At 43.6% G+C, this 144,179-nt stretch overlaps 1 protein-coding gene across 2 annotated transcripts; it reads right to left on the bottom strand.

Annotated features, from left to right (window-relative positions):
• Window positions 1-3,575: 3,575 nt before the first annotated feature.
• On the bottom strand, window positions 3,576-64,716 carry LOC129816665 (activin receptor type-2A-like). Of its 2 annotated transcripts, XM_055871420.1 has the most exons (12): window positions 63,506-64,716; window positions 39,455-39,677; window positions 36,298-36,410; window positions 33,642-33,796; window positions 15,284-15,307; window positions 11,477-11,620; window positions 10,981-11,124; window positions 10,461-10,606; window positions 10,091-10,205; window positions 9,691-9,829; window positions 8,748-8,878; window positions 3,576-6,904 (listed from the first exon to the last, which is right to left on the bottom strand). In XM_055871420.1, the coding sequence occupies exons 1-12, from the start codon at window positions 63,558-63,560 to the stop codon at window positions 6,710-6,712; spliced, it is 1,584 nt and encodes a 527-aa protein (XP_055727395.1). In that variant the 5' UTR covers window positions 63,561-64,716; the 3' UTR covers window positions 3,576-6,709. The 2 variants fall into 2 exon arrangements, with proteins under 2 accessions (XP_055727395.1, XP_055727396.1); XM_055871421.1 differs by lacking the exon at window positions 15,284-15,307 and having other exon boundaries at window positions 63,506-64,711.
• Window positions 64,717-144,179: the final 79,463 nt, after the last annotated feature.

The raw sequence follows: 144,179 nt of genomic DNA on the forward strand, positions 1-144,179 counted from the left end.
TGTGCTGAAATCTACAGTAAGACGTCTTGCTCCCAGACAAGTTTAACAACTTATTTGCTCGCTTTGAGGACAATACAGTGCCACTGACACGGCCTGTGGTGTCTCCTTCACCGCGGCCAACGTGAGTAAAACATTTAAACTTGTTAACCCTCGCAAGGCTGCCGGCCCAGACAGCGTCCCTAGCTGCGTCCTCAGAGCATGCGCAGAACAGCTGGCTGGTGTGTTTACGGACATATTCAATCAATCCCTATCCCAGTCTGCTGTGCCCACATGCTTCAAGAGGGCCACCATTGTTCCTGTTCCCAAAAAAGCTAAGATAACTGAACTAAATGACTATCGCCCGCAGCACTCACTTCTGTCATCATGAAGTGCTTTGAGAGACTAGTCAAGGATCATATCACCTCAACCCTACCTGATACCCTAGATCCACTCCAATTTGCTTACCGCCCCAATAGATCCACAGACGACGCAATCGCCATCACACTGCCCTATCCCATCTGGACAAGAGGAATACCTATGTAAGATTGCTGTTCATTGACTACAGCTCAGCATTTAACACCATAGTACCCTCCAAACTCATCATTAAGCTCGAGACCTTGGGTCTCGACCCCGCCCTGTGCAACTGGGTCGTGGAATTTCTGACGGGCCGCCCCCAGATGGTGAGAGTAGAAAACATCTCCACCCGCTGGTCCTCAACACTGGGGCCCCACAAGGGTGCATTCTCAGACCTCTCCTGTACTCCCTGTTCACCCATGACTGCGTGGCCATGCACACCTCCAACTCAATCATCAAGTTTGCAGACGACACCACAGTGGTAGGCTTGATTACCAACAATGACGAGATGGCCTACAGGGAGGAGGTGAGGGCCCACGGAGTGTGGTGTCAGAAAAAGAACCTCTCACTCAACGTCAACAAAACAAAGGAGATGATCGTGGACTTCAGGAAACAGCAGAGGGTGCATCCCCCCCATCCACATCGACGGGACAGTAGTGGAAAAGGTGGAAAGTTAAGTTCTTCAGCGTACACATCACGGCCAAATTGAAATGGTCCAAACACACAGACAGAGTGGTGAAGATGGCACAACAGCGCCTCTTTAACCTCAGGAGGCTGAAGAAATTTGTCTTGTCACCTAAAACACTCAATAAGCTCATCAAGGACAACAACTTCCCGAGCCACTGCCTGTTCACCCAGCTATCATCCAGACGGTAAGGTCAGAACAGGTGCATCAAAGCTGGGACCGAGAGACTGAAAAACAGCTTCTATCTCAAGGCCATCGGACTGTTAAACAGCCATCACTTACAAAGAGTGGCTGCTTCCAATTTAGACTCAAATCTCTGGCAATTTCAATACATTTAATAAAAGGTATCACTAGTCACTTTAAATAACGCCACCTTAATAATGTCTACATATCCTACATTACTCATCTCATATGTACAGTTGAAGTCGGAAGTTTACATACACCTTAGGCAAATACATTTAAACTCAGTTTCACAATTCCTGACATTTAATCCTAGTAAAAATTCCCTGTTTTAGGTCAGTTAGGATCAACACTTTATTTGAAGAATGTGAAATGTCAGAATATAGTAGAGAGAATGATTTATTTCAGTTTTTATTTATTTCATCACATACCCAGTGGGTCAGAAGTTTACATACACTCAATTAGTATTTGGTAGCATTGTCTTTAAATTGTTTAACTTGGGTCAAACGTTTCAGGTAGCCTTCCACAAGCTTCCCACAATAAGTTGGGTGAATTTTGGCCCATTCCTCCTGACAGAGCTGGTGTAACTGAGTCAGGTTTGTAGGCCTCCTTGCTCACACAAACTTTTTCAGTTCTGCCCACAAATTTTCTAAAGGATTGAGGTCAGGGCTTTGTGATGGCCACTCCAACACCTTGACTTTGTTGTCCTTAAGCCATTTTGCCACAACTTTGGTAGTATGCTTGGGGTCATTGTCCATTTGGAAGACCCATTTGCGAAAAAGCTTTAACTTTCTGACTGATGACTTGAGATTTTGCTTCAATATATCCACATAATTTTCTTGCCTCATGATGCCATCTATTTTGTGAAGTGCACCAGTCCCTCCTGCAGCAAAGCACCCCCACAACATGATGCTGCCACCCCCGTGCTTCACGTTTGGGATGGTGTTCTTCGGCTTGCAAGCATCCCCTTTTTTCCTCCAAACATAACAATGGTCATTATGGCCAAACAGTTCTATTTTTGTTTCATCAGACCAGAGGACATTTCTCCAAAAAGTACGATCTTTGTCCCCATGTGCAGTTGCAAACCGTAGTCTGGCTTTTTTATAGCGGTTTTGGAGCAGTGGCTTCTTCCTTACGTTGTAGCCTTTCAGGTTATGTCGATATAGGATTTGTTTTACTGTGGATATAGATAATATTGTACCTGTTTCCTCCAGCATCTTCACAAGGTCCTTTGCTGTTGTTCTGGGAATGATTTGCACTTTTCTCACCAAAGTACGTTCATCTCTTCTTGAGCGGTATGACGACTGCATGGTCCCATGGTGTTTAAACTTGCGTACTATTGTTTGCACAGATGAAAGTGGTACGTTCAGGTGTTTGGAAATTGCTCCCAAGGATGAACCAGACTTGTGGAGGTCTACAATTTTTTCTGAGGTCTTGGCTGATTTCTTTTGATTTCCCATGATGTCAAGCAAAAAGGAACTGAGTTTGAAGGTAGGCCTTGAAATACATCCACAGGTACACCTCCAATTGACTCAAAATGATGTCAATTAGCCTATCAGAAGCTTCTAAAGCCAAGACATAATTTTCTGGAATTTTCCAAGCTGTTTAAAAGGCACAGTCAACTTAGTGTATGTAAACTTCTGACCCACTGGAATTATGATACAGTGAGTTAAGTGAAATAATCTGTCTGTAAACAATTGTTGAAACAATTACTTGTGTCATGCACAAAGTAGATGTCCTAACGACTTGCCAAAACTATAGTTTGTTAACAAGAAATTTGTGGAGTGGTTGAAAAACAAGTTTTAATGACTCCAACCTAAGTCTATGTAAACTTCCGACTTCAACTGTAAATAGTGTATTCCTTACCATCTACTGCATCTTGCCTATGCTGCACGGCCATCGCTCATCCATATATTTATATGTACATATTCTTATTAAACCCTTTACATTTGTGTGTATTAGGTAGTTGTTGTGAATTTGTTAGATTACTTGTTAGATATTACTGTACTGTCGGAACTAGAAGCACAAGCATTTCGCTAAACTCGCATTAACATCTGCTAACCATGTGTATGTGACCAATAAAATTAGATTTGATTTACTGTACTTCAGCACTGCATCAGAGATTCTGCCAGCCGGATAGATGAGGGACTGCATGAAATCGGTCCAATTCTCAAAATCTATATCCTAAATCAGCTGCACAGTTGTGACATTCATTCAAAGCCATACGCATATTCATGGGTTTGCACAGGTGGTGGATAAACATTGGATGAATGTTGTTGCATATTTTTCATTGCTCCCAGGACAGTGCACCTGTGTTTTTCATGCTCAGAACTGACTCCAACCCTGCGGTAGAGAGATTATAAACAGACCGTACACATTGTTCAGAGCAGTCACTATACTTTATTTTAGGGGGAGAAATGGCATAAAATGTCTTCTGTACAATTTTTAACTATCACTTCCAACCAAGCCCTGAAACGGTTTTGTTAAATACTTGCAAAACAAAGGAAAAGATGTCATGTTTATTTCGATAGCAGGATGGCCATTTATGACTACGGGTGAGAAAATCGGCAGGTAACACAAACCTCAGTTACAGTGACACCAATTCTATTGTGATGACGAAAATAATGCGTCACCATAGCATAGAAAATGTAAATTAAAAACTCCATAGCTTGTCAAATCTCATATTCCCACAGCACTGTTAACTACACAAGTCTATGGTCACACCATACAATCTGCCTTCAACACTGATCAATGTTGTGGGAAAGTTGAGTTGACAGCTAGGATGTCTGTCTGATTGGTCTGAGGTAATGAATGAGCCAATCCAGGGAGTCTTTGCTAGCCTATATAATAACAATACTTTTTCCTTTGAAAGAGAAGTGAGCATTGTCTGGGCCTTGACATAAATTAATAAAACCATATTTTTTTACAATACAATTACATATAAAATGAACATTAAATTATTTTTTGGAATATTATTAACATGATAAAGATTGTTTTCTTTTTCACCTTGAGACCATAAAAACAACCTCATGCTAAAATCACTATCTAAAACAACATTCATATGTACATACTGTGCATTTTCCATCCAGTCATCTGCTGTCATAGAGGGGTTTGGCTTATGTTAAGGGGTATACTACAATGTAGGCGACATGCAATGTGTGCCTCCTTAAGAACCTGACGGTGTCATAGAAGTAGCTTGTTTGACATAAACGAAACCTAGAAACCTTCTGAGGCCAGAGGGGGAGTATCTGTTTAGGGAGATAGAGTATCTGCACAGCAGTAGTGTTCCTAAAAAGATATTGTGGAACAAAATACGGATGCAAACAGATTGGATTTGACTTTCCTCTTTAGCGTCAGTGCTAAAGATAATACAAACACAAAGTGTACAATATCAAAATGGCAGCAGTTGCAAATCTGCCTCCCCCTGTTTTTGAAGATTGCTCTTCTGTTGGTTCCCCATGTCTATACTCCTGAATCAGAGTGGCTCTGGTTAGAGAGGAATAGCAAGAGTAGCATAGATGTCAAACAGTCAGAGAATAAGAAACCCTGAGCTACACGGTGTTAGTCCTACAGATGCCGTGACCGCTTTAAATCCATAACTTACATGTTGTTGCACTATTGAGTTGGCATACAGTTCTTGCCAGAGAGGATGTACTGGTTTTAAGTCAGAGAATAAACACAAACAGATGATTACATTGATTTAAATACAAAAGCTACATAGAGTGAAAGTAAGTTGGTGCCATGGCAAAAAGCAACTGTCAGTTCCAACGTTGATTGGATACAGTTAAAACAGCAAAAGCATGGTGTTATTATATCCCTGAACGTCTCTCTTTATGTGGTAGGATATAACAAAATCTGTCTGATGGAGAGAAGCACAGAATTGAGTCACCAGTGTTTTACTACAATAAAACTACTAATAGAACATATTTCTGGTTCGAATCTGAAAGCTACAATTGGCCATTTGAATCTGTTATGTCTTGTCTACAGTAGCACATAGCCAAAGTGGTGGACATGCTGTTAGTGATGGAGAATACAAGATTGAGGGGGAACACGTATCGATTTTTATCATGATGGCTACATTAGCAATGTAGAACACCTGACAAGATCTGAATAACCCGTCTAAATGGACATCTACCTGAAAACCACAGAAGCCGTAAAGACCTCATATATGCACCCCTCGACTAAGTTATCCAAAATAATGGCACGAGAATGAGTCAGAGCCTAAAAGCGGGGGGGGGGGGGGTCGTATAGTAATGTATGCTTCCTGAGACGTATTGAAATACGGTGAATATAGTAGACTACGAACAGAAAATACCACAAACATGGCAGGGAGAATGAGCAATACAGTTACAGTGGATTGTAGACATTTGAGTTTAAAATCAAAAGGGGTTTTCAAACAACCGACACCAGCTCAAAAACAAAACACCAGCTCAAAAACAAAACAAAAAAAAGCATGCGTTTTTAATATTATGTGGACACCGCAAACCTAAAAAGGGAAGTGCTTTAAAATAATATTTTTCCTCAAATATTTTCATATTTTCAGGGATGTTTAAAAAGTTAAAAACATTTTGGTAAAAACAACAATGCTCACAGTCACATTTGAATAGCAGGGGCAACATAGAAAATACACAAAAAAATACACAAACAGAAATGAAGAAGGCAGAAACACTTGTTTGTGAATGGCCATTTTGTTGGCATACTCCATCATTTGAAAAAGCTTCAATACCAAACATGTCATCTGAATGTCAATGTCCTGTAGTGGTTTTAGTGTTACAAAGGAAAACATACTTATTTGTAGGATGTACAACTGAGGTATACCTTGTTGAGAGACTCAAGAGGTTGATGGTTATTTGTATAGAAATGCTGTGAGGCAGGTCTGGATAAATAACCTTGATTACGCTGTTCTCTCTCTCTCTCTCTCTGTACAGCAGCGAAACACAGACATTCAGAAGCTGTTTCTTATTGGCATTACAGTAGTCATTCTGAGAAACACAAACAGCAAATGTGTCTAATAAACCAAGTTGCCCTTTTTTTTATACTGAAATGAAGTTAACTGTGTGTCTCGATTCTTCTTCTCTCCTGTTCCGCCTTTTCTTAGAAAAAAAACTGAAGTCAGTCCAGGAAGTACATTTTCCTTTATTTTACAAAAAAATGGTAATATCAACCAAAAGGTCAACTTTAAAATGACTTTGTCCATTGTCAAGGTGCTGGACAAAAATATTTGTTCATTGAGGGGTCTAGATGATTGATTGTCCCCCCTCCCCACCCCCCATCATGCCCTCCCATTTTAAAGGACCTGGGCATGAGCAAGTCTTTAGGTACACATGTAGCTAAATGCAATAGGAACCAGTTTAAAACTGGATCATTCTCCATGAACCCAGGTCCACTAAATGATTTTGGCGCCACTTTGGGTATAATCCCAGAGTTAGCGACGAACGTTGGAAAGAGTCCTGACCTTCTGCTTAGGGAGGCGAGTCTCTTTGAGATCTGTTCTCCTGTTCATACGCCTAGTCATAGGCTGGATTCTTTGGGGGGGTAGTCCACGTTGGTCACCATGGTGACAACTGTGACGATCTCCTCGGGTGCGGTGACGTTGTTGAGGCGCTGCATCTGCACCATGCGCTCCTCCACGCACCCTGCCGACAGGCGCGCCTCCGCCTCGTGGTCCCAGCACTCCTCGATGGTCTCACACAGCATGGTCAGACCCTGGGAGGGACAGCACACACACACACACACACACACGGTTACCCTCGGCGACAGAAGGGCACAATGACACACATCGAGCGAGGCCCATGGTGCGTCATGGTGGACATAGAGAGACCAGACACCATTAAGTGAACTAATCTACTGTTACAGATCCACAAGAGAGGAAACAGATGTGGTAGGAGACACTGAGAAACTGTGAGGAGGAGGCCACTCAGCAGACATTTCGGACAGAAATGGCCACTATCTTCTTGACTGGGGGGAGGGGAAAAAATTGTAGAAAGATATCATTGTACAATCAATTAGTGTCTGCGTTGGGCTCGTGTTAGGATGGTCTGCAGACAGTAGCAATTCAGACAAACCATCTTAGCTACCCGTAGTCAAGACAAACAGATGAGGTAAGCAGTGCCCTGGGTCATGGTAAAAATGTGCTTAACAAATCACATAATAAGTTGAATGGACTCACTGTGTGCAATAACAGTGTTTAACATGATTTTTGAATGACTCTCTCATCTTTGTACCCCACACAAACAATTATCTGTAAGGTTCCTCAGTCGAGCAGTGAATCTTAAACACAGATTCAACCACAAAGACCAAAGAGGTTTTTCAATTCCTCGCAAAGGGCACCTATTGGTAGATGGGTAAAAATAAAAATGCAGACACTGAATATCCCTTTGAGCATGGTGAAGTTATTACTTACACTTTGGATGGTGTATTAATACACCCAGTCACTACAAAGATACAGTTGTCCTTCCTAACCTAGTTACCGGAGGGGAAGGAAACCGCTCAGGGATTTCACCATGAGGCCCGCAAAACACCAGTCTCAACGTCAACAGTCAAGAGGCGACTCTGGGATGCTGGCCTTCTAGGCAGAGTTGAAAAGAATAAGCCATATCTCAGACTGGCCAATAAAAATAAAATATTAAGATGGGCAAAAGAACACAGACATTGGACAGAGGAACTCTGCCTAGAAGGCCAGCATCTCGGAGTCGCCCCTTCACTGTTGATGTTGAGACTGGTGTTTTGTGGGTACTATTTAATGAAGCTGCCAGTTGAGGACTTGTGAGGCATCTGTTTGTCAAACTAGACACTCTAATGTACTTGTCCTCTTGCTCAGTTGTGCACCGGGGCCTCCCACTCTTTCTATTCTGGTTAGAGCCAGTTTGCGTTGTTCTGTGAAGGGAGTATTACACAGCGTTGTACGAGATCTTCAGGTTCTTGGCAATTTCTTGCATGGAATAGCCTTCATTTCTCAGAACAAGAATAGACTGACGAGTTTCAGGAGAAAGTTCTTTGTTTCTGGCCATTTTGAGCCTGTAATTGGACCCACAAATGCTGATGCTCCAGATATTCAACTAGTCTAAAGTTATTTTTAATCAGCACAACAGTTTTCAGCTGTGCTAACATAATTGCAAAAGGATTTTCTAATCAACTGTTTCTAGCTACAATAGTCATTTACAACATTAACAATGTCTACACTGTATTTCTGATCAATTTGATGTTATTTTAATGAACAAAAAATGTGCTTTTCTTTCAAAAACAAGGACATTTTTAAGTGACCCCAAACTTTTGAACGGTAGTGTATATTAGTGTTTTATTATTCATAAATCTTTGACAAATGTTAGAATTTTTCTTCCACTTTGACAGAGTACTGTGTAGATAGTTGACAATCCCACTTTGTAACACAACAAAGGGGTGTGAATAGTTTCTGAAGGCACTGTCCTCCATCTCCTTACTGTTGCATGACAATGGGTTTTGGTCGTTTGTAGTTTGTGGTAGTCACGGTACTAGCCCTTCAGTCAGGTCACTATGGTTGATTGATTAAGATACATGCTGTAATACTCACAGTGTGTTTCTGCCAGCACTCCCTGAGCGTGGGCCTCAGCTTTTTGTGAACTACAACATCCTGCATGTCCTCCAACGATGGGTGCTGGCCAATCTCCTCCTCAAACGGCAGCATGTACTCATCCACTGGGCCTGAAATAACACACAGCAGACTGTTACCTCAACACCACAGTGATCCATTCCAACAAAGAAAAAACATTCACAAAATGCAATCAATATACCAGTCATTACTTTCAGCTAATAAAATAAAACAGTGGTCTAAACACAATCAGTGATCTCTGAGTTTTTTCCCTAAGGTATTCAGAGCTGATGCTTTGTGTTGTCTAACAACTCTTAACCAGTGGAGGTCTCCCTCTGGGGCGTGGCGGTGTGTTGCTCTGACCAGGCTCTAACCCAGGGTTGACCTCCAGTGATAACCAGAGGTCATGCAGGGCATTCCACATGCTGACCCCCGACACAACAACCCGGGTTAGGCCAGGTCAATACGGCTCCATGGAGCCAGACAGACAGAATCCAGACAGAATTCCCTGGTTAGACACCAGGACTATGATAGTGCAGGAAAGGACACCCCCCCTCCTGGAGAGATACTGTGTATGTTGGCTTCTGCTCCAGCCCTACACCTGATTTCGCTAATCAAAGTTCAGAGTAAAGCTGGAACAATATCCTGCAGTAGGGTAGCTCTCCAGAGATTATGCTAGGAAGACAGGAAGAGAGTTGGCCACTCCTACTCTGCGTGGGCCACACCCTACTCTGCGTGGGCCACACCCTACTCTGCGTGGGCCACACCCTACTCTGCGTGGGCCACACCCTACTCTGCGTGGGCCACACCCTACTCTGCGTGGGCCACACCCTACTCTGCGTGGGCCACACCCTACTCTGCGTGGGCCACACCCTACTCTGCGTGGGCCACTCCTATATGGTCCGTCCAGGGAGTGTGTTCTTACCATCAGCAGCTTTGCAGCGTGCGGCCAGTTCCCACAGCACCAGTCCCAGGGCATACATGTCTATCCTCAGGAACGAGTCCCGCTGGAAGTTGATGGCCCCCTCCAGCACCTCAGGGGCCATGTACCTCCGGGTGCCCACCTGGAATGAACAGACGCACACACACACAGGTTAGAGGTCAGTCTCAATCGGTGGTCCTGCCTGTTTTGGACAATTTACATGCAATTGTGTCAATCTGACATCAGGGAATACAGAGTTCCGCTTGTGCTGAACAGGTTAACAATCTAGATGTTTTTTTTTCTTTGTAATATGAACGTCGAGGTATGCTGACATTTTTACAGTCATTTAGAACATCATGGAGTCTGGACTACACCTTCCACAACCATTCCTCCCATCACTCACCTGTCCATGCGTGTCCCCAGCGGATTTCCCAGCCTCAAACCTCTGGGCCAGGCCAAAGTCAGCGATGCAGGCCGTCAGGTTGGACTTTAGAAGGATATTCTTACTCTTGATGTCCCTGTGGATCACAGCAGAAGAGAAACACACCAATGAGACAACAGACAGCGTGGGAGAGGAAAGATACCCATCATTTAACAGGATGAATGTTGTATACTTTCTGGAAGCAGAAATATATTTTTGGGGGGGGGTAAGTGAAAGAAGGCAGTGGATTGAAAAGAACATCGTAGAATAGGTCTTTAATGGCAGTGTAATGATAGAGGAACACAAACATAGAGATAGGTGACCAGGGAGGATGGGAGAGCAGGGAGCTGACCTGTGGGCGACGGCTGGCTTGTGTCCGTCTTTCAGACCAGGGATGTCTTCATGGAGGTAGGCCAGGCCTCGAGCCGTGGTCTGAGCTATGTGGCACAGCTCGCTCCACGACAACACGTTGGCCTTCAGATAGTCTGTCAACGATCCCTGGAAATGGAGGCAGAGGCAGACAACCAGTTAACAGCACCTAGCAAATGTGGCTCACCTTGAAGTCAACATGCCACCATACCATCTGACATAATGCCAGCTGATTGTTCTACCTCTAACCACTAGAGGGCAGATATATTCAACACAGATAAAGACCATTCTAGTGTTTTCTGAACAATAGGAAGAAACAGCTCTATCTAAGATTGTCTTGTTAATAAATACTGGACCAGTGTTGCTACATAGACTTGCATTTTCACAAAGACGGTTGATGTCTTGGGATAATTTTTTTATTCTAGCATGACAACGTTGAATGAGTTGTGATTTAATTTGCTTTGTTTGTGCTGTGATCCTCTGACCAGCAGGGGGGGCTGTACCTTCTCGTGGTAGGCTGTGATCAGCCACAGCTCTATGTCCATGTTGTTACCCCTCTTCTCTGCTCCCAGGAAGTGGAGCAGGTTCTCATGCCTCATCCCGCTTAGGTTGTAGATCTCATACTCGTTCTGCCATGACTGCTTGTCCTGAGGACGCCAAACACACAGAAAACTATTCAAGATGTACAATATCAACTAAGAATGGGTTTTGGATTCCTATTAGACATGAAAACAAAAAAACAAAAAAATAATTGTTATTTAAAAATAGTATAATAATGTATGTTCTGTCATGTCAGTTGGTGCTCAGTGGTCAATCAAGGCCACTGTGGGCTTAGTGATTGGCCTCTAAAGTAAGGGGCTGGTCAGCCCAGGAGGATTACCTAGGGCCTGGAGCTTTAAGACTGATGACGCTCTCTTCTCCCTTCCAAAGAAGCAGGGAAAGCCTCCACACAGCCCTCTGTCCTGCTACTAGTGGTAGTTAGTGGTTACATTACTGTACCTGAATGGGGAATATTTTGACAGCCACGTAATCGTTGAGCAACTGAGCCTTCCACACGCAGCCGAAGCGCCCCCTGGCTTTGATCTCAATTAACTGCAGTGGCTTCTGTCCCAGGATGGGGGAGGGAGGCATGGGCCCCGGGTCCTGCAGAGGAGAAGAGAAAGAAACACACACACACATCAAACTCACTGTTTGTTACACAGAGACCAAGCATTAAATGGGACTGCAGTACATTGAAGTAGGATCCAAAATGGCTTCCATGTTGCAGGGCCAATGGTTGGGCTAGGGGGAAAAGAGAAACTTTTAACCAGCTGCTGGGCTGGGTGCTATGAAGCTTTGACAGAAGGGGCTTATGGGGGCTAGGGAAGTGATGAGCATGTTAAACTTAAATCACAAACCCTCGTCTCCTCTTTGGACTACTGGATGAGGCCTGACCTACTTACCATAGAGGAGCATGGAGGGACTGACTGACTGCTGCAGCACACCTGATCTGGAAGGATATCTATACCCGATTTACATTATAGGCATTCTGTTCTTTCCGGCTCGGCTTGGCCCAGTAGTTTTAAAAGGATATTCAAATCCAGGTGCTACAATAACCCCTTTGAAATAGGTGGGTTGATTGTTTAACTTGAGGTAAAGCAATGGGACTAGAGTTCCTGGTCTGGAACTAAGAGTTTACATTGCCAACTCTGAGCCATTATATAAAGTACCAGTCAAGTACCAGTCAAAGTACCAGTCAGTTTAGACACACCTACTCATTCAAATGTTTGTTCTTTATTTTTACTATTTCTACATTGTAAAATAATAGTGGCGACATCATAACTATTAAATAACACATATGGAATCATGTAGTAACCAAAAAAGTTTTAAGTTTTAAACAAATCAAAAATGATTTGATAGCTTCTTCAAAGTAGCCACCCTTTGCCTTGATGACAGCTTGCACACTCTTGGCATTCTCTCAACCAGCTTCATGAGGTAGACACCTGGAATGCATTTTAATTAACAGGTGTGCCTTGTTAAAAGTTAATTTGTGGAATTTCTTTCCTCCTTAATGTGTTTGAGCCAACCAGTTGTGTTGTGACAATGTATGGGTGGTATACAGAAGGTAGCCCTATTTGGTAAAAGACCAAGTCCATATTATGGCAAGAACAGTTCAAATAAGCAAAGATAAATGGCAGTCCATCATTACTTAAGACATGAAGGTCAGTCAATACAGAACATTTCAATAACTTTTTAAGTTTCTTCAAGTGCAGTCGCAAGAACCATCAAGCGCTTTGATGAAACTGGCTCTCATGATGACCGCCACAGGAAAGAAAGACCCAGAGTTACCTAAGTTCATTAGAGTTACCAGCCTCAGAAATTGCAGTCCAAATAAATGCTTCACAGAGTTCAAGTAACAGACACATCTCAACATCAACTGTTCAGAGACTGTGTGAATCGGGCCTTCATTGTCGAATTGCTGCAAAGAAACCCCTACTAAAGGACACCAATAAGAAGAGACTTGCTTGGTCCAAGAAACACGAGCAATGGCCATTAGACCGGTGGAAATCTGTCATTTGGTCTGTTGAGACCAAATTTTAGATTTTTGGTTCCAACCACCGTGTCTTTGTGAGACGCAGAGTTGGTGAACAGATGATCTCTGCATATGTGTGGTTCCCACCGTGAAGCATGGAGGAGGAGGTGTGATGCTGCTTTGCTGGTGACATGATTTATTTGTTTATGATTTATTTAGAATTCAAGGCACACTTAACCAGCATGGCTAGCACAGCATTCTGCAGTGATACGCCATCCCATCTGGTTTTCACTTCGTGGGACTATCATTTGTTTTCAACTGGACAATAAGCCAACACACCTTCAGGCTGTGTAAGGGCTATTTGACCAAGTCAGGAGAGTGATGGAGTGCTGCATCAGGTGACCTGGCCTCCACAATCACCCGACCTCAACCCAATTGAGATAGTTAGTTGGACCGCAGAGTGAAGGAAAAGCAGCCAACAAGTGCTCAGCATATGTGGGAACTCCTTTAAGACTGTATGAAAAGCATTCAGGGTGAAGCACGTTGAGAGAATGCCTAGAGTGTGCAAAGCTGTCATCAAGACAAAGGGTGGCTACTTTGAAGAATCTCAAATCTCAAATATATTGTGATTTGTTTAAAACTTTTTTGGTTACTACATGATTCCCTTTTTGTGTTATTTAATAGTTATGATGTCGTCACTATTATTCTACAATGTAGAAAATAGTAAAAATAAAGAAAAACCCTTGAATGAGTAGGTGTGTCCAAACTTTTGACTGGTACTGTAGGTACGGCTCTGATCTGCACTGGAGCCATGTAAAGGCATATGCTCTGCTCTAACTATAGATCATGTTTTATAGGCACATCCATCATGTCCATCATAGCTCCAGACAGTAATAAAAACAGACCTTTGCCTCGATACCATCAAGGAAGAGAACTACAAAGGCAGGATGATGATGATGATGACAGACTGATTAAGAGGTGTTCTGGTCGCCGTGCTGACGGACCATGGCCATTCTGTGTCTACAGACTGTTACAGGTCTATACAGATGTCGGAACTTCATTTAAACCAATTTGCTACGGCAGGAAAATATTTCTGCAGCAACAGGGAATGTGAATTATTATTTGGATTATAATTCATGGACATTTTTGTAGGGGTTGATACATTTTTCTTTACGTCAAATCAAGTCTGAAATTTCAAAAGCGGAAATTACAAACTTTTGAAGCGTTTTTAAAACTCAAATACACTACAAGTTTGCGTTTGCGTTTGCGCAAGTTTGCGTTTGCTTCAATGAGGGCCACTATTGGTCCTCTAATGGTTTAGTTGAATAGCAGGGAAGGCTAGCCTCTTTAATGTCAGAAAATGTTTCTCTTTCCCCATAGGTTGTACACATAATGGCCTGCATGCGTAGAGCCACAACAGGAAGGGAAGAAAGAATAGACTGATTAATGACGGCAAAGGAAGAACAGGAAGGAGGGAGTGGGAATGAGTGAAGAGGGAAACCAAGTGAAAGAGGGCAGCATATAGGGCAGGATATATAGCCTGGGCCTAAAGCCTGCAGTCCAGACCTAACCGCAGCCACACCCTGCACCTCTAGCTGTCTTCACAGTGTTCAAGGTCATGTTTACGTTGCCATTCTCTCAAGTGATCAATCATAGCGCAGGCACTCGTAAAAATGAAAACAATGTCATTTTTATGGTCCAGCTGTCCCTGTAGGCTAGGACCGGGCTGAGAGGCCTAACATTTATCACCTGTGTGACACATTCTTTTGTCTTCAACAGGAGAATCAATATTGATGTTTGCAAGCTACTGAGAACGGTTATCCTTGTACTGACTTAGCTATACTGCAAACCAGCAGGCGGTGGGTTGCTTCTGTTTCAAATGGTTATTATATTTAAGTAGCCTATAACTGTTGGTGTGAGTGTGTGTGTGTGTGTGGTTAGCCACCATTCTCCCACCCCACATTGATATAAGACACCATATTGATCATTTCACCATCATGTTCTTTGGCTGCATTCATAGCATGCTCAGACTCTTGCATTCCAACCAATAAGGCAACGGTCCATGCACTTCCCTCCTGCTGCTGAATCCCAAACAGGACAGTGGATTTAGCGTATATCCGTGCACATCAAAAAATTAAAATAACAGTGAGCAGTTTCAAACTCAAATAGACATGAATGGTGCATCTGAAGTGGTGGGAGTCTCAAGCTTGAGGGATATGATAAATCATATTCACAAGAGATGCAGAAGCTGAACAGATCGTAACCAACTGCTGAATGAGAGAGACTTCTCTTACCTCTATCATAATATGAAAGGCGTGCTAGTTAAGGAAAGAGGTGTAAAGAAAACAACATTTCCAGCATGAGAGACAAAACAAATGACAGCTGAGCTGATGACCTATGGCCAGAGGATATTTTAACACCACTCCTGACCTAGGATCAGGGACACCATGGGTCTGTCCTGAGAGTCTTCAACGGACCTCAACAACAAGAATGGGCCATTGTTACAAAGCAACATCTGGAAGGAATAACCAGTCAACTTTGAGTTCCCCTGCTCACCTGCAGCCACGTTTTCAAGTCACGACAACATCTGACAGTCTTTTAGGCTATCCTGTCCTGCCCTGCCCTGCTCTGTCCTGCTCTGCCCTGTCCTTCCCTGCTCTGCCCTGTCCTTCCCTGCTCTGCCCTGTCCTTCCCTGTCCTGCCCTGCTCTGCCCTGTCCTGTCCTGCTCTGCCCTGTCCTTCCCTGCTCTGCCCTGCCCTGTCCTGCTCTGCCCTGTCCTTCCCTGCTCTGCCCTGTCCTTCCCTGCTCTGCCCTGTCCTGTCCTGCTCTGCCCTGTCCTGCTCTACTCTGCCCTGTCCTTCCCTGCTCTGCCCTGTCCTGTCCTGCTCTACTCTGCCATGTCCTTCCCTGCTCTGCCCTGTCCTGCTCTACTCTGCCCTGTCCTGCTCTACTCTGCCCTGTCCTGCTCTACTCTGCCCTGTCCTGCTCTACTCTGCCCTGTCCTACTCTACTCTGCCCTGTCCTGCTCTACTCTGCCCTGCTCTACTCTGCCCTGCTCTACTCTGCCCTGCTCTACTCTGCCCTGCTCTACTCTGCTCTACCCTGTCCTGCTCTACTCTGCTCTACCCTGTCCTGCTGTCCTGCTCTGCCCTGTCCTTCCCTGCTCTGCCCTGACCTGCTCTACTCTACTCTACCCTGTCCTGCTGTCCTGCTCTGCCCTGTTCTTCCCTGCTCTGCCCTGACCTGCTCTACTCTGCTCTGCCCTGTCCTTCCCTGCTCTGCCCTGTCCTTCCCTGCCTGAGAAAGCTCTCTCTTTCTCCCAGCACTGTCTCTGACTCTAAACCCTGTTACAAAACAATCCTATTGAATCTCCAGCCAATTCATTCCTGTTTCCACCATTCACACACCACTGACCGATGACGCAATAGGGCGAAGGGAGTGACTAACAAAACTCCAGGGGCAAATCATAACTAGTAATGGTGTGTGTCACAATGGCAGTATGTTAAGTGTATGTGTGTGAGGAGAGGCGCTGCAGCCCGCCTGCTAACAGCAGGTTTTCAAGCACAGCTTTGTGTGTATATTATAGTGTGTTCAGCCTGAGGACACTGTAAAAATGACAAGATGACGGGAAGCATTTCAGCGGCTGCCAACAATTCCCTTAGAATTTAGCAATGGCTGTTACAGAGTGAGATTACGCTTCTGGTCCCTTCCCTCCCCTGACACACCGTCAAGCAAGTACACACTGTTTCTTCACATGCACGCATACACACACACGCAGCTAATGCTACTGTAACATGTACAATTATTTGAGTGAGTGTGTGTGATGAATGTCTGAGTACAGATGTGTGTGAGTACAGATGTGTGTGAGTACAGATGTCTGTGAAAGCCAGAGCCTGCAGAAGAAAGCAAGCCCATGAGAATGTCAGAGAGTCCAGAATGTAGTAGAAACAAGAGCAGAAAATGAAATCCCAGGCAGCGGTAACACCTGTGCCTGTGAAATAAAGCTGACCAAGGACTTAGAAGGACCCAGGTGACAGTAAGCAGAGTACGCCAAGACAGGTGCACTTTGTGTTGATTTGTCTGCCTGTCATTTCAGTGAGCCGTTGGTAGTGGAGGGAAAGGAAGAGTTGTAGTAGTGAAGCTGTATGACCTGTAGGCAGTGAGGAGAGACATTAAGGATGGTTAAAAGGCTGTGTGCCCTTTGTCTCTCTCATCTCTCTCTCCCTCTCTCTTTCCCTCCCTCCCTCCCTCTCTCTCTGCTGAAGGACATGCTTACTCAAAAGGTGCCTTTATAAGGCTGATGAATAATGAACTCCACCCCTCCCCCTATACCCTCTCCTCACCTCTCCCATCTTCTCCTCCCCCTCTCCCGTCTTCTCCTCTCCCCGTGTGATAAATGGTAATATATGGTACCACAGTGTAAATGCATACCGTGACTTGTTTGGGAAGAATGGGTAGAATGAAAAGCACTTAATGTGCAGTAGCATATATATATATATATATATATATATATATATATATATATATATATATATATATATATATATATATATATATATATATATATATATATATATCAGGCAGCTGGCTGTAGATGGTCCAGCAGATAACAGCAGCTTCATGGAGATCAGGTGTCGGCAATAGTGATGGGGGGGAAAAATTTATAGATTTCCATTTCGGGCTATATTATTTTTGACTATATATCGTATCATTTCGACAATGTCGCAATATAATTTTTGCGCTAGCTGATTGTACCTGCACCCAAACTCCAGTATTTTTTCTTCATAGCTTGTTCTCTATCTTCTTTTTAAATAGGGAGCAAATTAGTTTTCAAATTAGTTTTAGTTTGAAAATTAGTTTTCAGCACTTTTATTTCCATGACTGATCAAAACTCATTTTCTCATGGCTCTTTCTTGTCCCTCTGCAGCAGACGCATGGTGAGCAATATGTTTGGAACATCAAATCGCAATAAAATCCCAGTATCGAATCGCAATAGATATAGAACGCTGATAATCACAATACATATCTAAATCGGCACCTAAGTATCGTGATAATATTGTATCGGGGGGTCCCTGGCAATTCCCAGCCCAAGTCAGCAAAAGGCGGCCTGCAAGTGATTGTGTTTGGCTTTGTTTTATGACTTTGTTTTACCAAAGTCGGTTTTGGTAAAAATACCAAATCACCTGGAATTCATCCAAAAATGTGATTCATTTAGGAAATCTGTATTCCCACGAATAAAAAAAAATGTAATCAAGGTATGAAATTATTGTCATTTTCAAATACAATCTCTTTTTGAGCTTAGTTGTGGTCAATTTGCAGTGTACAAAATATTATAATTATGTTCTGGCCCCCCGACCATCCGCTCCGACAAAAATCGTTCCGGGGCTGAATCTAGTTGCCTAGCCCTGCTGTAGATGGCCCAGGAGCTGAAACATGGGGGGTGGCTAGGCAGCATTAACACTAGAACCACTAAAGCAGTCATTTTCACTGCTCATTATTTTATTTCTCTGATATTTTTTAAGTCATGCCCCCCTCCGTCCTTGACTTTTCTTAAAAACGTCTATATAACACACTGTCGTTGTCCGAATCTTAATATCACAAACAGAACTGGAGTTATAACTAGTTTAAGGAGGGCATGTCATTTAAATGGTTTCCCCTGTTGCCTCTCATTCGCTCAACAGTAAGGCCTGCTCCTCTCCTTCTTCAGACAGTAGGGCCTGCTCCTCTCCTTCTTCAGACAGTAGGGCCTGCTCCTCTCCTTCAGACAGTAGGGCCTGCTCCTCTCCTTCTTCAGACAGTAGGGCCTGCTCCTCTCCTTCTTCAGACAGTAGGGCCTGCTCCTCTCCTTCTTCAGACAGTAGGGCCTGCTCCTCTCCTTCTTCAGACAGTAGGGCCTGCTCCTCTCCTTCTTCAGACAGTAGGGCCTGCTCCTCTCCTTCTTCAGACAGTAGGGCCTGCTCCTCTCCTTCATCAGACAGTAGGGCCTGCTATGCTCCTTCTCCCTACAGTAGGGCCTGCTCCTCTCCTTCTTCAGACAGTAGGGCCTGCTCCTCTCCTTCTTCAGACAGTAGGGCCTGCTATGCTCCTTCTCCCTACAGTAGGGCCTGCTCCTCTCCTTCTTCAGACAGTAGGGCCTGCTCCTCTCCTTCAGACAGTAGGGCCTGCTCCGCTCCTTCTTCAGACAGTAGGGCCTCCTCCTCTCCTTCTTCAGACAGTAGGGCCTGCTCCGCTCCTTCTTCAGACAGTAGGGCCTCCTCCTCTCCTTCTTCAGACAGTAGGGCCTCCTCCTATCCTTCTTCAGACAGTTGGGCCTGCTCCTCTCCTTCTCCCTACAGTAGGGCCTGCTCCTCTCCTTCTCCCTACAGTAGGTCCTGCTCCTCTCCTTCTTCAGACAGTAGGGCCTGCTCCTCTCCTTCTTCAGACAGTAGGGCCTGCTAGGCTCCTTCTCCCTACAGTTGAAAGTGTAGTGCCCCAGCTGATAAACACCTCGATAATTGCCTCAAAACTGAACCGAAATAGATTTTACACATATAACAGATTCAATCATTTAAGTATGATGGGGAATTACGTATAACTATGTACAGTTTAAGTCGGAAGTTCACATACACCTTAGCCAAATACATTTAAACTCAGTTTTTCACAATTTCTCACATTTAATCCTAGTAAAAATTCCCTGTCTTTGGTCAGTTAGGATCACCACTTTATTTTAAGAATGTGAAATGTCAGAATAATATTAGAGAGAATTATTTATTTCAGCTTTTATTTCTTTCATCACATTCCCAGTGAGTCAGAAGTTTAAATACACTCAATTAGTATTTGGTAGCATTGTCTTAAATTGTTTAACTTGGGTCAAACATTTCAGGTAGCCTTCCACAAGCTTCCCACAATAAGTTGGGTGAATTTTGGCCCATTCCTCCTGACAGAGCTGGTGTAACTGAGTCAGGTTTGTTGGCCTCCTTGCTTGCACACGCTTTTTCAATTCTGCCCACAAATTTTCTATAGTTTTGAGGTCAGGGCTTTGTGATGGCCACTTCAATACCTTGACTTTGCTTGGGGTCATTGTCCATTTGGAAGACCCATTTGCGACCAAGCTTCAACTTCCTGACTGATGACTTGAGATGCTGCTTCAATATATCCACATCATTTTCCTACCTCATGATGCCATCTATTTTGTGAAGTGCACCAGTCCCTCCTGCAGCAAAGCACCCCCACAACATGATGCTGCCACCCTCGTGCTTCAAGGTTGGGATGGTGTTCTTTGTCTTGCAAGACTCCGCTTTTTTCCTCCAAACATAACAATGGTCATTATGGCCAAACAGTTCTATTTTTGTTTCATCAGACCAGAGGACATTTCTCTAAAAAGTACGATCTTTGTCCCCATGTGCAGTTGCAAACTGTAGTCTGGCTTTTTTTTTATGGCGGTTTTGGAGCAGTGGCTTCTTTCTTGCTGAGCGGCCTTTCAGGCTATGTCGATATAGGACTTGTTTTACTGTGGATATAGATACTCTTTTGTACCTGTTTCCTCCAGCATCTTCACAAGGTCCTTTGCTGTTGTTCTGGGATTGATTTGCACTTTTCGCACCATGGTGTTTAAATGTGCGTACTATTGTTTGTACAGATGAACGTGGTACCTTCAGGCGTTTGGAAATTGCTCCCAAGGATGAACCAGACTTGTGGGGGTCTACATTTTTTCCCCTGAGGTCTTGGCTGATTTTTGATTTCCCCATGATGTCAAGCAAAGAGGCACTGAGTTTGAAGGTAGGCCTTGAAATACATCCACAGGTACACCTCCAATTGACTCAAATTATGTCAATTAGCCTACCAGAAGCTTCTAAAGCCATGACAATTGTCTGGAATTTTCCAAGCTGTTTAAAGGCACAGTCAACTTAGTGTATGTCAACTTCTGACCCACTGGAATTGTGATAAAGTTAATTATAAGTGAAATAATCTGTCTGTAAACAATTGTTGGAAAAATTACTTGTGTCATGCACATGTCCTAACCGACTTGCCAAAACTATAGTTTGTTAACAAGAAATTTGTGGAGTGGTTGAAAAATGAGTTTTAATGAATTCAACCTAAGTGTATGTAAACTTCCGACTTCAACTGTAATTACCAATTGTGAATTAAGAACAGGACGGGCCATTATATTGTATTGATACACTCTAATTCTAATCTGTAAATGGTATGTACCCTATAACACTCCACTGAATCCAAGCAGTCTTACCAGTCTACTCTGACCTACTTGGAGTAGGCTACACAGTGAGAGCATGCATAATTGTACATGCTGAATGGCTTTCAAAATCTGGGAAAATATCCACATCGGCAGCAGGTGAGCAAGTGTTGGGAATGTGGTGATAAGGCTTGTGGAACCTTACATTGGCAATGGGACAAATGTCACAGGGGACAATTTCTTCACTTCATCATCATTAGCGAATAAGTTGCTTGCAAAGAAAACAAATCTGGCTGGCACCACGAACCAAGTGAAGCGGGAGCTTCTCCCTCTGTGCAATATATGGCATCTGCACAGCCGTTGTAGTCCACAACGGTGCTGAAGAATGACAAGATGACGGGAGAACTGGAGACTATTACGCACTACAACCAAACAAAGTTTTGTCAAAGTGTGTCAAGCAAGTGAAAGGTATGAAAGGTAGTACAAGGGATAACAGCTACGTCAACTGTTAGAACAAGGGATAACAGCTACGTCAACTGGTAGGACAAGGGCTAACAGCTACGTCAACTGTTAAGTTAAGACAAGGGATAACAGCTACGTCAACTGGTAGGACAAGGGATAACAGCTACGTCAACTGTTAGGACAAGGGCTAACAGCTACGTCAACTGTTAGGACAAGGGATAACAGCTACGTCAACTGTTAGGACAATGGCTAACAGCTACGTCAACTGTTAGGACAAGGAATAACAGCTACGTCAACTGTTAAGTTAAGACAAGGGATAACAGCTACGTCAACTGTTAGGACAAGGGCTAACAGCTACGTCAGCTGTTAAGTTAAGACAAGGGATAACAGCTACGTCAACTGGTAGGACAAGGGATAACAGCTACGTCAACTGTTAAGACAAGGGATAACAGCTACGTCAACTGTTAGGACAAGGGCTAACAGCTACGTCTACTGTTAAGTTAAGACAAGGGATAACAGCTACGTCAACTGGTAGGACAAGGGATAACAGCTATGTCAACTGTTAAGACAAGGGATAACAGCTACGTCAACTGTTAAGACAAGGGATAACAGCTACGTCAACTGTTAAGACAAGGGATAACAGCTACGTCAACTGTTAAGACAAGGGATAACAGCTACGTCAACTGGTAGGACAAGGGATAACAGCTACGTCAACTGTTAGGACAAGGGATAACAGCTACGTCAACTGTTAAGACAAGGGATAACAGCTACGTCAACTGTTAGGACAAGGGATAACAGCTAAGTCAACTGTTAGGACATTACATTTACATTTACATTTTAGTCTTTTAGCAGACGCTCTTATCCAGAGCGACTTACAGTAGAGTGCATACATTTTATTACATTTTACATACTGAGACAAGGATATCCCTACCGGCCAAACCCTCCCTAACCCGGACGACGCTATGCCAATTGTGCGTCGCCCCACGGACCTCCCGGTTGCGGCCGGCTGCGACAGAGCCTGGGCGCGAACCCAGAGACTCTGGTGGCGCAGCTAGCACTGCGATGCAGTGCCCTAGACCACTGCGCCACCCAGGAGGACAAGGGATAACAGCTACGTCAACTGGTAGGACAAGGGATAACAGCTACGTCAACTGTTAGGACAAGGGATAACAGCTAAGTCAACTGTTAAGACAAGGGATAACAGCTACGTCAACTGGTAGGACAAGGGATAACAGCTAAGTCAACTGTTAGGACAAGGGATAACAGCTAAGTCAACTGTTAGGACAAGGAATAACAGCTAATTGGAATCCAACTGATCCCATTGCGTGAAGACGCAATACACAAACACGAGCTGAAAATAATTGACTATTTTTGACTGCTATCCTATCGACATATTCATTATAATGCCATTATTGCTTTGTGCCGAATGTCACTATTTATCAAGGCCACTTGGTGCTTATAATGATTTTTCGGCTGCTGATGTTTTCATAATTTCACCTTGCATCTTGACCATGCGTCTTGGTGGTTGGGGTTATTTAAAAGAAATAATAAGACTTTTTTATATAGCTTTTACCGTACTCTAACACATATGCTTTCTGTCTCATAGTTGCAACAAAAGGTATTCCACAAATAAAATGTATTGAACACTTGAGTTAGTGTTTTTTATGCGTTTTTGTTTTTAAATATAGCCTTGTAACATAAACGAATGAAAATGATATTGTAATATAATAAAAAATAAAAAAGTATTCTAAAATTACCCAAGACCTTCATAAACACAACCAAATGATTATTTTTGCGATAGTATATATGAAATGTATTCATTACACTGTTAGAATGTTGCAGTCAGAATGACAACTAATCAGCTTGAAGGGGGGTTCCGTAGAGGCCCAGTGGTTCTAGTGTTAATGAAAATATGGCTTGTTATTGATCAAACTCAGGCATGTCTCATTGAAATGCGTGCAGAAAGCATTTTTATAGCCATAAGGGAAGGGGGAGGAGCAGAGGGAGAAGAGAGAGCGAGAGCATGCATTACTTATCCACCCTCTCCCTCTCCTCTCCGAACGAGCAAATGCTTTCCTGTGCTCAGTGTTTTGTGGTGCGGGCGATGACAAGTGGGCGAGAACCACACACACACACACACTTAATTGCCCTTTTCAATCCGCCTCTCATGATTATCAAGCACTGTACTTGCATAGGACGCCCATACTGAGAAAGGACCACTCATCCTAGCTAGGCCTAACCAGCCTTCCTTCTATCGGTCTCTAACAGACCCTGTTACACCGATTCTGAGCCAGGTTCATGTACAGCATGTCGATCGGTCTGCTAACTATTATAACACTAATGCAGGAGTGGACATCAGTATGTGATGCAGGAGTCAATATCAGTATGTGATGCAGGAGTCAATATCAGTATGTGAAGTAGCTAGCTAGCTGTAAAAGCACCTAAACAAACGGCACTATTAATTTAGGAGCCTCTCATTGAGTTCAACTTGCAGTTCGTCTCGAGTGCAGAGTACGTTGCTATAGCAACACTGGCCCTGTCCCACATTTCCCACAGACACACAGGGCACATTGCGAGATAATACTTGAAGGAGAAACTGAGTTGAATAATTTGGTACACGGTTTAGATTGAGCACATCTAAGCGAAATCTATACTTTGTCATGTCATTATAAACGGATGAATGTGTTCTAGACAAGTTTGACAATACTATCTATTAGCTGATTTGGGGATCTGGAAGCAGGTAATTGTTTTAAAAGAGTTAGTGTGTTTCCCCCCCATCTCCAGTAACAACAACCATGCGTCTGTGACCCGTTCCAACACGATTTCCTGACTTCACAGACGGACAAAAAATGTAGATTTTACCCACTGATAGAACATACAGTACCAGTCAAAAGTTTAGACACACCTACTCATTCAAGAGTTTTTCTTTATTTGTACTATTTTATACCTTGTAGAATAATAGTGAAGACATTCTCTCAACCAACTTCATGAGGTAGTCACCTGGAATGCATTTAAATTAACCTTGTTAAAAGTTAATTTGTTTGAGCCAATCAGTTGTGTTGCGACAAGGTAGGGATGGAAGATAGCCCTATTTGGTGAAAGACCAAGTCCCTATTATGGGAAGAACAGCTCAAATAAGCAAAGAGAAATGACAGTCCATCATTACTTTAAGACATGAAGGTCAGTCAATCAGGAACAACATTTTCTTCAAGCGCAGTCACAAAAAACATCAAGTGCTATGGTGAAACTAGCTCTCATGATGACCGCCACAGGAAAGAAAGAACAAGAGTTACCTCTGCTGCAGAGGATAAGTTCATTAGAGTTACAAGCCTCAGAAATTGCAGCCCAAATAAATGCTTCACAGAGTTCAAGTAACAGACACATCTCAACATCAACTGTTCAGAGGAGACTGTGTGAATCAGGCCTTCATGTTCAAATTGCTGCAAAGAAACCACTACTAAAGGACACCAATAATAAGAAGAGACTTGCTTGGGCCAAGAAACACAAGCAATGGACATTAGACTGGTCGAAATCTGCCCTTTGATCTGATGAGTCCAAATTCTAGATTTTTGGTTCCAACCACTGTGTCTTTGTGAGACGCAGAGTAGGTAAACGGGTGATCTCTGCATGTGTGGTTCTCACCGTGAAGTATGGAGCATGCTGCTTTGCTGGTGACACTGTGTGATTTATTTAGAATTCAAGGCACACTTAACCAGCATGGCTATCACAGCATTCTACCACAGCCATCCCATCTGGTTTGCGCTTAGTTTGACTGTCATTTGTTTTTCAACAGGACAATGACCCAACACACCTCCAGGCTGTGTAACGGCTATTTGACCAAGGACAGGGATGGGGTGCTGCATCAGATGACTTGGCATCCACAATCACCTGACCTCAACCCAATTGAGATGGTTTGGGATTAGTTGTACTGCAGAGTGATGGAAAAGCAGCCAACAAGTGCTCAGAATATGTGGGGAAAGCATTCCAGGTGAAGCCGGTTGAAAGAATGCCAAGAGTGTGCAAAGCTGTCATAAAGGCAAAAGGTGGCTACTTTGAAGAATCTCAAATCTCAAATATATTTTGATTTGTTTAAAACTTTTTTGGTTACTACATGATTCCATATGTGCTATTTCATAGTTTTGATGTTATTCTAAAATGTAGAAGATAATAAAAATTAAAAAAGACCCTTGAATGAGTAGGTGTGTCCAAACTTTTGACTGGTACTGCAGGCATTCACCTAATTGACAGGAGTTTCATGATTTTTTAATTCTGGAAGGTGGATTAGGGCATCACTTTAACTTGAGACTGTTGCTGTTGCAGCTGTGGCACAACCTCAGGAACATCAGAAGGGATGCCTGCCTGCCTATGTAGAAATAGTCAATGAAGATTATAAAAGAACAGCATGGCTCCTCACATCTACTTCCCAGCTCAGACTATGTCCAACATGATACACTGGCTTGATGCCAACCTGACCATCTGCCAAGGGTGTCCGTACAGTCATGCCTACCGATCAAAACTAAAGGCCGTAAAGAGGGACGATAACGTTATGTTGTTATAAACTCAGCAAAAAAAGAGACGTCCTCTCACTGTCAACTGCGTTAATATTCAGCAAACTTAACATGTGTAAATATTCGTATGAGCATAACAAGATTCAGCAACTGAGACATGAACTGAACAAGTTCCACAGACATGTGACTAACAGAAATTGAATAATGTGTCCCTGAACAAAGGGGTGGTCAAAATCAAAAGTAACAGTCAGTATCTGGTGTGGCCAGCAGCTGCATTAAGTACTGCAGTGCATCTCCTCCTCATGGACTGCACCAGATTTGCCAGTTTTTGCTGTGAGATGTTACCCCACTCTTCCACCAAGGCACCTGCAAGTTCCCAGACATTTCTGGGGGGAATGGCCCTAGCCCTCACCCTCCGATCCAACAGGTCCCAGACGTGCTCAATGGGATTGAGATCCGGGCTCTTCGCTGGCCATGGCAGAACACTGGCATTCCTGTCTTGAAGGAAATCACAAACAGAACGAGCAGTATGGCTGGTGGCATTGTCATGCTTGAGGGTCAAATCAGGATGAGCCTGAAGGAAGGGGACCACATGAGGGAGGGAGGAGAATGTCTTCCCTGTAACACACAGCATTGAGATTGCTTGCAATGACAACAAGCTCAGTCCGATGATGCTGTGACACACCGCCCCAGACCATGACGGACCTTCCACCTCCAAATCAATCCCGCTCCAGAGTACAGGCCTTGGTGTAACGCTCATTCCTTTGATGATAAACGTGCATCCGACCATCACCCCTGGTGAGACAAAACTGTGACTCGTCAGTGAAGACCACTTTTTGCCAGTCCTGTCTGGTCCAGCGAAGGTGGGTTTATGCACATGTCTGGTGATGACCTGTCTTACAAAGGCCTACAAGCCCTCAGTCCAGCCTCTCTCAGCCTATTGCGGACAGTCTGAGCACTGATGGAGGGGTTGTGCGTTCCTGGTGTAACTCGGGCAGTTGCTGTTGACATCCTGTACCTGTCCTGCAGGTGTGATGTTTGGATGTACTGATCCTGTGCAGGTGTTGTTACACGTGGTCTGTCCTGTCTCCCTGTAGCGTTGTCTTAAGCGTCTCACAGTACGGACATTGCAATTTATTGCCCTGGCCACATTTGCTGTCCTCATGCCTCCTTGCAGCATGCCTAAGGCACGTTCACGCAGATGAGCAGGGACCCTGGGCATCTTTCTTTTGGTGTTTTTCCAGAGTCAGTAGAAAGGCCTCTTTAGTGTCATAAGTTTTCATAACTGTGACCTTAATTGCCTACCGTCTGTAAGCTGTTAGTGCACCTGTTCCACAGGTGCATGTTCAATAATTGTTTATGGTTCATTGAGCGCTAAAACCCTTTACAATGAAGATCTGTGAAGTTATTTGGATTTTTACAAATTATCTTTGAAAGACAGGGTCCTGAAAAAAGGACGTTCTTTTCTTGCTGAGTTTAATAGAATTCCTCACCTTACTTTCAGGAATGTCTTACATTTTAAGACCAATATATCCATTCATGCTTCCGTTAGTTAAGGCAAGTGAAGATGTTCTACTAGGCAAATGTTCTTAGAATTCACTTCTTTGGGTGCGCCATTTCCTAAAATGGCTGCCAAACTGACAAGTATTTGGGGCCTAACTTAGCTTTGGTACAGCCAGGCTTTCAAAAGTATGTGCATTTCGCCACACTCGCATTAACATCTGCTAACCATGTGTATGTGACCAATAACATTTGATTTGATTTGTGTCAGGTTTTGGCCAGGACTGTTCTGGTTTTTGTCACTAGATGTCCCCATTGCACCTTTTTTGAACCTTTTGTTTTTTCCTTGCTCTTTTATTGTTTGCACCTGTGTGTCGTTCCCTTGTTAGTATTTAAACCCTGTGTGTTCCTCAGTTCTTTGCTCAGTGTTTGTATGTTAGCACCCAGCCCAAGCCTTTTTGTGTGAAACATATAGTTCTCTTATTGGATTTTCCAGAGGTTCTCTGGTTTAGTTCTTGTGTATTTTTGAGTAGTCTTTTGAGGTTTGTTTTTCCCTGCTGTTTTTACCACTTTGTGGAGTTTCTTTGTATTTTGGAGGATATCCATTTTGTGCCTCTTGGCTTTATTTTGGACGTGGTGGATTTATATTCTTTGCCTGAAGATCTTGTCCTTTTATTAAATCATTTTCTCTAGTACTGCTGAGTCTGCCTCATCTTCTGGGTTCTGCCAACTATTAGTGACTGTTTCTCTCACCGGGTCCTGACAATTTGGGACTTGTTTCCATTCAGCCACAAGAGCATTAGGCCTGGCTCGCAGTCGGCACTCCAATTCATCCCAAAAGTGTTCGATGGAGTTGTGGTCATGGATCTGTGAGGGCCAGTCAAGTTCTTCCACACCGATCCTCGACAAAGCATTTCTCTATAGACCTCACTTTGTGCACGGGGGCATTCTCAAGCTGAAACAGGAAAGGGCCTTCCCCAAACTGTTGCCACAAAGTTGGAAGCACAAAATTGTCTAGAATGTCATTGTATGCTGCGTTAAGATTTTGCTTCACTGGAACTCAGGGGCGTAGCCTGAACCATGAAAAACAGCCCGATACCTTTATTCCTCCTCCACCAAACTTTACAGTTGGCACTATGCATTGTGGCAGGTAGTGTTCTCCTGGCATCCGCCAAATCCAGATCTGTCCGATTTTTATGCACTGCGCTTTTCAGCACTCGGCGGTTCTGTGAGCTTGTGTGGCTGAGCCGTTGTTGCTCCTAGGTGTTTCCACTTCACAATAACAGCACTTACAGTTGACCGGGGCAGCTCTAGCAGGGCAGACATTTGACAAACTGACTTGTTGGAAAGGAATCCTATGACGGTGCCACGTTTGAAAGTCACTGAGCTCTTCAGCAAGGCCATTCTACTGGCAATGTTTGTCTATGGCGATTACATGGCTGTGTGCTTGATTTTATACACTTGTCAGCAATGGCTGTGGCTGAAATAGCCGAATCCACTAATTTGAAGGGTTGTCCACATAGTTTTGTATATATAGTGTACTTTGCAAGCATTCATCTGACGTGTGTGTGTGTGTGTGTGTGTGTGTGTGTGTGTGTGTGTGTGTGTGTGTGTGTGTGTGTGTGTGTGTGTGTGTGTGTGTGTGTGTCAGATAGGCACAGAAAATGCTCCGTCTCATCCCATCAGAGTAAGGGAGATGCGTTTCCTGAACAAGCGGCATTTCTCAGCCAATCAGCATTCAGGACTCGAACCACCCAGTTTATAACTCTCATTATACCATGGCATTGTTGAATATTTGTTTCTGATTGTCTTAAAGGGCATTTTAGAGTGTGCATTCTTTCCCTATAATGCACAGAACATCAGCACGGTTTAATTCAACGGCTGTAGCTAGTTCACTCTTACATGTTCTATGTTGGAGCTGATTTTGAAAGCAAAATTCGAATAGATTTTTTTTTTTTTGCATTGTTGATTTCGATTTTCATAATGGCAAACTAGGACTGATGGTTTGGTTAGTTAACCTGTTGAGGCTAGGGGGTGCTGTTGTCACTATTTATGTAAATCGTGTAATTTTTTAAACGGCTTCCTACTAAATTCTTGATCGTACAATATGCATATTATTATTATTATTGGATAGAAAACAGTCTCTAGTTTCTATAGCCGTTGAAATTTTGTCTCTGAGTGGAACAGAACTCATTCTACAGCAATTTCCCTGACATGGAGTCAGATTTCACACATTTTGGCCCCTGATCTGGAGTCAGTTTAAAGGCCACTGTTATTGCTATGAGCATACAGACACTGCTTACGTCTTCCCCTGGATGCCTTTACGTGATGACGATTTGAATGGTATCGATTGCGCAATCACAGCCCCTATAAAACAAAAACACGTGTAGGTAGGAACTCTTTTCCAGATGCGTCAGGCGCGCGGTGGACACCGACCTGCACTTTTTCCAAGCACTAGTGAAGCCAGTTATATTTCTCCGGTCATGTTTCTACTCGTTATAGGAGTTAAAAACATCATAAGGTAGTTAATTTAAACCGTTTTATAGCAATTTATTTCCGTTTAGTGCGATTTTGGGACATTTATTTCTGAGACACTGTGAATCTCTGGGCACGGTTCCAGTTCATGACGAACGCAATGGGCATTTCTACATGGCAAGAGGACAGCTTTCGACCAAAAGACGATTAGACCCAAGAAAGGATTCTTTGCCCAAGATTCTGATGGAAGAACAGCTCAAAGTAGGAACAATTTATTATGATAAATCGTGTTTCTGTCGAGAAATGTTAATCGCTTAGGACGCCATCTTGTTTGACGTAGCTTCGCTTGGCGCAAACTGTATTGAAAAGTAAGGATAATTTAAAAAATGTAAATCAGCGATTGTATTAAGAATTAAATTGTCTATCAATCGCTGTCCACCCTATATTTTTTAGTCACGTTTATGAGTATTTATGTATACGGCTAGATCACTGTCTAATATGGCGCACGACATTGTCTGACCAGCTGGGCAACTTTTGTCATTGTCTAACCATGATTTTGGTGGCTAAATATGCACATTTTCGAACAAACTGTATATGGATTGTGTAATATGATGTTACAGGAGTGTCATCGGAAGAATTCTGAGAAGGTTAGTGAAAAAATTAATATATTTTGGCGATGTTTACGTTATCGCTCTCTTTGGCTAGAATCAATGCTCTGGTAACGTTTGCATATGTGGTATGCTAATATAACGATTTATTGTGTTTTCGCTGTAAGACACTTAGAAAATCTGAAATATTGTCTGTATTCACAGGATCTGTGTCTTTCGATTAGTGTATGCTGTGTATTTTTACGAAATGTTTGATGATTAGTAATTAGGTAAACACGTTGCTCTATGTATTTATTCTAGTCCATTTGTGACGGTGGGTGCAATTGTAAACTATGACATCTACCTGAAATATGCAAATTTTTCTAACAAAACCTATCCTATACCATAAATATATTATCAGACTGTCATCTGATGAGTTTTTTTCTTGGTTAGTGGCTATCAATATCTTAGTTTAGCCGAATTGGTGATAGCTACTGGTGTTGGTGGACAAATAAAATATGGTGTCTTATGCTAATATGTTTAGCTAATAGATTTACATCTTTACATATTGTGTCTTCCCTGTAAAACATTTAAAAAATCGGACATGTTGGCTGGATTCACACGATCTGTGTCTTTCATTAGCTGTATTGGACTTTAATGTGTGAAAGTTAAATATTAAAAAAAAATAATAATAATTGAATTTCGCGCTCTGCCTTTTCAGTGGAATGTGGGGGGGGGTGTGCCGCTAGCGGCACACCAGTCCTAGACAGGTTAAACTAGTAAGTCGGTTTGTTTGGTTACCACGGCAACTACTGTATCTATCTAGTAAACTCGCTAGCTACTTCAGTGGATGTTGAACAAATTTCGAGCTGCAAATGTGTTAAATTACAACCTATAAAACGTCACAATACGGTGCAGAGCATTCAATTGGGGGCAAGAAGACCCCAAGCTCCGCTAAAAACATTGACAACTACGTGCCGTTTTCAACGGGGTTGTTAAATAAATGTTAACTATTTGGTTTTAATATCATCACCTCTTGAAGAGCATAGTCAAAACTAAACATTTCTGATCATTCCAATTTTAGCTCTATCATCAGAGTTATACAGCAAGTAACCACATGCTTTGCATGATCAGTAAACATCAATTGATGATGCAATTTCAGAAACGTGACGGTAGCCTATCCATTTGGCATGTAGCTAGCTAGTTAGCCAGCAAATATGTATTATTTGCTTGCTTCGTTAGAGATTAGGCTTTTGGAAAGAGCTTGACATCGGTAAATCCTCATCCTGGTAAAATTGTCAGTCGGACTACTGTCATCACCACTATAGATGACAAGCAAATATAGCCATCTAGTTTATCCCGCAAAAGTTAGCTTGTTAACTAGCCATATTGATGTGATCTGTTGTTAGCTAGCTAGCCAATTTGACGTGATCCATCAATCATGTCTGTCAGCAGCAATCGTGATTAAACACGTAAAAACTGTTGAAAAAGGGATGTTAGGTAACTTCGCTAGGTAGGCCTACACTGAATGGAGAAAAAGGTACATTCGGTCTACTTACCACTATACTATATGTTTAGCCAACTGTACAATGTTTCTACCGGTACAGTAGCTTACGAAGTAAACATAATTAGCTAACAGTACATTGGCAAATGCACCATTCTGCTGCTTGACAGGCAGAGCCCACAAAGGATAGAAAATAACCTAAACCACTCTTTGTCAGGTATAGTTCACTTTTATTTTATATAACTCAAATATCCAGTTAATGGTGGCCAATATTGAGATATCTTGAGGCTACCCTCACATATCAATTCATGTTATCTGATCATGAAAAGCATGCAGTCACACACTGTATAACTCTGATAGACCTAAATGTGCGCAATTGTTTTGCATGTAATAAATCAGAAATGTGTAGTTCTGTCTATGCTCTTCGAGAGGGGATGATATAACAACCAAATAGTTTAAATCTATTTAACAATCCCTTAAACGGCACGCAGTTGTCAATGGTTTTAGCGGAGCTGGGAGTCTCCTTGCCCCACAGCAGGCAAATCGAACACTCTGCACCGTATTGTGACGTTTTATTGATTAAGACTTATTGAACTTTGAGATTGACAAAAGGCCAGTCTCTTTGGCAATGACAAGGAGTGGCATGTTAGCTAAAGAGAATGGTACTCAGACTAGCATATCTGTGGACACTAAATATAGTATATATATCTCACTGGTCACCCCCAAAGCCAATTCTTCCTTTGGCCGCCTCTCCTTCCAGTTCTCTGCTGCCAGTGACTGGAACGAACTGCAAAAATCTCTGAAGCTGGAGACTCTTACCTCCCTCACTAGCTTTAAGCACCAGCTGTCAGAGCAGCTCTCAGATCACTGCACCTGTACATAACTCATCTGTAAATAGCCCATCCAATCTACCTCATCCCCATACTGTATTTATTTATTTATCTTGCTCCTTTGCATCCCAGTATCTCAACTTGCACATTCATCTTCTGTACATCCTACCATTCCAGTGTTTAATTGCTATATTGTAATTACTTTGCCACCATGGCCTATTTACTGCCTTACCTCTCTTATCCTACCTCATTTGCACATGATGTATATAGATTTTTCTACTGTATTATTGATTGTATGTCTGTTCATTCCATGTGTAACTCTGTGTTTTTGTATGTGTCGAACTGCTTTGCTTTATCTTAGCCAGGTCACCGTTGCAAATGAGAACTTGTTCTCAACTAGCCTACCTGGTTAAAGAAAGGTGAAATAAAAAATAAAAATACCTTGCTTGCATCATCCAACCAACACAGATCAAATGCTAGCTACAAGTGAAATTAAAATGAGAACAACATTCATTCATATACAGCAGCTTGCCTATTACAGTTATTGCCTAGCTAGCTACAACTGTTATTGTAACTAGAGAGGGTTTTGTCCATTAGTGCTGTGTGTTGTCATACCTGTGTGGGCACCAGGACTAGCGGGTATGCCAGCTTGTGATGGCGGTACATCCAGAACGAGAAGAGGATGATGGCAGTGATGCCTATGATGGGCACCAGTGAGTACATCAGAGTGGTGAAGACAGGAGGCTTCTGGGTAACCGGGTTCGACGTTGCTATGGAGGGAAAGAGAGAGAAGAGCGGGAGAGAGAAAGAGAGAATTAAATCAATCAATCTAGATTATACCAGAACAAAATTACTATTATAGGATGTACTCAAAAAAAAGGAGCGCTGAAAGGGTTTTGTAAAAATGACGCCACAATAACTTTGCCAAGAATGTGAAAAATAATGAGTTATGTGTTGCAGTCTCTGTGTTCATAATATAGAGATGATATGGGCTCAACTTTAGCTGGCTGATGTCATTTTTATCGAATGCATTTCTAGCTATCTAGCTAAAGCATGTTTGGTTCTAAAGCATGTTTGGTTCTAAAGCATGTTTGGTTCTAAAGCATGTTTGGTTCTAAAGCATGTTTGGTTCTAAAGCATGTTTGGTTCGCCGGCTCCCATCCAGGCACAGGCCCATTACAGAGCTTCATGAGAGAGAGAGAGAAGACTGGATCGCGCCTCGTCGCCTAAGCAGCAGCCCCACCACATAATCACAATATCCACTCGTGTCACCTCTGAGGTGGATTTCCCTTCCTTCGCCTGCCAGCGTGACATCCAGTGTGTGTGTGTGTGTGTGAGAGAGAGACACCGTGCCATTGCTTCTCTATGTGGGTGACCTCAGCTGAACTGGCATTAGGTAGCAAAAGAGGGGCACTGTTCATGATGCTGCCTGCCACAACCCCCCATGCAGTGCCCCTCCTCCTACCCTCTACCCGTCGCTCCCCTCCCCCAGCTCCCTGCCCAGTGCTCTATTTTAGCTGCAAGTGGGATAAGAACCCGGATTAGCCTCTTTGAAATGAAAAACATAGCAGTCCCAAACCCCCATCCTCTCCACCCTGCCTCCTTTGCCTGCATCCTCCCAGCACCCCCTGGCAGGATCACCACACGCCACACAGGCATGGAATCGCTCTGGTCAGCAGGTGACACTCTCTCCCGCTCTTTATCCACTCCTAGGGCCCTATAAAATCTGCGTTACGGAGAACACGGCCGGAATCACGGAATCCAGACATTAAAACGGAATTCAACAATACTTCAAAATGTATTGAATTAAATGTATGGAACTAAATGTACTGAAGACATGAACAAAATGCACCAGTGATTTATTTGTATTTTCCTGTAACGGCACAGTTCTGTGTGTATGTGTACGGTTTCCCAAAAACCTAACTACAAAGTAGCCTATGCCTACCTGGCAGAATGATATGATTATTTTCATCAATCCAGTGGCCATTTGTTTAGCAAATTCTGCAATCACATGAGTGCTACAGATCATTGCTATCCAAACAACGGTCTCTGGCTGGTGCACAGTGGAATCAAAAGGGTAACTGCACCCAAAAATCTAAATGTATTACATTTTTCCCGAACCTGAAAAGTGGTCTCCGGATGTGGTTTAAGCATTGTTGTTGACTTAGAAAAACATCTAAATTGGACATTCTATTTAAACAGTGTGCCTTTAAGAGCAAAAAAATAGAAAGAAATGGAAAACTGGAAAAACTAAACAGAGAAAAAGGAATTTATTGAACTTCTGCATGGTCGCTCTCCAAAATAGGCCCTATTGCAAGGTAAAACAAAAAAAAAGCAGCTGTGACTGTGTATGCTGCCTCTGTCGCTCGATTCCATAGTCAGGCTCCGACCTAGCTTTTTGTTCCAAATATCCAGGGCATTCCACATCTAGTTAGTCGCTGCTGCAAATACATGTCCACGTTCAGTTGCATAAGCGTAGGGAATAAGGCCCTTCCCCCACACCAACCCAATGCTTCAATACATCCTATTTTGTAACCTTTATCTGACTCCAATGCAAGAACACACTGATTTTCCCCATGAATTAACAGGACTATTCTGAAAAGGGCATTTCTGTTCATTGTTAAGCAACAATAGGGCAACTGGAAAAGGAGTTTCCCGACCACAACATTAAGGCATTTGTGAACACTGATTAGATGTTTCTTTTCATTATACTTTACCGAGGAGGTATAAAAATAAACGGATAGTTTTTTTTCTTTTACAACAATTACGAGAAGAATTTAGCTAGGACCAAGAAATTCCAGAACCAAGGTACATTAAGGAAGCTGATGTCAGTGTGCCCCTGCCCAGCTAGCTAAACCTTCTCTAACTGAGTCACTGCATTCCTCCTCCTGCTAAGAGGATGTTTAGCAGTGAGGCCCGTTAGCTCAACAGGGATAATGAGGACAGACCAGCCCCTTTAATCTGAAAAACACAGCAATCCCTGAGGAACGACACACAAGCAGCCACACAGGACACGATCCGACACGCAATGGCACACACTTCCTGGACCTGGGCAAGCTACATAAATCCACAGCAGAACGTCAGCATTACGTAATGTGAGAAAACTAACGGATTGGGTTATTTATTTGTCTCGTGTCGTTAATAGGAGACAAAAAGTCACATTTCGGATTTGAGCATAACAGATTTTTCAGTTCATATGGTGTTACACACACACACACACAAACGCAAACACATGCACACGTGTTCGCACACAGACAAACCCAGAACTTACTCTGAACAGCTTGTGTGTTGTCGGGAGTGTAGACAAACTTCTCGTTACACATGTTTCCTTCACAGCAGCAGAAGAACACGTCAGGGCTTTCTTTCTTCTCCACACATTCAGTACTGAAAAACAAGTGCGAGACGATGCTGTCAGTGTCACAATCGTGTTGGAAAGACCACACTTTTGTAATTTATTTGGTTTCTTTGTGTTACAATTGTATACAAACAAAAAAGCTTTTCTTTCAGAATTTGAGAACTATCCTTGAGTTTCAGACCGGAGCGATGCAGGTATAGGATGTAAAAAAACAAACTCAAGTTCAAGTGCTTGGCCCTTATGATGCTGTAGTTCATGTTGTTGTAGGTACAGTATATTACTTCCTGTAAACAAGTTTATTCTTTTGTGTGTTTCACCAAGTTGGGTGAGAAGGAAAAAAATAAAGAATTCTACATTAACTGACAAACTTTACATTCCATGGCAGTTAAACCACATCAAAGCAACACTCCGTTCTCTGAACAGCCCCGAATAGATAAACAAGCTTATTAGCCCAAGCAGAAACCCAACAAGCAGTTTTCACTCCAAGAACAAGAAAAGAAAAGCAGCCAGACCGTTTGGCTGTTGTTTACATGTTACATGTAGAGCACGCACCTGCCGGTAAGCTGCCACACGACACGGTCAGAGTTAGCTGCCACACGACACGGTCAGAGTTAGCTGCCACACGACACGGTCAGAGTTAGCTGCCACACGACACGGTCAGAGTTAGCTGCCACACGACACGGTCAGAGTTAGCTGCCACACGACACGGTCAGAGTTAGCTGCCACACGACACGGTCAGAGTTAGCTGCCACACGACACGGTCAGAGTTAGCTGCCACACGACACGGTCAGAGTTAGCTGCCACACGACACGGTCAGAGTTAGCTGCCACGCGGTGCGGTCAGAGCTACCTGTTGCTCTACATTTAGTAATAACATGGAAGCACACCACACTTGAAAAATACATGGATCCGGTTGCTGCAGGTAGGAGCGGTTGCTGCAGTTGGGAGGTAAAGGGGTTCAACGGCATGTTAAGACAAGAGTACCAGGTAACTAAGCCTTTCTGGGCCTGGGCTCTGGTTCAACGGCATGTTACGGAAAGAGCCGCCAGGTAACTCAGCCTTTCTGTGACTGGGCTCTCGCACGCTATAAAATTAAATGTTTCTGGTAATGCTAGGCAAGCTGACATGTTGGATGGATAGCTGAGAAGATATCACAATACAGTGGAATGGATTTGTGTATATTGTTGTGAATTGTTAGATACTACAGCACTGTTGGAGCTAGCAACACAAGCATTTCTCTACACCTGCAATAACATTTGCTAAATATGTGTATGTGACAAATAAAATGTGATTTGATTTGGATGGAGAGCACAGCTTAAAGGAAACAGCATGTTAACTGAAGAAAGGCTCAAAACACTTCAACATCAGCTGATATATGGACATAAGACCCTTAGTGGGGAAAAATAAAAGATATCTCTATCTCGGTCTGTTCTGGCTCAGAGGGCAATATGCAAACATCTAGGCCTAGCTTGTTTCAAAAAAACATTGCAGGTTTTAAATCACTTGAGACGAAGCTCAATTGCTTATCACAGTAGTGTAGCTGTTAGAACAAGTTGAGACGGCTGATGCTGACATTTTAAAACAGTTGGCAAGGAACCAGAGCGGTGTTCGAATAACCATACTAACATACTACTGTATACTACATACTTAATGAGTATATACTACATACTATTAGTTAAATTTAGTATACTGTAAACAAACGGTATACTTTCAGTTGAGAGTACTAGCCTGTCTACCGGAAGTGGATGCTGTTGTTATGCAACCTCTTGCTAGCTTGTTAGCATAACAAATTACTAGCTAGACATTTTACGACTTCGGTGTGTTCGTAAATTCAATCTGGAGTGCACTCTGGGAGTTCGTAAATTCTGAGCGGTGTCAGATTGTCCATTCGTAATTTAAGAGCGTATTGCTTTCGGAACGCACGTCAATGGACGCTCTGGCCGTGGAGTATGGTTGATCAGAGCATGCTGACCTCACAACGGCAGTCAAGCACCCAAGCTAAGGTTGGCAAGCTTGCTAGCTACTTCCAGACACAAATGAGAGAACACCCCACTCTGACCATTTTACTCGGCCTAGCAGAGCTGGTTAGGCTATTTTCATGTTATCCAGAACGTTGGTGACTGTAACTGCGCTGCTGGCAACAATTTAATTATTATTTTTTGCCGACGTTTACTGACATTGGCCATATTCAACAGGTGTTGAGCGTTCGTAAATTCATCAGTTATTCTGCACTCTGGCACACTCAGACGAGAGTACTCAGAAATCGGAGTAGATAGCCAGAGCGAATTAACAATGACCATTGAGAACGCTCAACGACTATACCACTTAGCTTAGCTAAGAATGACATATAGTTAATATACTGGTAAGTTTGATGTATTAGTAGGCAACTAACATTAGGTAGCTAGCTAACATACCGGTTCATACTGCTGTAATGATATGCTGCGGTTTGCAAGGATAGCGTAGCTAACAAATTGTCAGCCAACAAAACTCATTACTTTATTATATGGCTCAACATTTTCTTAACATTTGTCATAATTAGTTGAAGCAATGAAATTGTATCCGCGCTCGTCAGACTTCGGGCTGCATATTCTCAGCCATTCTTTTTTTACATCTGAAAACGTTATGAAGCCACGGCCATTTTCTGAAGAATTGTATTATGGGCCCTAAAAGCAAGGAAATAGTGTCCACTGCATGTATACTTTGTATTTTGGCGAATTTAATACGACATCCGGTAGACTTTTGACATACTAACTATATCCATACTATGACTCAATTTACATCACAAATAGTACAGTTAGTATGAGTATTGGAACACAGCTCAGGTTCATGATGATTTTTCTTACTCCCCATTCGACACCTTTAACATCATATTCATGGAACGACCAAGTCCTCATATAGAATGGAGATCCTATACAGGCCTATAAGAATAGTTTTCACTGATACACTGATAACATTTGTGACCCATTGCAACTCACCAATGACATACTTAATCATTTCACCGTGTCATTGGTGTGTTGCAATGGGTCACAAATGTTATAAAACCCAACACAGAGCCCTGATGCAATAGGCCCTACCTGTCATAGCAGTTGTGATCATCCAGCCAACAGCCCTGCTTTACGATCTCTACGATTCCCGACACGTTCCTCCAGGTGGCGAAACAGTGTCTCCGCTTGTCCTTCTCCCCGGCACACGTCTCGATGCCACTGCGGTTCCCTCGGTTCTCCTGGATGGCAACAGGGTTGGGGTTGTAGTTGTAGTAGACACACTCCTGCGTTTCCGTCCGACCCAGGATTGCCCCTGAGAAATAGAGATAGAGACACTAGATCAGATTTTTAAGGTGAATATTGAACAGAAGTCTTGTTTTACGGTAAATGGGTTGATGTAATAAATCATTTGGGAGAATCGATTTAATGACGTTCAAAACAAGATCGAAGGAAGCACATAAAAAAAATTTGCCTACTGCGTCCTGCACATCAACAGAGTACATGTTGGGCCAGCCCTGTCTACAGTGTGGCATCATACAGTATGTTCTATTTGTTTCATGTTCTTTTAATCTACTACTTATCTATTGCTCTCATGAAGCAATGCACGCATGATGTCCCTCTGCCCAGTGCAGGAGCATTCCAGGACAGATAACACAGTCATCGCCCTCCTACAGTGTGAAGCCTTACCACATCCCTGTAATTAACCAGTGGTGACGAGTGTGTCCCTCTAGAGACCGACACAGTCTTCAAATGCTGTGTGGGAAATCTCTGGCTCTGACAGGCCTTAATATGACTTGTTAGTGATTATGTTTGATAGGTCCAGGAGGGTAATGGGGCAGAACAATCATTTAGCCCACTGGCCGAGGCCTGACAGTATGCTCGGAGCTGTACAACCCACGCTACACGAGTCAATCAAACAATTGCCAATAATGTACTGTCACGCATATGGTTGACAATAGAACAGGTAGCCTGTAGAACAGGTAGCCTGTAGAACAGGTAGGCTGTAGAACAGGTAGGCTGTAGAACAGGTAGGCTGTGGAACAGGTAGCCTGTGGAACAGGTAGCCTGTGGAACAGGTAGCCTGTGGAACAGGTAGGCTGTGGAACAGGTAGGCTGTGGAACAGGTAGGCTGTGGAACAGGTAGGCTGTGGAACAGGTAGGCTGTGGAACAGGTAGGCTGTGAAACAGGTGGCCTGTGGAACAGGTAGCCTGTGGAACAGGTAGCCTGTGGAACAGGTAGGCTGTGGAACAGGTAGCCTGTGGAACAGGTAGGCTGTGTAACGGGTAGCCTGTGGAACAGGTAGGCTGTGGAACGGGTAGCCTGTGTAACAGGTAGGCCGTGGAACAGGTAGGCCGTAGAACAGGTAGCCCGTAGAACAGGTAGGCCGTGGAACAGGTAGCCTGTGGAACAGGTAGCCTGTGGAACAGGTAGGCTGTGGAACAGGTAGGCTGTGGAACAGGTAGCCTGTGGAACAGGTAGGCTGTGTAACGGGTAGCCTGTGGAACAGGTAGGCTGTGGAACAGGTAGCCTGTGTAACAGGTAGGCCGTGGAACAGGTAGCCCGTGGAACAGGTAGCCCGTGGAACAGGTAGACTGTGGAACAGGTAGACTGTGGAACAGGTAGGCTGTGGAACAGGTAGGCTGTGGAACAGGTAGCCTGTGGAACAGGTAGCCTGTGGAACAGGTAGGCTGTGGAACAGGTAGCCTGTGGAACAGGTAGGCTGTGGAACAGGTAGCCTGTAGAACAGGTAGCCTGTGGAACAGGTAGGCCGTGTAACAGGTAGGCCGTAGAACAGGTAGCCCGTAGAACAGGTAGCCCGTAGAACAGGTAGGCCGTGGAACAGGTAGCCTGTGGAACAGGTAACCTGTGGAACAGGTAGGCTGTGGAACAGGTAGGCTGTGGAACAGGTAGGCTGTGGAACAGGTAGCCTGTGGAACGGGTAGGCTGTGTAACGGGTAGCCTGTGGAACAGGTAGGCTGTGGAACAGGTAGCCTGTGTAACAGGTAGGCCGTAGAACAGGTAGCCCGTGGAACAGGTAGCCAGTGGAACAGGTAGACTGTGGAACAGGTAGGCTGTGGAACAGGTAGGCTGTGGAACAGGTAGCCTGTGGAACAGGTAGCCTGTGGAACAGGTAGCCTGTAGAACAGGTAGCCTGTGGAACAGGTAGGCTGTAGAACAGGTAGCCTGTGGAACAGGTAGGCTGTGGAACAGGTAGCCTGTGGAACAGGTAGCCTGTAGAACAGGTAGCCTGTAGAACAGGTAGCCTGTGGAACAGGTAGGCTGTGGAACAGGTAGGCTGTAGAACAGGTAGCCTGTGGAACAGGTAGGCTGTAGAACAGGTAGGCTGTGGAATAGGTAGCCTGTAGAACAGGTAGCCTGTGGAACAGGTAGGCTGTGGAACAGGTAGCCTGTGGAACAGGTAGCCTGTGGAACAGGTAGGCTGTGGAACAGGTAGGCTGTGGAACAGGTAGGCTGTGGAACAGGTAGGCTGTGGAACAGGTAGGCTGTAGAACAGGTAGGCTGTAGAACAGGTAGCCTGTGGAACAGGTAGGCTGTGGAACAGGTAGCCTGTGGAACAGGTAGGCTGTGGAACAGGTAGCCTGTGGAACAGGTAGCCTGTAGAACAGGTAGCCTGTAGAACAGGTAGCCTGTAGAAGAGGTAGGCTGTAGAACAGGTAGGCTGTGGAACAGGTAGGCTGTGGAACAGGTAGGCTGTAGAACAGGTAGGCTGTAGAACAGGTAGCCTGTGGAACAGGTAGGCTGTGGAACAGGTAGCCTGTGGAACAGGTAGCCTGTGGAACAGGTAGGCTGTAGAACAGGTAGGTTGTGGAACAGGTAGCCTGTAGAACAGGTAGCCTGTAGAACAGGTAGCCTGTAGAAGAGGTAGGCTGTAGAACAGGTAGCCTGTAGAACAGGTAGGCTGTAGAACAGGTAGCCTGTAGAACAGGTAGCCTGTAGAACAGGTAGGCTGTAGAACAGGTAGGCTGTAGAACAGGTAGCCTGTGGAACAGGTAGGCCGTGGAACAAGACAGGTAGGAATTGTGAGTTAACAAATTTACGAGATTTAATAACTTAATAATATATATATTTTTTTATGGAAATCAGTAAAATCGCTATAACTAATTGATAAGTCTACGGTAGCGTACCAATTAGTTTTTGTGATTTTACTGATATCAATTTGTTTATTAATTATTACATGATTAAAACTCATAAAATCTGATAGTCTACCATTACTTGCTACTTTTGTAAACTTTCATTATCTCTCCTCATGAGGGAGGGAAATTTAAAAATGTCTTAAAGTAAAGAATTACAGGGCAATATTTCTTAAAATTACAGAAGGTAAACAGTGTTTTGTATCTGTTTATAAATCAAAGCCTTTACCTATGCCTAACTTTTCAGATGGAAAATGGTTGAAAAATGAATCTATGCCTTCATTTCCCCAAAAATATACACTCTTAGCTTTCATTTGACACCCAATTTGATATGCTCCTACGAATGTCCCTTGTGTGTGCTCATGGGTCCTTTAAAGGGGAATGAGCTAGATCCTCTCAGACACCAAAAAGGCCAAACAAAAATTATGCATCTTTTAAATTTAATCCTTGACACAAATCTTATCTAAATAACTGGGGGAAAGGATATTGAATTTAAAGTACAAAACAGCCTGAGGGTACCATATTGTTTATGAAACAACATGAGCTGGTTTTGTGGTTATCCCTGACAAAACCTCAAGAAGTAGGCCTAACACTGACCGACAAAAACAAGGCTTATTCAACTAAAGGATGTGGTGGGTGTGGTTTGACAACTTATTCTTGTTAAGACAAAGAACAGAGGCTCCGACACACCAATGAGCATGTAAAGACCTCTCTCTCTCTCTCTCGCTCGCTCCTCTCCTCTCTCTCTGAGTACCAAATAGAGGAGAACTAACAGTTTAGGCATAGAAAGCTTTCTATAAATAGACTTGTCATCTTGATTTAGCTCAGAAGGTATAAAATGCTACTGTTTAGCCTACGTATCTAATCTAAGTCTATTCTTAACACATGTTGTCCTTGTGGTTAAAAATACAACACATCCTAAATTTAAAATAATTCCTCATTTAAAAAGGTACAGAGATATTTTGAGAGAGACAGAAGGAGAGAGAGAAAAAAAGAGAGAGAGGAGGTATTGAAAAGACAGGGAGAGAAAGTGAGCGGGAGAGAAATATGTGACTAATTTCAGGAAACTAGGCATATGTTGTGCCTCACTACTTCACAGGAGAGCCATTTGAACGTAACCTTTACATTTTTTTATCTGAATGTGTTTTTTGACAGAAATGCCTTCTGGAACATGTGAACTTTCATGTGCTTTAATAACAAAAAAAAATGTTAAAATTACAAGCCTAGTGGGTTTAGCCACAGAAAAAGGCGTCAAACCTTCCCGCTAGCCATGATTGGCTGAGATAATGAGTGGGCTGGACATGCCTAGAGATGAGTTCGGATTGGTCTGCCATGTAGCTCGCTTCTGTCTATAATATGAGCTGGTCAATATGTGTAGGTAATCCTTTCTAAACGCTGCTTTTTTTAAACGATATCACGTAGTAGAAGTGCATAAGTGTTAATCTCCACTTTCTGGAGGACTGAGTTTTGAAATCAGTGGAATTAGAGTATGATAGCTAAGGAGATTCTGGTGTTTGATTGCAAATATGCACACAGAGTCAAAACGAGAACACCCAGAAGGCTGTTGTATAAAACACCTCTCTCCAGATTACATCTTCAAACTAAGGCCAACCACGGCATCCGTGACAGAGAGAGAGAGAGAAGCGACCATCCATGTACACGGGTAAGAGAGTCTAGCTAGCTACATTTTCAGATATTACACGTTTCCACATTTTGTCAGAAAGTCATTTTCATTTCAAGCTAAAGTGTACTGTTAGCTAGCTAACGTTAGCTGGCTGGCTAGGTAGCTAACATTACGTATATGATATGTGTAGTAATATTATTCCTATCTCAGTCATTTGCATTGCTAGTTATAGCCTAATGTTAGCTACTGTAACATTGAACCTGGTTGGTTAGCTACCTGCAGATTCATGGAGGGTAGTAACGTTATGAGTTGGGATTATTGTTCATTATTTAGCTAGCTAGCTACATGTCTAAACAAAAGACTCCACTATGCAAGTAACTATTTCAATAGAATTGTCCTAATGTCACTGCAACAACTGTCGATAGACGTAGCAGGTAAATTCGCTCTGGCTATCTACTCCAATTTCAGAGCACTCTAGTCTGAGTGTGCCAGAGCACAGAATAACTGACACAGTTATGAACGCTCAACACACATTGAATATGGCCGGTGTCAGTAAACATTGGCAAAAAAGCTTAACTAAATTGTTGCCAGCAGCACAGTTGCAGTCACCAATGCTCTGGATAACATAAAAACAGCCTAACCAGCTCTGCTAGGGCAAGTAAAATGGTCAGAGTGAGCTGTTCTCTCATTTGTGTCTGGAAGTAGCTAGCTAGCCAATGTTTGCAGTTAGCTTGGGTGCTTGACTGCTGTTGTTAGGTCAGAACGCTCGGATCAACCCTGCTTTTCGGCCAGAGTGTCCAGTGTGCACTCTGAACGTTCCGAATTTACGAACGGACAATCTGACAACGCTCTGAGTTTATGAACACCCAAAGCACACTCTGGCACTCCAGATTACATTTACAAACACACCCATAGTAGTTATGAAATCTTTGGTTGTTTAGTACATAGCCTCACATGAGAATCCTTAAAGAGATGGGTGGGGCTAAATCTTAAAAGGGTGTGAACGATGCTGAATGGGTGTAGACAAAGGAGAGCTCTCCAGTAGGTACCAAAACATTCAAGGGCCATTTTCTCAAAAGTGAGGTTACAAGTTTATCAACTTTCAAAGCAGAATTACTTTCCCATTGTTCCTCAACTGTAGTGTATGATATACCATATTCTAGCTCTGAGTCTCTACATTTATTCAATGTAAAAAACACAATCTAATTTTGCTACATAAGACCGAATCGAGTCGGTCGGTCACATATATCTACCATATCACAGGAAGCAGGGAGTAAGGACCTACAGTGGTGACGTTTGGCACAGGGAGTCAGTGGAGTGGTATCAAATACATCAAACACATGGTTTCCAGGTGTTTGATGCCATTCTATTTTCTCTGTTGCGGTCATTATTATGAGCTTTTCTATCCTCAGCAGCCTCCTGTGGTCAGGACCTACAGTGATGTTTGGCCCAGGGAGTCAGGACCTACAGTGATGTTTGGCCCAGGGAGTCAGGACCTACAGTGATGTTTGGCCCAGGGAGTCAGCACCTACAGTGATGTTTGGCCCAGGGAGTCAGGACCTACAGTGATGTTTGGCCCAGGGAGTCAGGACCTACAGTGATGTTTGGCCCAGGGAGTCAGGACCTACAGTGATGTTTGGCCCAGGGAGTCAGGACCTACAGTGATGTTTGGCCCAGGGAGTCAGGACCTACAGTGATGTTTGGCCCAGGGAGTCAGGACCTACAGTGATGTTTGGCCCAGGGAGTCAGGACCTACAGTGATGTTTGGCCCAGGGAGTCAGGACCTACAGTGATGTTTGGCCCAGGGAATCAGAACCTACAGTGATGTTTGGCCCAGGGAGTCAGGACCTACAGTGATGTTTGGCCCAGGGAGTCAGGACCTACAGTGATGTTTGTGCTGACAAACAATTTTGAGCGACAACACAGTGCCAGCTAAACATCAGGGCTCGACATTAACACTTGTCCTGTTGTCCAGGACAAGAATATACTGTAGATTTAAGTTGTCCGAACGGAGAAGTGAAAAAAAATTAATCACACACAAATCACAACATCAAACAATTACTCCAGTCAGAATTGGATCAGAGGTCAACATTGGAATAATATTAAAATCTCATGTTTTTCTTTTAACCTTTAACTAGGCAAGTCAGTTAAGAACAAATTCTTATTTACAATGATGGCCTAGGAACTGCCTTGTTCAGGGGCAGAACAACAGATTTTTACCTTGTCAACTCAGGGATTTGAACTAGCAACCTTTCAGTTACTGGCCCAACGCTCTAACCACTAGGCTATATGCCGCCTTGTCCAAACCGATGCTGACATGAAGGAGGCGCCAGAAAATGTAGCCAAACTGAGACTTTTAATTATTTAAATATAGGCTAATGAAGGATAATTAACATAAAAGCTTGATTCTGTCGACATACTCGAGGCACGTTTCGTTCAGATCAAGACCGGAGAGTAAAGGACAGTGCCTGATGCACACTGCACATCAACCACTTTGAATCTGAGCGGAGGCAGTCAGTATTTTTTTTAAACTATTTACGCATAAATGTTATTGTTTAAAACCATCTTACCTTTAAAGTAGCGGGAATTATTTTTTAAACATAATATGCAATTTTTTATGTTCTATTGGTTTTCAAATTAACTTTATTTTATTGTACAGCAGCCAAAGGGACATCTTAAGACAGTTATTCCCTAAAATGTCTTCATATGAATAAATAGGCCTAAACCTATGATGACAATAACAACCTCATAGAGATCAGTGCTGCTATGGGAAAGAAGATAGCATCTGACTGTATGCATTCAAAAATAGCCAACAAGAGGAAGTGTAGAAAAAATACCCAATTATCATACTTGAGTAAAAGTAAAGATAACTTAATAGAAAATTACTCAAATAAAAGTGAAAGTCACCTGGGAAAATACTACTTGAGTAAAAGTCCAAAAGTATTTGCTTTTAAATATACTTAAGGATCAAAAGTAAAGGTATAAATTATTTCAAATTTCATAAGTAAACCAAAGAACCTAATATTCTTGTTTTTTATTTATTTACAGATAGCCTGGGGCACGCTTCGACACTCAGACATAATTTACAAACGAAGCATGTGCTAAATGAGTCGGACAGATCAGAGGCAGTAGTGATGTTCTCTTGATAAGTGTGTGAATCAGACCATTTTCCTGGCCTTCTAATCATTCAAAATGTAACAAGTACTTTTGGGTCTCATGGAAAACGTATGGAGTAAAAACGACATAATTTTCTTTAGGAATGTAGTGAACTAAAAGTAGTCAAATATAAATAGTAGAGTACTGATTATTTATTTATTTTAACTTTATTTAACAGATACACCCCCACCCCCCCAAAAAACTAAAGTACTACTTAAAGTATTTTTTACTTATGTATTTTATACCACTAACAAGAGGCCACTTTGCATACACTGAACACATCAGATCCATTTCTTCATTACTCATGGCCCTAGTTCAAGAACAGCCCTGATTTCCTCATTCATATTCATCCAAGTGTAAACACCGTTAAAACAAGAACAACATAATGGCTCATTAAAAAACAAATGGTGCTCTGCAGTCTGTTGCGGCATAGATGAAGAAAATTATTTTGGGAGGGAATTAATTAGCTAATTGCCCCTCAGTGGGGATAAATCCTGGGGATTATTTCCGAAGACACAAATTGCCCTCATCAGGATTACAGGGAATCTTTCGGAATTACTGTCACATCCACACATGGTGGAGGAGGAAGACACAGCCCAAGATGCACATCATCTGTCTGAGTCCCTATGCCATTACAGATCTGGACCAGCAAATTGAAACAGACAAATTGACCCAGGCGCTTAACACAAATCACAAAGGGCCCCGTTCAAAAATCACAGTTAGTTTCTTGAGTAATGTGGGATAGTTGGATTGGGCAAGACCTGCAACAATGCTGTACGGACTGGGAGCCAACACAGAAAAAACATCTTCTCCATTAGACTTGACTAGTCTCACTCGACTCTAGCCTAAACCTTCTTCTGAAATACATTGCCTGGAGACTGATTGGCAATCACGTCGGTGGCAGCTGGTAACACTGGGCGGTATACCGTATTTTATAATATACCGATATTGATGCAGGGACCGGTTTGGGTTTTTACTTGACCTTCTATACCGTTATTTGAATGTTTGGTTTGTTAAATGTGACACGCCATGTGTAATGTCAATTTTCCAAGTTTGTTTCGCTAATAGAGTCATCTCGCTCTGCGCCACTTTCCACGCCCCCTGTCACTCAAGAAGCGCATTTGATATTCAACCAGAAACTTGCGTTTAGTATGCAGGGTCAATGCAGCACATACAACAATGCTGTTTTCCACTTTGTGTCTTAATATAAATCCACTAGCGTTCTATAGCGTTCTATAGTTTAATTCCTTGTCATCTCAAACAACTGTATTTGCAAGTCAAATCGCAATTGCAATATTTGGTTAAAAATAAATCCTAGATTATTTGCCCATATCGTGCAGCCCTACGTGGCAGTGGGGAAATTATCTCAATTGAGCAGTGGTGTAAAGTACTTAAGTAAAAATACTTTCAAGTACTACTTAAGTCGTTTTTTTGTGTCTGTACTTTACTATTTTTGACAACTTTTACTTCACTATATTCCTAAAGAAAATACTGTACTTTTTACTCCATACATTTTCCCTGAAACCTAAACGTACTCGTTACATTTTGAATGCGTAGCAGGACAGGAAAATGGTCCAACTCAAGACATCCCTGATCATCTACTGCCTCTGATCTGGAGGACTAACTAAACACAAATTCCTTGTTTGTAAATTATGTCTGAGTGTTGGAGTGTGCCCCTGGCTATCTGCAAATTTAAAAAAATAAAATGGTGCCATCTGGTTTGCTTAATATAAGGACTTTGAAAATATTTATACTTTTGATACTTAAGTACATTTGAAAAATTACAATTACTTTTGATATTTAAGAGTATTTAAAACCAAATACTTTCAGACTTTTACTCAAGTAGTATTTTACTGGGTGACTCACTTTTTTCTAGTAATTTTCTATGAACTATCTTCACTTTTACTGAAGTATGACAATTGGGTACTTTTTCTAACACTGCAATTGAGTGCAGGAAATGCAGAAATGATAAAAGTGCTGAAATTAGTTTTGGTTGAAGTTGAATTGAACAGTATAAAACTATCAGAACTTGGAATGTATGTGTTGCCACCCTAGGATCACTCACTACTCATAAAGCAAATGTAGAACTTGTGTTATTCAAAACTAAAAATACCGTCAAAATATCGGCCAATTTAAAAAGAAAATACTGTGATATAATATTTTGGCCATATCGACCAGCCCTAGCAGCAGGGTTACTCTATTGGTCCAAACATAATCAAAACAATATTTCGAAACCCTTACTGAAAACAGCAATGCACAGCAATACAATTGACCCTACGCTAAGCCTCGCACCTTTTGGTTACTGTTGCAACTTCTGACATTTTCCCAAAAAGCCAATTCAACCAGTGGCGAAATCCCCTCACAATGATCTGAAACTGTTTCTAATACACAATGAAATTTAACACAGGCTACCTCTTGCTAATCGGTATCCCCCTTTCCCTAATCACGAAATTCTTCGTTATGTTGTGGTAGACCTGTCATTACAATTGCTTCATCTGAACCTGGTACAGTTGCTATCCATTGGAGCGCTGTGATTGGTTGCCCAACATTATGGGGCCCTACAGTAGGCATATTCTTTAGATGTGGTGGTGCCACAGACACGTAAGAACCCCAGCTCATCAAGCCTGTCTGTAGCAGACTCCTCTGATTATCTTGTCTAGTCCAGCGCGGGCCTGGGCAGCCTGGATTTAGCGGGATGGGAGGAGGGGGTGTGTTTTGAAAAGATGCCAAATGGGGAGAAAAGCCACTTTCTTCTGTGCTCCATCTCCACAGGGTGTAACAGGCATGGATGCGAAACAAGTGCAGTTATAAATTTAGCTCGTACTTAAGAGTTTCACACATGTAAACTCAGCAAAAAAAGAAACGTTCTCTCATGGTCAACTGCAAACTTAACATGTTTGTAAGAACATAATAAGATTCAACAACTGAGACATAAACTGAACAAGTTCCACAGACATGTGACTAACAGAAATTGAATAATGTGTCCCTGAACAAAGGGGGTGATCAAAAGTAACAGTCAGTATCTGGTGTGGCCACCAGCTGCATTAAGTACTGCAGTGCATCTCCTCCACACGGACTGCACCAGATTTGCCAGTTCTTACTGTGAGATGTTACCCAACTCTTCCACCAAGGCACCTGCAAGTTCCCGGACATTTCTGGGGGGTATGGACCTAGCCTTCACCCTCCGATACAACAGGTCCCAGACGTGCTCAATGGGATTGAGATCCGGGCTCTTCGCTGGCCATGGCAGAACACTGGCATTCCTGTCTTGAAGGAAATCACAAACAGAACGAGCAGTATGGCTGGTGGCATTGTCATGATGGAGGGTCACCCCTGGTGAGACAAAACTGCAACTCGCCAGTGAAGAGCACTTCATGCCAGTCATGTCTGGTCCTGGGACGGTGCGTTTGTGCCCATAGGCAACGCTGTTGCGAGTGATGTCTGGTGAGGACCTGCCTTCCAACCGCAGGTGTGATGTTTGGATGTACCGATCCTGTGCAGGTGTTGTTACACGTGGTCTGCCACTGCGAGCACGATCAGCTGTCCGTCCTGTCTCCCGGTAACGCTGTCTTAGGCGTCTAACAGTACCGACATTGCAATTTATTGCCCTGGCCACATCTGCAGTCCTCATGCCTCCTTGCAGCGTGCCTAAGGCACATTCACACATAAGAGCAGGGACCCTGGGCTTCTTTCTTTTGGTGTTTTTCAGTCAGTAGAAAGGCCTCTTTAGTGTCCTAAGTTTTCATAACTGTGACCTTAATTGCCTACTGTCTGTAAGCTGTTAGTGTCTTAACAACCGTTCCACAGGTGCATGTTCATTAATTGTTTATGGTTCATTGAACAAGCATGGGAAACAGTGTTAAAACCCTTTACAATGAAGATCTGTGAAGTTATTTCGATTTTTATGAACTATCTTTGAAAGACAGGGTCCTGAAAAAGGGATGTTTCCTTTTTTTGCTGAGTTTATACACTGCTCAAAAAAATAAAGGGAACACTTAAACAACACAATGTAACTCCAAGTCAATCACACTTCTGTGAAATCAAACTGTCCACTTAGGAAGCAACACTGATTGACAATAAATTTCACATGCTGTTGTGCAAATGGAATAGACAAAAGGTGGAAATTATAGGCAGTTAGCAAGCCACCCCCAAAAAAGGAGTGATTCTGCAGGTGGTGACCACACACCACTTCTCAGTTCCTATGCTTCCTGGCTGATGTTTTGGTCACTTTTGAATGCTGGCGGTGCTCTCACTCTAGTGGTAGCATGAGACGGAGTCTACAACCCACACAAGTGGCTCAGGTAGTGCAGTTCATCCAGGATGGCACATCAAAGCGAGCTGTGGCAAAAAGGTTTGCTGTGTCTGTCAGCGTAGTGTCCAGAGCATGGAGGCGCTACCAGGAGACATGCCAGTACATCAGGAGACTTGGAGGAGGCCGTAGGAGGGCAACAACCCAGCAGCAGGACCGCTACCTCCGCCTTTGTGCAAGGAGGTGCACTGCCAGAGTCCTGCAAAATGACCTCCAGCAGGCCACAAATGTGCATGTGTCTGCTCAAACGGTCAGAAATAGACTCCATGAGGGCGGTATGAGGGCCCGACGTCCACAGTTGGGGGTTGTGCTTACAGCCCAACACCGTGCAGGACGTTTGTCATTTGCCAGAGAACACCAAGATTGGCAAATTCGCCACTGGCGCCCTGTGCTCTTCACAGATGAAAGCAGGTTCACACTGAGCACATGTGACAGACGTGACAGAGTCTGGAGACGCCGTCGAGAACGTTCTGCTGCCTGCAACATCCTCCAGCATGACCGGTTTGGCGATGGGTCAGTCATGGTGTGGGGTGGCATTTCTTTGTGGGGCCGCACAGCCCTCCATGTGCTCGCCAGAGGTAGCCTGACTGCCAATAGGTACCGAGATGAGATCCTCAGACCCCTTGTGAGACCATATGCTGACACATGCACATTTGTGGCCTGCTGGAGGTCATTTTGCAGGGCTCTGGCAGTGCACCTCCTTGCACAAAGGCGGAGGTAGCGGTCCTGCTGCTGGGTTGTTGCCCTCCTACGGCCTCCTCCAAGTCTCCTGATGTACTGGCCTGTCTCCTGGTAGCGCCTTCATGCTCTGGACACTACGCTGACAGACACAGCAAACCTTTTTGCCACAGCTCGCATTGATGTGCCATCCTGGATGAACTGCACTACCTGAGCCACTTGTGTGGGTTGTAGACTCCGTCTCATGCTACCACTAGAGTGAGAGCACCGCCAGCATTCAAAAGTGACCAAAACATCAGCCAGGAAGCATAGGAACTGAGAAGTGGTGTGTGGTCACCACCTGCAGAATCACTCCTTTTTTGGGGGTGTCTTGCTAATTGCCTATAATTTCCACCTTTTGTCTATTCCATTTGCACAACAGCATGTGAAATTTATTGTCAATCAGTGTTGCTTCCTAAGTGGACAGTTTGATTTCACAGAAGTGTGATTGACTTGGAGTTACATTGTGTTGTTTAAGTGTTCCCTTTGTTTTTTTGAGCAGTGTATAAGTTCAACCAACTATTGATATCAAATTGATAAAACACAGCATCTAATGGATGACACGTTTCATGGCTTTGATCACTTCAACAAACTATAAAATTAGACCCAGGCTATGTGACACTACGGGCGTTAGAGTATTAACAGTTCCAAACAAGTAGGCTCCATGGAAGTCTGTCGTAGTTGTGCATTCATTCCTCATCCAAGCTAAGTTTCAGTTAATATCATGGCATTTGTATGCAAAGCGCTCTCCTCATTTCTGAGCATTTAGATCTACCTGTTACTCCTGGTAAACAAACGAGGGGCCAAATAGCTTTGTTCAAAGTAAACTAACAAAACAGGACTGATTTCAGCTGAAAATGTGATTGTTTCCCCCTGATCTCTGTCAGAGCACATAATATCTCACTACTTCCATTTGGAGTGATAAGCAGACAGGGCCTGAGACCCAAGAGCCTGCTTGGAGCTGGATGGACATTCCAGCCAGGATTAAGGGATCTGACTTCATCACTGTGTTTAGCTGTTTTACAGTACGAATGAATGGGCCTTCAGTCTGCAGTCTTTGTGTCTGACAAACAGCATTAGGACAACACAGGCTTTAGAATGTGCCATTTGTTTTCCGAGAGGGGGACCTTTTCCGTCTATTCAATTTTTAAGAATCAAGACAATTTTTACAAAAATATAAAAAATCTTTGCTGAACAAACGATTGCACTGTCCATAGGGTACATAGAGTTAAGTGCCCTACTTTTAAGTCCCATCAAACTTCCTCTTGTGAATTGAGCCTGGAACTTCCAGCCCATAGAGCACTTCCCCATAGAACCCTTCCCTGTGCATCTCCAACTGTTGTGTCACATTTAGTCCCAGTGTGTGTTATGGGGGCTGCAGGTTGAGTCTGATGAGTGTTTAAAATGCCATGCTTTTTTTAGTACTAATTCTCTATTCTAAACTACAGATGAAAACAGAATGTTCTCGCTCTGACCTAAAGAACAACAGAATGTTCTCGCTCTGACCTAAAGAACAACAGAATGTTCTCGCTCTGACCTAAAGAACAACAGAATGTTCTCGCTCTGACCTAAAGAACAACAGAATGTTCTCGCTCTGACCTAAAGAACAACAGAATGTTCTCACTCTGACCTAAAGAACAACAGAATGTTCTCACTCTGACCTAAAGAACAACAGAATGTTCTCACTCTGACCTAAAGAACAACAGAATGTTCTCACTCTGACCTAAAGAACAACAGAATGTTCTCACTCTGACCTAAAGAACAACAGAAAGTTCTCACTCTGACCTGAAGAACAACAGAAAGTTCTCACTCTGACCTAAAGAACAACAGAAAGTTCTCACTCTGACCTAAAGAACAACAGAAAGTTCTCACTCTGACCTAAAGAACAACAGAATGTTCTCCCTCTGACCTAAAGAACAACAGAATGTTCTCCCTCTGACCTAAAGAACAACAGAATGTTCTCACTCTGACCTAAAGAACAACAGAATGTTCTCACTCTGACCTAAAGAACAACAGAATGTTCTCACTCTGACCTAAAGAACAACAGAATGTTCTCACTCTGACCTAAAGAACAACAGAATGTTCTCACTCTGACCTAAAGAACAACAGAATGTTCTCACTCTGACCTAAAGAACAACAGAATGTTCTCACTCTGACCTAAAGAACAACAGAATGTTCTCACTCTGACCTAAAGAACAACAGAATGTTCTCACTCTGACCTAAAGAACAACAGAATGTTCTCACTCTGACCTAAAGAACAACAGAATGTTCTCACTCTGACCTAAAGAACAACAGAATGTTCTCACTCTGACCTAAAGAACAACAGAATGTTCTCACTCTGACCTAAAGAACAACAGAATGTTCTCACTCTGACCTAAAGAACAACAGAATGTTCTCACTCTGACCTAAAGAACAACAGAATGTTCTCACTCTGACCTAAAGAACAACAGAATGTTCTCACTCTGACCTAAAGAACAACAGAATGTTCTCGCTCTGACCTAAAGAACAACAGAATGTTCTCGCTCTGACCTAAAGAACAACAGAATGTTCTCACTCTGACCTAAAGAACAACAGAATGTTCTCACTCTGACCTGAAGAACAACAGAATGTTCTCACTCTGACCTGAAGAACAACAGAATGTTCTCACTCTGACCTGAAGAACAACAGAATGTTCTCACTCTGACCTGAAGAACAACAGGAGCATACTTGAGGAAACAAGGCATTGTATTTGATTTGCCCTTTATATTGAAGAATCTGAACTTCTCAGCTACAACTTATGAATGTAAATAATTCATACAATCATGGTGCTGTGGCATACACCATCTTGGTTACTGTAATCCACCTCAGTGAGCACAGCAAGAGAAAAAAAAAGCATCATAATCCAATTTGAGGTCAAAGTATTTATCAGGTTATGGAACCTGCCTGAAAAGAAAGATAAATAAACCAGTTGCATAAGTCATCCTTGCAACTTTTTCATTCGTGAAATTTGCCATTGAGCACTGGCCCACAGAGCACTGGCCCACAGAGCACTGGCCCACAGAGCACTGGCCCACAGAGCACTGGCCCACAAAGCACAGGCCCACAGAGCACTGGCCCACAGAGCACTGGCCCACAGAGCACTGGCCCACAGAGCACTGGCCCACAAAGCACTGGCCCACAAAGCACAGGCCCACAGAGCACTGGCCCACAGAGCACTGGCCCACAGAGCACTGGCCCACAAAGCACAGGCCCACAGAGCACTGGCCCACAAAGCACAGGCCCACAGAGCACAGGCCCACAGAGCACTGGCCCACAAAGCACAGGCCCACAGAGCACTGGCCCACAAAGCACAGGCCCACAGAGCACTGGCCCACAAAGCACAGGCCCACAGAGCACTGGCCCACAGAGCACAGGCCCACAGAGCACTGGCCCACAGAGCACTGGCCCACAAAGCACAGGCCCACAAAGCACAGGCCCACAGAGCACTGGCCCACAGAGCACACTCCAAGAGTTCTGATAATGATCTGAGGAAACGACAAACAAGCCGTCCTGTACCGCTGTCTGCTATTTGCTATGGCAACTCCTTAGCGTGCTACGAGTGGGATGGTGGTTCGTTCGGTTGACTGGGAGGCCAGGTCTTTTGTCGTTCAAGCATTCCTTTTGTAAATCACAACCTGATATGTATGTGCAGATTTGAGAGTTTTAAAACTTTTTTTAAAGGAGAGAGCAAACAAACCCCAGGAAATGTGAACTGTGAGATGGGTACTCTATCATCCTATATGTGATACAGAATAGGGCTGTCCCTCGTCTGTTCTTTTGACCAATCGATTGGGCGAAAATTTTAAATGTGTATTTTTCCATATATTGACACATCCTATGTGTTTTAATCAAATCAACTATATTCACTGAGCTTATTAATGCTTTAAGCACACGCTTTGATTAAATAATTAAGACACACAATTGACTAGAGGGAGTCCGACCAGCAATTGATTTGTTTGTGCCGGGCCCAGACTTCGCTGTGTAAAAAAAATAAAAAAGACAGTGAATGTGACTAGAACCCGTTGTCTCTCTCTCCTTCCTACTGCAGCAACTACTACAGATCATCGACGTGTATTATCACGCTGTCCGTGTTGCTGAAGCTGCAACATAATTACAGCCATTTCTGACTGAAAAGTTCTGTTACCGAAATCCCTCATTTGTTTAGGAAAAACATACCCTATTCCCTCAACCCTTGCTCTCTTTACGTGACATGTTTGCATCGCAGACCAAAGATCTACTCGCATGGGACTAGTATTACTAGAGAACGTTGGTTATGTAATTATTACTCAAGAATGTCTGTTATTCCAGAGGACGATTCGGATGGGATTCGTTTTTTTCCCCAAACGTCCCCATGTAATTCTTTCTTTTTTCCCCAAAATAAATGGAGAGTTATGACTGAAGCCTGGAGGATTTTATTCTAGGTGTGAAGATTATATTTCAGTATTTCAACATGTCCAGGTGACAGGGCCACACTGATAACTCCAGCTTGGTTCCCAAGTTTCTAAACCATACCAAACCATATTTCCTATAGTGTCAGCATAATATTTGAATTAAGGAAGTGTGATCATAATCATTAGGATATTATAGCCATCCGCAGTACATCCTAAATGTCCACATTCATAGTGTACATCCACCTTTCAGCCTTCAGATGTGAGCTAAACAGTGCAGTTGCACTTGAGATGCATTTTAAGGCTACGGATGAGAAAGTTAACTTATCATTTCCAAACGTTTAGGTCAGTTGTTTAGGTCAGTTGCTTTGCAGCATACAACAAGGGTTGCATTAAATAGGCTCTACATTTTATTTAACTAGGCAAGTCAGTTAAGAACAAATTATTATTTACAATGACGGCCTACCCCGGCCAAACCCGGACGACGCTGGGCCAATTGTGCGCCGCCCTATGGGACTCCCAATCACGGCCGGATGTGATATAGCCTGTATATAGCTTATGCGCAGCACTTAGTTCAATTTATCAAATCAGGTATAGTTTTCTTGCGCAAACCGCCAGCAACACCTTTCAAACTCAGAAATTTATCTCAAAACACAGGGATGTCGATTCGCACGGGACTAGTATTATCAGACCATGGAGTTGGGTTATTCTGGCTGGAATTGTTACCCTCCTGCCATGTAAAAATTACTGACATGGCAGACTCAGAAAGGCCTAAAATTAAAGATTTGGTGTTTTGCGCTTGTGCGCATAATTACATTACCCGACCTCCCCCAGTAAAACTAATCCCATCCGAATAGGGCACAATAAGGCCTGACCTATAGCATATCATAATCACATCTGTAAATTGGGTGTAACAAACTCTGAACATCGTGACACCAAAATGGAAGCAGAGAACTTAACAAACTCGAAACGAGGGAATATTTACTGGTTGCTCAGGAGGTAAAGGGAAAGCCAGGTGTGTGGAATAAATGTCACTAGTTGTGGAACATACTGGATATCAAAAAAAGAAGGTAAGGATCAAGCACTGCGTGCATATTATGTGTTGCTGACAGAATCAGTAGGCTATTAAAACAAACACTCAAGGCAACAGAAGCAGAATCTGTCTTATTTCTGTAGATATATTGGTGATTTATAAAGTCAGAAACGTTTAACAGTTAGGCTATTGATTGTAGACTAAACTAATTTTAACTCCTCACCTTTCTTAGACAATAATACAAGGGCTGTTTTCTCGTCTCTGCTGCTGCCTCTGCTGCATTGTTCAACACCCAAATGCTTGTTACCTTTGCTATTATGCACATAGCAACATGGTCTAGGAAAAGGCGCCACTTCAACATATTTTTTTTTTGCTACTGCTTGACTAAAGATATCTTGGTCGACCAAAAGCCTATCGACAAAGCAATCGTCTAGTCGACTAAACAGGGTCAGCCCTAATACAGAGGCAGAAAAACTTCCATCAGAGAGCCATTAATGAATCATGTTGAGGCAGGTCACAGAGAGAAATTATATTTGGCTAGCAATCACATGGGGGTGGGAGGATCTTTCAGTACTTAGGGTGAGGTACCGCACAGCCCACTGAGTTACACCTGACAGTAAAGGGTAGAAAGATGTGGGAAACAACCTAATATCACCCTACGGGGAGACGGACAAAGACAGTATGGAGCGAGTTCTGTGCACATCTTCTGTAGCTCAGTTGGTAGAGCGTGGTGCTTGCAACGCCAGGGGTGTGGTTCAATTCCCACTGGGGACCAGTTTTTAAAAAGTATGAAAATTAATGCACTCACTGCTATAAATCGCTCTGGATAAGAGCATCTGCTAAATGACTAAAATGTCAATCTTAGAACACAGTTTCTACTTTAGTTTAGGCTATGTACCTTGTTTTTTAACATAGCTAGGCCTTGTCTTTTACTGTACCTTGTAATCACAATTTCTACTGTAGCTAGTCTCTCTACTCAGTAATTGTAGCTCGATTCTGCTGCAGCTCATCTCTACTCTAGCTTGTTTCTGTCCGGTGGCCTTTGATCATTTGCTTGAAGGCAACAATAAATGGAATGTGGTGTTGCTTCAGTCCCTTTCTCAGGATGCAAAGTTAGGGGATCTTAATGAGGGGCGTTGTTGCCTATTGTGACCAGAGAACCTTTGGTAATGAGCAGTACACATTCTAATGGTTCTCTTTTGAGGGCCCCCTCTTGTAAAAGCCACAAAAGGTTAATGCAATAATTGTAGTAGAAGACAGGAACTGCTTAAAATTCAAGAGGGCAGGATTTTTTTTTGTTGTTGTGCGATACAGAAGAACATTTACATGTGAAGCAGAGGGGGCGGGGCCTATGAGCGAAATAGGCCTTTTGTGCATTGAAATGTGCATAAATAAACCAGCTGGTCCCAGCACTTCAGAGTATAACAACCAGTTAAATTTCTATGCCTGTTGCTTGGTTGTTGGCGGATTAGTGCAAGGAGCTTGGTTGGGTAATCCTACAATGTGTTGAAAACATACGTCTACAGGAAAACAACAGCAAGTTATCCATGACAAAACATAGACAACCTCCCAAATACCAATTGTGTTTTTGCCAAAGACTAACAACAACCTATTTGTTGTACCACTGCAGATAAAAACCTACCTTAAAAACAACACACCATAACCACATACATATCATCCTAATCCCCTATAATTGAGGGGTTCAACAAATGCATTAGGGCTCTCCATCCAATCAGGCATCAGTATGGATTCTGTGTGATTGTACAAAAGGGGGAGCTTTTTTTTTTTTAAGGTTAAGTGTGTATTATCCTCCACCACATCCAAAAAATGAATAATTTTGTGACAGAAGTGGTGTCGCTCTCTAATGGTCTCCTGCTGAGCTGTCTGGATGAGCATTAATATGCTGGGGATGATGAGCAGTGAGCACCGCTGGGCTTGCATACCAAATGACACACTATTCCCTATATAGTACACTACTTTTGACCAGGACCCATAAGGCTCTGGTCAAAAGTAGTGCACCACAAAGGCCAATGGTCCCAGGGCCCAGTCACACACAGCTGGATCTGTATGGGGATACAGGCTACGTCCCAAATCGGACCGATGTATCCCCATACAGATCCAGCTGTGTGTGACTGGGCCCTGGGACCATTGGCCTAAGTCTGGCAAGCCTAGGGCCGAAGCAGGTAGACTAATGACCATAGACATGGCCCTTTTGGCAATCCTTTGAACACATAGCCTAGCCATTCTATTCCATGATATATATGTATGTACTGTATGTATGCATGTACACTACCGGTCAAAAGTTTTAGAACACCTACTTATTCAAGGGTTTTTCTTTATTTTTACTACTTTCTACATTGTAGAATAATAGTGAAGACAACTATGAAACAACACATGTGGAATCATGTAGTTACCAAAAAAAAAAGTGTTAAACAAATCAAAATATATTTTATATTTGAGATTCTTCAAAGTGCCACCATTTGCCTTTATGACAGCTTTGCATACTCTTGGCATTCCTTTAACCAGCTTCACCTGGAATGTTTTTCAACAGTCTTGAAGGAGTTCCCACATATGCTGAGCACTTGTTGGCTGCTTTTCCACTCTGCAGTCCGACTCATCCCAAACCATCTCAATTTGGTTGAGCTCAGGGGATTGTGGAGGCCAGGTCATCTGATGCAGCACTCCATTACTCTCATTCAAATAGCCCTTACACAGCCTGGAGGTGTGTTGGGTCATTTTCCTGTTGAAAAACAAATGATAGTGGCACTAAGCCCAAACCAGATGGGATGGCGTATCGCTGTAGAATGCTGTGGTAGCCATGCTGGTTAAGTGTGCCTTGAATTCTAAATATATCACAGATAGTGTCACCAGCAAAGCACCCCCACACCATCCCACCTCCTCCTCCATGCTTGGGAAATACACATGCGGAGATCATCCATTCACCCACACCGCGTCTCACAAAGACGGTGTGAGACGCGGTTGGAACAAAGGCGGTTGGAACAAAAAATCTCCAATTTGGACTCCAGAGCAAAGGACAAATTTCCACTGGTCTAATGTCCATTTCATGTTATATTTTAAGAAGGAACACCTGTTAATTGAAATGCATTCCAGGTGACTACCTCATGAAGCTGGTTGAGAGAATGCCAAGAGCGTGCAAAGCTGTCATCAAGGCAAAGGGTAGCTATTTGAAGAATCTCAACTATAAAATATATTTTGATTTGTTTTACACTTTTTTGCTTACTACATGATTCCATTTGTGTTATTTCATAGTTTTGATGTCTTCACTATTATTCTACAATGTAGAAAATAGTAAAAATTAAAAAAAAAAACTTGAATGAGTAGGTGTTCTAAAACCTTTGACCAGTAGTGTGAGAGAGAGTGAGAGGAGACAGGAGAAAGAGAGGGAGAGTAGAGAGAGAGAAAGCCTGTGAGTACTCCCTTACTACATTTTAACAAAGATAACCCCAAAAATAAATGCAGGACTTAAATCTGAGAAACTGTCATAAGATATAATCCTTCCTTTCCCTCAAATGAAATGTAGAACCAGATTCACGAGATCAAGGGGAAGTGTAATTAACCTTGCTCCTAGGCACCCAACCAGCTCTGGTCCCCTCAGCACCAGCAATCTGCTGGTGCCACAACCTCTGCAGAGAGCGGGCCTTCCTATCGACAGGCCACCCACATTCCAACCCGCTTTGATTATACTTTAGGCCAGGGCAGTGCTCAGTAGGACACAGCATTGTGGAGTGTTCAGATAGGAACAGGCTTATATTATGTGGAACAGAACAGATGTCAGCTGCTCTATTGGTGATATTTCTATCTACAAGGTGGTGAACATTACGGCCCAGGCAGTCGAGTAATGGAACCTGCCACTTCCTCAAAATAACATCAACATACTGTATCTCCGTCACGACGGTGTGCAACATACAGCTCAAGTAGCATTGAGGTGAGGTGTGTAACTGACAATCACCCTCTATTGAGGTCAAAGTTCTGCTTGGTGGAAATCCCATTCGTTAAAGTGAGCAGATTGAACTAAAGCAATCTCCTTATGTGGCTTGGCTAGGCCCAGTTTACTCAACCTGGCATCAGAGCCATACGAAACACACTATACGCATTTCTGAGAACCTCCAAGACATATGACATGCACTAATGGTCGAGTTACATAGACAAACAAAAGTTGGGAGGTTGGTTCACCTAAACTGCTACATAAATTATTCTAACCTTTGTCGTTAGTTCTCCAAATTACCAATGTAAATTCTCCCCATAATTCTTGTTTAGATGCAACAATCTACCTCTTCTGAGAGAAAGACATAATACTAGATGTCCTCCAAGATGTATGATCATTTACATCATCTAATTCGTATGCCATTGTATGACCGGGTAAGACGTATGATACTATACATCCTCTAATTCATATGATATTTTACAACTACTATTCCATTCATAATGTAAACTAATGTACATCATAAATGGAGGTTAACAGATTTACGTACCAAATCCTACGAATTGCACTGAGACCAGGGCGGTTTACTACGCACTGACTGACCTCTGCCTGGTGCAAAGTAAATGGAGCTTTGACTCAGGAGATGACTTCGAGTCTTTGCCCCCCACTCCCCCCCCCCCCCCCCATGCTCTGTGCAAATGGGAGTTTTGGGAGTGTAGAGTGATAAGCACAGATGGAAGACTGTTTCTCAGGGCAGGTGCCAGCAGCACGTGCCTCGTTTCAAACAAAACCGCCACACACTGAATCCTTGAATCCCAACTTGCGATCTTTTAAACAGGAGACCAACTTGCTTTTTGTCCAACTAACTGCTTTGGGATGTACCAACAAGAAACACGTATCCGTGTTGATGTTTCATCTAAAGAAAACCAAGTGAATACTACTGTACAACAGACCATTACATAGGCCTAGGCATAATAATATGCAAATAACATGCAGTACAGTAGCTATACCTGAATGTATCAGAATGCACATATCTACATAAGAAAATATCTAGGCAGTACAACTGGGATTTCAGAGCCCAGGTCACAATCACACCATAAAATAAGAATTTGTTCTTAACTGACTTGCCTAGTTAAATAAAAGTTAAAACAAAATACAAAATAAAGCAAACCTAGACTGAAATAACATCAACAACCACAACAGGGTCAACTATAGCCTCATCAGATATTCCATTCTTACATCACATAAATACTCAAATAATATAGTGGAGAGGATTCTCGATTGAATAATCTTCCAGCATAAAATATATAGCCGTTTTGATACTGCATGAAAAGCACACAACTCATTAATCATAGCAACATATGCATAACTATTGGCCGACAGCTAGCTGCTCTCAATCAGATGCATACGTTGCCTCCTTTCTCCACAAGAGGCCTACCCTACTCCTATATTGACTACTCGCTTTCATCTCGCTATAGTGGCTAGAACGATGGCTATTGCCGACTTGGACTGGACAGACGATGACCATCAACATGATCTAATGTACAATCAACTCTATTCAAAAAGCTGTTTAGTTTCAAGATGCTGTACATTCGATCGCGTTCCCGCGTCATATGACCCGCGGCAGCGAGCGCACATAACAGGGACAGTAGGTTCTGTCGTGCACGCAATAGGATAGGCTATAACATTATCATAGGCCTACACTGTGATATGGATGCGTGTGAAATATTCTGACTACTGCATGCATGAACATGTGATCGCTGGTCGATATTTGAAGACTGCTTTCTATCGAATACCCACCTGAAGAACATGAGATCAGAAAGACGCCGAATGCCAGTTTCGTTGCTGGTCCCATTTTCGGTCAAATGTCAAATCCTTTATTTCGAGTAAATCCTGGTGCCACGAATCCTATGGGATTAGCGTCCAAAGTATCAGAGTACCTTTTTATAGCAAATGCATCAGGTGACTGACTGAAAGAGCTGCAATGCCTGTAACATACAGCATAAAAATGTCCACTTCAGAATCCTTAGTGTTTATTGTATTCTTGTGGCATGGGACATGGTTTGAAACACATGTAAAAATAAAAATAAATAAAAATTACTAAAGAAATTAAACTACTGCAAAAGAAAAACTAGATTAAACCGACGAATAGCTTGTTTGACTACTGGTTAATGTACTTGCTGCATGGTGTATCCATTCTGCACACAAAAATGCAACATTGTCGCATTTTAGAAACAATGTCTAGCGCTAGACTATGTCCCAGCATAAATAATCACAAATTCTTACTTTGTTGCAATTTTTTCGACTATCTAGCGACAATCTTTCATCTAGACATCACCGTTAACATAAACCGGATTTGCATAGGTTTAAGATTGCCTACATTGCTTACTGGTTACCTCACTAGTTAAATCACCAATTCAATGAGTCGAGTTTGCGTAATTACATTTTACTGACCAAGTTTCACTCTTGCAAACATTACACCTTTCCCAAATCACGCGCGATCACATCCAAAGGAAAGTTGACACCGGAGAAAACATTAACCAGGCATACAGAAGGCTGTGTACAGAAGGCTGTGTGTATTCCGAAAGTTGTTTGTCCACAACATGCAAATAACGCAATATTGTCTCTAGCTGTCTTCAAAATCCGAATCTTGAATCACAGAAACCATTTTTCGTATTTTAGATATGTCAATCGAGAAAGGATTGCAGTCGAGCTACACTGCTGAAGACACATACGAAACCCGTGAAGCTAGCCCGATACGTTAGCTACTGGCTGGCTTGGTCGGTATCGATTCAATCAATGTTCACTCGTGCGAACGGGAAGTGTGGCATACAAGAAAACAACGAACTAGAGAATTAAAATGATTCCTTTAGATGTAGTCTCTTTCGTCTAATATTGACGTTTTTCTTGAACGACTCGGTCATATAATTCTCATCCACTCTCCAAATGCACAACTGTACTCAAGATGGCTGCTTGCACGGATTGTTTTTGATTTTTTTCCATACTCATCTGTCACTACGCGGCTAAAGCTGTGACCGACACGAATAACGGCCAATAGAGAACGACCAAATATCCCTATCCGCCACAGCTTTATACAGCTCTACCAATCCTGTGAGACATTCTCTTGCGCCCAGGCGAGTGTACTGTGAGTAAAGGTATTGATGATGGGATGGCTGTAGATACGCTGATCAATAAAATTACTGGATTTTTGTGAAAGGATAGGAACCGTAGTTTTGGTAATTGTTTGCTAGGAGACGCTAATTAGGGTCACATATGCAAAACCTATAAAACCACGGAAAACTCTAAACTGTCTAAGAAGGTATCTTTGGGACGTTCCAACTCTGACGTCACGTCATTGAAGTTGACATTTAACACGGTGGTAGCTAGTTTTCCATCCAATTGGAGAGAGATTTTCATGTGAATATTCTAGAATCTGCACAAAGAAAATATGCGCATTTTCCCACCAGTGGTGTGTTTTCAGTAAACGGACTTGTTGCGGCTAAAAGTCTGTGCGTGAGGACATTGTGCACACAAAATATACTTTTTCGCTAAAGTTTTCATGTATCCTACCGAATAAAAATCTAAAGTTTAATGTGTTTCCAATGAGGAATTGTATCTTGAAACTGATGCTACATGCATGCAATGTTTTATAGGCAAAATGTCACTTTCTTTGGTGAAAAAATTGCTTCCCCAACCTTAAAACTCACCGGTTGCCTAAAGCCTTCTTGTCTGTGTGAGAAAATAACATGTACATGGCATGTAGATTTAATCATTTAAGTGGAGATAGAAAACCTTCTCGTATTTTAGCCTATATTCATTAATGTTGATCAACCAGTCTAATGAGCACATGGATGTATCAAGGGAGCTAATTTATATGCATTATGAAACCAATATACTGTATGAAACCTGTCCTACTGAGGTGCTTTGGAATTCCCCTGGAATAAAACTGTGGTTGTTCCACATTTACATTTGAAGTGGAATTGAAACAAGTCCAACCTGACTTGGAATTGAAACAAGTCCAACCTCTGGAAAGAAGATTCATTTTTTCTAACTTTCTAGGTTAAATTGAATTATGTAAAACAGTTGATTAAATGCATTATGATGAAAGTTAACAATTTGAGAGCTAGAATATCCTGCAAATTAGTGTCAGTGTAAACATAATACTTTCCATGAGCTGCCCCTGGAATTAGGTAACCCTACCTGACCTAATTTTTATTTTTATTTAACTGGGAAAGTCAGTTAAGAACATATTCTTATTTACAATGACATCCTACCCAGACAAACACAGGGCCATTTGTGCGCCACCCTACGGGACTCCCAATCACAGGCAGATGTGATACAGCCTGGATTTGAACCAGTGACACCTTTAGCTCTGAGATGCAGTGCCTTAGACCACTGCGCCACTTGGAAGCCCTATTTCTGTAAACATATAACCCCGGTCACTAAGTTGACCTAAAGAAAAGCACTGGCGCTTATAACCTAAGCTTCAGTACGCATGTGGAAAATATCAAGGACACTAAGAGAGGATAGAAAGCCAGGATTTAGTCACATTTACTCACACCCAAGACTTGTCTCTCCAACCTACTTATGAGGCTATTAGTCTATCCGCCAAATCACTTCAACACTCTCCTGAAACATGGGAAGTATTTGGGTGTGGGGTTCTAAATATCACAGGAATACCCAAGATGCCAGGCATTCTTCCCCTGGATGAGCTCATTAACTTTTAATCAGAGTTCTAAAACTGCAAGAGATTATCCCAATGGATATGAAAGAGTTTGCGTGAGATGTCAGGCAGATGTCAGGAGACAGGCCATGCATCTGTTAGAGCGCGTCGTCCCTGTCAGGCTGCTGATGTCCTTGAGAGAGCGTACACGTGTCTTTCTTCTGTGAAGGTAATTACTGTACTATTTCCTAGGATTCAGTTCTGCCAAGTACCCTAGACCTATTGTACCCAGTACAAGGTTTAACTCACTCAAAATGACCACTGTGCTTTAACTATCTGGTCAATCTTATTTGAGTACTTAAAGGCAACTCCCACATTTTAAATTACCCTTTTGGGTTCATGTAAATTACAACTCTAACCAATGTAGTGCTAAACCACATACTTGCACAACGTAGGCATACTTCGCCCTAGCTCTTGTGAATAGGTAATCACTTAAGCACTAGTAAACCACATTACACCCTGTCCTCTTAAATCACATTAATGTTGAGCCTTGGCACATGTTAAGAAAAGAGCCCATTTCCTTCACAGTAAGGCATATAGAGTTGTCTTTTATCATCTTACTGTCAGTCCATATATACCAGTTTTTATCCTTGCACTATTTACAATGACTATTTACACGATTGTTTGTGCACCATCCCTGCATGATTGAAACTTTCCATTGTCCCAATAGGCGTCATATTACCATTTCCATCTCTGTTTAAAACTTTTTTTTAGACCTTTGCTCATGTAATGTTGTGCAGATATGAAACTGCATGTTAAATTGCACTGGCAAATGGCTGCCAGATGTATATGATCACTTATGACGTTGCTATAGTGAAATTAAATTATCCATGCATACAGAACTTTGCGGGATGTTCATAGCAGAAACCCTCTTTTAATTTTGAACCGTTGTCAGGGGACAAGCCATTGGAGGGAGGGAGCAGCAGTAGTCTCCCTCCAGATACTTTACTTGATGTTGCTATTGCATTGAAATTACAATAAAACCACAGCATATTTTGTCGGTTTTGGATTATGACAGGTTATACAAGCATTATTGTGAGAAGGATTGTGCGCCATTCATTTCAGTATCTGGCACTGATTAATGTGGGTTGGCAATGCAAAGCTCCCTGTCACCATTGGAAATCAACACTAATTGAAGTTGAGAGGAGAGATGAGGGGTTGGTGTGTGTGTGTTTGTGGCTGCTTGGTGACAGAGGGAGTAGAGGTGACGGCAGATTACCAGTGTGACCTGGGCAGCTATGACATTCCTCCCTGCTCCACTAATCTTATATCCTCCCTGACGTCACCTAGGCTGCAGTGTGTGAGTGTGTTCATGTTTTAAAAGTTGACATAGCCTACTTTCTAACTAAGGCAATGGCTGATGATAGTTACTAGCTCTACAGGGAGCCCATTATGAGGGCCTCAGGTTTTAATGACATATAATGACCTACACTACTAGTGGCTACACTGGCCTCGCCCAACTGAAAGGCACTTACTGCGAGGCCAATTCAATGTTGACGACTTACCATAATATTTTGCTAATCAACTTTCTTTATCAGGAATTTTTTGGCATTCCCTCTCCCACACCCTCACCCTCTCCCACACCCTCTCCCTCTCCCACACCCTCTCCCTCTCCCACACCCTCTCGCTCTCCCACACCCACTCCCACACCCACACCCTCTCCCACACCCTCTCGCTCTCCCACACCCTCTCGCTCTCCCACACCCTCTCGCTCTCCCACACCCTCTCGCTCTCCCACACCATCTCCCTCTCCCACATCCACTCCCTCACACTCTCGCTCTCCCACACCCTTTCCCTCATCCTCTCCCTCACACTCTCCTTCTCCCACACCCTCTCCCACACCCACTCCCTCTCCCACACCCTCTCGCTCTCCCACACCCTCTCGCTCTCCCACACCATCTTCCTCTCCCACACCATCTCCCTCTCCCACATCCTCTTCCTCACACTCTCCCTCTCCCACACCCTCTCGCTCTCCCACACCCTCTCCCACACCCTCATCCTCTCCCTCACACTCTCCTTCTCCCACACCCTCTCCCACACCCGCACCCTCGCCCACATCCTCTCCCACACCCTCTCCCTCACTCTCTCCCTCTCCCACACTCTCTCCCTCACTCTCTCCCTCTCCCACACCCTCATATCCTCCGTATCTCACCGTCTCAATTCCTTTAGGAGGCCATTACTTACTACAAGTAAATCCTTGTCATCCACCAGTACTCCCTAAATCAAGGATGCCGGCGTGATATAAATTACATTAAACTAGGTTTCTAAATGAACTTCTATGGCATACCAGTAATACAAATGCTGGATCTGTAATTTATGACATTCTAATTTGATTCCTCTGGCAAAAACACAGGATGGAGTTTCGTAAACACAAACACTGCAGCCCCAATTTCCTACCACATCCGTATGTTATGCAACCCACAGTGAACAGGACTCCACCAGGGATACACACACACTCTATCGCCTGTGGGGAGTTATTCTGTTTGCTAGGGGGACCTATGAGACTTATTCTCCAAGCAAGCTTCGCTTCAGGGGATGTTGCAGAGGAATAGCATTTAAAATGAAAGCTTATGGTACAAGCTGTTCCTCCTAGTTCTCTTTGCCTTTATGTAACAATTGCGTGTTCTTCAACCACCATGCTCTCTGTATGGTCTCTGAGGTCCAGGATGCACAGGTTATGTTAGGACTGTCAACAAGGCAGTGTTACATACAAAACACAAAACAATGTCTCGACAAGTAAATGCTGACCCGCTTCAGCTCTTTAGTGTGTGTGCGTGTAAGTGTGTGCGAAGGCATGCTCGCTCGCTCGGTCATGAGAGTGGGTGTATTAGTTGGTCGATGAGGACTGTCAAATATCCCAAAGTAAAGAAAAAACATAATAATAAATTCCACCTATAACTCTGATGCTGAGAAGGTGATCATATTCAGATCAATCTTTCCCATGGAAGCCATCCTGTTAACGTTAAGGAGGAGTGATGCTAAACTAACGTTAGCTCCCATCCGGCTCTGTTGATTTAGCCACTCGCCCGTGGATTAAATAAAAAGCGGAGGGCTCCTGCCAAGTGGGGCAGCGGCCAAGGCCCGGCAGCTTGGCACAGAGGAGAAAAGGCAGTGCCATGGCAATGCATTCCTCACACTAGGCATTCAACTGCTCGTCTAATACTCCTCTAGTACTGCATGTTTTCATCATTATCTGAAGTTCTATTGGAATTAAAAACCTGTAAGGGTTCTGAATTTGGCTATTGTGTTCTACCTGCTGTAGGGATTCTCCAGAAGTAGTAATGGTGTTGGTTAGTCAATAGAGCTCTGATAATGAATAGTCTCAAAACCTATCAGTTTAATGTTGTATTTTGATAATCTAGTAATCGACATAGATGTGACAGTCGTTGTGTCCTTCATGAAATATGCAAAGGCTTTGTTGTGTTACGAATGGCTTTTGAATGTACTCTTGTTAAATAATTCTAATCAGGATTTCAAAAGCTTTGTCCCTGTGTCCCTTGTCCCCATCTATGTTTGTATGCTTCGTGGGTAACCTCTACAGGTCTTTGACTGAAATTTCAAATGAACTCTAGTGAAGTTTCAGCTTGGGTTTGTGTCATAACTTCAACCTCCCGCAGCATTTATAGACAACAGTGGATGGAGTAGTGGGTAGAGTGGTTGTGACAGTATGACATGGGTAAACTAAGGGATGTGTGTTGTATTTTGCCCTTGAAAGGTCATGCAGTCCACCCCTGCAGTGTTGCCGCCCCGCCCCACACCTCACCATGCTTCCTGTTTTTCAGCGGATTGTGTGTTTATCTTTGCCATTGGTCATCAAATTTTCTGACAGGGGCGACTACCCACGCTGGGTGAAGGAGAGTTTATGTTTGTTCGGGCGCTGTGACACCCACTAGACCCAACACTGCTAAACCCTTGTGATTTAAAGAAAGTTGTCCACTCACCTTCACCCCATGAACTCATCCATCGCTGAACCCATCCAATGCCTGATGCAGACATTTCATAACAGTAGGTTGTTTACTTTTGCCATGAGACTACTAGTAACTAAGAGTAGATAGTTGTCTATGTCCAAAAAATATAAGGCCGTGCTTCTACACCTGCATTGCTTGCTGTTTGGGGTTTTAGGCTGGGTTTCTGTACAGAACTTTGAGATATAAGCTGATGTAAGAAGGGCTATATAAATACATTTGATTTGTTTTTTTTTATTTGAATTAAGTGGTGCGTAACTGGTGGCAGGGAAGTCAGACGCAGGAGAGCAGAAATGGGTAATAACCGGAGCAGTTTAATTATCAAAACCAACGGCATCCAGAATGACAAAATATGGGTGCAAAAACCCGTCGCGCACCAGTCAAAATGTGCACAAGCACTTACAACGAACAATTTCACACACAGACATGGGGGAACAGAGGGTTAAATACACGACAAGTAATGAGGGAAATGTAAACCATGTGTGTGGGAAGATAAAACAAATGGAAAATGAAAGATGGATCGGCGATGGCTAGAAGACCGGTAATGTCGACTGCTGAACGCTGCCCGAACAAGGAGAGGAACCGACTTCGACGGAAGTCGTGACAGTACCCCTCCCCCTTGACGCGCGGCTCCAGCAGCGTGCCGACATCGGCCTCGGGGACGACCCGGAGGGCGAGGTGCAGGGCGATCCGGACGGAGACGGTGGAACTCCCGCAGCATTGAAGGGTCCAGCATCTCTCCTTCGGACCGTACCCCTCCCTCTCCACGAGGTACTGAAGGCCCCTCGCCCGACCCCTCGAATCCAGTATGGAGTGGACGGAATACGCCGGGGCCCCCTCTATGTCCAGAGGGGGCGTAGGAACCTCCCGCACCTCAGACTCCTGGAGCGGGCCAGCCACCACCGGCCTGAGGAGAGACACATGGAACGAGGGGTTAGTACGGTAATCGTGGGGAAGTTGTAACCTGTAACGAACCTCGTTCAGTCTCCTCAGGACTTTAAATGGCCCCACAAACCGCGGCCCCAGCTTCCGGCAGGGCAGGCGGAGGGGCAGGTTTCGGGTCAAGAGCCAGACCCGGTCCCCCGGTGCAAACATCGGGGACTCACTGCGGTGACGGTCTGCGCTGGTTTTCCGGCACTGCACGGCCCGCTGAAGGGGAACATGAGCGGCGTCCCATGTCTCCTCGGCGTGCCTGAACGAGTCATCCACCGCAGGAGCCTCGATCTGACTCTGATGCCAAGGCGCCAGAACCGGCTGGTACCCCAGTACGCACTGGAAGGGGGAGAGGTTAGTGGAGGAGTGCCGGAGCGAGTTCTGGGCCAGCTCTGCCCAGGGCACGAACGCCGCCCACTCCCCCGGCCGGTCCTGGCAATAAGACCTCAGAAACCTACCCACATCCTGGTTAACTCTCTCCACCTGCCCGTTACTCTCGGGGTGGAAACCCGAGGTAAGGCTGATTGCGACCCCCAAACGTTCCATGAACGCCCTCCAGACCCTCGACATGAACTGGGGACCCCGATCAGACACTATATCCTCAGGCACCCCGTAGTGCCTTGAAGACATGCGTAAACAAGGCCTCCGCAGTCTGTAGGGCCGTAGGGAGACCGAGCAGAGGAAGGAGATGGCAGGACTTAGAGAAACAATCCACAACAACCAGGATCGTGGTGTTTCCCTGTGATGGCAGGAGATCGGTCAGGAAATCGATCGACAGGTGCGACCATGGCCGTTGTGGAACAGGTAAGGGGTGTAGCTTACCTCTGGGCAGGTGCCTAGGAGCCTTACGCTGGACGCACACCGACCAGGAATAAACATAAACCCTCACTTCCTTAGCCAAAGTGGGCTACCAGTACTTCCCACTTAGACAGCGCACCGTCCAACCGATGCCTGGATGACCAGAGGAGGGTGACGTGTGGGCCTAATAGATCAGCCGGTCATGGACAGCAGACGGAACGTACAGACGCCCAGCGGGACACTGGAGGGGAGCGGGCTCTACACGCAACGCCTGCTCAATGTCCGCATCCAGCTCCCACACTACCGGCGCCACCAGGCAGGAGGCCGGGAGTATGGGGGTGGGATCCATGGGCCGCTCCTCTGTGTCATACAGCCGGGACAGTGCGTCTGCCTTCACATTCTGGGAACCTGGTCTGTAAGAAAGGGTGAAAACAAAACGGGTGAAAAACGTGGCCCACCTTGCCTGGGGAGGGTTCAGTCTCCTCGCCGCCCGGATGTCCTCCAGATTGCGGTGGTCAGTCCAGATGAGAAAAGGGTGTTTAGGCCCCTCAAGCCAATGTCTCCACGCCTTCAAAGCCTTGACGACAGCCAACAGCTCCCGGGCCCCCACGTCATAGTTTAGCTCTGCCGGGTGAGCTTCCTTGAGAAGAAAGCACAGGTGCGGAGCTTCGGTGGCGTACCCGAGCGCTGAGAGAGTACGGCTCCTATCCCAGCCTCGGATGCGTCCACCTCCACTATGAATGCCAAAGAGGGATCCGGATGAGCCAGCACGGGAGCCGAGGTAAACAGAGCCCTCAGGTGACCAAAAGCCCTGTCCGCCTCAGCCGACCACTGCAAACGTACCGGTCCCCCCTTCAGCAGTGAGGTAATGGGAGCCGCTACCTGACCAAAACCCTGGATAAACCTCCGGTAGTAATTGGCAAACCCCAGAAACCGCTGCACCTCCTTTACCGTGGTGGGAGTCGGCCAATTATGCACGGCTGAAATGCGGTCACTCTCCATCTCCACCCCTGAGGTGGAAATGCGGTACCCTAGGAAGGAGACGGACTGTTGGAAGAACAGGCATTTCTCAGCCTTGACGTACAGGTCATGCCCCAACAGTCGACCAAGCACCCTGCGTACCAGGGACACATGCTCGGCGCGTGTAGTGGAGTATATCAGAATGTCATCAAAATACACCACTACACCTGCCTGTGCAGGTCCCTGAAAATCTCATCTACAAATGCTTGGAAGACTGATGGAGCATTCATCAACCCGTACGGCATGACGAGGTACTCATAATGCCCTGAGGTAGTACTGAATGCCGTCTTCCACTCGTCTCCCTCCCGGATACGCACCAGGTTGTAAGCGCTCCTGAGATCTAGTTTGGTGAAGAAGCGCATTGACTCAATCGCTATGGCGATCAGAGGTAGCGGGTAACTGTACCTCACAGTGATCTGAATGAGGCCTCGGTAGTCAATACACAGGCGCAGACCTCCCTCCTTCTTCTTCACAAAAAAGAAACTCGAGGAGGCGGGTGAAGTGGAGGACCAAATGTACCCCTGATGCAGGGATTCGGAGATATATGTTTCCATAGTAGTCAATACACAGACTGACTGCCTGTGACAGGGGATACATGTGACTCCTGGGAAGTGCGGCGTCTAGCAGGAGATTTATCGCACAATCCCCCCATCGATGGGGTGGTAATTGAGTCGCCTTCTTTTTGGAGAAGGCGAGAGCCAAATCGGCATATTCGGGGGGAATGCGCACGGTGGAGACCTGGTCTGGACTTTCCACCGTACTAGCACCAACGGAAACCCCTAAACACCTCCCTGAGCACTCTCACGACCACCCCGTGAGAGCCCTCCGTTGCCATGAAACAGTGGGGTCATGACAAGCTAACCAGGGTAGGCCTAGCACCACAGGAAATGCAGGAGAGTCAATGAGGAAGAGACTGATTCTCTCCTTGTGACCCCCCCTGTGTCACCATGCCCAGAGGAGCGGTGGCCTCCCTAATCAACCCTGACCCTAATGGTCGACTGTCTAAGGCGTGAACTGGCATGGGCATAGCCACTGGAACGATGGGGATCCCTAAACTATGAGCGAATGATCTGTCTATAAAATTCCCAGCCGCACCTGAATCGACCAGCGCCTTATGCTGGGAATGCGGGAAAAACACAGGAAAAGTAACAAGCAAAAACATGTGTGCAACAGAGGGCTCTGGGTGAGAATGGTGCCTTCTCACCTGGGGTGATGCCAGAGTGCCATGCCTGCTGCCTCGACCCCCAGAGGGACCAACCCGGCACCGACCGGCAGTGTGACCTCTGCGGCCACAGATGGTGCACGAGACGGAACCCTCCTCCGGGTCACCCTGAGCGCAGCACCTTCCAGCTCCATGAGCATCGGAGCGGTGGAACCGACAGATCCCGCTCTGGACGTCCGCAGGTAGCCAACAGGTTATCCAGCCGAGTGGACAGGTCCGACAGCTGGTCGAAGGTGAGGGTGGTGTCCCTGCAGGCCAACAGGCCCACTATCACTGCAGCGCAAACTGAGGTGATAGTGGTCGATCAGGGCCCTGTCGTTCCATCCTGCGCCGGCGGCCAGGATCCGAAAGTCCATAGCGAACTCCTGGGCGCTCCTCTTCGTTCCTCCTCCTCTTTCCCCGAGAGGCACAAGACGAGGACGGACACCTTCTCACGGCCCGAAGGAGCCGGGTGGACGGTTGCCAGGTAGAAATCCAGCTGCAACAGGAACCCCTGGCAGTGTGCAGCCGTCCTGTCGTACTCCCGGGGGAGGAGAGACGAATTCCACTAGGACCGGTTGAAGGGGGGGGGGCGAGTAGTGGAGACCCTTGTTGAGCTGGTGGAGGCGCTAGAGGAACTCCCTGTCTCTCCCAGCGGTCCATGGTTTGAACAATGCGGTCCATGGCGACGCCGAGATGGTGGAGCATCGCCGTGTGCTCCCGGACGCACTCCTCGACCCCTATACCAGGGGCACCTGCTGCTGCTGACTCCATATTGTGGGTGTGAAATTCTGTAAGGGGTGCGTAACTGGTGGCAGGGAAGTCAGACGCAGGAGAGCAGAACTGGGTAATAACCGGAGCAGTTTAATTATCAAAACCAACGGCATCCAGAATAACAAAATATGGGTACAAAAACCCGTCGCGCACCAGTCTTAATGTGCTCAAGCACTTACAACGAACAATTTCACACACAGACATGGGGGGGACAGAGGGTTAATACACGACATGAGGGAAATGTAAACCAGGTGTTTGGGAAAACAAGACAAAACAAATGGAAAATGAAAGTTGATCGGTGATGGCAAGAAGACCGGTGACGTTGACCTCCGAACGTCGCCCGAACAAGGAGAGGAACCGACTTCGACGGAATTCGTGACAAGGCCACAGAGACCTTGCCTACATCCTTCAAACTTACTAGATAATTGAATGGGAGGTTGGAAACAAAAGCTTTGTTAGGATTTAGAAATTAGGTTCACAGGTCAGTAGGAAATTTCTGAAATTCAACAACAGTCAAACGTCAAATGGCAATAAACGTGTGCTAAACAAGTAGAGTAAGTAAATAGATTCCCTTGTTTCTCTTCAGCTTCTCCATTTCTACCACCCCCCGCACTTAACCAAGTTCGATGTGTATTTAAGTGAAAATGCCAGAGAAGCTGGTGTTTGGAGGAAATATTGACACGGGTGTTGTTAGGCCCAAAACAAAGTCAACTGTGTTAGTCTAAAAGAAATGTGAGATAATGTCTAGATGCTTTTTATAAAGTTTATAAAGTGCCTAGCCGAGCTGATGAGACAGTGGATTGCGCAATCAGATGGAACAGATTAAACAGGCATTTTAATGTCATAGATTTAGCCGGTGGTAACTTGTGGAATAGACACCGGCTGGAGTACAGTTTTAACCAATCAGCATTCAGGATTAGAAAAAGTCTCTGTTAAGAAGAGGAGATCTACATTAAAGTGTAAGTGATAAGTATAAAGCTAACTTCAACCAGGCAGAAACATCACACAGTTTTGAAAGGGTAAGAGTCTCTCTCGCTCTCTCTCTCTCTAAAATCTTAATTTGAATTCAATTCCCTCTCTCTTGACTGGGAGATGAGATCCCTGCTGTGTCTTTCCACCGAGGTGCAGTTGCTGTGCCAGCCTGAGCCATGTGTGGGTGTGTGTGTGTATTTTGTGTGTGTGTGTGTGTGTGTGTGTGTGTGTGTGTGTGTGTGTGTGTGTGTGTGTGTGTGTGTGTGTGTGTGTGTGTGTGTGTGTGTGTGTGTGTGTGTGTGTGTGTATTTTGTGTATATGTGTGGGTGGGTGCAGCTAATGGCCTTTCTCCAGTAATTAAAAAGCCACTTTATTTCATCAAGCACTTCATTGTTATTTGCGAGCGCTCTCCAATGTCTACCCTTGTGCTTGACTCTGGAGGGCATGGTGAAAACAACAGTGGGTTCTGAAAAGGTTGAAACAGAGTACCACCTAACACAGTTACCACCCCATTAGAGGCCTGGTTTGTGTAGTAACGCCTAGAACGGTATCGTTTCTACTCTCTTTACCGCAATCACGTACAACCTCTTTGTAGACTACAACCCTGTGCTTTGTAACTTGGGAAGGCCAGCATGGTTCACTTATGGGCTTTACTAGGCTACTGTATTAGATGAAGAGTAGGAGCCCTGTCCCCCTTCTCCTACTTTGGAGGGGTGAGTACAGTATATGTTAATAAGTGGTGAGTAACTAAGATGTTAATTAAGGGGGAGTACAGCATATGCTAATTAAGGGTGAGTACATCATACGTTAATTTGGGGTGAGTACAGTATATGTTAATTAGGGGTGGTAGAACTGTTGGCAGGATTGTCACCCCTCCCTAATCTCGTTAGGTAATGATATGGCAGTGGATCTGCTCAGTGAGGGTTACCTTGTGGTTAACCTGTCTGTCTGACATCTATATCAGTTCCATGGGATGGTGATCAGCTAGATAGCTTATTAGCAGGGTATTCTAATGTCAGAGGGGTTAATTGATTGATCAAATGACATGACATGACAGCAGAGTATCAGAAGTCTGTATAGAGCCCTTACCTGTTCTTGATGATGACTCTAGCTAAAGCTATCTTTTTTTGCATACTTTTTTGGATTATATTGGTAGGTTATTATTTGTTCTTCGCAATGAGTAGAGGTTTACTCTGTGTGTGATTCAGGTTCACGCATTCCCTCCAAGGTTCACTTCATACCCATAAACGTGGAGCTGTCCACAGGGTCAGTCCTCAGAGGAGAAGAGCTAGCTAGCCCTGTCTATTATTAGTTGGAATTTGGACAACTTCTCTCCAGGCGCATCATGCAGAGAGAGCAGACTAATACGGCCCTCCTGACACCCGTTGAGAAGCACTCCTGGCCAAACAGCAGATTCCTTCAGATTTACACTGAGCTTTGGCAGGGGAGAGGTTTTCAATAAAACCACTAGGTTAAGCTGTTATGAAACCTTGCTAATTTCTCACATCAGATGAACCTATAAGATAGATGGTAGCATCTCCCACTTACAGCTGAACTTGTGATGACTGACTCAGCGACTGAGTGACTTTAGTGCAGTGACAACCCTTATGTCCTCGTGTGAACCAAGATACCAGCCTGGTGGGAGCTCCTGCACACTGGAAAGTCATTCTGGCGAGCTATGTCTCTTTCAAGCGTAGCCAGCATCGGCTCCTCTTTCATCTTCCACCATCGATCACTAGACATTTTAGTGCTACTAAAATAGTAATTTCTCAGAGCACTGCTTAAATCTGTAGCCCGGCGAACACAGAGGCATGTCCCTTTAACGTCCATTTTGTCAACGTTATGATCTGATAAAATGGATATGATACACTGCATTATCGAAGAGCTGATAGAACATGTACAGAAGCCTGATAAGTGTTTGAGTGAGCTGTGTTACTTCTACTAAACACACACCTACTGGTAACCAACATGCAAAGCAGGTTGTGATTGCATATCTGTCTCTATTGTAGAAACAGAAAACCTGAATTTCAAATACACATTAAAGAAAGCTATTGTTAAAGGTGTGTGTAAAAGGGGTGCCAATCTAGATGTAATGGTGAGACAAGGTGAGAAGTGAACATTGGGAAATTCAGGTCAACAGAGGTCATTTGAGGCGTTCTAATTCAGGGAATTTCCCTCACAATACAGAAGTTGGGAATAACTACTGGAGCCTACAGTGTATTTCAGCATCATCCTCCACCCATTGCAATAACTCCCATCGCTTGAGGAGTCATCAATATCACCTGCGTATAGTGACCACATGATTATTTCCTGTGTTAGCATGAAATAAAGTCCTCTTGTACTAGCCTCTCGGTTAACTGCTAAATGACAGCACGGATCGCTCACTGCTCTTTCATGTCCCGAATAAACACCCACACACCCACACTGCTACCATTTTGTACGATGGCCATCTCTTTTTACGAGTGGCTGATATCACATTCTCCATCGTCGTTATGTGATCAAACGGATACGTTTGGAGCGCGGTGGCGTCTGCAAATAGTTGCGTGATTAGATCACGATCAGAAATGAAAATGCAATGTGACACCTGGGGCCAGAGAGCCTATCACAGCACTCCCCAACTGGCGGCCCGTGGGCCAAATTTGGCCTACGGGTGATTTTTGTATTTTTTATTGTTAGACATAAAAGACTGTAAAAACACCAGCAAATCAGCTCCAAGTGATTTTAATTTTGTGAATCTGTTCCCACGTATTCCCACGCATAATAAAGAGACACGTGATCGTATAAATGTCAACAAGGTTTGAAATTATTATGTTTTAGACAAATATTATATCTGTTTGGGCTTCTAGCGGTCAATTTGAGTCTACAAATGATTTGTAACTATGTTCTGGCCTTCTGACCATCCTCTCATGGCCTACCATGTCCTATTACCATGTGAGAGAGGGAGGCAAGGAATTTGAGGAGCTCCTCCGAAAACGTACTATACAGGGTAACGGTCACGATTGAGTCTGTGAGAAGATTCTACCAAACTGAATCATTACTGCTTATCTATTTTGTGGTGTATACTATTCATAGTTTAGAGCTGGAAGGATGTTGAAACAATAATAAGTAAACTCTTGTTGGGTTGCAGAGATATTTATTCTGTTCACATTTCCTCCTCCTTTTTCTGAAGGATTCACTAGGTTAGACATGTTCTTGGGGAGCTGGCACTGTGCTGGAGATGCTCATCTTACTAGGGGTTCATTTCACACCAGTTGAAACCAGTTATAAAGATGCAGAGCAACAGGAACCAGATAGCATTTATGCACTGTTTGTGTGAAATCATTTAGCCATCGCTGCTGAGAACAGGTTGGGGATTGTGGTTTCAAATCAATGTTTATCCCTGGCTGTAGTCCGCTTAAACATGAATAGCCTGCTTAATGTATTTGAATATCCTCCCATTCAAATTTTCACAATTATTCAAGTGAGCCGAAGTTTGATATCTCTGACGTTGTTTTGAAACTGAAAGGGCACCGCGGCAACAGCTGCCATGGTGCTTTAAGGCGGTAGTAGCAGGCTGGTCTGACGGACAGGTCTCTTTGTGCTTTATCCCTGGGAACCCTTTTCATCATCCAGGACCAAAAGGCCCCTTCTTCACACAAAGCTAAGGCCCCAGCACTGGACTCAATCCTTTCGATTGTGTCAACTGGAAAAGACCCATGCGTCTTGCCGTTATAGTGGGCATTAGCATGTTTGTCACACTCTTTCAGAGGCCTCTCGCAGAGCCTTTGTTTCAGAGCGTTGCGCAGTGTGATCAAGTAAACAGCAGTGGCAGGACAACCATTCCATCTGCTAATGACCATTGACTTTCATAGTAAAGTCCTTGGCATGTCAACATAATGGTAGGGAAAACTGCAAGGAAAGCTTTACGGCTCGATCAGACTAACAGCGTCATTGCATCAATGCCACGTAATAAATTCTGCAGTCAAACTCTTTTCATTATGTAATCCAATAATTTTACTGGGTATGTGTGCAACAAAAGTTCAATATTCACCTTTTGCTACAATTGTTGTCTAGTCTACAAAACTACGAATACAATTTTATGCATATGTAAGATATATCCAACGTATGCAACACACAGAAACACACTGCAACTGCCTCTGCAACACAATGCTACAAGGTAAATGCAGCGTTCCATTGGAAATGAATGTAGGCTACTTCTGGTGTACCAAAACACGATGACGCTGTCTGTGTGATCCAGGTGTTAGTCTCAGGTCTAATTCACAAGGGTGCAATCACTGCATTAATATCACCAGTGGAAACATCATTGATTGTATAACCGTGTATTGTGTTTCACATTTTCCGTATTTTAAATGTTTAGAAGGTCATACCTCTAAGCATCTGACAAAATCATGCGAGAATCTATACTGAACAAAATTATAAACACAACATGCAACAATTTCAACTATTTTATTGAGTTACTGTTCATATAAGGAAATCAGTCATTTGAAATAAATTCACTAGGCCCTAATCTATGGATTTCACATGATTGGGAATACAGAAATACATCTGTGGGTCACAGATACCTTAAAAAGAAGGTAGGGGCCTGGATAAAAGAAAACGGTCAGCATCTGGTGTGACCACCATTTGCCTCATGATACGCGACACATCTCCTTCACATAGAGTTGATCAGACTGTGGCCTGTGGAATGTTGTCCCACTCCTCTTCAATGTCTGTATGAAGTTTCTGGATATTGGCTAAAACATGAGGTGATGGAGGTGGATACACGACAATTGGCGTCAGGATCTCGTGACAGTGTCTTTGTGCATTCAAATTGCCATAGATAAAATGCAATTGTGTTCTTTGTCCGTAGTTTATGCCTGCCCATACCATAACCCCACCGTCACCATGGGGCACTCTGTTCACAATGTTGACATCAGCAAACCGCTCAACCACACAATGCCATACAAGTGGTCTGCGGTTGTGTGGCCGGTTGGAAGTACTGCCAACATCTTTAAAGTGACGTTGGAGGTAGCTTATGGTGAAGAAATTAACATTAAATTCTCTGGCAACAACTCCGGTGGATATTTCTGCAGTCAGCATGCCAATTCCAATGTCCTTCTTGGCTTTTTATTATCCCCAGCACAAGGTGCACCTGTGTAAATCTGTCACCAAAGCAAAGGGTGGCAACTTTGAGTAATCACAAATATAAATTATATTTTGATTTGTTTAACACTTTTTTGGTTACTACATGATTCCATATGTGATATTTCATAGTTTTGATGTCTTCACTATTATTCTACAATGTAGAAAATAGTAAAAATAAAGAAAAACCCTTGAATGAGTAGGTGTGTCCAAACTTTATTTAACTTTTCTTTTTCACCTTTATTTAACCAGGTAGGCTAGTTGAGAACAAGTTCTCATTTACAACTGCGACCTGGCCAAGATAAAGCAAAGGAATAGATGGAATAGACAAAACATACAGTCAATAACACAATAGAAAAAAGTATATATACTGTTTGTGCAAATGAGGTAAGATAAAGGAGGTAAAGAAATAAATAGGCCATAGTGGCAAAATAATTACAATTTAGCAATTAAACACTGGAGTGATAGAGACTGGAGTGATAGATGTGTAGAAGCTGAATGTGTAAGTATAGATACTGGGGTGCAAAGGATTAAAAAATATATATAAAAAATAACAGTATGGGGATGAGGTAGTTGGATGGGCTATTTACAGATGGCTATGTACAGGTGCAGTGGTCTGTGAGCTGCTCTGACAGCTGGTGCTTAAAGTTAGTGAGGGAGATATGAGTCTCCAGTTTTTGCAATTCATTCCAGTCATTGGCAGCAGAGAACTGGAAGGAAAGGCGGCTTAAGGAGGAATTGGCATTGGGGGTGACTGGTACTGTATATACACTGCTCAAAAAAATAAAGGGAACACTTAAACAACACAATGTAACTCCAAGTCAATCACAACTTCTGTGAAATCAAACTGTCCACTTAGGAAGCAACACTGATTGACAATAAATTTCACATGCTGTTGTGCAAATGGAATAGACAAAAGGTGGAAATTATAGGCAATTAGTAAGACACCCCCAAAAAAGGAATGGTTCTGCAGGAGGTGACCACACACCACTTCTCAGTTCCTATGCTTCCTGGCTGATGTTTTGGTCACTTTTGAATGCTGGCGGTGCTTTCACTCTAGTGGTAGCATGAGACGGAGTCTACAACCCACACAAGAGGCTCAGGTAGTGCAGTTCATCCAGGATGGCACATCAATGCGAGCTGTGGCAAAAAGGTTTGCTGTGTCTGTCAGCGTAGTGTCCAGAGCATGGAGGCGCTACCAGGAGACAGGCCAGTACATCAGGAGACTTGGAGGAGGCCGTAGGAGGGCAACAACCCAGCAGCAGGACCGCTACCTCCGCCTTTGTGCAAGGAGGTGCACTGCCAGAGCCCTGCAAAATGACCTCCAGCAGGCCACAAATGTGCATGTGTCTGCTCAAACGATCAGTAACAGACTCCATGAGGGTGGTATGAGGGCCCGACGTCCACAGGTGGGGGTTGTGCTTACAGCCCAACACCGTGCAGGACGTTTGGCATTTGCCAGAGAACACCAAGATTGGCAAATTCGCCACTGGCGCCCTGTGCTCTTCACAGATGAAAGCAGGTTCAGGCGGAGGTAGCAGTCCTGCTGCTGGGTTGTTGCCCTCCTACGGCCTCCGCCACGTCTCCTGATGTACTGGCCTGTCTCCTGGTAGCGCCTGCATGCTCTGGACACTACGCTGACAGACACAGCAAACCTTTTTGCCACAGCTCGCATTGATGTGCCATCCTGGATGAACTGCACTACCTGAGCCACTTGTGTGGGTTGTAGACTCCGTCTCATGCTACCACTAGAGTGAAAGCACCGCCAGCATTCAAAAGTGACCAAAACATCAGCCAGGAAGCATAGGAACTGAGAAGTGGTGTGTGGTCACCACCTGCAGAACCATTCCTTTTTTGGGGGTGTCTTACTAATTGCCTATAATTTCCACCTTTTGTCTATTCCATTTGCACAACAGCATGTGAAATGTATTGTCAATCAGTGTTGCTTCCTAAGTGGACAGTTTGATTTCACAGAAGTGTGATTGACTTGGAGTTACATTGTGTTGTTTAAGTGTTACCTTTATTTTTTTGAGCAGTGTACATGACAAAAATACTAAAATCACCAGGAATTCAGCTGGAAATGTTTAATTTAGCAAATCTGAAAAGGTATACTATTGAGATGGAGACTACAGAAAAAGACGGTAATGAAAAGATGTAGCCCGACAGCAGAGAAAGCGTTCTCTGAATAGAAGGATGACCTGATATGAAGGCAATAGCATTAACTGAAAGTCAAGGTCAAGTAACTTATGAGACACATATATTCTTTGGAAAAACATTTCCTTCAGGTTCCATAACAATGTTCTGTGTTCTACACTCCATGATGGTGAGAGACACATACACATACACACACACTGATTGCTGATACCGTGTTCTGCAAAGGGCATCCATCTAGAATGTATTCATAAATTTGCAGATTCCACGTGTGAGCAGCTCATTAAATGAAGCCGATGAGGCGCAGTTTGGAGAGACCTGACCAAACATGTTTAGGAAACACATCATAGCCCTTTATGACCCCATATACACAGCAGAAAATTACATTACAGCACTTTTACGTTACAGTACAGCATTACAGCACTCAAACAAGTGTACCAGCAAGGCCAGGAACATCTGAGTCCCTTAGGACTGACCTAACTGATCAAGCCTAACTTGACATTTCAAGTAAATCATGTATTAATGAAAATATGGAATTTAATAATTTCGTTGTCAATAAAATGTTACTTACTAGAGCAATTATATTGTTACTTCACAAGTACAAGAGCGACATTGTCACTTAAAATAGTGCCCCACATTGATCTGTCATTTGTATCTTTTTCCAGTTTTGAGCCAGGGCACGGTGGAGAAGATGGCAGGGATGAGAGAGCAAGTGAGTTTTGAGTAGCATATTTTTGGGTAGTTAGTTAGTCTTGCGTCTCTGTGTTACTGAGCCTCACATCTGATGCAGAGGCAGATCTCTCTAAATAAAATGCCATTGTGCCACTAATCATAGCTTGTCATATGAATTCTAAAGAGTATTGAATTGAGGGTTTTTTCATCAGAGGCAGATGACTGTGGTAATGAGAATTGGAGCGATGAGAGGAGGTTACTGATTACCGTCACTTATGCTCACAAAGAGATAGACTGACTGGTCATTAACATTGAGGGCTGGCAATGATGGATCTCCAAGACCTCTTAGGTTAACAATGTTTACAATGGAGAGGAGAGTAGGGAGAGATATATAAAGAGAAGGGAGGGGGAGAGAGAGAGAGAGTACCTAATGCTAAAATATACTGATCTGTACACTTAAATATCTACTCCGTAACAACCAGAAAAGGACTGGTCACCCCTCGGAGCCTAGTTCTCTGTGGGTTTCTTCCTATTTTCCTGTCTTCTATCTAGGGAGCTTCTGCCTCTGCATTGCTTGCTCTTTGGGATTTTAGGCCGGGTATCTGTAAATCACAATGACAACTGATGTAAAAAAAAGCTTCATAAAATACATTTAACTGATTGATTGTACTGCAGCGCTTCCTAAAGTCGATCTTGGGGACCCCAAAGGGTTTTGGCCTAACACTACACAGCTTGATGATTCATTGATTATTTGAATCAGCTGTGCAGTGTTAGGCCAAACCCCTTGGGGTCCCCAGGACTGAGTTTAGGAAACGCTGCAGTACTGTATGTACATTCTCCCCTCATCAACTATCTATAGAAATGAATGAAACTCAACTAATGCCACAGTGTATCATGCCTTAGAAGTTGTTATTTAATAGGGCAAATATACACCACACCAGAGCTATACAATCACAAGCACCCTTGAAATGGGTGGTATTTGATCCCTTGAATTTGAGATATTTATGTGCAAAACTGTGAATATATCTCAAATCAATAGGATACTCCATTAATTACTGCCTGACAATGGCAAAGATGCCAGAGTTATCTAACGATTGGCAGTGGGTTTCCAGTCATGGTGAGCATTTTATCATGAAGGTCATCAGCAACTGAAGGTAATGTGACAGAGATGCACCGCCTCATTTAGTAGCACTGCTCTAATTGTCTCCTCCTCTGATGTTTTCAGAGCTTTCTAGATGTTTGACATTGGCATTCTATTGTCGTGGACTGATGTTTTCAGAGCTTTCTAGATGTTTGGTATTGGCATTCTATTGTCGTGGACTGATGTTTTCAGAGCTTTCTAGATGTTTGGTATTGGCATTCTATTGTCGTGGACTGATGTTTTCAGAGCTTTCTAGATGTTTGGTATTGGCATTCTATTGTCGTGGACTGATGTTTTCAGAGCTCTCTAGTTGTTTGACATTGGCATTCTATTGTCGTGGATTGATGTTTTCAGAGCTTTTGTCATGTTCTGACCAGAGTTCGTATGTGTTTTGCTTGTTTAGTGTTGGTCAGGACGTGATCTGGGTGGGAATTCTATGTTGTGTGTCTAGTTTGTCTGTTTCTATGTTGGGTTAAATGTGTTGCCTGATATGGTTCTCAATTAGAGGCAGGTGTTTGACGTTTCCTCTGATTGAGAACCATATTAAGGTAGGCTGTTTGTGGGTGATTGTTCCTGTGTCAGTGTTGGTGCTACACGGGACTGTGACGGTTAGTGTGTTTTGTCAGTTTGTATAGTGTCTTGTTTGTTTAATTAAATTCATTATGTCTAATTACCACGCTGCACATTGGTCCTCCGATCCTTCTCGCCTCTCCTCGTCCGAGGAGGAGGAAGAGCTAGACTGCCGTTACAGAATCACCCACCAACCAAGGATCAAGCAGCGTGGCAACGGGCAGCAGCGACAGCAGCAGCGGTACCAGGAGGAATGGTCATGGGAGCAAATATTGAACGGAGAAGGACCCTGGGCTAAGGTTGGAGAATATCGCCGCTCTCTGGAAGAGATGGAGGCAGCTAAAGCCCAGGAGCGGTGGTATGAGGAGGCAACACGGAAGTGTGGCTGGAAGCCCGTGAAGAAACCCCAAAAATGTATTGGGGGGGGGGGGGGGGGGGGGGGGGGGCTAAAGGGTAGTGTGGCGAGGGCAGGTAGGAAACCTGCGCCCACTTCCCATGCTTACAGTGGAGAGCGGGAGTACGGGCAGACACCGTGTTATGCGGAAGAGCGCATGGTGTCTCCTGTACGGGTGCATAGCCCGGTGCGGGTTATTCCACCTTCCCGCACTGGGCGGGCTAGAGTGAGCATTGAGCCAAGTGCCATGAAGCCGGCTCTACATATCTGGCCTCCAGTACGTCTCCTCGGGCCGGTGTACATGGCACCAGCCTTACGCATGGTGTCCCCGGTTCGCCAACACAGCCCAGTGCGGGTAATTCCACCTCCCCGCACTGGACGGGCTACGGGGAGCATGTAACCAGGTACGGTTGGGCAGGCTCAGTGCTCAAGGGAGCCAGTACGCCTGCACGGTCCGGTATATCCGGCGCCACCTTCTCGCCCCAGTCCAGTACCACCAGTGCCAACACCACGCACCAGGCTTCCTGTGTGTCTCCAGAGCCCTGTTCTTCCTCCACGCACTAGCCCTGTGGTGCGTGTCTCCAGCCCGGTACCACCAGTTCCGGCACCACGCACCAGGCCTATAGTGCGCTTCGAGAGTCCAGTGTGCCCTGTTCCTGCTCCCCGCACAAGCCTTGAGGTGCGTGTCTCCAGTCCGGTACCACCAGTTCCGGCACCACCAGTTCCGGCACCACGCACCAGGCCTACTGTGCGCCTCAGCAGGTCAGAGTCGGTTGTCTGTCCAACGCCGCCTGCACTGCTCGTCTGCTCAACGCCGCCTGCAATGCTTGCCTGCCCAGCGCCGTCTGAGCCATCCGTCTACCCAGCGCCATCTGAGCCATCCGTCTGCCCAGCGCCGTCTGAGCCATCCGTCTGCCCAGCGCAATCTGAGCCATCCGTCTGCCCAGCGCCGTCTGAGCCATCCGTCTGCCCAGCGCCGTCTGAGCCATCCGTCTGCCCAGCGCCGTCTGAGCCATCCGTCTGCCCAGCGCCGTCTGAGCCATTCGTCTGCCCAGCGCCGTCTGAGCCATCTGTCTGCCCAGCGCCGTCTGAGCCATCCGTCTGCCCAGCGCCGTCTGAGCCATCCGTCTGCCCAGCGCCGTCTGAGCCATCCGTCTGCCCAGCGCCGTCTGAGCCATCCGTCTGCCCAGCGCCATCTGAGCCGCCCGTCTGTCACGAGCCTTCAATGCCGCCCGTCTGTCCCGAGCCATTAGAGCCGTCCGCCAGTCAGGAGCCGCTGGAGCCGTCCGTCAGTCAGGAGCTGCCAGAGCCGCCAGCCAGTCAAGAGCTGCCCTCCAGTCATAAGCTGCCCTCCAGTCATGAGCTGCCCTCCAGTCATGAGCTGCCCTCCAGTCATGAGCTGCCCTCCAGTCATGAGCTGCCCTCCAGTCATGAGCTGCCCTCCAGTCATGAGCTGCCCTCCAGTCCGGAGCTGCCACTCAGTCCGGAGCTGCCATTCGTCCTAAGTTGCCCCTCTGTCCTGAGCTACCTCTCTGTCCTGAGATACCTCCTAAATCATGTGGGGGCCTTGGGGAGGATTCTCAGGCCAAGGTCGTGGGCGAGGGTCGCCACTCAACGGACGCTAAGGAGCGGGACAAAGACAGTGGTGGAGTGGTGTCCTCGTCCACCGCCGGAGCCGCCACCGCGGACAAATGCCCACCCAGACCCTCCCCTTGAGTTTTAGGGGTGCGTTCAGAGTCCGCACCTCAGGGGGGGGGGGGGGGGGGGGGGGGGGTACTGTAACGTCCTGACCAGAGTTCGTATGTGTTTTGCTTGTTTAGTGTTGGTCAGGACGTGATCTGGGTGGGAATTCTATGTTGTGTGTCTAGTTTGTCTGTTTCTATGTTGGGTTAAATGTGTTGCCTGATATGGTTCTCAATTAGAGGCAGGTGTTTGACGTTTCCTCTGATTGAGAACCATATTAAGGTAGGCTGTTCTCACTGTTTGTTTGTGGGTGATTGTTCCTGTGTCAGTGTTGGTGCTACACGGGACTGTGACGGTTAGTGTGTTTTGTCAGTTTGTATAGTGTCTTGTTTTGTTTAATTAAATTCATTATGTCTAATTACCACGCTGCACATTGGTCCTCTGATCCTTCTCGCCTCTCCTCGTCTAAGGAGGAGGAAGAGCTAGACTGCCGTTACAGCTTTCTAGATGTTTGGCATTGGCATTCTATTGTCGTTGACGAAGGTTAGAGCAACACAACAGACAGACAAGAGAGAGGAGATGAAAATAGGCACGTCAACTCAGAAAGAGAAGCAGACACAGTGAAAATGACCTTACATAGCCTGAGGACTATGAGTGAATGTTATTTAAACCTACCCAAGGGCACCGGGGACATCTAATCAGTAATGACAATGGTAACCATTTTGAGCATTTTACTGTGATAGGGTTAGAATCATACATGCATGACAATTGAATCACATTGAAAGGGTCTGAACTACGTCAACATACTATACTGTACGTCAGTGGCTTATTCAAAAGGAACAATCGGTAAAGAGAGACTTATAGAATTAAGAGAGAGGGGACCGTGAAGCAAATTCAACATGTTGAGTTTCACATGTTTACATTTCACATGTTCTGGCTGCCGTGCTGAGAGTTCTGACCTTCTGGGCACCTGACAAAAGAGATTGTGCAAGTACCTGCCATTTTTAGATCAGATTATTTATTTATTTCTTTTTTTTCAAGGACAGAACTATATCATCATTTTTAAAGGCACTCATAGCCGACATAGCAATACCAATACATACACACAAACTATTTAGTTCAAATAGGGGAGAGGCGTTGTGCCGCGAGGTGTTGCTTCATCTGTTTTTTGAAAGCAGGTTTTCTGTTCATTTGAGCAATATGAGATGGAACGTAGTTCCATGCAATAACGGCTCTATATAATACTGTACGCTCTCTTGCATTTGTTCTGCGTTTGGGGACTGTGAAAAGACCCCTGGTGGCATGTCTGGTGGGGTAAGTGTGCGTGTGTCATAGCTGTGAGTAAGTTGACTATGCAAACAATTGGGGATTTTCAACACATTAATGTTTCTTATAAAAAGAAGAAGTGATGTGGTCAGTCTCTCCTCAACTCTTAGCCAAGAGAGACTGGCATGCATAGTATTTATAATTAGTCTTCTGATTACAATGAAGAGCAAGATGTGTGGCTCTGTTCTGGGCCAGTTGCAGCTTAACTAGGTCTTTCCTTGCAGCACTTGACCACACGACTGGACAATAATCAAGATAAGACAAAACTAGAGCCTTCAGGACTTGCTTTTTGCAATGTGGTGTCAAAAAAGCAGAGCATACCTTTATTATGGACAGACTTACATGGTCGTAACTTACATTACAACCATTGAATCTATATGTTTTGACCATGACAGTTTAAAATCTAAGGTAACTCCAAGTAATTTAGTCTCCTCAACTTTTTCAACAGCCACACCATACATTACCAGATTCAGCGGAGGTCTAGAATGTAGGGAATGATTTGTACCAAATACAATGCTCTTAGTTTTAGAGATGTTCAGGACCAGTTTATTACTGGCCACCCATTCCAAAACAGACTGCAACTCTTTGTTAAGGGTTTCAGTGACTTCATTAGCTGTGGTTGCTGATGCGTATATGGTTGAATCATCAGCATACATGGACACACATGCTTTATTTAATGCCAGTGGCAGGTCATTGCTAAAAATAGAAAAGAGTAGAGGCCCTAGAGAGCTGCCCTGCGGGACACCACACTTTACATGTTTGACATTAGAGAAGCTTCCATTAAAGAAAACCCTTTGTGTTCTATTAGATAGAAAGCTCTGAATCCACGATATGGCAGAGGTTTTTTCAACAACAGGTTATGGTCAATAATATCAAAGGCTGCACTGAAATCTAACAGTACAGCTCCCACATGAGTTTCCATCAGTCTCTTTTGATTTCAGCTGCGGTAAAGGATTAAAGTCTGATTGTTTGTTGTGGAAAAATATAAACACAATCAGAATGGATACTTCCAGATGAATGAGGCAGATTATTTTACTCCCAAATGTTGGCTTTCTGACAATCTGTGCCTACTATTATAGCCAAACTGCTAGTTGGCACACTAGAGTGATAGTTATTCGTTACCAGTATCCCCTGAATATAGCCTCGTTATTGTTATTGTGTTACTTTTTATTATTACTTTTTATTTTAGTCTACTTGGTAAATATGTTCTTCTTCTTGAACTGCACTGTTGGTAAAGGGCTTGTAAGTAAGCTTTTCACGGTAAAGTCTACACTTGTTGTATTCGGCGCATGTGGCAAATAAAGTTTGATTTGATTCTCAACAATGCAATACAAAGTCCTTTTTTATAACATTTGCAATCCATACCTGTTGACAGTATGCTGAAATGGTTAGCGTACATGTAAGTATCTAAATGTTGCAGCTACACTGGCATAGCCTAAGCATTTCCCTAAGAATATTGGCCCTAACTGGTTGTTTGGCAAGTGCTTATCTGCTGTAATGCCGGTGACTTGCTGTGTAATTAGTTTTCCAGGCGACACACAACCATTAGCGTGTGATTAGGAGGGATACTTGTTAAGTTGGTATAATTAAAAAGGCAATTTATGTGTAATTACTTTAATTAGGCGATTAGCTGATCATTTGCAATGTGAGAACATTGCAGTGATTTGAAGGGGCCATTTGTTCACAATAAATTCAGACCCATGTAGAACAACAAGTTACCCTTGCGATGATAGCCAGTGATTATGTGAGAGATTATGGCTGTCAATTGAAATGGTTGAGAAGTGACTTGGTTATAATGACTTGCAGTATGTTGTAGCATTGAGTTGATTGATCTATAGGGATTGTGGTAAAAGAAAATCTAAATGGGTTCATAAATTGAGCACTTCCATATAACCAATGTTTATACTGAAACCACAAAGTATGAAATTAAATGTCCCAATGTGCTTCCTATTCACATTCCCAATGTGCTTCCTATTCCTACTCATAAACACCATAGCGGCCATTATGCCACACTTCTGACCTTTTGAAATGAATGTAAGGGCATGGGAATCTGTGGATCATTGCCCTATATGTCTATGCCACTGGCTGAGGCTTCCTGCCCGCCAGTTGTCGTGGCATTCTCTCCCTCCCTGGTACAGGGTGCTGCACAATCCATTTAATCTCCCTCACCTCAGGCCTCACAGAAAATGTACCGGGAGAGATGGGTCAGGAGGTGGGAAGTGTGTCGGTCGGGGTTGGAACTGATCCTGGAGCTGAACAGGGAGAGATGGGTCAGGAGGTGGGAAGTGTGTCGGTCGGGGTTGGAACTGATCCTGGAGCTGAACAGGGAGAGATAGTGGTAGTGTCGGAACTAGAGACAGGGCAGGAGCTGCCAGTGTCAGGGAGAGAGTATAGGTTGGGTTTCTACAAAAGCAGCAGAGGTGTGGGAGTTGGAGCGTTGTTAGCAGATACTAAATGCATGTCCAGCCTGGCACACCGTGAGCACAGCTTCACAGGGTGGTCAAATTCACACTCACAGCTATTACTCTCTCTCTTTTCCTCTCATGCCGCTTCATCACTTGTTTCTATTCTCTCTAATGGCCTAAATCTTTCTCTTATGTCTGAAACTGACTCAATGCCTGCATGGGCCTAATACAGGGTCAGACCACTACACCCACCACAAATATGTTTCAGGCTTAACTGCAGAATATCAAAACATGTAAGGACAACCCAAATGTAAGTAAAGAAATACCATGATACCAATCAGACCAGGTCCCAAAGCTTTTGTTAGACAAGTATCAATCTAAATAGGCTTGGTGTTTGGGCAGTTGTGCTGCACAGGCAGGTTTCCGCAGGGCAGAGGGATGTAGTTGCTGATGAATGAGTGTACATTGTGACAGGGTAGTAATCACTCCAGACCAGCAGGACATCTGATCGATCCACCACAACAAGGGATCTGTGTTGGGAGCCCTGCCTCCATCAGTAGGGGTATACACCCCACTGCAGCCAAGCCAATCACTGTCATCATTTACATACAGTGGGTGAATGAAACGTGAAACGTGATCACTCATGTTGCACTTATTATGTGAATTCCATATTCTGTTTTAAAAAGCAGTTATATTTCCATAACAAGATTGTAATAAATGGTATCGACAGGCAAGCCAAGTTGCATAGACAATATATACTGGACAAAAATCTAAATGCAATATGCAACAATTTCAAATATTTTACTGAGTTAGAGTTCAAATAAGGAAATCAGTCAATTGAAATTAGGCCCTAATCTATGGATTTCAAATGACTGGGCAGGGGCACAGCCATGGGTGGGGCTCGGCGGGCAAAGGCCCACCCACTGGGGAGCCAGTCCAAGCTAAGCCAATCACAGTAAGTTTTTCTCCACAAAAGGGCTTTATTACAGACAGAAATACTCCTCAGTTTCATCAGCTGTCCGGGTGGCTGGTCTCAGAAGATCCCGCAGGGGAACGACCTCATTCAATCATCTACCAACCTCTAACTAACACATTGGAATTACCCAGAGAGATAAAAACAAGCACATTTTGAGAGTATATTATGATTGATTACTGAGAGCACTGAGAAGAAATACTGAACAGTCAAAACATTTGCAACCTTTATTCAACCCTGGGTTAATGCAGTTCATATATTGATCATTGTTTCAATCTATATTAATCAATTCTTGATTAGGGCATTTCAGTTTGTTTATTCAAAGGTCACTAGCTGGCCTACTATATTATTCCCTGTAACAAAACAACAGGGAAAAGTTACATCACATGAGACTATTGGCAATCCTCAGTGTGGTTTTCCCAACATGGTGATAGATAGGGGCATTGTGTTTAAACACATTCCCTGCTGATGGCTGATGTGTCTCTGTCCTCACCTGACCCCGTTTTATCCGCTGGTCTGGCCCAACATCTGACAATGCATTACAGTATAGTACAGCCAGTCCTGCTGCCATACAGACTGACACAGCACTGGGGCTCCATATGCCCCTCCCCCAACTCTGTCTACCCTAGAGGAATGTGCCACTCTGACAGTTTGGGCTTTCCCCTTTACCAAAGGATGAGTTAATTGTGGTACTAACACTATACATACATTATGTGTGTTGGACCATAGATACTGTAGGATTTGTTTGATTTAAATATTTGATTTAAAGCAGCTACACAGTTCACAGGGACATATGTATTCAGTAAGTATGACCCATGAGGGAATCATACACACGACCTTGAGGTTGTTGTCAACACCATTCTCTAAGCCACTGAGCCGTTGGAACCATAAAATGGACAATTTCTCCATACCATACCAATGACCTTGATTGCAAAAGCTACAGGGGGTTGACATATAGCTTTTCACAATAACACGTTAATCCAGTCGATGTCAACAAGAAATGACTCCTGTCATGTGACTTGAGATTAAGAAACTTTTTCTGGATTCAAGGGAAAGGGGCGATATCTAGTCAGCTGTACAACTGAATGCATTCAACTGAAACGGTTCTTCTGCATTTTACCCAACCCCTCTGAATCAGAGAGGTGAGGGGGGCTGCCTTTATTGACATCCACGTCATCGGCGCCCAGGGAACAGTGGGTTAACTGCTTTGCTCAGGGGCAGAACAACATATTTTTACCTTGTCAGCTCAGGGATTCGATCCAGCAATGGATCCATTCAATGCATTTTAAACACAACAAACCTTTAGTGAAAAGAAAATAACTTTTGCCATTAGACATTGACACATACTTATTGCAGACCAGTACTTAATGATGATGCATGAGGATCATAACAGTTCTTTACATGTATGCCTCGCTATCTTCCTTTAACATTATTTCACATCTTTGTTCACAAAGAGACAGAAATTCATTAAATATTATATGACAGTACTCCTCTTTGAAGAAGAAACCACATTTCAGATTTCCTTATGTAAAGTACATTTTCAGGTCTAGGCGTATTTGCAGTGTTGATTAAATTGACTGTTTGAACAGGCCCACGCCTCTCCCAAATGGCATTTTAGGATTTATGTCAGTGTCCACATGAACGCCAATCAATTCATTGCTGGCTGACAGAGCCAATCATCCAGTTTCTCACCTGGGGGTGAAAGAGCTCTTGAACCGGATAATAAGTTTTACCTCCCTCTCTTATGACGAGGAGTCCTTTGAAAAAATGTCAGAGCCACCTGAGAAAAGATAAGAAATATCTGTTTTACAACCACAATGTAATCCACACACGCTAGATAAATTACATAGTGTGACTTTCCCATTTCCAATAAGCTATGAACTAGTCTGGGCTTGTTACTCTGAAAGGTTTGACTTGGATGTAATGAAAGGGGAATAGCTCCTTAAGGTCAATGGTGTTTGTAATGAAACGGATAGGCCTAGTTGAAATTAAAAAGTTGAACACTGTTGTTTTGGGATGGTCATCGCTAATGTTATCCAATGGTGGTACCTGCAACACTGCTGACTCAGAAACACACTTTATCTGTATCTTTACCATGCTCTCTAATATAAAGTCTAGTCTCTCCCATGTTGTCTAGTCTCTCCCATGTTGTCTAGTCTCTCCCATGTTGTCTAGTCTCTCCCATGTTGACTAGTCTCTATGGTAGGCTACATGTCTCTACCATGTGAACTATGTGAACTAGTCTGGGCTTGTCTCTACCATGTAGCCTAGTCTCAACCATGTTTTCTCGACAATGGTGTCTAGTCTCTACCATGTTGTCTAGTTTCTCCCATGTTGTCTAGTCTCTCCCATGTTGTCTAGTCTCTCCAATGTTGTCTAGTCTCTCCCATGTTGTCTAGTCTCTCCCATGTTGTCTAGTCTCTACCATGTTTCCTAGTCTCTCCCATTATGTCTTGTCTCTATCATGTTGTCTAGTCTCAACCATGTTGTCTCTTCCATGTTGTCCAGTCTCTACCATGTTGTCTTATCTCTACCATGTTGTATAGTCTCTACCATGTTGTCTAGTCTCTACTATGTTGTCTCTACCATGTTGTCTAGTCTCTATCATGTTGTCTCTACCATGTTGTCTAGTCTCTACCATGTTGTCTCTACCATGTTGTCTAGTCTCTACCATGTTTTCCAGTCTCTAGCATGTTGTCTCTAGCATGTTGTCCCTACCATGTTGTCTAGTCTCTACTATGTTGTCCCTACCATGTTGTCTAGTCTCTATCATGTTGTCTCTACCATGTTGTCTAGTCTCTACCATGTTGTCTCTACCATGTTTTCCAGTCTCTAGCATGTTGTCTCTAGCATGTTGTCTCTACCATGTTGTCTAGTCTCTAGCATGTTGTCCCTACCATGTTGTCTAGTCTCTACTATGTTGTCTCTACCATGTTATCTAGTCTCTACCATGTTGTCTAGTCTCTACGATGCTGTCTTGTCTCTACCATGTTGTATAGTCTCTACCATCTTGTCTAGTCTCTACCATGTTGTCTAGTCTCTAAAATGTTGTCTAGTCTCTACCATGTTGTCTTCCTAATGTTGTCTCTACCATGTTGTATAGTCTCTACCATCTTGTCTAGTCTCTACCATGTTGTCTCTAAAATGTTTTCTAGTTTCTACCATGTTGCCTGGTCTCCTACCCTGGTTTTCTCTAGTTTTTCCCAGGTTGTCTCTACCATGTTGTCACGGCCGTTTAAAGGAGTGGACCAAGGTGCAGCGCGATTGGAATACATGTTTTAATACAACGAAGAACACTTAACAAAGAACACTTAACAAACGAACGAACGAACGAACGAACGAACGAATGAATGAATGAATGAATGAAACGTGACGCCAACGTAGTGCACACAGGCAACTAAACATAGACAACTACCCACCAAACCAACATGGAAAATGGCAACCTAAATAGGCTCCCCAATCAGAGACAACGATAAACAGCTGTCTCTGATTGGGAACCCACTCAGGCCACCATAAACCTACAACCCCTAGACAATACAAAATCCCCATAGATAACAAAAACCCCTAGACCATACAATACCCCCTAGATAATACAAAAACTAAACAAACCACCCTTTGTCACACCCTGACCTAACCAAATAATAAAGAAAGCAAATATAACTAAAGTCAAGGTGTGACATATGTTGTCTATTTAATACCATGTTGTCTAGTCTCTCCCATGTTGACTAGTCTCTATGGTAGGCTACATGTCTCTACCATGTGAACTATGTGAACTAGTCTGGGCTTGTCTCTACCATGTAGCCTAGTCTCAACCATGTTTTCTCGACAATGGTGTCTAGTCTCTACCATGTTGTCTAGTTTCTCCCATGTTGTCTAGTCTCTCCCATGTTGTCTAGTCTCTCCAATGTTGTCTAGTCTCTCCCATGTTGTCTAGTCTCTCCCATGTTGTCTAGTCTCTACCATGTTTCCTAGTCTCTCCCATTATGTCTTGTCTCTATCATGTTGTCTAGTCTCAACCATGTTGTCTCTTCCATGTTGTCCAGTCTCTACCATGTTGTCTTATCTCTACCATGTTGTATAGTCTCTACCATGTTGTCTAGTCTCTACTATGTTGTCTCTACCATGTTGTCTAGTCTCTATCATGTTGTCTCTACCATGTTGTCTAGTCTCTACCATGTTGTCTCTACCATGTTGTCTAGTCTCTACCATGTTTTCCAGTCTCTAGCATGTTGTCTCTAGCATGTTGTCCCTACCATGTTGTCTAGTCTCTACTATGTTGTCCCTACCATGTTGTCTAGTCTCTATCATGTTGTCTCTACCATGTTGTCTAGTCTCTACCATGTTGTCTCTACCATGTTTTCCAGTCTCTAGCATGTTGTCTCTAGCATGTTGTCTCTACCATGTTGTCTAGTCTCTAGCATGTTGTCCCTACCATGTTGTCTAGTCTCTACTATGTTGTCTCTACCATGTTATCTAGTCTCTACCATGTTGTCTAGTCTCTACGATGCTGTCTTGTCTCTACCATGTTGTATAGTCTCTACCATCTTGTCTAGTCTCTACCATGTTGTCTCTAAAATGTTGTCTAGTCTCTACCATGTTGTCTTCCTAATGTTGTCTCTACCATGTTGTATAGTCTCTACCATCTTGTCTAGTCTCTACCATGTTGTCTAGTCTCTAAAATGTTTTCTAGTTTCTACCATGTTGCCTGGTCTCCTACCCTGGTTTTCTCTAGTTTTTCCCAGGTTGTCTCTACCATGTTGTCACGGCCGTTTAAAGGAGTGGACCAAGGTGCAGCGCGATTGGAATACATATTTTAATACAACGAAGAACACTTAACAAAGAACACTTAACGAACGAACGAACGAACGAATGAATGAAACGTGACGCCAACGTAGTGCTCACAGGCAACTAAACATAGACAACTACCCACCAAACCAACATGGAAAATGGCAACCTAAATAGGCTCCCCAATCAGAGACAACGATAAACAGCTGTCTCTGATTGGGAACCCACTCAGGCCACCATAAACCTACAACCCCTAGACAATACAAAATCCCCATAGATAACAAAAACCCCTAGACCATACAATACCCCCTAGATAATACAAAAACTAAACAAACCACCCTTTGTCACACCCTGACCTAACCAAATAATAAAGAAAGCAAATATAACTAAAGTCAAGGTGTGACATATGTTGTCTATTTAATACCATGTTGTCTAGTCTCTCCCATGTTGTCTATTTAATACCATGTTGTCTAGTCTCTACCATGTTGTCTAGTTTCTACCATGTTGTCTAGTTTCTACCATGTTGGCTAGTCATTACAGTGTTGTCTAGTTTCTCTCCAATTGTCTAGTTGTTACCATGTTGTGTCTCCCATGTTGTCTAGTTTCTACCATGTTGTCTAATCTCTACCATGCTGTCTAGTTTCTAAAATGTTGTCTAGTCTCTACCATGTTGTCTTCATCATGTTGTCTCTACCATGTTGTCTCTCTACCATGTTGTCTAATCTCTACCATGCTGTCTAGTTTCTAAAATGTTGTCTAGTCTCTACCATGTTGTCTTCATCATGTTGTCTCTACCATGTTGTCTCTCCCATGTTGTCTAGTTTCTACCATGTTGCCTGGTCTCCCACCCTGGTTATCTAGTTTTTCCTATGCTGTCTTTTTAATACCATGTTGTCTAGTCTCTACCATGTTGTCTAGTTTCTACCATGTTGTCTAGTTTCTACCATGTTGACCAAGATATCCCTCTAGTGGTGTGGGGGCTGTGCTTTGGCAAAGTGGGTGGGGTTATATCCTTCCTGTTTGGCCCTGTCCGGGTGTATCATCGGATGGGGCCACAGTGTCTCCTGATCCCTCCTGTCTCAGCCTCCAGTATTTATGCTGCAGTAGTTTGTGTCGGGGGGCTAGGGTCAGTTTGTTATATCTGGAGTACTTCTCCTGTCTTATCCGGTGTCCTGTGTGAATTTAAGTATGCTCTCTCTAATTCTCTCTTTCTTTCTCTCTCTCGGAGGACCTGAGCCCTAGGACCATGCCTCAGGACGACCTGGCATGATGACTCCTTGCTGTCCCCAGTCCACCTGGCCGTGCTGCTGCTCCAGTTTCAACTGTTCTGCCTGCGGCTATGGAACCCTGACTTGTTCACCGGACGTGCTACCTGTCCCAGACCTGCTGTTTTCAACTCTATAGAGACCGCAGGAGCGGTAGAGATCTCTTAATGATCGGCTATGAAAAGCCAACTGACATTTACTCCTGAGGTGCTGACTTGCTGCACCCTCGACAACTACTGTGATTATTATTATTTGACCATGCTGGTCATTTATGAACATTTGAACATCTTGGCTATGTTCTGTTATAATCTCCACCCGGCACAGCCAGAAGAGGACTGGCCACACCTCATAGCCTGGTTCCTCTCTAGGTTTCTTCCTAGGTTTTGGCCTGTCTAGGGAGTTTTTCCTAGCCACCGTGCTTCTACACCTGCATTGCTTGCTATTTGGGGTTTTAGGCTGGGTTTCTGTTTTTGAGATATCAGCTGATGTACGAAGGGCTATATAAATACTTTGATTTGATTTGTCTAGTCTCTACCAATAGTATCTAGTCTCTACCATGTTTTCTAGTTTCTACCATGTTGTCTAGTTTCTACCATGTTGTCTAGTTTCTACCATGTTGGCTAGTCACTACAGTGTTGTCTAGTTTCTCTCCAATTGTCTAGGTTTTACCATGTTGTGTCTCCCATGTTGTCTAATCTCTAACATGTTGTCTAATCTCTACCATGCGGTCTAGTTTTATAATGTTGTCTAGTTTCTACCATGTTGGCTGGTCTCCCACCCTGGTTATCTAGTTTTTCCCATGTTGTCTATTTAATACCATGCTGTCTAGTCTCTCCAATAGTATCTAGTATCTACCATGTTTTCTAGTTTCTACCATGTTGTCTAGTTTCTATCATGTTGGCTAGTCACTACAGTGTTGTCTAGTTTCTCTCCAACTATCTAGTTTTTACCATGTTGTCTCTCCCATGTTGTATGTTCTCCACCATGTTGTCTAGTTTTTACCATGTTGTCTCTCCCATGTTGTATGTTCTCCACCATGTTGTCTAGTCTCTACCATGTTGTTTAATCTCTACCATGTTGTCTGGTCTCGACCACGTTGTAACTCTCATGTTGACTAGTCTCTACCATGCTGTCCAGTCGCTACAATGTTATCTCTCCCATGTTATCTCTACCATGTTGTCTAGTCTCTACCATGTTGTCTCTACCATGAGGTCTCTACCATGTTGTCTCTCAATTGTTGTCTATTCGCTACCATGTTGTCTAGTCTCTACCATGTTGTCTAGTTTTTACCATGTTGGTTAGACACTACCATGTTCTCTCTCCCATGTTGTCTTGTCTCTACCATGTTGTCTTGTCTCTACCATGTTTTTCAGTTTCTACAATATTGTCTCTACCATGTTGTCTAGTCTCTACCACATTGTCTCTCCCATGATGTCTAATTTCGATCATGTTGTCTAGTTTCTACCATGTTGTCTCTACCATGTTGTCTAGTTTCTTTCATGTGTCTGGTCTCTACCATGTTGTCTTGTTTCTACCATGTTGTCTAGTCTCTACAATGTTGACTAAAAACAGTTTGTTCTGTCTATCTGGTTTTCAGGCTTCACATGGACTTGGAATGCATGCCGTTTTCATCATGGAGGAACATCTGACCATTTTAGCACAACACCACACCAACACAGCTCAGAAGAAAACAAGTTTGCAGAGGCTGAATGCCAATTGCATAATGTGTCTATGAATAGTGTGTGGGCTGTAGGAAAGCGGCAGTGTGTTGCATGGATAATTGATGACTTTCAGAACAGCAGACTTATATGCAATGCGCTGTGTCAGGTTGAAGGGTACTCTACCTATCCCCCTCTCCCATAAACAGTTTGGAGTCAATCGGTGATATATTTCTATCTAAAAAGTGTGTGGTCATACTGAGTGATCCCATCCCCAAATACTGTATATACAATTATTTGAATCCTTAATCCCAACATGTACCTCTCCGATTATTGAAAATGCGTAAAAGTTATTTTTGAATGCCCATATTTTGTATTGTATCTACACCCACAATGCATCTTGTACCTACTGACCATGTCGGTGGAAATGTACAGTTGAAGTCGGAAGTTTACATACACCTTAGCCAAATATATTTAAACCAAGTTCTTCACAACTTCTGACATTCAATCTGAGTAAAAATTCCCTGTCTTAGTTCAGTTAGGATCACCACTTTATTTTAAGAATGTGAAATGTCAGAATAATAGTAAAGATAATTATTTATTTCAGCTTTTACAGTTGAAGTCCGAAGTTTACATATATCTGAGCCAAATACATTTAAACTCAGTTTTCACAATTTCTGTGTCACGCCCTGATCTTAGAGATCATTTTTATGTCTCTATTTTGGTTGGTCAGGCCGTGAGTTGGGGTGGGCATTCTATGTTTTGTTCTGTGTGTTGTATTTCTAGGTGTTTGGCCTGGTGTGATTCTCAATCAGAGGCAGCTGTCTATCGTTGTCTCTGATTGAGAACCATACTTAGGTAGCCTCATTCCCACCTGTGCTTGGTGGGTAGTTTTCTGTGTCTTCACCTTACAGAACTGTTTCGTTTCGTTCACTCTCTTTGTTGTTTTTTTGTTATTGCAGTGTTCAGTTTATTTATTAAAATTAACATGGACACTTACAACGCTGCGTTTTGGTCCGATCCTTCCTATTCCTTATCAGACGAAGAGGAGAGTCGTTACATTCTGACATTTAATCCTAGTAAAAATTCTCCTTTTTTAGGTCAGTTAGGATCACCACTTTATTTTAAGAATGTGAAATGTCAGAATAATAGTAGAGAGAATTATTTTTCAGCTTTTATTTCTTTCATCACAGTTCCAGTCGGCCAGAAGTTTACATACACTCAAAATAGTACTTGGTAGCATTGCCTTTAAATTGTTTAACTTGGGTCAAATGTTTCAGGTAGCCTTCTACAAGCTTCCCACAATAAGTTGGGTGAATTTTGGCCAATTCCTCCTGACAGAGCTGGTGTAACTGAGTCAGGTTTGTAGGCCTCCTTGCTCGCACACGTTTTTTTCAGTTCTTCCCACAAATTGTCTGTAGGATTGAGGTCAGGGCTTTGTAATGGCCACTCCAATATCTTGACTTTGTTGTTCTTAAGCCATTTTGTCACAACTTTGGAAGTATGCTTGGGGTCATTGTCCATTTGAAAGACCCATTTGCGACCAAGCTTGAACTTCCAGGCTGATGTCTTGAGATGTTGCATCAATATATCCACATAATTTCCCCTCCACATGATGTCATCTATTTTGTGAAGCGCACCAGTCCCTCCTGCAGCAAAGCACCCCCACAACATGATGCTGCCACCCCCGTGCTTCACGGTTGGGATGGTGTTCTTCAGCTTGCAAGCATCGCCCTTTTTCTTCCAAACATAACTGTTACGCAAGCCTCTGTGAAGAGGGAAAGCAACACCCTGCTACAACTCAACTCTCCGTGAAGCGAAAGAGGTATGAACTGTAGGTGCGAGTAAGGATGACAAAAAGGCAGAATTGACCGCTTACTAGGATTTATTTCCTTACACAGTAATATGGGGAAAAGGGGCTGGACGGAACCAAAGCAAAGAAAGTAAACATCAAAGCTCCCCGTCTCCTATCTAACCTGCCTACCCACTACTTACCTAACTTAGCACCACTTGGTGCACTAACCAAAATACAGGGGGTTGTCCGCCCAGGTCTTACCTAGTGTGCCTAGACAGTGAATATACTACGGGTATATGTATGCCCACGGGCCTCTTGCCTAAGCACTCCCAAAGTGCCTTCCCCTTCCCCCCTGGGAACAAATGAAACTGAATATCAAACAATACTCAAACAAACTAATAAACAAAGGACATCAAATAAGCTCTAGCTGAGCAACAATCTCACACGGAACATACCAACTGCTCCCAGCAACAATCTCACACGGACCATACCAACTCTTTCTGATAAACAACCAACACTATATCACAATCAAATTCTCCAGCAATGATCTCTGCCTGCAATGATCTCTCTCTCCTGAACAACAGAACACTGGCTTTTATATAGCTTCAAGTGGCAATGGTAATTAGAGACAGCTGTATCTTGACGAGGGGGCGGGGTCAGCTCTCCAATCATCCATTGGGGCCGACCAATCAGCTGCTTGGGGAGAAATTCCAGGAAACCATCCCCTGAAACACACACACTCAAATAGAAACTACAACACAGAAACTGGAGAACGTAACAATAACAATGGTCATTATGGCCAAACAGTTAAATTTTTGTTTCATCAGACCAGAGGACATTTCTCCAAAAAGTCCTTGCTGAGTGGCCTTTCAGGTTATGCCGATATAGGACTCGTTTTACTGTGGATATCGATACTTTTATACCTGTTTCCTCCAGCATCTTCACAAGGTCTTTTGCTGTTGTTCTGGGATTGATTTGCACTTAACGCACCAAAGTACGTTCATCTTTAGTAGACAAAACGCGTCTCCTTCCTGAGCGGTAGGAAGGCTGCGTGATCCCATGGTGTTTATACTTGCGTACTATTGTTTGTACAGATGAACGTGGTACCTTCAGGACATTTGGAAATGGCTCCCAAGGATGAACAAGACTCGTGGAGGTCTACACATTTTTTCTGAGGTCTTGGCTGATTTCTTTTGATTTTCCCATGATGTCAAGCAAAGAGGCAGTGAGTTTGAAGGTAGGCCTTGAAATACATCCACAGGTACACCTCCAATTGACTCAAACGATGTCAATTAGCTTATCAGAAGCTTCTAAAGCCATGCCATAATTGTCTGGAATTTTCCAAGCTGTTTAAAGGCACAGTCAACTTAGTGTATGTAAACATCTGACGCACTGGAATTGTGATACAGTGAAATAATCTGTCTGTAAACAATTGTTGGAAAATTTACTTGTGTCATGCACAAAGTAGATGTCCTAACCGACTTGCCAAAACTTTAGTTTGTTAACAAGAAATTTGTGGAGTGGTTGAAAAATGAGTTAATGACTCCAACCTAAGTGTATGTAAACTTCCGACTTCAACTGTATACAGTGCCATAAACGAATGATGTTTTCAGACATTTTTACAAATGAATTAGAAATGATAAGCTGAAATGTCTTGAGTCAATAAGTTTTCAAACCCTCTGTTATGGCAAGCCTAAATAAGTTCAGGAGCAAAAATGTGCTTAACGAGTCACATAATACGTTGCATGGACTCACTGACTCACTCGTGCTCCTAGACCTTAGTGCTGCTTTTGATACCATCGATAATCACATTCTTTTGGAGAGATTGGAAACCCGAATTGGTCCACACGGACAAGTTCTGGCCTGGTTTAGATCTTATCTGTCGAAAGATATCAGTTAGTCTCTGTGAATGGTTTGTTTTCTGACTTATCAACTGTAAATTTTGGTGTTCCTCAAGGTTCCGTTTTAGGACCATTATTGTTTTCACTATTTATTTTAACTCTTGGTGATGTCATTCGGAAACATAATGTTTAACTTTCACTGCTATGCAGACAATACACAGCTGTACATTTCGATGAAACTTGGTGAAGCCCCAAAATTGCCCTCCCTGGAAGCCTGTGTTTAAGACATAAGGAAGTGGATGGCGGCAAATGTTTTACTTTTAAACTCAGATAAAACAGAGATACTAGTTATATGTCCCAAGAAACAAGAGATCTTCTGTTGGATATGGCAAATAATCTTGACGGTTGTACAGTCATCTCAACTAAAACTTTGAAGGACCTTGGCGTTACTCTGGACCCTGATCTCTCTTTTGACGAACATATCAAGATTGTTTCAAGGACAGATTTTTTTCCATCTTCGTAACATTGCAAAAATCAGAAACTTTCTGTCCAAAAATGATGCAGAATATTTAATCTATGCTTTTGTCTCTTCTAGATTAGACTACTGCAATGCTCTACTTTCCGGCTACCTGGATAAAGCACTAAATAAACTTCAGTTAGTGCTAAACACGGGTGCTAGAATCTTGACTAGATCCCAAAAATGTTATCATATTATTCCAGTGTTAGCCTCTCTACACTGGCGTAATGTTAAGGCTAGGGCTGATTTCAAGGTTTTACTGCTAACCTACAAAGCATTACATGGGCTTGCTCCTTCCTATCTTTCCGATTTGGTCCTGCCATACATACCTACATGTACGTTGCGGTCACAAGACGCAGGCCTCCTTACTGTCCCTAGAATTTCTAAACAAACAGCTGTAGGCTTTTCCCTATAGAGCTCAATTTTTATGGAATAGTCTGCCTATCCATGTGAGAGACGCAGACTTGGTTTCGACCTTTAAGTCTTTATTGAAGACTCATCTCTTCAGTTGGTTCGATGATTTAGTGTAGTCTGGCGCAGGGGTGTGAAGGTGAACGGAAAGGCACTGGAGCAATGAACTGCCTGGCCGGACGACCTGCCTTGCTGTCTCTGTCTGGCCGGTTCCCCTCTCTCCACTGGGATTCTCTGCCTCTAACCCTTTACCGGGGCTGAGTCACTGGCTTACTGGTGCTCTTCCATGCCATCCCTAGGAGGGTGCGTCACTTGAGTGGGTTGAGTCACTGATGTGATCTTCCTGTCCGGGTTGGCGCCCTCTTGGGTTCGTGCCGTGCGGGAGGTCTTCGTGGGCTATACTCTGCATTGTCTCAGGGTAGTAGGTTGGTGGTTGAAGATATCCCTCCAGTAGTGTGGGGGCTGTGCCTTGGCAAAGTGGGTGGGGCTATATCCTGCCTGTTTGGCCCTGTCCGGGTGTATCGTCGGACAGGGCCACAGTGTCTACAGACCCCTCCTGTCTCAGCCTCCAGTATTTATGGTGCAATAGTTTATGTGTCGGGGGCTAAGGTCAGTCTGTTATATCTGGAGTATTTCTCATGTCTTATCTGGTGTCCTGTATAAATTTAAGAATGCTCCCTCTAATTCTCTTCTCTCTTTTTCTCCCTCTCTCTTTCTCTCTCAGAGGACCTGAGCCCTAGGACCATGCCTCAGGACTACCTGGCATGATGGAACCCTGACATGTTCACTGGACGTGCTACCTTGTCCCGGACCTGCTGTTTTGGACTCTCTGTCTACCGCACCTGCTGTCTCTAACTCTGAATGATCGGCTATGAAAAGCCAACTGACATTTACTCCTGAGGTGCTGACCTGTTGCACCCTCTACAACCACTGTGATTATTATTATCTGACCCTGCTGGTCATCTATGAAAGTTTGAAAATCTTGGCCATGTTATGTTATAATCTCCACCTGGCACAGCCAGAAGAGGACTGGCCACCCCTCAGAGCCTGGTTCCTCTCTAGGTTTCTTCCTATGTTCTGGCCTTTCTAGGGAGTTTTTCCTAGCCACCATGCTTCTACATCTGCATTGCTTGCTGTTTGGGGTTTTAGGCTGGGTTTCTATACAGCACTTTGTGACATTGGCGATGTAAAAAGGGCTTTATAAATACATTTGATTGATTGACTCTGTGTGTAATTGTCACGTTCCTGACCTGTTTTCTGTTGTTTGGTATGTGTTTAGTTGGTCAGGGCGTGAGTTGGGGTGGGTAGTCTATGTTATGTGTTTTCTATGTTGGGTTAATGGTTTGCCTGGTATGGTTCTCAATTAGAGGCAGGTGTGTGACGTTTCCTCTGATTGAGAGCCATATTAAGGTAGGTTGTTCTCACTGTTTGTTTGTGGGTGATTGTTTGCTGTCTCTGTGTTTGTGTTCTGCACCAGATAGGACTGTCTCGGCTTTCACGTTTGTTATTTTGTTATTTGTTAATGTTCATCGTTTATTGTTTAATTAAACATGTTGAACACTAACTGCGCTGCATTTTGGTCCTCTCCTTCATCCCAGGAAGAAAGCCGTAACAGAGCCACCCACCAACAAGGGACCAAGCAGTGTGGCTACGGGCAGCGACAGCAGCGACAGCAGGAGCAGAGAAAGGAGAAATGGACATGGGAAGACATTTTGAGAGGAACCGGAGTTATGAAGGTACGCGGCTAGCACGGAAACCCGAGAGGAAATCCCAAATATTTCTTGGGGGGGGGGGGGGGGGGGGGGCTAAAGGGTAGTGTGGCGAGGGCAGGTAGGAAACCTGCACCCACTTCCCATGCTTACCGTGGAGAGCGGGAGTACGGGCAGACACCGTGTTATGCGGAAGAGCACACGGTGTCTCCTGTACGGGTGCATAGCCCGGTGCGGGTTATTGCCGGCTCTACATATCTGGCCTCCAGTACGTCTCCTCGGGCCGGTGTACATGGCACCAGCCTTACGTATGGTGTCCCCGGTTCGCCAACACAGCCCAGTGCGGGTTATTCCACCTCCCCGCACTGGACGGGCTACGGGAGTATTCAACCAGGTAAGGTTGGGCAGGCTCAGTGCTCAAGGGAGCCAGTATGCCTGCACGGTTCGGTATATCCGGCGCCACCTTCCCGCCCCAACCCAGTACCACCAGTGCCTACACCACGCACCAGGCTTCCTGTGCGTCTTCAGAGCCCTGAACGCACTGTTCCTTCTCCCCGCACTCTCCCTGTGGTGCGTGTCTCAAGCTCAGTGCCTCCAGTTCCGGCACCACGCATCAAGCCTTCTGTGCGTCTCCAGAGCCCTGTACGCACTGTTCCTTCTCCCCGCACTCGCCCTGAGGTGCGTGCCCTCAGCCCGTTACAGTAATAGTAGTGTTTAACATGATTTGTTTATGACTACCTCACCACTAAGGTCCCTCAGACACAGATTCAACCACAAAGACCAGGGAGGTTTTCCAGTGCCTTGCAAAGAATGGTAACTATTGATAAGATGGGTAAACAAATGTAAAAGCAGACATTGATTATCCCTTTGAGCTGTTTTTAGATTTTTTAAACTTGAAAATCTATGGCAAGACTTGAAAATGGTTGTCTAGCAATGATCAACAACCAGCTTGAAGATTAAAAAAAAAAAAAAACTGCAAATATTGTTCAATCTAGTTGTGCAAAAGCTCTTAGAGACTTACCCAGAAATACTCACAGATGTAATCACTGCCAAACGTGATTCTAACATGTGTTGACTCAGGTGTGTGAATACTTATGTAAATGAGATATTTCTAGATATGAATTTTGAATTCAGCCTGTAACACAACAAAATGTGGAATAATTCAAGGGGTATGAATACTTTCTGAAGGCACTGTATACACTCAGTGGCCAGTTTATTAGGTACATTCATCTAGTACTGGGTTGGACCCCCCTTTGACTCCAGAACATGGAAACTTTTCTCAATTGATATCAAGGTACCTAATGTGTGCCAGGAAAACATTCCCCACACCATCACACCACCACCACTAGCTTGTACCGTTGACAACAGGCAGGATGGCCAATTGACTCATGATGCTTATGCCAAATCCTGAATCTGCCATCGGCATGATGCAACAGGATTGGGATTCGTTGGACCAGTCAATGTTTTTCCACTCCTCGATTGTCCAGTGATGGTGATCGCGTGCCGACTGGAGACTCTTCTTGTTTTAAGCTGACAGGACTGGAACCTGTTGCGGTTGTCTACTGCAATAGCTCATCCGTGACAAGGACCGACGAGTTGTGCGTTCCGAGATGCCGTTCTGCACACCACTGTTGTAAAGCGACATTATTTGCCTATTAGCTTGGAGAATTCTTGCCATTCTCCTTTGACCTCTCATCAACAAGCTGTTTTCATCCACAGGACTGCCGATGACTGGATGTTTTTCGTTTCTCACACCATTCGCGGTAAACCCTAGTCACTGTCGTGTGTGAAAAGCCCAGGAGGCCGGATGTTTCTGAGGTACTGGAACCGGCACCCCTGAGGTCACTCGTTTTGCACATTCTAACATTCAATCGAACAGTAACTGAATACATCGATGCCCGTCTGCCTGTCTAATATAGTAAGCCACGGCCACGTTTTCGCGAACGAGGTTGTGTAACTAATAAACTGGCCGCTGAGTGTATATTTGGAGATGGGATCACTCAGTTTGCTTGACCTGACGAAGATTTGTGTTAGATGGAAACGTTGTCAATAAAGGTGGTATTTGGGAGCAAATTCTGTCTGGATATTTCTGTCTGAAGTAATGGCTCCTGAGCTGTAAAAGCCTGCATAGATAAAGCATGTTAAAAACCAGCATAGATAAAACATGTTATAAACCAGCATGGATAAAGCATGTTATAAACCAGCATGGATAAAGCATGTTATAAACCAGCATGGATAAAGCATGTTATAAACCAGCATAGATAAAGCATGGTATAAACCAGCATGGATAAAGCATGTTATAAAACAGCATAGATAAAGCATGTTATAAAACAGCATAGATAAAGCATGTTATAAACCAGCATGGATAAAACATGTTATAAACCAGCATGGATAAAGCATGGTATAAACCAGCATGGATAAAGCATGGTATAAACCAGCATGGATAAAGCATGTTATAAACCAGCATGGATAAAACATGTTAAAAACCAGCATGATAAAGCATGGTATAAACCAGCATGGATAAAGCATGGCATAAACCAGCATGGATAAAGCATGATATAAACCAGCATGGATAAAGAATGGTATAAACCAGCATGGATAAAGCATGTTATAAACCAGCATGGATAAAGCATGGCATAAACCAGCATGGATAAAGCATGTTATAAACCAGCATGGATAAAGCATGTTATAAACCAGCATGGATAAAGCATGGTATAAACCAGCATGGATACAGCATGTTATAAAACAGCATAGATAAAGCATGTTATAAACCAGCATGGATAAAGCATGTTATAAACCAGCATGGATAAAGCATGGTGTAAACCAGCATGGATAAAGCATGTTGTAAACCAGAATGGATAAAACATGTTATAAACCAGCATGGATAAAGCATGTTATAAACCAGCATGGATAAAGCATGGTATAAACCAGCATGGATAAAGCATGTTATAAACCAGCATGGATAAAACATGTTAAAAACCAGCATGGATAAAGCATGGTATAAACCAGCATGGATAAAGCATGGCATAAACCAGCATGGATAAAGCATGGTATAAACCAGCATGGATAAAGAATGGTATAAACCAGCATGGATAAAGCATGTTATAAACCAGCATGGATAAAGCATGGCATAAACCAGCATGGATAAAGCATGTTATAAACCAGCATGGATAAAGCATGTTATAAACCAGCATGGATAAAGCATGTTATAAACCAGCATGGATAAAGCATGGTATAAACTTGCATGGATAAAACATGTTATAAACCAGCATGGATAAAGCATGTTATAAACCAGCATGGATAAAACATGTTATAAACTAGCATGGAATAAGCATGGTATAAACCAGCATGGATAAAGCATGGTATAAACCAGCATGGGATAAAGCATGTTATAAACCAGCACGGATAAAACATGTTATAAACCAGCATGGATAAAGCATGTTATAAACCAGCATGGATAAAGCATGGTATAAACCAGCATGGATAAAGCATGTTATAAACCAGCATGGATAAAGCATGGTATAAACCAGCCTGGATAAAGCATGTTATAAACCAGCATGGATAAAGCATGGTATAAACCAGCATGGATAAAGCATGGTATAAACCAGCATGGATAAAGCATGGTATAAACCAGCATGGATAAAGCATGTTATAAACCAGCATGGATAAAGCATGTTATAAACCAGCATAGATAAAGCATGGTATAAACCAGCATGGATAAAACATGTTATAAACCAGCATAGATAAAGCATGGTATAAACCAGCATGGATAAAGCATGTTATAAAACAGCATGGATAAAGCATGTTATAAAACAGCATAGATAAAGCATGGTGTAAACCAGCATATATAAAGCATGTTATAAACCAGCATGGATAAAACATGTTATAAACCAGCATGGATAAAGCATGTTATAAACCAGCATGGATAAAGCATGGTATAAACCAGCATGGATAAAGCATGTTATAAACCAGCATGGATAAAACATGTTAAAAACCAGCATGGATAAAGCATGGTATAAACCAGCATGGATAAAGCATGGCATAAACCAGCATGGATAAAGCATGGTATAAACCAGCATGGATAAAGAATGGTATAAACCAGCATGGATAAAGCATGTTATAAACCAGCATGGATAAAGCATGGCATAAACCAGCATGGATAAAGCATGTTATAAACCAGCATGGATAAAGCATGTTATAAACCAGCATGGATAAAGCATGGTATAAACCAGCATGGATAAAGCATGTTATAAAACAGCATAGATAAAGCATGTTATAAACCAGCATGGATAAAGCATGGTGTAAACCAGCATGGATAAAACATGTTATAAACCAGCATGGATAAAGCATGTTATAAACCAGCATGGATAAAGCATGGTATAAACCAGCATGGATAAAGCATGTTATAAACCAGCATGGATAAAACATGTTAAAAACCAGCATGGATAAAGCATAGTATAAACCAGCATGGATAAAGCATGGCATAAACCAGCATGGATAAAGCATGGTATAAACCAGCATGGATAAAGAATGGTATAAACCAGCATGGATAAAGCATGTTATAAACCAGCATGGAAAAAGCATGGCATAAACCAGCATGGATAAAGCATGTTATAAACCAGCATGGATAAAGCATGTTATTGTAACGGCTGGTGCTCTCCTCATCCTCGGATGAGGTGAGGAGAGAAGGATCTTCAGACCAAAACGCAGCTTGCGGGAAATAAGCCATCTTTTTATTTATAACAACGATGAAGATGGCAACACGAAAACAAACACTTTAACAAACTTACAAAATAAGAAAACGACGTAGAACGAAACCTGAACATAAACTTACATAACTAAACATAAACTCACATACAGGAAACAGACGACATCGAAACGAAACGAAACAAACAAACGCTACAGTCCCGTGTGGCACGAACATACATACTGACACGGAAGACAATCACCCACAACGAACACTGTGATAACGCCTACCTAAATATGACTCTTAATTAGAGGAACGCCAAACACCTGCCTCTAATTAAGAGCCATACCAGGTAACCCAAAACCAACACAGAAACAGAAAACATAGAATGCCCACCCAACCTCACGTCCTGACCAACTAACACACATAACAACTAACATAAATAGGTCAGGAACGTGACATTACCCCCCCCACAAGGTGCGAACTCCGGACGCACCAGCACAAAGTCTAGGGGAGGGTCTGGGTGGGCATCTAACCACGGTGGTGGCTCAGGCTCCGGGCGCGGTTCCCACCCCACCATAATCCATCCTAGCTTCCTCCCTCCAAGAATGTCCACCCTCTTTTTTCCCCCACAAAATCCTCTTAATAACATACCTAATAAGGACAACACCGGGACAGAGAGATAAATCAAGACAGAGGGATAGATAAGAATATAGAGGTAGATGAAGATAGAGAGGGAGATCAGGATAGAGGGGCAACTCCGGACTGAAAGGCAGCTCCGGACAGAGAGACAGCTCTGGACTGATGGGCAGTTCTGGGTATCTAGCCTTTTCAGGCTGAAGGGCAGCTCATGGCTGACTGACGAATCTCGACGCTCATGGCTGGCTGACGGCTCTCGACGCTCATGGCAGGCTGACGGCTCTCGACGCTCATGGCAAGCTGACGGCTCTCGACGCTCATGGCAGGCTGACGGCTCTCGACGCTCATGGCAGGCTGACGGCTCTCGACGCTCATGGCAGGCTGACGGCTCTCGACGCTCATGGCAGGCTGACGGCTCTCGACGCTCATGGCAGGCTGACGGCTCTCGACGCTCATGGCAGGCTGACGGCTCTCGACGCTCATGGCGCTCTGACGGCTCTGGCTGCTCATGGCGCTCTGACGGCTCTGGCTGCTCATGGCGCTCTGACGGCTCTGGCTGCTCATGGCTCTCTGACGGCTCTGGCTGCTCATGGCTCTCTGACGGCTCTGGCTGCTCATGGCTCTCTGACGGCTCTGGCTGCTCATGGCTCTCTGACGGCTCTGGCTGCTCATGGCTCGCTGGCGGCTCTGGCAGATCCTGTCTGGTTGGCGGCTCTGGCAGATCCTGTCTGGTTGGCGGCTCTGGCAGATCCTGTCTGGTTGGCGGCTCTGGCAGATCCTGTCTGGTTGGCGGCTCTGGCAGATCCTGTCTGGCTGACGGCTCTAGCGGCTCCTGTCTGGCTGACGTCTCTAGCGGCTCCTGTCTGGCTGACGGCTCTGTAGGCTCATGGCAGACGGGCGGCTTTGCAGGCTCATGGCAGACGGGCGGCTTTGCAGGCTCCTGGCAGACGGATGGCTCAGACGGCGCTGGGGAGACGGATGGCTCAGATGGCGCTGGGGAGACGGATGGCTCAGATGGCGCTGGGGAGACGGATGGCTCAGATGGCGCTGGGGAGACGGATGGCTCAGATGGCGCTGGGGAGACGGATGGCTCTGGCCGGATACGGTGCACTGTAGACCTGGTGCGTGATGCCGGAACTGGAGGCACCGGGCTAAGGATAAGCACCTTCCTACTAGTGCGGGGAGCAGGGACAGGGCACACTGTATTCTCAAAGCCCACTCGATAACTGATGCGTGGTACCGGCACTGGTGACGCCGGGCTGAGGACAAGCACATCAGGATTAGTAGGGGGAGAAGATACAGTTTGTACAGGGCTCTGGAGACGCACTGGTAGCTTAGTGCGTGGGGCCGGAACTGGAGGCACCGGGCTAGATACACGCACTACAGGGAGAGTGCGTGGAGGAGGAACAGGGCTCAGGATACGCACTGGTAGCCTAGTGCGTAGTGTAGACACTGTAGGTACTAGGCTGGGGCGGGGAGGTGGTGCCGGAAATACCGGACCGTGGAGACGTACTGGCACTCTTGAGCATTGAGCCTGCCCAACCTTACCTGGTTGAATGCTCCCGGTTGCCCGACCAGTGCGGGGAGGTGGAATAACCCGCACCGGCCTATGTAGGCGAACCGGGGAAACCATGCGTAAGGCAGGTGCCATGTATGCCGGCCCGAGGAGACGCACTGGAGACCAGACGCGTTGAGCCGGCCTCATGACACCTGGCTCAATACCCAATCTAGCCCTCCCAGTGCGGGGAGGTGGAATAACCCGCACTGGGCTATGCACTCGTACAGGAGACACCGTGCGCTCTACTGCGTAACACGGCGCCTGCCCGTACTCCCGCTCTCCACGGTAAGCCTGGGAAGTGGGCGCAGGTCTCCTACCTGCCCTTGGCCCACTACCTCCTAGCCCCCCCCCCAAGAAATTTTTGGGAATTACTTACGGGCTTTTCGGGCTTCCGTGCCAGACGCGTTCCCTCATAGCTCCGGTTCCTCTCCCCGGTAGCCTCTGCTCTCCTCAGTGCCTCCAGCTGTTCCCATGGGAGGCGATCTCTACCAGCCAGGATCTCCTCCCATGTGTAGACACCTTTTCCATCCAATAAATCGTCCCATGTCCATTGCTCCTTCTTCTCCTGTCCCTTACTCCGTTTATTTTTCCCTTGCCGCTTGGTCTTAGCGTGGTGGGTGATTCTGTAACGGCTGGTAATCTCCTCATCCTCGGATGAGGTGAGGAGAGAAGGATCTTCAGACCAAAACGCAGCTTGCGGGAAATAAGACATCTTTTTATTTATAACAACGATGAAGATGGCAACACGAAAACAAACACTTTAACAAACTTACAAAATAAGAAAACGACGTAGAACGAAACCTGAACATAAACTTACATAACTAAACATAAACTCACATACAGGAAACAGACGACATCGAAACGAAACGAAACAAACAAACGCTACAGTCCCGTGTGGCACGAACATACATACTGACACGGAAGACAATCACCCACAACGAACACTGTGACAACGCCTACCTAAATATGACTCTTAATTAGAGGAACGCCAAACACCTGCCTCTAATTAAGAGCCATACCAGGTAACCCAAAACCAACACAGAAACAGAAAACATAGAATGCCCACCCAACCTCACGTCCTGACCAACTAACACACATAACAACTAACATAAATAGGTCAGGAACGTGACAGTTATAAACCAGCATGGATAAAGCATGTTATAAACCAGCATGGATAAAGCATGGTATAAACTTGCATGGATAAAACATGTTATAAACCAGCATGGATAAAGCATGTTATAAACCAGCATGGATAAAACATGTTATAAACTAGCATGGATAAAGCATGTTATAAACCAGCATGGATAAAACATGTTATAAACCAGCATGGATAAAGCATGTTATAAACCAGCATGGATAAAACATGTTATAAACCAGCATGGATAAAGCATGGTATAAACCAGCATGGATAAAACATGTTATAAACTAGCATGGATAAAGCATGGTATAAACCAGCATGGATAAAGCATGGTATAAACCAGCATGGATAAAGCATGTTATAAACCAGCATAGATAAAGCATGTTATAAACCAGCACGGATAAAACATGTTATAAACCAGCATGGATAAAGCATGTTATAAACCAGCATGGATAAAGCATGGTATAAACCAGCATGGGATAAAGCATGTTATAAACCAGCATGGATAAAACATGTTATAAACCAGCATGGATAAAGCATGGTATAAACCAGCATGGATAAAGCATGTTATAAACCAGCATGGATAAAGCATGGTATAAACCAGCCTGGATAAAGCATGTTATAAACCAGCATGGATAAAGCATGGTATAAACCAGCATGGATAAAGCATGTTATAAACCAGCATGGATAAAGCATGTTATAAACCAGCATAGATAAAGCATGGTATAAACCAGCATGGATAAAGCATGTTATAAACCAGCATGGATAAAGCATGTTATAAACCAGCATAGATAAAGCATGGTGTAAACCAGCATGGATAAAGCATGTTATAAACCAGCATAGATAAAGCATGTTATAAACCAGCATGGATAAAACATGTTATAAACCAGCATGGATAAAGCATGTTATAAACCAGCATGGATAAAGCATGGTATAAACCAGCATGGATAAAGCATGTTATAAACCAGCATGGGTAAAACATGTTATAAACCAGCATGGATAAAGCATTGTATAAACCAAAATGGATAAAGCATGTTATACACCAGCATGGATAAAGCATGGTATAAACCAGCATGGATAAAGCATGGAATAAACCAGCATGGATAAAGCATGTTATAAACCAGCATGGATAAAGCATGGCATAAACCAGCATGGATAAAGCATGTTATAAACCAGCATGGATAAAGCATGGCATAAACCAGCATGGATAAAGCTTGTTATAAACCAGCATGGATAAAGCATGGCATAAACCAGCATGGATAAAGCATGGTATAAACCAGCATAGATAAAGCATGGTATAAACCAGCATGGATAAAGCATGGTATAAACCAGCATGGATAAAGCATGTTATAAACCAGCATGGATAAAGCATGGCATAAACCAGCATGGATAAAGCATGTTATAAACCAGCATGGATAAAGCATGGTATGAACCAGCATGGATAAAGCATGGTATAAACCAGCATAGATAAAGCATGTTATAAACCAGCATGGATAAAGCATGTTATAAACCAGCATGGATAAAGCATGTTATAAACCAGCATGGATAAAGCATGGTATAAACCAGCATGGATAAAGCATGGTATAAACCAGCATGGATAAAGCATGGCATAAACCAGCATGTATAAAGCATGTTATAAACCAGCATGGATAAAGCATGGTATAAACCAGCATGGATAAAGCATGGCATAAACCAGCATGTATAAAGCATGTTATAAACCAGCATGGATAAAACATGTTATAAACCAGCATGGATAAAGCATGTTATAAACCAGCATGGATAAAGCATGTTATAAACCAGCATAGATAAAGCATGGTATAAACCAGCATGGATAAATCATGTTATAAACCAGCATGGATAAAGCATGTTATAAACCAGCATAGATAAAGCATGGTATAAACCAGCATGGATAAAGCATGTTATAAACCAGCATGGATAAAACATGTTATAAACCAGCATGGATAAAGCATGGCATAAACCAGCTTGGATAATGCATGTTATAAACCAGCATGGATAAAGCATGGCATAAACCAGCATAGATAAAACATGTTATAAACCAGCATGGATAAAGCATGGTATAAACCAGCATGGATAAAGCATGTTATAAACCAGCATGGATAAAGCATGGTATAAACCAGCATGGATAAAGCATGTTATAAACCAGCATGGATAAAGCATGGTATAAACCAGCATGGATAAAACATGTTATAAACCAGCATGGATAAAGCATGTTAAAAACCAGCATAGATAAAGCATGTTATAAACCAGCATGGATAAAACATGTTATAAACCAGCATGGATAAAGCATGTTATAAACCAGCATAGATAAAGCATGTTATAAACCAGCATGGATAAAGCATGGTATAAACCAGCTTGGATAAAGCATGGCATAAACCAGCATGGATAAAGCATGTTATAAACCAGCATGGATAAAACATGGTATAAACCAGCATGGATAAAGCATGTTAAAAACCAGCATGGATAAAGCATGGCATAAACCAGCATGGATAAAGCATGTTATAAACCAGCATGGATAAAGCATGGTATAAACCAGCATGGATAAAACATGTTATAAACCAGCATGGATAAAGCATGGCATAAACCAGCATGGATAAAGCATGTTATAAACCAGCATGGATAAAGCATGTTATAAACCAGCATGGATAAAGCATGTTATAAACCAGCATGGATAAAGCATGGTATAAACCAGCATGGATAAAGCATGTTAAAAACCAGCATGGATAAAGCATGGCATAAACCAGCATGGATAAAGCATGTTATAAACCAGCATGGATAAAGCATGTATAAACCAGCATGGATAAAGCATGGTATAAACCTGCATGGATAAAACATGTTATAAACCAGCATGGATAAAGCATGTATAAACCAGCATGGATAAAGCATGGTATAAACCTGCATGGATAAAGCATGGTATAAACCAGCATGGATAAAACATGTTATTAACCAGCATGGATAAAACATGTTATAAAACAGCATAGATAAAGCATGGTATAAACCAGCATGGATAAAGCATGGTATAAACCAGCATGGACAAAGCATGTTATAAAACAGCATAGATAAAGCATGGTATAAACCAGCATGGATAAAGCATGGCAAAAACCAGCATGGATAAAACATGTTATAAACCAGCATAGATAAAGCATGGTATAAACCAGCATGGATAAAACATGTTATAAAACAGCATAGATAAAGCATGGTATAAACCAGCATGGATAAAGCATGGTATAAACCAGCATGGACAAAGCATGTTATAAAACAGCATAGATAAAGCATGGTATAAACCAGCATGGATAAAGCATGGCAAAAACCAGCATGGATAAAACATGTTATAAACCAGCATGGATAAAGCATGGTATAAACCAGCACGGGATAAAGCATGGTATAAACCAGCATGGATAAAACATGGTATAAACCAGCATGGATAAAGCATGGTATAAACCAGCATGGATAAAGCATGGTATAAACCAGCATGGATAAAGCATGGCATAAACCAGCATGGATAAAGCATGGCATAAACCAGCATGGATTAAGCATGGCATAAACCAGCATGGATAAAGCATGTTATAAACCAGCATGGATAAAGCATGGTATAAACCAGCATAGATAAAGCATGTTATAAACCAGCATGGATAAAGCATGTTATAAACCAGCATGGATAAAGCATGGTATAAACCAGCATGGATAAAGCATGGTATAAACCAGCATGGATAAAGCATGGTATAAACCAGCATGGATAAAGCATGGCATAAACCAGCATGGATAAAGCATGGCATAAACCAGCATGGATTAAGCATGGCATAAACCAGCATGGATAAAGCATGTTATAAACCAGCATGGATAAAGCATGGTATAAACCAGCATAGATAAAGCATGTTATAAACCAGCATGGATAAAACACGGTATAAACCAGCATGGATAAAGCATGGCATAAACCAGCATGGATAAAGCATGTTATAAACCAGCATGGATTAAGCATGGTATAAACCAGCATGGATAAAGCATGGTATAAACCAGCATGGATAAAGCATGTTATAAACCAGCATGGATAAAGCATGTTATAAACCAGCATGGATAAAGCATGTTATAAACCAGCATGGATAAAACATGTTATAAACCAGCATGGATAAAGCATGGTATAAACCAGCATGGATAAAGCATGGTATAAACCAGCATGGATAAAGCATGGTATAAACCAGCATGGATAAAGCATGTTATAAACCAGCATGGATAAAGCATGTTATAAACCAGCATGGATAAAGCATGGTATAAACCAGCATGGATAAAACATGTTATAAACCAGCATGGATAAAGCATGTTATAAACCAGCATGGATAAAGCATGGTATAAACCAGCATGGATAAAGCATGGTATAAACCAGCATGGATAAAGCATGGTATAAACCAGCATGGATAAAGCATGTTATAAACCAGCATGGATAAAGCATGTTATAAACCAGCATGTATAAAGCATGTTATAAACCAGCATGGATAAAGCATGTTATAAACCAGCATGGATAAAGCATGGTATAAACCAGCATGGATAAAACATGTTATAAACCAGGATGGATAAAGCATGTTATAAACCAGCATGGATAAAGCATGTTATAAACCAGCATGGATAAAGCATGTTATAAACCAGCATGGATAAAGCATGGTATAAACCAGCATGGATAAAACATGTTATAAACTAGCATGGATAAAGCATGTATAAACCAGCATGGATAAAGCATGGTATAAACCAGCATGGATAAAGCATGTTATAAACCAGCATGGATAAAACATGGTAGAAACCAGCATGGATAAAACATGTTATAAACCAGCATGGATAAAGCATGTTATAAACCAGCATGGATAAAGCATGGTATAAACCAGCATAGATAAAGCATGTTATAAACCAGCATGGATAAAGCATGGTATAAACCAGCATGGATAAAGCATGTTATAAACCAGCATGGATAAAGCATGGTATAAACCAGCATGGATAAAGCATGGTATAAACCAGCATGGATAAAACATGTTATAAACCAGCATAGATAAAACATGGTATAAACCAGCATGGATAAAGCATGTTATAAACCAGCATGGATAAAGCATGTTATAAACCAGCATGGATAAAACATGGTATAAACCAGCATGGATAAAGCATGTTATAAACCAGCATGGATAAAGCATGGCATAGACCAGCATGGATAAAGCATGGTATAAACCAGCATGGATAAAGCATGTTATACACCAGCATGGATAAAGCATGTTATAAACCAGCATGGATAAAGCATGGCATAAACCAGCATAGATAAAACATGTTATAAACCAGCATGGATAAAGCATGGTATAAGCCAACATGTATCTGTAATACCGAGGCTGATGGCTCCAATTACATTCCAGAGGGGGAAAAGGTGTCAAAATGGATTGCCTTGTCACTCACCCAGAATATGTGTTATTTTTGGAAAGCTTTGATATATAGACGGAGAAAGAGAAAATCCCTTTCAATGTCGGTCAGGTGTGTACAATGTCTTCATATTACATTAACTACTTGTTGTTAGCTACTTGCAGTGCATGGAAAAAGAGATGTGTGTAGCTGTCTATCTTGAAAGTCACACAATGAGAGAGAGGTCTTCTATCCTAATGCTTTGAGCCACATTGACATTTCGGGTAATTGAGTAAATGGACACTAGCTGGGATCTTAGCCGTCTAATCATGTTGACCAATTTAATGATAAACTCGTGACCTTCCTCCCTAATTCGTCCAAAGTAGCGCGTCCCTCCACGAGGTCAACCCCTGAACCATGTTGTCCTGTGCCATGTGACAGTAAGAGCACTCATCAGCGATCAGCCATTAGGCTTACTGACAATGTCACTTGGAATGGCCAGGGAGAGAGTCGGGGTGGGAGGGTGGGGAGAGGAGTGGAGGGGAGATGGGGGTGAGGGCGTAGAGAGAGAAAGAGATTATGGAAGAAGGGAGAAGATAAGGAAGAGACAGAGAGAGGATGAGTTAGGGGGAGATGGAGGGGGAGATAGAAGGTGAGGGAATAAAAGGAGGACTTAGAGAGGCGGTATAGTCAGAGATAAAGACAGGGAGATATAGAGACTGAACATGGAGGAGGACTTAGAGGCAGTCAGAGATAAAGACAGGGAGATATAGAGACTGAACATGGAGGAGGACTTAGAGGCAGTCAGAGATAAAGACAGGGAGGTATAGAGACGGAACATGGAGGAGGACTTAGAGGCAGTCAGAGATAAAGACAGGGAGGTATAGAGACGGAACATGGAGGAGGACTTAGAGACAGTCAGAGATAAAGACAGGGAGATATAGAGACTGAACATGGAGGAGGACTTAGAGGCAGTCAGAGATAAAGACAGGGAGGTATAGAGACGGAACATGGAGGAGGACTTAGAGGCAGTCGGAGATAAAGACAGGGAGGTATGGAGACGGAACATGGAGGAGGACTTAGAGGCAGTCAGAGATAAAGACAGGAAGATATAGAGACTGAACATGGAGGAGAACTTAGAGGCAGTCAGAGATAAAGACAGGGAGATATAGAGACTGAACATGGAGGAGGACTTAGAGGAAGTCAGAGATAAAGACAGGGAGGTATAGAGACGGAACATGGGATACATTTTAAGAGACCCAGAAAGCTGTTTATCTGTCTCCACCACAGGAGGTTGGTGGCACCTTAATTGGGGAGGACGGCCTCGTGATAATGACTGGAGTGGAATGCTATCAAATACGTCAAACACATGGTTTCAAACTACATGGCACAACATGTAGCACATATTTTCTTTATCCATAGACTTCTTGATAACATAACTACTATAGGTTTGGTCACTGCAGTGCCATCTATCAGGTTCTAGTGGGGCCTATGGAGGTGATGCGGTTGATCATCATTGAGACAGTTTCTGACTAGACTTGACGATGCCTTGACACCAGTTCAACTCCCTGACAGTTTATCACTATTGTGCCAAACGTGTCATCCTGTGTAACTGTCAACACTCGCATTCAAATGAGACCAACTGTCTGTGAGTGATAACAAGGTGTTAACATTGCTCATTTGTTTAAGTGCTTGTTTTAATGTTTACACGTGTGCCCTGAAGTACAAAACCTGTATTGCACTTAAGATGGTACAATTTATGAAGAAAGGGAAATGAATGAAACAGAAACCTCTAGTTTTGTTAACGGGATGAGATATCCTGGAGGTTATTTACATTCAATATACGTGAACAGTACAGTTTCATTACAGTTCTAGCTGTGCTGTGTTGACATAGACCCAACCACAGGACCAGTGATCTCTACTGTATGTGGTGTGGTGCAGAGCATCCTTGCCTGTGGTTCTGCACCTGTGCACTCACTCACATCTCACTCCCCTGCACATTATTGCATCACGTTTCTCTAATAGCCTTACATGCAGTTTTAACCATGTGCCTAGAAGCTCTTTAGTTTTCCTTGAAACATTGCCATTCTTTCGGCCCATTCATTCAGACCTGACTGACTACAACACTGCCTCCTCTTTGGCACGATTTCCAGGCTCCGAGCTTCTCAATCCTGACTGCCACTTATCTTTACCCTGGTGTAATTAACCATCCACGTGACGTCCTTTCCTCTCCTCCACAGAGCCAGCCCCAGCTCTTGTCCAATGGTAGCCCATCTACCCATGTAGTGCGCTCCTGTCCAATCCGCTTGTAGTTCCATTCGCCACACATTTCTGTGTCCCAGTGATCTGATTGGGGCCCGGGCACAGGATCTTCTCTCCGTGCTACTGGGAGGATTAACTGTGCTGTTTCCGTGTGGGAGCGTGCTGATGCGTGTCCCCGGACTCCCCTGCTACGTTAACCAGCGCGTGCCTGGGGGAGAAATGCAGCCCAGACCCAGCTGATTCTGTGCTGTGAGTGAGCAAACACCCCCGCATTCTCCCTCTCTCACTCTCCTAAAGCTGGTCACGCTACTCCATTGAGACCAACCAGCCTCCTCTCCCTTTAAATCCCCCTATATGACCTCCCATCCCCCACAGGAGCTGCAGCACACACAGTCCCACTGCATGTCAATGTTCTCGGTGTTCAAAATTCAAAAGGCACTCGCACATCTGAGCTATCTTTTTTGCAGGTGCATGGTAACAGTTGAATAAAATTAGAAAAATTAAGAAACCCGCACACTGCTCTTGATAGTATCACTGCTCTTGACACTATCACTGCTCTTGATAGTATCACTGCGCTTGATAGTATCACTGCTCTTGACAGTATCACTGCTCTTGACAGTATCACTGCGCTTGATAGTATCACTGCTCTTGATAGTATCACTGCTCTTGATAGTATAACTGCTCTTGATAGTATAACTGCTCTTGACAGAATCACTGCTCTTGATAGTATAACTGCTCTTGATAGTATCACTGCTCTTGATAGTATCACTGCTCTTGATAGTATAACTGCTCTTGATAGTATCACTGCTCTTGACATTATCACTGCTCTTGATAGTATAACTGCTCTTGGCAGTATCACTGCTCTTGACAGTATCACTGCTCTTGACAGTATCACTGCTCTTGATAGTATCACTGCTCTTGACAGTATCACTGCTCTTGGCAGTATCACTGTTCTTGACAGTATCACTGCTCTTGATAGTATCACTGCTCTTGATAGTATCACTGCTCTTGGCAGTATCACTGCTCTTGACACTATCACTGCTCTTGATAGTATCACTGCTATTGATAGTATCACTGCTCTTGATAGTATCACTGCTCTTGATAGTATCACTGCTCTTGACAGTATCACTGCTCTTGACAGTATCACTGCTCTTGGCAGTATCACTGCCCTTTAATAAGCTTTACGTATCGGCCTCAAGGCCTTCTGAGTATAACTGCATGCCACACCAGGGCCGAGGTGGAGGACCAACCTGGCTTTTAGCCCTGTGTTGCCTTGCCATCCGATTGAACAGGCCGAGAGGAGATTAACAGGAAACAGATTAAATGGGACAGGTCATGGATAGTGTGTAGAGTGAGAGGGGAAGAAGATACACAAAAGCACAGTGGACTTCCTTTGAGTGCTGTAGTCACACCTACAACTGAGGTTGAATCTGTGGGTAATATTTCTGGTATCATAAAGTCCTGGATAATGGCTTTTTGTCTTGTGTTCTAGAATAACAATACTGCCAGTTCAGCAAGCAAAGGGGCCGATACGCACGCACAAACAGTGAGTGACTGGGTGTGAGAGGCTGTCCTCCGTGCCAGCAGCGGGTAGCATTAATGTCAGGGCAGATGGTTCAATCCTCCACAGCTGAAACAGCAGTCCCCACACGGCCCCACGGTGGCCTAACCCCCGGACCACATACCCATGGTCGACGTGTGTGACCTAGAAGGGCCACAACTGTCCCTCACACATGTCCTCCGTAAAATGAGTATGCGCACTCATTTACAAAAATAGCTCCAACGAACACATGCTCTCAAACTTAGGGCACTCTAATCCCTTGACACGGCATTCACCAAAAAGTATGTGCAAACAAGCCCTATTTCCAATTTAGAAACATTACATTTTCACGGTTTAGAAATAGATACAATGCTGAGACCAATTTAAATAGTTGGCAGCTGATACTGTAAACAGCTCATATCCTCTCTATATTCACAAGTTAAAATACAAGTACAAGCCCTCAATGTCTATTGAGATAACATTTAGGTAGCAAATAAAGTATGTCAGATGATCCTAGATGAATGAGTAAAACACTATTTGAATTATACAGCGGAACACTGTAAATGTGAATTGAGTCGGTTTGCAGGTCTAGAAGAGTGAGGTATTTGATGTTGGGATGAGAGATTGTTTGTGCCACCAGCTGAATGTCAGATACCTTTAAGAGAGTGAAAGGGGATACTAGAAAGGTAACGTCCTTTGATCTCCTGCAGGGAGATGTGATGTACAGTACTGCCCCCAATAAATCTCGATCTAAAAGACATGAAAGGCAGGTTTAAAATGGGAAGGGATGCAAATGTTTCTTCCACCCACCAATCCTCAAGAATGAACACTATCAATACAGACACAAGTTACCTCACAACCCCTGAAAGCCACTGGGAAATAGGGAAACAATCTGGTGCTATAACTGAACCAGTAAGGTCCAGTTTTCCGGACACAGATTAAGCCAATGATCCTGCACTACAAAGCAGAGAATCTTCTTTGAAATACTTTTTTAGTCCAAGACTAGGTTCAATCAATGCCCGGGAAACGGTCCCTAACTTAATAAAGAGGGGACTGAACATTTGATGCTGATATGAAAATAATGATGTAATGTAACCAACCATATGAAACAGTTTTACATGAATAAACTCCTGATATAGATTTCGTATGAATCGTGAGAATGAACTACAACCCAATTACAAGGGAAGTTACAGAACACAGATTCTCTTGAATAGGAGTCCTTTTCTCCAAATATTTCCCAGCCCGTCTAATAATAGATTGTAGGTCTTACATATGGTTGCATCATGCATTATACCAAGGTTTGGGCAGCAGCAATAGAGAACTGCTTTCGCAACAACTTGTGCTTTTGTGTGAAACAAAGACACCACTGAGACCTCCCTACTTTTAGTTCAGCTGGTATGTTATTAACTGCTCCCCTCTAGTGGTCAGTTGGAAACACATCTACACTCTTAGAAAAAAAAGGTGCTATCTAGAACCTTAAAGGATTCTTTGGCTGGCCCCATAGGAGAACCTTTTGAAAAACCCTTTTTGGTTCCACGAAGAATCCTTTCTACAGTCGAAAGTCGATGAACACTTTTGGAACCCTTTTTTCTAAGAGTGTACTGTAAGAACAAGCTACATATTCATCGCCAGACCCACTTGCTCCAGTTCATCTATAAGTCTTTGCTAGGTAAAGCTCCACCTTATCTCAGCTCACTGGTCACCATAACAACACGCACCCATAGCACGCGCTCCAGCAGGTATATCTCACTGGTCATCCCCAAAGCTAACACCCACTTTGGCCGCCTTTCCTTCCAGTTCTCTGCTGCCAATGACTGGAACGAATTGCAAAAATCGCTGAAGTTGGAGACTTATATCTCCCTCACTAACTTTAAGCATCAGCTATTTGAGCAGCTTACCGATCGCTGCAGCTGTACACAGCCCATCTGTAAATAGCCCATTCAACTACCTAGCTCATCCCCATATTGTTTTTATTAACTTTTTTGCTCTTTTGCACACCAGTATTTCTACTTTCACATCATCATCTGCACATCTATCACTTCAGTCTTAATTTGCTAATTTGTAATTGCTTCGCTGCTATGTCCTATTTATTGCCTCACCTCCTTACTCCATTTGCACACACTGTATATACATTTTTCTATTGTGTTATTTACTGTACTTTTGTTTATCCTATGTGTAACTCTGTGTTGTTTTTTGTTGCACTGCTTTGCTTTATCTTGGCCAGGTCGCAGTTGTAAATGAGAACTTGTTCTCAACTGGCCTACCTGGTTAAATAAAGGTGAAAAAAAATAAAATAATAAATGATGGGAAAAACCATACCTCTGTAAGTAATGACTACAATATCATCTTGAAGGAATTGGGGAGACGCCTGTACAATTTAGTTTATTTTCTAATGTAACAACCTTAACAACCTTATAAAGTGACAATTGTCTATCATCAGTGGAAACCTTTGTTCAGCATGTTGGACAAAGTAAGACAAAATCATAGTTTATAATGGTGTAAAATCTGTGAATTACTTGCTGAGATTAAGATGAATTCTCCCTCAGTAAGTGCTTCTTAACTTGATTTTCCTCTTGTAGGCCTATACATTTCTGGAGAATGGAGTGTTCACATACTTTAATTGTATAAGATGCAGCAGTAGCAAGACATTTACAAAGCATCATGTGCTGTTGAATGGTGATATTGACCGCAATTATCTGCTAATGGTTCCATTTATTATGTTTGGCCTCTCTTTATTGTATTTGACCTCCAGTTGAATAACAACAAGTGACATCAGTCAATGATTAAGTCGAAGGATGTTTTTGTCAATAGAGATTTTGGGATTGAAATAGCCTACAGATTGGTGTTGTAAATCGGTGTTTGACAGTTGCATATAGTGTGACATAAAAAGGAATTGACTTACAGTCTTAGTAAAAAATAGTAAAAAATAAAAAGTTTAGGTGATTACCACAGTATCACCGAAGGCTATTTAGCTATGGAGAACCTGTACCTTATCAAGACAAAACAATAGTCCACATCTGCAGTACATTATTTAATTATCACACTAGAGGGAGCTATACCATTGTAGGACCTTTCTCTTGAGTTATATTTCCAAACAAATATAACTCCAGACTTTCATAACACTTATGATGAAAGCTTGATTCAGCGAGGTGTCACATTAACAAACACCCATTGCCTGATGACAATACTGCAGAAAACCTTATAACCTGTGGTAGAAAGCCTTATAACCTCTTGTAGAAAGCCTTATAACCTGTGGTAGAAAGCCTTATAACCTGTAGTAGAACGTTTTATGAACTGTAGTAGAAAACCTTATAACCTGTGGTAGAAAGCCTTATAACCTGTAGCAGAAAGCCTTATAACCTGTGGTAGAAAGCCTTATAACCTGTAGTAGAATGCCTTATAATCTGTGGTAGAAAGCCTTATAACCTGTGGCAGAAAGCCTTATAACCTGTGGTAGAAAGACATAACCTGTAGTAGAATGCCTTATAATCTGTGGTAGAAAGCCTTATAACCTGTAGTAGAACGCCTTATAACCTGTGGTAGAAAACCTTATAACCTGTAGTAGAAAGCCTCATAACCTGTGGCAGAAAGCCTTATAACCTGTGGTAGAAAGCCTTATAACCTGTGGTAGAAAGCCTTATAACCTGTGGTAGAAAGACATAACCTGTGGTAGAAAGCCTTATAACCTGTAGTAGAACGCCTTATAACCTGTGGTAGCAAGACTTATAACCTGTAGTAGAAAGCCTTATAACCTGTGGTAGAAAGCCTTATAACCTGTGGTAGAAAGCCTTATAACCTGTGGTAGAAAGCCTTATAACCTGTGGTAGAAAGCCTTATAACCTGTGGTAGAAAGCCTTATAACCTGTGGTAGAAAGACATAACCTGTTGTAGAAAGCCTCATAACCTGTGGTAGAAAGCCTTATAACCTGTGGTAGAAAGACATAACCTGTAGTAGAACGCTTTATAAACTGTAGTAGAAAGCCTTATAACTGCCAACATCAGTCCTCCGTCTCAATGAGAGAATGTTTGTGATTTGAGCTAAAATGCCTCCTCTCAGTAAGACTATATGCCTACGAAGACATATGTTTAGGAGAATGTTAACTGTGTAGTAAGTATAGTCTCAAAAACCTGCAACAGTGACTAGGCTCCCGGGTGGCGCAGCGGTCTACGGCACTTCATCTCAGTGCTAGGGGTGTCACTACAGACCCTGGTTTGATTCCAGGCTGTATCACAACTGGCCGTGAGTGGGAGTCCCATAGGGAGGTGCACAATTGGCCCAGTGTCGCCCGGGTTAGGGTTTGGCCGGGGTAGGCCGTCATTGTAAATATGAATTTGTTCTTTTTCACTAGAACCACTGCAAAGTTTTGGCCTTGAATCCCGACATTCTGGCATGACTGCCTGGTGATTTGTTGGGAAAGTTGTCCGTCTGAAGAGGAACCACCCCGTAAATGTTTTTTCTCCCCTTATCGATGTTACCAAAAGAGTCCATAATTGAAACCAGACCCTAGTCACTGTTGCCTAGTCACTGTTGCCTAGTGTTGGGTTTTCAAGACTATACCAAGTGTAGGCTAAAGAAGAGGATGGCTCTCGAAAAATGATCTATTGTGCTCAAGTGAGTAAGAGTTCCAATTTATTAAAGGCCCAGTGCAGTCCAAATTATGTTTTCCTGTGTGAACATTTGATCAGTGCTATTACCTGATAGTTGCTGGTTGAAAATGTAATCTATACAGGACTTTCAAATCAGCAGGTTTTAAATTAGTTCATAGATCAATAACAGAGTTCCAAACCTCTCTGCCAATAACGGTAGTTTCACTTTTCCTCTCCCCGTACAGACCACTCCCACAAAGTCCTGGCAAAATTCTTTGCTTGAGAAATAGTTTTTGCTAAAAAGCAAATTATTTAAATTAGTATTATAGTAAGGTACTTAATTTTTTATCCAGAAATGATTTGATATTGATACAAAAATCACTACATTGGGCCTTTAATTACACATGCCAAATAAACTTGGAAACTGGTGAGAAGTTAAGGTAGAGAATGGTTAATGGCTTCATTTCCTCTTTAGTTATGGTATGAAAAAGAGTCAGATATTCTTGTCTCCATTTGAGCTTGCCAGTCTTACAGTGTGTGAGTGGTGTCAGGGGATTTACACACCCACTTCCACACACCCACACTTATACACACTGAGAAATAGGCTGTAGGTGTATGGCCATACTGTAGTTCCACATGACTTCTTGACATGTGAAGTAACATATGACCAGCGCTCAGGATGCCTGCTTATAATTACACACCATCTCTTGTACATATAAAGACAGCAATTCTCAGGAAACAATGAATAATATAAACAAGAACACTTCTTGTAATATCTGGGATCTACATCTGTTTATATTAGTTACTATGCTGTTACTAAGCAGTGATGTATTACGACAGTGTTACGTTACTACACCTAATAGGAAATGCACATGCGCACTAGTGTGCCCGGAAACTGTAGAGCACGAGAGGTTTTGACTCAACGAAAACTAACTGTACTCCCATCTCCTGCCTGGTCATTTCTCCACAACACAAATATTACACTTCTCAGGAAATTATTATGAACGACCACACTTATAAGGAAATTATGTATAATATGAATGACATCACTTCTCAGGAAATGATGAATAAAATGAGCATCCAATTTGAATCCAATTGAGATTGATAAACAGTAAGTCTGGAGGAATTCATAAACGTACTGTGAACCAAAACATGTATTAAGTTGACCAATACATCTCCTCTAATGGCTAATAGCTGATAATTAGGCTATTACTTTATTCTGATTGTTGCAGGTGTGGTTCAAGAGAAATGACCAGAGGGTTTGGCAAGTTGTATAATTTGAAGGCTAAGTGGTCTGTAATTGAGGCAGATGTTCTACATTCCAAAATGGCTTCAATTGCTTGTTTATTCTCCAAATTCATTTCTGTCAGAGAGGGTCAGTTCCGTTCTATTAGAGATCAGCATATCATCAATCTACTGTTACGTAAAATATTATGTCCAGTGAAAACTGTACTTATTGCTTTTAGCTCCTAAAGGAGCAAAGTGCCTTAAAAAGGATCCACACTTTTATAAAAACGTTTTGCCTAAAATTACATACCCAAATCTAACTGCCTGTAGCTCAGGACCTGAAGCAAGGATATGCATATTCAGAATAGAATATAACAGAATATAACACATTAGATCCAGTAAAAGATACATGTATTTTTTGTATTTTTTTTGTACCATCATCTTTGAAATACAAGAGAAAGGCCATCATGTATTATTCCAGCCCAGGCACAATTTAGATTTTGGCCACTAGAGGGCAGCAGTGTATGTGCAAAGTTTTAGACTGATCCAATGAACCACTGCATTTCTGTTCAAAATGTTGACCAAATGTGCCTAATTGGTTTATTAATAGATTTTCAAGTTCATAACTGTGCACTCTCCTCAAACAATAGCATGGTATTCTTTCACTGCAATCGCTATTGTAAATAGGATAGTGTATTTAGATTAACAAGAATTGAAGCTTTCTGCCAATATCAGATATGTCTTAGTCCTGGGAAATGTTCTTGTTACTTACAACTTCATGTTAATCACATCACTACGTTAGCTCAACCGTTCCGCAGGGGACCCACCAGTCCTGGAGAGGGTTTACAGTGGTTTTCCATCTGACACTGTTCTGAGCAGTTTTCTGGACATCATTACAGGCAGTCGGGGGAAAAGTTAGAACATGTAAAGTTCATTCCCCGTCCCCAGTCGGATGTGTTGCGGTCTGAAACTCTGTGATCTAGAATGTGTTGTACTGTCTGTCAGTTCTGGGACACTACAAGGTGCCACACGGTCAGAGCGCATTGTTCCCTTCTCGCCAACTCTTATCCAGTCCCAGGAATAGGGCAGTCTCTACTCTGTGACAGACGATAATCCATTTTCAATTTTCAGCGAAAGCTAGCTAATGCCTGATCTCCAGTGGATAGTGGCTTTTTAGACAAGCATAACAAGATACGATTTAAACGTAAGGCTCATTTTAGTTGCTATAACTAGATAAAGTTGGTCAAAATCATTGTTTTGCTTTGAAAAATAAACATGTTGGAATTAGGGATCAGTGTATTATACAAAAATAATACATATTTGAAAAGGTACAGTATATGATATGCATTCACGTCACACATTTTCCTACACAGCTAACAGACATTGTGAGGCTATACTTATCAAAATCCTTATTAAAACCAACCTGAACTCAGGGGTAGACATAACATAGTAAATAAAATCTGACACTCCAATAGAGGAACACTCCAATTAGTATGATATTTTAGTATGATGTGAATTCATTTGTGGATGTCTATCATAAATAATGTATGATATTGTAACGGCAGTCTAAGTCATCCTCCTCATCGGACGAGGAGAGGCGAGAAGGATCGGAGGACCAATATACAGCGTGGTAAGTTTCCATGATTTAATAACACGAAAACTAGACAAAATACAAAACAACAAACGAACCAACCGTCACAGTCCCGTGTGGCACAAACACTGACACAGGAAACAACCACCCACAAAATCCCAACACAAAACAAGCCACCTATATATATGATTCTCAATCAGGGACAACGATTGACAGCTGCCTCTGAGAACCATATTAGGCTGAACACAGAAACAGACAAACTAGACACACAACATAGAATGCCCACCCAGCTCACGTCCTGACCAACACTAAAACAAGCAAAACACATAAGCACTATGGTCAGGACGTGACAGTACCCCCCTCCTGAGGTGCGGACTCCGAACGCACCCCTAAAACTAAAGGGGAGGGTCTAGGTGGGCATCTGTCCGCGGTGGCGGCTCCGGCGCAGGACGAGGACACCACTCCACCATTGTCTTTGTCCCCCTCCTTAGAGTCCTTTGAGTGGTGACCATCGCCCCCGACCCTGGTCTAGGAACCTTCACAAAGGTCCCCTCTAGATTTAGGAGACAGCTCAGGACAGAGAGGTAGCTCAGGACAGAGAGGTAGCTCAGGACAGAGAGGTAGCTCAGGACAGAGAGGTAGCTCAGGACAGAGAGGTAGCTCAGGACAGAGAGGCAGCTCCGGACTGAGGGGCAGCTCATGACTGGAGGGCAGCTCATGACTGGAGGGCAGCTCATGACTGGAGGGCAGCTCATGACTGGAGGGCAGCTCATGACTGGAAGGCAGCTCATGACTGGAGGACAGCTCATGACTGAAGGGCAGCTCATGACTGGAGGGCAGCTCCTGACTGGCTGGCGGCTCTGGCAGCTCCTGACTGGCTAGCGGCTCTGGCAGCTCCTGACTGGAAGGCGGCTCTGGCAGCTCCTGACTGGCTGGCGGCTCTGGCAGCTCCTGACTGACTGGCGGCTCTGGCAGCTCCTGACTGGCTGGCGGCTCTGGCAGCTCCTGACTGACTGACGGCTCTGGCAGCTCCTGACTGACTGACGGCTCTAACGGCTCGGGACAGACGGGCGACTCTGACGGCTCGGGACAGACGGGCGGCTCTGACGGCTCGGGACAGGCGGGCGGCTCTGACGGCTCGGGACAGACGGGCGGCTCTGACGGCTCGGGACAGACGGGCGGCTCTGACGGCTCGGGACAGACGGGCGGCTCTGACGGCTCGGGACAGATTTGCGGCTCTGACGACTCGGGACAGACGGGGGGGCTCAGACGGCGCTGGGCAGACGGGCGGCTCTGATGGCGCTGGGCAGACGGAAGGCTCAGACGGCGCTGGGCAGGCAGTCAGCTCAGACGGCGCTGGGCAGACGACCGACTCTGACCTGCTGAGGCGCACAGTAGGCCTGGTGCGTGGTGCCGGAACTGGAGGTACTGGGCTGGAGACACGCACCACAGGGAGAGTGCGTGGAGGAGGAACAGGGCTCTGGAGACGCACTGGAAGCCTGGTGCGTGGTGTAGGCACTGATGGTACTGGGCTGGGGCGGGAAGGTGGCTCCGGATATACCGGACCGTGAAGGAGTACACGAGCTCGTGAGCACCGAGCCTGCCCAACCTTACCTGGTTGAATGGTCCCCGTAGCCCTGCCATTGCGGCGAGGTGGAATAGCCCGCACTGGGCTATGCCGGCTCTGGCAGCTCCTGACTGTCTGGCGGCTCTGGCAGCTCCTGACTGTCTGGCGGCTCTGGCAGCTCCTGACTGGCTGGCGGCTCTGACAGCTCCTGACTGGCTGGCGGTTCTGGCAGCTCCTGATTGGCCGGCGGCTCTGGCAGCTCCTGACTGGCTGACGGCTCTAACGGCTCGGGACAGACGGGCGGCTCTGACGGCTCGGGACAGACGGGCGGCTCTGACGGCTCGGGACAGACGGGCGGCTCTGACGGCTCGGGACAGACGGGAGGCTCTGACGGCGCTGGGCAGACGGGCACCTCTGACTGCGCAGGGCAGACGGAAGGCTCAGACGGCGCTGGGCAGGCAGGCAGCTCAGACGGCGCTGGGCAGGCAGGCAGCTCAGACGGCGCTGGGCAGGCAAGCAGCTCAGACGACCTGCTGAGGCGCACAGTATGCCTGGTGCGTGGTGCCGGAACTGGAGGTACTGGGCTGGAGACACGCACCACAGGGAGAGTGCGTGGAGGAGGAACAGGGGTCTGGAGACGCACTGGAAGCATGGTGCGTGGTGTAGGCACTGATGGTACTGGGCTGGGGCGGGAAGGTGGCACCGGATATACCGGACCGTGAAGGAGTACACAAGCTCGTGAGCACCGAGCCTGCCCAACCTTACCTGGTTGAATGGTCCCCGTAGCCCTGCCAGTGTGGCGAGGTGGAATAGCCCGCAGTGGGCTATGCTGGCGAACCGGGGACACCATTTGTAAGGCTGGTGCCATGTACGCCGGCCCGAGGAGACCAGATGCGTTGGGCCGGCTTCATGACACCCGGCTCGATGCCCAAACTAGCCCTACCAGTGCGGCGAGGTGGAATAGCCCGCACTGGGCTAAGCACGCGTACTGGGGACACCGTGCCCTCCACCGCATAACAGGGTGTCTGACCAGTACGACGCCCTCTCACTCCACGGTAAGCACGGGAAGTTGGCTCAGGTCTCCTACCTGACTTCGCCACACTCCCCTTTAGCCCCCCCCCCCCCCCCCCCCCCCCCCCCCAATACATTTTTGGGTGAGCCTCTCGGGCTTCCAGCCGCTCTGCCTTGCTAGCGCCTCATAATGCCGCCTCTAATAATAATGTATGATATTGTAACGGCAGTCTAAGTCGTCCTCCTCATCGGACGAGGAGAGGCGAGAAGGATCGGAGGACCAATGTACAGCGTGGTAAGTTTCCATGATTTAATAACACGAAAACTAGACAAAATACAAAACAACAAACGAACCAACCGTCACAGTCCCGTGTGGCACAAACACTGACACAGGAAACAACCACCCACAAAATCCCAACACAAAACAAGCCACCTATATATATGATTCTCAATCAGGGACAACAATTGACAGCTGCCTCTGATTGAGAACCGTATTAGGCTGAACACAGAAACAGACAAACTAGACACACAACATAGAATGCCCACCCAGCTCATGTCCTGACCAACACTAAAACAAGCAAAACACATAAGCACTATGGTCAGGATGTGACAGATATGTTACGAATTACAATATGTATGATATGTTACAAATTACAATATGTATGTTATGTTACGAATTACAATATGTATGTTATGTTTTGAATTACAATACATATGATATGTTACGAATTACAATACATATGATATGTTACGAATTACAATACGTATGTTATGTTACGAATTACAATACGTATATTATGTTACGAATTACAATACGTATGTTATGTTACGAATTACAATACGTATGTTATGTTACGAATTACAATACGTATGTTATGTTACGAATTACAATACGTATGTTATGTTACGAATTACAATACGTATGTTATGTTACGAATTACAATACGTATGTTATGTTTTGAATTACAATACGTATGTTATGTTTTGAATTACAATACATATGATATGTTATGAATTACAATACGTATGTTATGTTATGAATTACAATACGTATGTTATGTTATGAATTACAATACGTATGTTATGTTTTGAATTACAATACGTATGTTATGTTTTGAATTACAATACGTGTGTTATGTTTTGAATTACAATACGTATGTTATGTTTTGAATTACAATACGTATGTTATGTTATGAATTACAATACGTATGTTATGTTTTGAATTACAATACGTATGTTATGTTTTGAATTACAATACGTATGATGTTGTATGACGTACAATACGTATGTGTCACGTCCTGACCATAGAAAGCTTTTATTTTCTATGGTAGAGTAGGTCAGGGCATGACTAGGGGGGTTGTTCTAGTTTATATTTTCTATGTGGGGGTTCTAAGTTTATTTTCTATGTTGGTGATTTTGTATGATTCCCAATTAGAGGCAGCTGGTTATCGTTGTCTCTAATTGGGGATTATACTTAAGTAGCATTTTTTCCACCTGTGGGTTATGGGATATTGTTTATGTTTAGTTGCCTGTTTGCACTGCATTGTCGTCACGGTTCGTTTATTCTTTATTTTGTTTTGTCTGTGCTAAAGTTTCACTTTATTCTTTAATAAATATGTGGAACTCAAAGTACGCTGCGCCTTGGTCCGACCATTATTACGAACATCATGACAGTATGATATGTTATGAAATACAATATGTAAAAAGTGTTACGAATTACAATACGTATGATATGTTACGAATTACAATACGTATGATGTGTTCCTAATGACAATACACATGATATGTCACGAATGACAATACATATGATATGTTACGAATTACAATATGTAGGATGTGTTCCAAATTACAATATGTACGATGTGTTATGAATTACAATACGTATGATATGTTACGAATTACAATATGATTGATATGTTACGAATTACAATACATGTATGTTACGAATTACAAAACGTATGATGTGTTACAAATTACAAACGTGTGACATGTTACGAATTACAATACGTATAATATGTTAGGAATTACAATACGTATGATGTGTTAGGAATTACAATACGTATGATATGTTATGAATTACAGTACTCAAGATGTGTTATAAATTACAATACTTATGACGTGTTTCGAATTGCATTTTGTACAATACAGTGCATTCGGTAAGTATTCAGACCCCTTGACTTTTTCCACATTTTGTTATGTTACAGCTAAAATGTATTCAATAGTTTTTCCCCCTCGTCAATCAACACACAATAAATAAATAACAAAGCAACGTTTTTATTGTTTTTGCTAATTTATATATATATATTTTTTTTTACATTTACGTAAGTATTCCGACCCTTTACTAAGTTCTTTGTTGGAGCACCGATGGCAGTGATTACAGCCTAGAGTCAGTCTTCTTTGGTATGACGTTACAAGCTTGTACAACCTGTATTTGGGGAGTTTCTCTCATTCTTCTCTGCAGATCCTCTCAAGCTCTGTCAGATTGGATGGGGAGCGTTGCTGTACAGCTATTTTCAGGTCTCTCCAGAGATGTTCGTTCGCGTTCAAGTCTGGGCTCTGGCTGGGCCACTCAAGGACATTCAGAGATCTGTTCCAAAGCCACTCCTGCATTGTCTTGGCTGTGTTCTTAGGGTCGTTGTCCTGTTGGAAGGTGAACCTTTGCCCCAGTCTGAGCGTCCTGAGTGCTCTGGAGCAGTTTTTCATCAAGGATCTCTCTGTACCTTTGCTCCATTCATGTTTCCCTAGATCCTGACTAGTCTCCCAGTCCCTGCCGCTGAAAAACATCCCCACAGCATGATGCTACCACCACCATGCTTCACTGTAGGGATGGTCCCAGGTTTCCTCCAGAAGTGACGCTTGGCATTCAGGCCAATGAGTTCGATCTTGGTTTCATCACATAAAATAATCTTGTTTCTCATGGTCTCAGACTCTTTAGGTGCCTTTTGGCAAACTCCAAGCAGGCTGTCATGTGCCTTTTTCTGATGAGTGGCTTCTGTCTGGCCCCTCTACCATAAATACCTAATTGGTGTAGTGCTCTCCACAGAGGAACTCTGTCAGAGTGACCATCGAGTTCTTGGTCACCTCCCTGACCAAGGCCCTTCTCCCCCGATTGCTCCCTGACCAAGGCCCTTCTCCTAGAGCCGGGGAGCCAGCTCTAGGAAGAATCTTGGCGGTTCCAAACTTCTTCCATTTAAGAATAATGTAGGTCACTGTGTTCTTGGAGACATTCAATGCTGCAGAATTTGTTGGTACCCTTCCCCAGATTTGTGCCTTGACACAATTCTTGAAAAAGAAAAGGAGAGCCTGCCATGGATTCCCCCGGTGCTGCAGCTCATTCCGTGCACCAGTTCCGGAGATCTATGTCACCGGCCTCTAGGTGGTGACCTCTCTGGTCACCCCCAAAACCAATTCTTCCTTTGGCCGCCTCTCCTTCCAGTTCTCTGCTGCCAATGACTGGAACGAACTACAAAAATCTCTGAAACTGGAAACACTTATCTCCCTCACTAGCTTTAAGCACCAGCTGTCAGAGCAGCTCATAGATTACTGCATCTGTACATAGCCCATCTATAATTTAGCCCAAACAACTACCTCTTTACCTACTGTATTTATTTATTTTGCTCCTTTGCACCCCATTATTTCTATCTCTACTTTGCACCTTCTTCCACTGCAAACCAACCATTCCAGTGTTTTTTTACTTGCTATATTGTATTTACTTCACCACCATGGCCTTTTTATATTTTTATTTATTTATATATATATTTTGTTTGCCTTCACCTCCCTTATCTCACCTCACTTGCTCATATTGTATATAGACTTATTTTTCACTGTATTATTGACTGTATGTTTGTTTTACTCCATGTGTAACTATGTGTTGTTGTATGTGCCGAACTGCTTTGCTTTATCTTGGCCAGGTCGCAATTGTAAATGAGAATGTTCTCAATTTGAATGTTCTCAATTTGCCTACCTGGTTAAATAAAGGTGAAATAAAATAAAAAATGAATAAAAGGTGTCACTGAACTGTCTCCTTACGCACACCTGATTACAAATCCCCTGATTAGTAATTGTATATATGTGCCCTCTGTTCACCATTGTCTTGTCGGTTATTGTTCCCATGTCTGTTGGTCTGTGAGTACCTGTGCCTTGTTATTTCGGCTTTCGTGCTGTGTGTATTGTGCATTTGTTATTTTGGGTCTCGCCCCGTGTAGTGTATTGCGGGTCTTGTCCCGTTTATTGATTAGAGGTTTTACCTCGCTCTTTTGTTTGGGTTACATCCCTGTGTTTTTGTATACGTGTTTGTTTTGGGCTTCGTCCCTGTGCCTTTCATGGCATGTTGTATATTTTGGGTGGAGCATTAAAACCCCCTATTACGTATTCCTGCGCCTGTCTCCAATCATTTATACAACGTGACAGAGCCGCACACTCTTGGAGCTCAGATGCAATAATTTAATAACCTAATATCCAACGTTTCGACAGACAAGCTGTCTTCAATCCTGTCTTGGAGCTCTACGGATAATTCCTTCGACCTCATGGCTTTGTTTTTGCTCTGACATGCACTGTCAACTGTGGGACGTTATATAGACAGATGTGTGCCTTTCCAAATCATGTCCAATCAATTTAATTTACCACATGTGGACTCCAATCAAGTTGTAGAAACATCTCAAGGATGATCAATGGAAACAGAATGCACCTTAGCTCAATTTCTAGTCTCATAGCAAAGGGTCTTAATACTTATGTAAATAACGTGTTTCTGTTCTTCCCTCTTAATTAAACTTTTTTTTCTTGCTGTGTCATTATGGGTTATTGTGTGTAGATTGCTGATGATTTTTTATTTAATCCATTTTAGAATAAGGCTGTAACGTAACAAAATGTGGAAAAAGTAAAGGGGTCTGAATGAGACAATATATGTTACGAATTCCAATTTGTCATGGTTAATGTTAGCTAGGTGGCTAACACTAACATTAGCTAGATGGCTAACGTTGGGTAGGCTAAGGGTTAGGAGTTAGGTTCAAGGGTAAAGTTTAAGGGAAGGGTTAGCTAACATGCTAAGTAGTTTCAAAGTATCTAAAAAGTAGTAAGTTGCTAAAATGCTAAAGTTGTCCATGAGATTTGAACACTCATTTGAACACCTTTGGGTTGCTAGACATTTGTTTTATATGCCTACCCGTCCACCCGCCCTACTTTCAGTTTAGACTTAACTTCTTGAGAATACAGGGGGTGCTGTTTTCACATTAGCATAATTGCCTCTACAGATTAAACTGCCTCTTATTCAATTATTGCTGTTACTATATGCATATAACCATATACCATTGGATAGAAAACAAGCTATGGTTTCTAAATCCGTTTCAATTTCGTCTCTGAGTGAAACACAGGCCATTTGACAGCACTTTCCCTGAGCCAGAAGAAGATTGCAAGATGTGTATGCTCGCTTCAACGCTCTGCCTATATATGGTCACGCCACCTATGACCCGAAACACACTTCCTTCTTCTTCCTCTGGGTGTCTGGAAGACGTCAGAGGAGAAATTTTTTGTTTATCTTGTACTGACGTGAAATAAGACCTATTTCTTTAGCGTGACCGACAACTTCCGGTTTCTGAGATGCGCGTTTTCAGAGGTGCCATTGTCTTTTGTTATGCTGACGTTACGGATGAAAACTATCTCCGTCTCGAAGTTTGTTTGATACATGTGACCATATCACCGTAATGTATGTTTTTTCAATATAGTTTAATCAGATTATTAGAATTTTTTCGGGAGTTTTGCCGTGTTCCGTTCTTTGAGTTTTTTAACTTTGGACAGGGACCGTGCCAGTCGACCAGTACCCAGGCTAAATGAAGAGGGGAAGTTGCCATTGTGAATGGATTGAACGACTCATCAGGACTAAGGACACCTTGATCAACATTCTGATGAAAGACCAGCAATGGTAAGACCCAATTTACGATGTTATTTCATATATCTGTCGTGCATGTGAACTGGTCGGGCGCGTCCAGCTGGTTCTGGCTGGCCTGGTTATGCTAATTTAGCGCTACATTTTGTTTTCGCTATAAAACATTTAAAAAATCTGAAATATTGTTTGGATTCACCAGATGTTGGGCTTTCAATGTCTGTACGCTGTGTATTTTTTCTGAAATGTTTTAAGACAAGTAATTAGTTATATAACGTTGGTCTCTGTAATTGTTCTAGCTGCATCAGCACTATATCAGATTGCAGCTGCAATGTAGAACTGTGATTTATACCTGAAAAATGCACATTTAAAAAAAAAAAACTATGCTATACCATAAATATGTTATCAGACTGTCATCTTATGAATTTCTTTGTTGGTTAGTGGCTATCAATATCTTAGTTTAGCCGAATTGGTGATAGCACCTGATGGAGTAAGAAACTGTTGGAGTAAGAAAATGGTGTCATTTTGCTAACGTGTTTAGCTAATAGATTTACATATTGTGTCTTCCCTGTAAAACATTTAAAAAATCTGAAATGGTGGTTTTATTCACAAGATCTGTGTCTTTCATTGGGTGTCTTGGACTTGTGATTTAATGATATTTAGATGCTACTATTTAATTGTGACGCTATGCTAGCGATGCTAATCAGTGTGGGGGGTGTGGGGGGTGCTCCCGGATCCGGGTTAGGTACTCTGTAGAGGTTTTAAGTACCCGTGCCAAATGTAACTTGTCATATTAATTTGAGTGTCCTGGATTTTGTTTACTATGTTACGTGTAGTCTATGAGACCAGGCTGTTAAAACAGACAGTAAAGATACTAAAGTGTCTGAAACATTGGTGCACTTAGAAAACACAACCCATATTTGTATTCCAACAATGTTCCATAGACCAATACCCCTTTCCATTCAATTACCACCAACTGAATGGGACTGAGGGCTGTCAAAGTAAAGAGGTGAGCTGAAAACATAAGAGAGCAGAGAGTACATTAGAGTCCATTTGTCTTTTCACAGGAGACTGCAGTTGATAGCAGATCAGGGCCCTGTAATGAAAGGTTGTCACAGCATGCTATGGAGGAGCCCTGCTGGCTAAAAACACTCGGTCCCACCCACATTGAGGACAGGCTGGCAACTGGTAATTCCTCCACATGGTTCCCGCCCGCCCAAGCCTGGGTTAAATAGCTCTTGGCAGGGAGGGAGTGAGGAAATTGGCGAATGATAGAGTTCCCTTTACATGCAATAGACTGAAGTCAAAGCATTTGGCTTGTTCATTTTAACTCAAGGAAGGCGCCCACTCGATTCTCAATGTGTGTAGCTGATTGCAGAAATGGATATACACAAAAATTGTATGTTGGGCAATCATGAGATTGTACTTTCGTGTAAGTGTCTGGTTCTTCAGTTTTGTCAAGAGCTGTCAAAGTTTTCTAGTGACATGAAGTCCATTTCAGAGCATACAATTTATTAAGTGATATGTTGGTATTTGATTATGATCCCCATTAGCTGTTGCAAAAGTAGCAGCTACTCTTCCTGGGGTCCACACAGAACATTAAACATAATACAGAACATCATTAGACAAGAACAGCTCAAGGACAGAACTACATATATTGATTAGAATACATTTTGATTCTGTATGAGGTAACAGCAAACGTGTAGGTGGAAAACACATTTTAAAACGTTCTCTCTCTTCTCTCATACAGAGCATACTTGCAAGCAATCACTTTATCACCACAGCCTTTGAAAATCAGATTGTAAACAGAGGTGTTCTCTAACTTCTCTGAGATATTGAGATGAAGCCATTGTATCAGCAAATTAATTTCTGAAAAACCTGCACAGCTGCAGAAAACCCCTGAAGACATATATTAAACGTCACCTTCTCTACATAATCTAACAGAGCGCCAGCGAGAGGCTTGGCAGTGAGGCAGTGATAGTCATTAGAGCACACTGAGGACACCACAGGGGAGAGACTATGGGATATTTGTCAAGCAGCAGGAGGATTGGATTTTAGACATGGAAACATATGGGGAGATATGAGTGCATCCCATGGCACATATTACAGGGAAAATCCCACTCTTACCACAGTTGAAGGGGTCATCCTCATTTCAGCTATAGAATGAGACATCAAATGGAAAGCCATGTAGCTATGTTACTGTAGCAAATTGTGTAAGCATTCCCTCCGGCAAACATTTAAAAAAGAGCTCAATATTGAACAATTGAGTCCATTAAAATGGGAAAGAACTTCAATTATTTGTACACGTACAAAGTTAGTAAAAACAGTATGAGCAGGGACAGTGGAGTTAGTCACAGGACTGGAGAGAGGAGTTGTGATCGTGGTACTGACATTTGGAGAGGAATCCCCCTGCACTAGGCTTTTGTTTTGAAGGCTCCTGTAATTCACCAAGACGATTAGTGGAGGAAGAGATGCTTGAGTGGTGGCAGAGCAGAGGAAGAATCACAAGTCCGCCGAGAGAGAACTATGTTCTGTTCTGAGGTTCTCTTGAAAGCAGCTATAAGCTATGCCTCCTCAGCCTCAGTAAAGGAGAGTTGTCATTTGTCTCGGAACACACCACAGTTTACCCAACACTCTTTTAACAAACCTCAGTGAGGAGGACTTAGTGAAATGTTAAATGCCATGTCTGACTATTTGTTGGGTCATTTGTTCAACTGTTTGTTTCTTGGTCTTCAACAAGGGAAACAAAAAACAGACTATTGTGGGATAATTCTGAACTGATTTTTAATTTGATGTTCAGCCCCCCCCCCCCCTTTATTACTGTGTTTAATATCACTTATATATATATATATTACCATACTAGCATCTGGTTTCAGTCTATATAGCTATATTCAGTTGTCACAGGCCTGAACCAGGTTGATAATGGCAACATCTCAATATCATACCGTAAGAAGGGGGTTTAAATCCGGTGGCATTTACCACGATCGTGTGGAGAGACGGACCAAGGTGTAGCGTGAGTGGAGTTCCACAGCCTTATTTTAGTGAAACTTGAAACAAACAACGACCGTGCAGTACTGAGGTGCAACATGCACTCTCTCAAAAACAATATCCCACAAAGCAGGTGAGAACAGGGAACCCTTAAGTATGATCCCCAATTAGAGACAACGATAATCAGCTGCCTCTAATTGGGAACCATACTCAATCCCAAAACATAGAAACAAAATGACTAGAACACCCCCCTAGTCACGCTCTGACCTAAACATCATGGAGAACCAAAGGCTCTGGGCGTGACACCACTTCCATTCTGAAACCCATAAATAGGACATGTGGTCTATATAAAGCTTTCTGAATATCCCACCAGTGCAGCAATGACCTCACTTTCAGATAAAACATGAGGTAGGAATGAGGTTTACAGGGAACAATGCATTGTTATTGCTAAGGCTAAACAGTAGTCCAATCCCGTAGAAATATAGGGTCATTGTCAAGAAAAACTGATGTGAGTTTCTCGGCCGGTACAATACCATCGCTCCCAAACACAACGGTGCACGACTCCTTTCGAAATAAACAGTAGCCAGACATTCAGGCATCTGTTACTGTTAATTTGCTCACTTCTCGCTATATGTAACGGATGTGAAATGGCTAGCTAGTTAGCGGGTACGCGCTAGTAGCGTTTCAATCAGTTACGTCACTTGCTCTGAAACCTGGAAGTCGTGTTGCACCTTGCTCTGCAAGGGCCGCGGCTTTTGTGGAGCGATGGGTGACGACGCTTCGTGGGTGACTGTTGTTGATATGTGCAGAAGGTCCCTGGTTCGCGCCCGTGTCGGGGCGAGGGGACGGTTTAAAGTTATACTGTTACATTGATGCTGTTGACCCGGATCACTGGTTGCTGCGGAAAAGGAGGAGGTTGAAAGGGGGGTGAGTGTAACGGATGTGAAATGGCTAGCTAGTTAGCGGGTACGCGCTAGTAGCGCTTCAATCAGTTACGTCACTTGCTCTGAGACTTAAGTAGTGTTGCCCCTTGCTCTGCAAGGGCCGCGGCTTTTGTGAAGCGATGGGTAACGACGCTTCGTGGGTGACTGTTGTTGATGTGTTTTTTATTTATTTTTTATTTCACCTTTATTTAACCAGGTAGGCTAGTTGAGAACAAGTTCTCATTTGCAACTGCGACCTGGCCAAGATAAAGCATAGCAGTGTGAACAGACAACAACACAGAGTTACACATGGAGTAAACAATAAACAAGTCAATAACATGGTAGAAAAAAAGAGAATCTATATACAATGTGTGCAAAAGGCATGAGGTAGGCAATAAATCGAATAATTACAATTTAGCAGATTAACACTGGAGTGATAAAGTGGTCCCTGGAGTGTGCAGAAGGTCCCTGGTTCGCGCCCGTGTCGGGGCGAGGGGACACATTAAAGTTATACTGTTACATATACAGTTGAACTTTGAACTTCAAACAGTACTCCTTGACCTCCCTTTGTTCAAATGCCCTCTCCTCACGATACCTGCAACAAATATATTGTACATTTACTGTTAAAAGGGGCAATCTGCAGTTGCCACATCCATTTTTTTTAAACTTTTATTGATATATATACCC

The sequence above is a fragment of the Salvelinus fontinalis genome, chromosome 19 (assembly GCF_029448725.1).
Source record: "Salvelinus fontinalis isolate EN_2023a chromosome 19, ASM2944872v1, whole genome shotgun sequence".
Classification (NCBI taxonomy): domain Eukaryota; kingdom Metazoa; phylum Chordata; class Actinopteri; order Salmoniformes; family Salmonidae; genus Salvelinus; species Salvelinus fontinalis.

Bases quoted from the DNA above. Each gene is read 5' to 3' on its own strand.
- LOC129816665 (XM_055871420.1), bottom strand. From the start codon at position 63,560: ATGGGACCAGCAACGAAACTGGCATTCGGCGTCTTTCTGATCTCATGT. The intron at 15,308-33,641 runs GTATGACAACAC...TTCCTTAACTAG, and splicing joins TAGTCCTGGTGCCCACACAG to CACGCCTTTCATATTATGAT. The intron at 8,879-9,690 runs GTAAGAACACAC...GTGTTATTTCAG, and splicing joins ACGCTGCAAAGCTGCTGATG to GCCCAGTGGATGAGTACATG.